The sequence below is a fragment of the Panthera pardus genome, unplaced genomic scaffold (assembly GCF_024362965.1).
Source record: "Panthera pardus isolate Hobbes unplaced genomic scaffold, ASM2436296v1 HiC_scaffold_26, whole genome shotgun sequence".
In the NCBI taxonomy this organism is placed as follows: domain Eukaryota; kingdom Metazoa; phylum Chordata; class Mammalia; order Carnivora; family Felidae; genus Panthera; species Panthera pardus.
Genome location: NW_026526832.1, coordinates 10,310,725 through 10,454,903, shown reverse-complemented (window position 1 = coordinate 10,454,903; position 144,179 = coordinate 10,310,725). Strand labels below are relative to the sequence as shown.

General features: G+C 41.9%; 3 protein-coding genes, 1 long non-coding RNA gene and 1 pseudogene across 8 annotated transcripts; 4 read left to right on the top strand and 1 right to left on the bottom strand.

Moving 5' to 3' along the window:
* Positions 1-7,218: 7,218 nt before the first annotated feature.
* On the top strand, positions 7,219-12,533 carry LOC128773664 (uncharacterized). Of its 2 annotated transcripts, none has more exons than XR_008418042.1 (3): positions 7,219-7,575; positions 8,143-8,412; positions 11,181-12,533. XR_008418042.1 is itself a non-coding variant. In XM_053890998.1 (3 exons), exons 2-3 carry the CDS (start codon positions 8,254-8,256, stop codon positions 9,094-9,096), a joined length of 690 nt encoding a protein of 229 aa, XP_053746973.1. In that variant the 5' UTR covers positions 7,223-7,575; positions 8,143-8,253; the 3' UTR covers positions 9,097-9,115. The 2 variants fall into 2 exon arrangements, 1 of the variants encoding a protein (XP_053746973.1); XM_053890998.1 differs by lacking the exon at positions 11,181-12,533 and adding an exon at positions 8,566-9,115 and having other exon boundaries at positions 7,223-7,575.
* A 40,783-nt stretch (positions 12,534-53,316) lies between these two features.
* Positions 53,317-129,876, top strand: RMDN2 (regulator of microtubule dynamics 2). Of its 4 annotated transcripts, none has more exons than XM_019447282.2 (11): positions 53,317-53,409; positions 62,419-62,886; positions 86,861-87,035; positions 88,156-88,258; positions 91,916-91,976; positions 97,758-97,833; positions 99,240-99,317; positions 110,159-110,257; positions 118,621-118,674; positions 118,763-118,843; positions 129,504-129,876. In XM_019447282.2, exons 2-11 carry the CDS (start codon positions 62,435-62,437, stop codon positions 129,555-129,557), a joined length of 1,233 nt encoding a protein of 410 aa, XP_019302827.1. In that variant the 5' UTR covers positions 53,317-53,409; positions 62,419-62,434; the 3' UTR covers positions 129,558-129,876. The 4 variants fall into 4 exon arrangements, with proteins under 4 accessions (XP_019302827.1, XP_019302816.1, XP_053746970.1 ...); XM_019447271.2 differs by lacking the exon at positions 53,317-53,409 and adding an exon at positions 55,417-55,538; XM_053890995.1 differs by lacking the exons at positions 53,317-53,409; positions 99,240-99,317 and adding an exon at positions 55,417-55,538.
* LOC109265773 (uncharacterized) lies at positions 68,419-70,136 on the bottom strand. The gene is made up of 2 exons (XR_002079360.2): positions 69,988-70,136; positions 68,419-69,074 (listed from the first exon to the last, which is right to left on the bottom strand). It is a non-coding gene; the product is annotated as an uncharacterized LOC109265773 (long non-coding RNA).
* Positions 99,327-102,383, top strand: LOC109265770 (uncharacterized). The gene has a single exon (XM_053890997.1). It carries the CDS (start codon positions 100,371-100,373, stop codon positions 100,980-100,982), a length of 612 nt encoding a protein of 203 aa, XP_053746972.1. The 5' UTR covers positions 99,327-100,370; the 3' UTR covers positions 100,983-102,383.
* An 11,914-nt stretch (positions 129,877-141,790) lies between the features above and the next one.
* LOC128773703 (transcription initiation factor TFIID subunit 9-like) lies at positions 141,791-142,719 on the top strand (annotated as a pseudogene).
* The last annotated feature ends 1,460 nt before the right edge of the window (positions 142,720-144,179 follow it).

Genomic DNA, 144,179 nt, shown 5'->3' with positions numbered 1-144,179 from the left:
TCTCTTTGCCTTTGGGCCACTTGCTCCTCTGTTCATTCTATTCACTGTAGCCAGACTTGTGTTAACAGCGTGTTGACTCCCTCAACCAACATATAAGAGCCTATTCTGCACCAGGCGCTGCTCTCAAGGAAGCTTTTAACCGAGCAAAGGGGCCTAGGACACATACACAAGTTACAGGTGCTTCTAGGCACGAGGGAAGGAAATGCAAATTCTACCAGCTGGCAGGGCAGCAATCATAGAAATCACTCAGAATCCATGGTTACCCATCACCTACAGAAGGAAGATCTTGAACAGTGTGCCCCAGCTACCTTTTCTGCCTTGTTGCCCCTACTCCCCTTCACATATGTTACATTCTAGCAACACTGCTCCGTTTGTGCGTGTGTTCTGAGCCTTCTCCTCTCCATGTCTTTGTTCATGCTGGTTCTTCTGCCTGGAATGCTGTTGCCCCACCTTACACGTTTGAATCCTACTCAGCATGTAAAACACTGAGCACAGTGCCCTGCACATAACGGACACTATATAGTGTCAGCAGTCTTTGTCATTATCATCATCGTCATTATCCTGGAAAGATTAGGTAAATTCTCACATCCCTTAATTTTTACTTAAGTTACTGTCGTCTACGTATATACAATCTTCTCTGCCTCATTGTCCTTCCCCTTGACAATAGAAAATTACCTAGCTACACGCTACCATCACTGAATAGTGACTAGTCATAAGGAATAAGCAGAAAATGAATTGGAGAAAAGAAAACCTTTCAAATAAAATATTTGGAAGTTTTTAACTAATTGAGTGTCGTGGCCATAGATTTAAAGACCTAATCTGATTAAAATAGGGTGGAGCGGGCCTCTGCACTTCCTGGTAATGTACAGCCAGATTGCCTTAAACTGTGACCTGAGTGAGTCCAGCCTAGATCACATCCTGACTCAAAATACCTTCATTCAGATAACATAACTTACTCTCGTCAGATGGCTGGCTTAGTCGGAGGAAACCACTCAACCTCTTAAAAGAATTTATGAAGAATCTGAGCCCATCATTCAGATGTGGATAACAGGGAACTGGGTGTCCCGGTTGGGTAATATTTAATGACAAGGATGAGAAGAACAATGTAAAGGGTCCCCGAATGGAAAGGGGATGGTGCTCTCACTTCGGTTGGTCGCAGCTCCTCTGCCTTGTCACTGTCTCCATCCCCCCAACTAACACCACTCTGCCCCTTCCCTGCTTTCGGAATCAAAACCTCATCACCAGCGTGGTGATTTGAGATTTGTGCCTCGAACACTCTCAGTTCAACATAGCTTCAGGTTCTAGGAGGATCCTTCCTTCTGTAGTCTTACACAGATGCCTGCTCTCTCCCAGCAAGCCCACACATTATAGGCATGCTTGTTCAAGAAGAAAACACACATTGGAGCCATCTATCATAAGTGGAGGTAGGACGGGGCTAGAGCCTTTATTCCACTTTCCTGTGGTCAGCACAAGGCGCCCAGGCAAAGCGCTTAGTGTTAGGATCAGCAGTTCAAATATTTTAACGTCAGCTCCCTCAAATTCACCCCCATTTGGTTTCTTCTACCTAGACTTTGTGCAAGCACTTAAAAAATATGAACCCACCTCCACTCCTTATCCCACAGCACATGTACTTGTATTCTTTTTCTTGATTTGGGATTTTTGGGGAAGCATATTCCAACTCTAAAATATGGTACATCTCATGTATAGAAAAGAGCATAGGTTTTGGAGCCACAAAACCCTGGGTTTGAATTCTGGATCTACCAGAATTATACACACACACACACACACACACACACACATGGTTAATTATATATATGGTTAATTTTATATATATGGTTAATTATATATATGCTAATAATATATATAATGTATTATATAGATTGGGCACACTGCCCTCAACCCAACCCAGTGCAAGCCTGGACAGGTAGCTCACAGTTAAGAACAGAAGGGTCTACACCCTGCCATAGGCTTTCTAAGAGGAAGAAAACCAACCAAGCCTTTATAATAACTTTCCATTCATCTTCATTAAGAAGGCAAGATAGAAGAATATACAGCTCACTTTGGGTGGCTTCCTCTTCCCTTTCCATGCAATCAAGGGCTGCTACCGTGTTCCCCCTCATCTTCCCTCATCTTCCTATCTCAGTCTCACACTAGTCAGACTTAGCCCTGAGCCACTGGGCTGGCAGACGTGCCTGGTGATGCCAGGCTGTGGAAGAAGGTGGAATGAGAGATCAACATTGAAAGAGGGTGGGTTGGGGAGTCAGAAAAGGGATGGAGAGAGATAGCCTGATTTTTTTACTGCCCAATTCAGAAACAAAGACAGTAACTTCCGTAGTATGGGTCAGTCAGATGGTATACAAAGTAGCTGGGACTTAGGCCATCCTGATATGGCCTCTCCCAAGTCCACGCATCAAGGATAAGACACCATAGTGGCCGAAGGCTCAGGAGTGGGCCCCACACTGTGCAGTGAAGGTGGAAAAGGTGGTTCAACATCATCCTCCCTCTACCACCACCAGCCAAAGAGCCAATCAAATAACCCAGAGGAGCGCCCAATTCTGGAACCAGTAAGCAGCACATCTTTCATGGGTCAATCAACAGAAGACTGAGCCAAGTCCAACAGGCCACTGCTGACAAACCCACAGGTAACTCATCCCCCCCTGGCTCTGCCCCCGGGCATCAATATCCGTGCTGGTAAGGAAAGGGCTAGGAATAGAAAGGTGGAGAGAGCCAAGACAACAACTTAAATACCCAGGTCAGACTACAAATGAGTTAAGCTAAATGCATTTGGATGCACTGAGATACCTTTAAAAGTGTTTTACATTCCCCTCCCCTCCCCACCAGCCAGCCTGTGCAAGGTGGGCGCTGGTCAAAAGAAAAAGTTGCTATCAGTTATTTGGAAAACTCAGAGTGATCAATGTTTATATTTTCCTGACACAGGACTCTTCGGCCAAGGCTGTTAGACTCTGTGAAGCCCCGGCTGAGTTTCTTAACCTCTGAAATGGTTTGCTGCTTCTGAAGGTGGGGACCCACCCCAACTCATAGGGCTTGGGGTTTGGAAAGTTCCTGCCAAGAGCCTTTCAGTGGAGTTCCTGAGCCCTGAGAAGTAGGGAAATTGGCATGGCCTGGGAAGTGGTGAGTTATGTATTCCATTCTTTTCATTAACATTAACTTAATTGCCTGAGAAAGAGAACACGCCCTTGCTACTTCTCCTTACACAGGTCTTAGCTTAAATGTACATTCTCAGGAAGGTCTCTCTTAGCCCCCCCCAACCCATCCAAAGTAGGGGGAGCCTTCAGCACATTTCCTGTTATTCCTTTACAGTCCTAATCAGGATGTGAAGTTGTTTAACTTATTTGTCGAATTGTTCCTTATCTATGTCCCGTCCCCCACAACACTCCCTAAGGAGTCCCCTCTGCTTTTTCTCTCTTGTGTGTCTAGTGTCCTTAAATGTGTGCTCCTTAAATTTGTTGACTCTTGTTTCTGGAGGTTCTGGGCCATGAATCTGAAAGTTCTTTTCTCTTACTTAAAATTTCTGAAATAAATCATCTTCTTAGTTTGGTCATCCCACTGCTGTTTGCTTGCTTTGGCAGGGAAAAAGTGAAATGCCCTTTAATTTTGGGGGGAGGGGGGTGGTTTACAGAAGCCAGTAATATAAAGCACAGAAATGGTGAATTTCAGTACCTAAAACTCTCTGAATGATTACTGGGTGGAGCTATCTTTACAAGGCAATTTTCTACCTTCCCCGTGAAATAAAACCCCCAAAATGTGTTACTATGGCAGCGTATTTCCTTACCGAGACAAAAGCGGAAGCAACCTATGCACTAACATCAACCACACCCCTGCATTGTGAGTCCTCTCTGAAATCAGGTTCAGTGTGTTTGGAGATGCACCAACTGTTAGACTAGTAACATGCTTGATACCTACACATGCGGGGAAAATGTGCACACGCACAAACTGTAATTTAGCAGCATCAGCAGCAACTGTGTATTGAAAAAAACAAAAAAAAAAGAAACTGCATTTAAACATAGTGGAGAGTAGTCACATCAACAGCATTGGGAAGGAGCTGTGCACTGATTTGGGAAGGTTTCCTCGTTTTCTTATAGATGTTGGCCCAGCAAAATGAATGGATACCTTTGTGATGTTCTCTGGTCCCAATCCTGCCATCTCGAGGCACATTCAGTGGCCAGCTCATGGTCCAGTCCCTGCCATTGGTCAGGATCCACACGGACAAGTATGGTTTTCCAGAACTAAATCCTTTCCACAAACAGAAAGCCATTGCCACCTCTCCTGACAATCAGAATGGAGGCAGTGGCACCTCCCATCCTTCTAGGAACTATAGAGAGGGCTCAGGAAGCCCCCAACTTGCTCCATGGTGGATGCCCAAGGAGCCCTATCTGGTGCCAGAAAGTTATTCAGAAGTATTGACAACAGAAGGTCATTCATGAAACAGTGTTATTTCTTATGGCATCGGTCCCTCTCTCAGAAGCATTCACCAGACACCAGACCAGGGAACTGGGCAGCTCTTTTTGCCCTCTGCAAGAGCCAGGAGCAAGATTATCAAAGACCCTTTTTCTACTATAATGCCCTGTGCCCGGTGACTCCTCCAATGAATGCAAATCATTCTTTAGCTGTGGATAGACCCACTGGCTTAGGATCCACATGTTGTAGGCAGCCAAAAAAGATTGGTATTTTGTCATTTGTAAGAATTTATAGGGTGCTTACTATGTGTCAGGAACTGTGGTAAACCCTGTACATGCATTTACACATTTTATTTCTGTAACAATCCATAAGGCAAATACCAAACCCATAAGGTAGATAACTAATGTTATCACTCCCATCTCAGATGAAAAACCTAAAGCTTAGCAAGCTTATGGGAATTGCCCAGATTCTATGTATGAGGTAATGCCAGGATTCAAGGCTACGTCAGCCTGACACCCAAACCAATACCCTCAGCCGTGACGCTATGCTGTCGGTGGATGGAACCTTTCTGATGTGCCGCAACCCAACTAACGTTTCAGCCAAGAAGAGATTGTGTGGTGAGGTTGACTTCGGGAGACCAAAGCAGAAACTGATTCGAAAGAGTAGACTTTGGCTCTTCAGAGGGGTCCGGGACCAACAGCATCACATCCTGGTGCAGAACTTGGGCCCATCCCAGACCGCTCAATCAGAGTCAGTGTGTTGACAAGATCGTAGGAGGGTCACAAGCGTGTTAAAGGAGAAAGAGGCACTTATTGATATTGAAGAAACGCTAATAAACTTTGCAGGAAAGTAAGTCTGTAACTGAAACAGACAGGGGAAAATGTGAGATCGTGGAGGCTAGAATAGTGCCTCTTTTATTTTTTAACCCCCAGTGCCTATAGAAAAGTAAGCATATGGCATATTTATTGAATAAATGAATGGATAAAACAAGGGATTGAGGCACTTTGCAGTAGGGACATTACATGAGACCAGACATTAAGTCTAGGTTTGAGTCCTGGCCCTACTTCTTCCACCCTTGAGCAGGTCACCATTGCTCTAGGCCTCAGTTTCTCCATCTAGAGGCAAAATATAACAAAATAGGACAATGAAACAAAACAACGATCAGTGTAGGCCTAGGAAGACCTGGCCAAGTTAGCATAACAGGGGATAATCTGAAGGCCATTCTCACTCCAGAGTCCCATGCAGCCTGCTGAGGCCCTCACGGGCCCACGTTGCAGCATGACTCTCCCCCCTCTGGCCACTCCTGCTTCCTTCCCCTCCCTTCAACAGGTGTTTGTTCCAAAAACAAACTCCCAAATAAACATCCGGCATCATCTCAGAGTCTGCCTCACTGGGAAACCAAGCCACAAGAGCCATTAAAGGAAAGCCAATCATCCTCCAAGCATCTAAGGTGGTTTTGCAGGAATTTATGGAGCCCCTGCTGGGTTGTGGAAGATCAGAATCTAACATTCTCCAGCATCGACTGTATAGCTCGGAACTGTGTACCACAACTTGATTAGGCTGTAGCACTGGAATAGGCTTTTACGGAATCTCCCATACGAGGATACTATTAGTACTTAATAGCTTGCTGTTGTGGTATGTATTTTCTATTTTTGCTCTTTGAGGTTTTTCTGGTTGTTGTTATGTTTTGTCTCCCGTTGGTGAAACCGAGGAACAAAACGGTGGCAACTTGCCCGAGATTGGAAGAGGTGGTGCCAGAACTCAAGTGCAGGCCTCCTAATCATCCAGTGTTGAGTGGACATGGTATAGTGGGTAGGAGGTGGTAACTGGGATGGATGGGGCTTCCTTAGCTTTCCACGAGGAAAAGATGTCAAAAAGCTTGCGGTCAGCAGTTCATAAAAGGACTCGCCCTTGTGTCATCCAGTTATATCATCACTTCTTGTTTTCCTTGCAAATTTCGTTGGAACAATTTGGTGGGGTTAACCTTGGTCATGAGATTGGTGGCCTGGGGACAATGCACCGAGTGCAAAGGGGAGCACGCGTCAGTAAGCCTGAGCCTCAAGCCTCAAGCCTCAAGCCTCAAGGTGAGCTCCTTGAGGGAAGGCCCCATGTCCTTCAGCCTTGTGTTTCCCCACCATCTAGCCAGGGCAGAGCGTGGAGTTAGTGTCGGATAAATAAATGTCTGCTTGGATAGGCAGTGGATAGCAGCGACTACTACCTGCCTTCGAACCTACTGAATGTTGACTCAAAAGAGGCAAAACAATGGCATTTTACTATCGACTTAAAACTTTCCAAGCACAGACCCTGAGAGGCTCAGCCCTCCTGACCCGAGAGACCCATGACACCCCTGCCTATGTCGCCCAGCCCTTCCCGCTGCTCTTCTGACCGTGACAACCTGTGCCGCTCAGTTCAGCACTGGATTACAGAGCGCCTTACCCTGCTTAAGTCAGCACGCAAGTCTCATGCCCGGGGTAGGGCGGCCCCCAGGAACTCAGTTGGCTTGCTGTGGGTTACAGAGCTCTTGCCCACCCTGTGCTTCCTGCCCAGGAGGTGGGAGCAGCCGGGTGCTGCCCTCCAGGATCTCAGCCAGCTTTCCTTGGCAGGAGCCATGCCTATTGTTGGAGCCGCTGAGCTGCTCATGGGCAGGAGCCAGGGACGGAGCTCCTGAGGCTCACGTTGGACGCCACACGCACAAGGTCACAGGGTCAACCCTAGAGTCAACCCACGGCTCAGACCCCCAGGTTGCCTTTTCACTTTTATCATTTTCACCTGAACCCTCATTATGCAAATGCAGTAGCATCTAGTCAATTCGTGGGCCAACAGACTGTAAAAGGAAGGGAAAGAAATACTGGCTAGCGCAGTGGAGCAGAAGGCCAGGAACGGTGTTTCGGCTCCTGGGTTGTCCAACGCACGCAGCTCCCGTGACACCTCCAGGACACGTGGCAGGGTAGGATGGCGGGCAGCCTATCTGAGGGCGGAGGCACAGAGAAAAACAGTCGCCTTGGGTCTAGGGAGGGCAGATGGCAGAGGCAGGAGAGCAGAAGCATTTCCTCCTTCAGCGTCCGAGACAGAAAAGCAAATCTGCTGGACAAAAGAACCTCCACATTTTATGTGTTCTGTTGTCAGGCGCTTCACGGTGACAGAACGATGTCGAAGGTGAGTCAGGTGCTGTAGCTGGAAGGTCAGGACGGCCGGTCAGCAAAGCCTCCTTCCACTGCCCGCGTGGCCCCGCTGACCCCTCTTCCTCTTCCTCCTCCCCTCCCTGTCGGCCAATATTCTCATCCCTGGTCCTCAGCCCGCTGCTGGGCGTGGACGCTGTGGGGATACTTTATGGACAAGTTTTTACTCTCCCTGGAGCAGGGAGAGGTCCAGGTAAGTTCAGTGACTTGGCCAAGGGGCTGTGGTCAGGGAGTAAGAAGTCTGCCCCCGACAGCCACCTGAGCCATCAGGAGGCTTTTAGACACAGCGAGCGCTGCTGTGCCCTCTTGGGCCCGATGGTCTAGGAAAGTTCAAACTCATTTCCTGAAATAAGAATGACATTTAGTAAGGCAGTCTGGAAGCTGAAAACAAGTGGTCAGAGCCTCCCCTCCTCCCGACCGGTCCACAGGGCATCTGCCAAAGCCTGGTGCCCTACAGAGAATGGGACAAGAACACAGCCCACAGGAAAACTGCTCTGCTCATCTCCCCACTTTGCCCTGTTCTCTTCCCTTCCTCTGTCCCAAGCCCCCGGACCTGCCAGGCCCACAGGAGGCCACAGAATATTTTTGATCATGGTCCTGGCAGTGGGAGTGATGGGCTGCCGAGGAGCACCCGGGAGACCAGCTGGATGCAAGCATGAGCACCATGGAGCTGCCTGGAGGCCAGCTTCTCACACCCATGCTGTTTTCTGGATCGTGGCACGTCCCTCCTATCGGGTCTGCTGGCCACCGCTCCCACCTCCTCCGACCCAATCTCCACTCCAGCCAGAAAGGAGCATTGCCAGGCACACACCCAGTAAGCTTGCTACTCACTTGAAATCTGTGGTGGGTTTCCCAAAGCCCTCTGACTTAGGCTGAACCCCAACCTGACTTTGAGATCCTCGCGCTCAATCCCCTGGCTCTCTCGGATGTTCCTTCCCGCTGCTGCACCTCACGCTCCGCGCTCCAGACTCCCCCACTTCAGAGAATCCGTCATTCTTCCTCCTGCCTTCCAGAAATTGCTTTGGACCCAATGTCACTCTGCTCAGAACACCCTCACCAGCAACTCCCCCTTGCCCCCACCGGCCTGCAGGTCCGTGCCTGTCCTCTCCCGTCCCACCCCCTAAGCCAAGTGAGGCTAAGTGTCCTTCCCACGGCAGGCTGGCCCCCCCCACCCCCACCCCGGAGCCCTCCCCACAACGTAGGCCAAGCTCCTAATGTTCGTCTCTGTTCCCAGCTAGACAGAACCTCCACAAAGCACAGTGGTGGTTTTCGTATCACTAGCCTGGTGCTGACGCCCCAGACCAGGCCTGCCCGTCTTTTGCTCACTCCAAGTCTCCCTCCAGCCATTAGCGGGGGCAGGGGAGATGCTCTGGGACTTGGTGCCAGGCTCCTAGCGCTGCTCGGTACTCCCCTCACTCCGTACCTTCAGGCAGGTCACTGTCCCTCTGGCCCTCAGTTTCTCTACCCTGCTCTTCTCTTCCCACAAGCTCAGAAGTAAAGTGACCAAAGCAGCTTGACTGACTCCCTTTTTTTTTCTTTAAGTTGACTTATTTATTTTCAGAGAGAGAGAGAGAGAGAGAGAGAGAAAGAGAGAGGAGAGCAGAGAGAGAATCTCAAGCAGGCTCCCCCCCCCCCCCCCCCCACTGCCAGCGCAGAGCCCAACACAGGGCTCGAACTCACAACCTGTGAGACCGTGATCGGGGCAGAAGTCAAGTGACAGACTGACTCCCTTCAAAAATGTTATTTTAGTGTAGTAACATGATATCTACTATCTTAACAGATGTCCAAGTGCACAATGCAGTATTGTTGACTCTAGGTGCAGTATTCTGTGGCTGACTCCGTTTTGGCGTGGGCTGGGGAGAGCTGGACTGCTGACAGTCCCCTGCCCACTGCCTGCCTTCCAGTGTCCCGGCCTGGGCAGCTGCGTCACAGGAGGCAGGGGTCCGGTGGGTAGGTTTGCAGTGGTTCAATCAAGGGAGAAAGTGTGTGCCGAAACACAGACAGGGTCACCCAGAGAGGTGGGCTGGGGCCAGGGAAGTTTCCCCAGATTCTTCAGAGACGTTGTGCTCCTTACCTCAGAGAAACACTTAGCCATTTCTCAGGGACCCAAGGAGGCAGAGTCAGAAACTGTGCCCCCCCCCCCCCCATACACAAACAGCCTCACAGAGCCTGAGGGCCAAGGCAGGGAGCTTAGCCCGGACACAAAGCAAGACACTAAGGTGGCGGAAGAGATGAGACATTTTGCCTGGGGGCCTGTGATCCAACAAATTGCATCTTTCCCGTCTGGCTTCAGGACAGATAGAGCGTTGGCCTGCTTCCTGCTCGCTACCCCTCCAAAGGCCAGCACCTGTTTGGCTTTGAGCCGCTACGTAAAAAACACGTATTTGCCTGATTTAACAGCCAATGATAGATTCGTGAATCAAAACTCCACTTTATTTTTCTTTAAGTTTATTCATTTATTTTGAGACACACTGAGACAGAGTGAGCGGGGGAGGGGTAAAGAGAGTGGGGGAGAGAGCGCGAGAGAGAATCCCAAGCAGGCCCCGCACCATCAGCACAGAGCCCAGTGTGAGGCTCGAACCCACAAAACCATGAGATCATGACCTGAGCCGAAACCGAGAGTCGGACGCTGGACCGACTGAGTCACACTGGTGCCCCTCAAAACTTCACTTTAAATTCTACCACAAATGATAATCGTTGGCCAGTATTGCCTGAGCCTGAATCCCCGACACCAGACGAAAGTCAAACCCGTTTTAATTTGCTCATTGGCACTGATAAGTTAAAAGAAACTCATCTTCTAGCACAGACTATGAGATGGAATTAGAATTCATGAAGCCACACATGTTCTTGCCTGATGCTTTTGATAAAGACAAATACACTCCTTGTCAGAAGTTAAACAAAACTAGCTTTATGGGCTACAGGTTCCCTCTGCCTTTGAGGAGGGGGTGATCAGAGTACTGCCAGAGAGAGAGAGCCTGTGGCCCTTCCTTTGCAGGCTATGGGGCAAGATTAGCTCAGCCCCTCTTTGGGACATGTCTCTTTCTCCTCCTGCATTCCCGGATTTCCAGGCTAGTTGGGCTTCCTAATTTGGAAGTCACCACAGAGCAAATGCTGACAGCACTTGAGTGTCCTGCTGTGAACTCCCTGAGAGGCAGTGGCCCTGGTTACATAACACGTACCTCGGTTAACCCCTCAAAATGCCTCTCAAGGTTCCCAGGCGGAGTGGAGATGAGGCTCCAGACCCCCATGCACTGAAGCTGTGACATCCGCACGCAGCCTTTCTGTTGCATAGACATTCCTCCCAGTCCTGCTCTCCTCCTGCTCTTTCCACTTTCCCCACCTCCTCACCCAGAGGTGGGCCTAGAATCTCACTCCGGGCCAGCCCTCGAAGGCAAGGACCTCGTGGTCTTTGCATCCACGCTAATACTCAACACACTGTTCGGCTCATCAAGGTCGACGCGCAGGCACTGAGTGAAGACAGAGGGTGAGCAAAAGAGAGACAGGGAGGTGGAGGAGAGCTGAAGAAAGGAACTGTGTGATTCATCCCGTGTTCATTTTGAACCTTTCTGGGGGTTCTTGCAGGTGAGCCCAGGTGGATAAGTGTCCACGGAGGGGTGACGAGTAATGTCCCCAGCGCCTGCGTGGGGGTCTGACCCCATCAATCAAACGCCTCCCCAGACACGGCCAGTGAGTGGTGGGGTTGCTGGTCAAAGCAGACATTATCCAAAATTTACTTTTCTATTTACTTATAAATACTGTCTTGACATTAATGTGAATTTTAAATAAGAATATAAATCATTCCTGATCCCCCAAACACAACAGATTTTACTCTAGCCTATTCCTTCTGGTTGGCTTTAAGTGTTTTATTTTGGGATTGGACCGAGGGCAGCAAATTCCTATGTGGCCAGTATATGCTTGTGCGTTATAATTTTCTACCCCTTCCAGCTGGAGAGCTCCTTGGGGGCGGGGACGTGACTTTCATTTTGGTGTCTTAGCATTTAGCCCAGTGCTCCATACTTAGTAGCTGCTCACTAAACACTTGTTAGATGAATGAATGCATTGCCTCGACACCAGGACCTTGCCAGAAGTGTACATTTAAACTGGGAGGGGGGCAACTTATCATTATTTTCATCGTGAATAAATTCAATATTCTCTGAAAACAGGAAGCACGGCCAGCGTAGAGAGTCAGAATGTCACCCAGAGGCACCAAGGTCAAAGTTACAAGGGAACACAGTGTCTCGAATCTTCTGGGAGGAAGGACAGGAATGGGAAAATGAAGCTGATGACCTGAACACTCAAAAGCAGGACAGAGACAGGGGGAAACAATGGGCTGGGGCAGGGGGTTGAGAACTGGGTCTGTGAGCTGACCGGGTCTGCCAGGGACTTTGTAGCATTGGTACCCCGCATCCATTGTGGGGGCTAAGTGTGCAGGTTTCTAGGAAGCACACCAGGCTGAAGAGTACCTGATGCTCACACATCTTAAGCTGCTTAGGTAGAAATCCTGCTTTTGAGGGTCTAGTCAGAGTGACTGGTAGGGAAATTATTCTCGAGGTAAGAGTGGCAGTGACCGTGTGATCATCGCATTATTACTTCCGTATTACGCAGAAGAAAATCTTTCAACCAAGGTAATGGAATTTCTGTCCCTTTCCATAGATTGGATCAACTATAGTTCTCTCCTATTATCACTTATATTGTCTGTTTTCAAGTACATCCTTACGTTTATACACACACACCGTATGGTGTGTTTCATTCACACTTGAAGTCTAAATGTCTTGGCTGAACTTTTGGAAAATGCTAAGAACGGCTCTATTTAACACCCAGTATTATGCACAGAATAACCGTTTCTTTAGTGATAGGATGGTCTTCTTTTCTGGTAGATGTGACCCTCCTCCACAAGGCCAGGGCCACTTGCATGGCACGGGAGTGGTTCCTGGATAAGGCACCTGGGCTTTGAGCTGTCACGTGGCCTGAGCTGGCCTGCAGAGCGGTGCTATCTGTCCCTCAGTTGGGCAAACAGAGTTAATGCTTAGCTTCCAGTTCTGAGTTTCTCTAGTAATCCTTGACCAAGTCTGGATTTGGGAGTTCTGGGATTCTGTTAAGTCTTGTTTTTTGTTTTTTTTTAAAAATAACTACCTGTTATCATGCTATAAAAACTTCTTTACAGGGTCAGGTAATCTATCTGCGAAGACATACAGAGTAGGAGTCAGTCCCACATGATGGATAAAGTGGATGTGAATTTCCAGACTGTAAATGAGTTAGGTAATGACACTCAAGAAGTCATAAATATCTGTGGGTTCATAACAAAGTGCACATTTTGGAAGTGCTTCCAACAAATCAACCTTGCTTGAATCTCATCCATCTCCTAGAACCCTCCTATCCCATCAGCCTAATCCTATGGAATACTTGTTCCTAATATCTCTCATGTCCTTCACTTGCTTGGCCCCCTGCCGTTATTCCAGCTCAAGTCCTTACCACAACACCCCTGGATTATTGCAATGGCCTCCTCATCACTCTACCTGTCCCCAGTTTCTGATCCATTCTCCACACGGCCACCGGGCTCAGGGCTTGACTCTCCTCCACGTAACCACTTTCGACACACTCCAGCTCGACTCAGAAATTTCCGACTATTTCCTATTGCCTCCTGAGTGAAGGCGAGATCCATAGTCTGGTAGTCAACGTCCTATAGGTTCCAGCTGACCTATCTAAACTTCTCTCTTTCTTGAGGTGCCTGGGTGGCTCAGTCGGTTAGGCGACTGACTTCAGCCCAGGTCATGATCTCCCAGATCGGGAGTTCGAGCCCCGCGTCGGGCTCTGTGCTGACAGCTCGGAGCCTGGAGCCTGCTTCGGATTCTGTGCCTCCCCCTCTCTCTGCCCCTCCCCTGCTCATGCTCTGTGTCTCTCTGTCTCTCAATAATAAATAAATGTTTAAAAAAAATTTTTTAACTTCTCTCTTTCTCTATGGCTGAAAGCACCAGCCAGGTGGAGGTGCTCACTGTCTCCCCCCTAGCAAACCTGTGCCTTTCTGCACTTTGTTCCCTGGGCCACCCTCCACCCAGATTGTCCCTAGAAGGCCTTCTCCCTTCCCCTCTGCCTGTACAAACCCAAACTTCCTACAAGGGCTCCATCTCCTAAAGTTTTCTGCCATCTCTGTAGTCCATCTTGGTCTAACTGAGTGGCTTTCTTGTATTATCCTATTTAAATATAAGCTTCCTGGAGACGCAGAGTAACTTGAGTCAAAGGGGGAAAAAAGAGGAATTTCAGCTACCAAGACCTATGGTGGCAGAACTACTTTGGGTCAGAGGGCCTTATAGATGACCACACGCACTCACCCCTGGCTCTGTGCCTCCACGGCCCCATCTCAGAAAGGTGGCAAGGAAGCTCGTGTTGGCTCTTGCAATCAACCCAGGCCCGGGATGGCCACCCAGGCCCTACACGGTGAAGACTGTGTGCACACTTGCACTCTCCTTGGCCACACTCCACTCGACAATTTAAAAACTACATGTTGTTCCTCGCTTGTTTTGAGGCAAAAGAGAAAGAAGGGGATGGGAGCAGATCAAAAAGGAGGTGTCGGTTTCGACTCCTTTCTATTCCAGCGTATCTGTGAAAGTCACTTAGGAAGACAGAACCCACTCTAGATATTTCAACCAGGGAATTGGTTCACGGGTCACAGAGATATTCACGGTTGCAATAACCCATGACCGGCGCTGGGACTGGAGAATCAGCAGGAGAGGGGGCATAACCAGGCCAGAAACCAGCTCAGGGCAGGGGCTGCTCGCTGGGAGCTGGGACCACAGAGGGAGGGACTTCCCTGTAGGGCCTGGAGCCCAAGAGGAAACACAGCCCACACCAGTGATGCCACAGGGAGGGGAAGAAGGTGATAAATAGCCTCGAGTCACCCTTTCTTCCACCCCCAGTACTCTGGCAGTGCCTCCACTGGTGGATGCTACCTACCAGCTGGCGGGCTGGGAAGCCTGGGAAGAGTCGGGATGGATCTGACAGGACACTGGCCCCTCCCAGATCTCACCCCTCCTTGCACCTGTCAGACCTGCCTCCCTTCCCCACGTTGGGGCCAGATGATCACCAGATATCTCTTTGATGCCCTCATGCCCTGTCCTCTGCCGCCCCAGCCCTGACCATGCCACCCTGGTCCGGTCTGCACTCCCTCCAGAGCTGCTGAGCCCTGATGGAAGACAGCCACAGAGCAGAGCTCCCCGAAGCCACCAGACACGGATCGGATCGTTGAAACTCTATGTGAACCTCAAGGCTGTGGGAGGATCCTTTGCACCCCTTTGGCTGATTTCCGGCTTCTCTGGTCTTGGCTCTAAAGCCCCTGAGTGAACCTGACTCCTACAGGCTTTCTTCACACTTTCCTGAGACACCCGATGCCTTTAGGCACGACCTTTCTCAATGTCTGTCCCATGGACTTAACCTTCATCCCGCTTTCCCTTGTACCCATGCCGGTCTCTGAGAAAGGAGCACTGGTCTTTCTTGGCCCGTGCTCTTGACCCTGTTTCCTCCTGTCTCCTCTGTCACTTGACCGAAGTCCTTGTCCCTTCTATTTTTCTGCTTTACAGCTTCCCTCTCCCTTGGCTTCCTTCTCTCTGCCTGTAAGTGAGCATAGGTAACAGCCATGAAAAGTCCTTTTACCCCTTTTATCCCTTTAGGCCAGTTTTCCAACTTTCTCTTTACCTTCAAATTTATTGAAAGAGCAAGGTTAACCCATGATCTGTTTTTCATGACTTGCTGACTGTCCGTTCCCGTGGCTTGTAACCGTCTTTCTCCTCTGACTGTCCCAGCAGCACTGGACTCCACTGACAATCCCCCGTAGCCCCACCCCTTTCCAGAATCCCTTCCCCCTGATTTCTCTGAAGCTGCTCCCCCTTTGCGGTCCTCTCACAAGTTTCTCTCACTCCTCCTGTACAAATGTGTGGGTGCTTCCCTGGTCTCTGCCCTCAGTTCCCATCACACTCCTCCAGCGGCCAGGGTTAGGGTTAGGGTTAGTCTGTAGGTGGTCTCCAAATCGGTCTCTTGGGTCCAGATCTCTGGAATGTAAGCTTGTACCAATTATTCAACTGTCTCTGGCAATCTGAATATCTTCTGCTGCCATAAACTCACTACGTCCCAAACTACATTTGTTTCTTCCTATAATCCCTCAATCAGCTCCTACCACCGACGTTATGCTTTTCTCAACATCCTGCCTCGACACTCTAATGAGGCCTTGACTTTCCCCTCCCCACATCCAATCCATCACCAAGCCAAGGGAATCCCATGCTCCTTTCATGTCTCCATCCACCTCAGCTTTGAACAAGCCCTTATATATTAAATATTAATATTTTATATCAATCTATATAATTAATCTATATCTATATCTAGAGACATTTCATACCCATGAGCATATCTGAAGATAGATTGTGTGCTGAGCCATCCAGAAGACCACAGTGAAATCACAGGAGCACCACTGGGTATTTTAAACGTCCAAGAGACACCACATAATCCACTACTTTGAAGTTATGTGGACCTAACCACTGAAAAACAAAACTATTAGGTATTTGGTTTTGTCTCAGGACACTGAAAACTTCACTGAGACACTGAAAGCACTCTGAGCTGGGAGAACTTCTAAAACGCTAGCACACAGGGTTTCAAAGGAGAACGTACTGACCACCCATGTGCCTGCAAAACAGCACAAGGCAGGGAGAATGTAACCATTATTTGAATGAGGCAAGGAGAGGAATCAAGATGGCGACACAGGAGACTTTACAACCTCTATCTGAGGTTCCGGTTTCTAATCTGCAGGCATCTAGGGGCTAGCTACGATCCTCAGTGGAACCCAGGATGCCAGTGGGCATTTCCACCACCTTCTCCCTCTGTTCATCCCAGCTATAACAACCAGATCATCACCATCTCTCTGGGAAGAGCTTGTACACATGCCTGGTGCCCCAGCTTCTGTGGCTGCTATTCGGGGATACTATACTGTATAAGTATAATTTGCTGAGAGTGTTGAACTTAAGCATTTTCACCAAAAAAGAAAAAAAAAAAAAAAAGGAGAGGCGCCTGGGTGGCTCATTCGGTTAAGCGTCCGACTTTGGCTCAGCTCATGATCTCGCAGTTTGTGAGCTCAAGCCCCGCGTCGGGCTCTATGCTGACAGCTTAGAGCCTGGAGCCTGCTTCAGATTCTGTGTCTCACTCTCTCTCTCTGCCACTCCCCTGCTCGTGCTCTGTCTCTGTCTCAAAAATAAATAAAACATTTTAAAAAATTAAAAACAAAGAAAAAGGAAATACATGAGGTGACTGGTCTGTTAATTAACCTGATGGTGGGAAACCTTTTGCGATGTGTATGTATATCAAATATCAGATTGTGTATTTTTTTAAGTTTATTTATTTTTGAGAGAGAGAGAGAGTGAGTGCAGGTGCATGCGTGATGGGGGGAGGGGGGGGCGGGTAGAGAGAGAGGGAGACAGAGAAGCCCAAGCAGGCTCCATGCTGTCAATGCTGAGTTCTACCCGAGGCTCAAACTCACACACCGCAAGATCATGACCAGAGCAGAAATCAAGAGTCGGATGCTTAACCGACTGAGCCACCCAGGTGCCCTGCAGATTGTATATTTTAAAAGATTACAGCTTTACTTATTAATTATACCTCAATAAAGTTGAAAAATAAAATAAAATAAATAAAACAAAAATAAATGCAGTTTAAGCCCACTGAAACTTCAACCCTTATTATATCCTCCCTCCTTTTTCTGTTCCCCCTTCCCAGAAGTAACTATTAGCCTGAATTTTTGCATTTGCAATTTCCTGGCTTTTCTTTGTAGTTTTTATTGCAGATGATCGTGTTTTTAAAGCATATGTGTGTGTTGTTCAGATTTGTATGTCAATCTTTAGCACATTTTCCACCAAATGCTAACTGACCCCTGGCTAATTTCCCACCTCTTGATTTATCCTATTGCCATTCTACACACTTCTTTTCTTTAGTCTCTGATCAGGTCATGTCCCTGCCCAACCACCTTCAAGGACTCCCCCATTCGCCACTGAATCAATTCCCTTCCCAACCTTGATATTTTGAGCTTTGCCAAGTCATGTAATTTCTCTGAGCCTCAGTTTCTTAATCTGTGAAACGGGAATGAAGATCCTCAGCTTGCAGGGCTGTTCCAAAGATTGCACGAGACAATTAAGGGCAAACATGGGGACTGACACACAGTAGGTGTGTGATACCCTGGAGCTAATCTTTTTACTATTTATTTATTTTTATTTCTTAACGTTTATTTATTTATTTATTTATTTTGAGAAAGACAGAGCCAGCATGAGTGGGGGAGGGGCAGAGAGAGAGAGGGAAAGAGAGAATCCCAAGCAGGCTCCGCACTGCCAGCGCAGAGTCTGATGCGAGATTCAAACGCATGAAGCCGCAAGATCATGACCTGAATCAAAACCAAGAGCCAGAAGCTTCACCAACTGAGCCATCCAGACGACCCTCTGATCTTTTTATTTCTATTACACCGCCCTGAGCAGTTCTTTTTTTTAATGAATATTATTACTCCTCTCTGAACTTTCCCCCAAGCCATGGCACAGAGCCCTACACGTAGTGAGAGCTCAGGAAACGCTTGCTGAACGTGAAATAAACCAGTCTCCCGGCAACTCACACACAAGCTGATAACGCCCAGGGTGGGGACTCCTATTACTTGGTCGAACTCCAAAGGGAGGTTGATACTGCCCTACTCTGCAAGGAGGGAGGAGAACACAGACAGCTGCTCTTGCTAAGTGGAGTACGTAAGACGTTAAGAATCTTTAAAACATTTTCAGTAGCAGCGTGCGGGTATGGGCTTGGGCTGGGCTACTCCCTGAGCTGGCTCTTGTCAAGCATCCGATGGCCACCCTTAGAGCACAGCTGCCGTCCTGGGGAGACTGCAGGATTAGCACCTACCCCAGCCGAAGGGAGGGAACCCATTCCTCTGATGTGCACAGTTGCCCCTCTGCCTGGAACCCATCCTTTGCTCAGTTGCCAAAGGACTATTTTAGATCCTGTCAAGTTGACAGGAGTCCTTCATGCACCCATGTCTCTGTGTGAGAGCTGCTGTCACTTGCCTCTTCCCCTCGGGATTTTCAAAGAGGATAGAAGAGATTAATGGCTGTAAAGGACCAAGGCTCTCTAGTTACAATTTTACTTCTGCGTAATTTTGACAGGTTGTCTACTTATTGAGAAATGGCATGTTTCCTATCTTTTAGAAAAAGTGTGCTCATGGATCTGAGAAGGGGTACATCCTATGTTGCCGGAGTAGAGCAACATGTGATCAGTCTTAGCAAAAATACGCCCCAAGAGGCCCGTGATTGGGCCTCTTCCTCTTTGATTGGGTTTGTTTCCCCAGTAGGTCCTCAGCCGGGCCTCTCCGTTACTTCTGCCCGATCTCCAGGCTTGCAGAGGAAATTCACTGCTTGTTCTCAAAGGAGTGCCGTGTCTTCAGAATTAGGCACACACTGGAAAACAGAAAAATTTGCACCCAGGTGCAACTATTTGAACTTAACTGTATAGAAATATATTTCTACACGGCATAGCGACAAAACAGAATAAGGTTCTGTGATAGGAAATGTATATTAACTACTCAAAAAAAAATGATAAAAGTTTATCTGTCTCCTATCCTGAGTAGCACAGAATAACTTACCAAATGTCAATGGTTATGCTAACATTTACTTTAGCAAAGAGATAATTACAAAGGTTGAAAAAAGCCTATTGAACCCATCAGATTGTCCACACATCAGCTGGTTTTCATCCAAACCAGTTTATAATCTAAAACAGAGAAGTCTTTACTTTAGAGGCAACCAAGGTCATGACCTTTTGGTTTTTTTTGTTCTTACAAAGGTTCCATGGCCTGAGTGACCCCAACCATGTTTCTCTTGTCTCTGAATTTCTGAATGCAACTCTGTTGCTAATGTCAGCAGGCCGAGGGTAAGAGTCGACCATTGGTTCTAAGTGTAATTCCCACTTGACAGAAAAGGTTTCTGTGGAGGCAGACGGGGCCTCTTGTGGGCCCCAGCCCAATTGAGTTGTAAACTACATTTGTTTCACCAATTCATAGGGCCCTGAAGGAGTAATCTCCATTTTTTTTTTTTTTTTTTTTTTGTGATCTCCATTTTTGTGTATTTTGTTTGGAAGTCCGAGTAACTTACAAAATAACCCTTTGCCCTTACAAAATAACCCTTTGCCCAGTGATCTTAGTTGCAATTTGTGATTTGACATTGAAAATAAAGATACATTGGAGGGTTTGAAACTTCTTGCTGACTTCTGGGAAAAAAAACAGTCAAATATCACTCAGATGCACTTGACTTTGCACAAACGTGTAAATAGTTGCACGCCCAGCAATGTCTTTTTCTCACTGGCACTCAGCTCTGAGGTGCTTTGTCTTAATTTCAGATAGAACCTCACTTGGCAGTGGCCTCTACCACTGGGGCTTTTTGCCCTGCCTGCATTTGGAATTGTTAAGCAGATAATTGCTTATAGCAATGGGACGACTTCCTCTCTAGAGAAAACAATTCTTTTGTGCACCGAAAAATCCTCTGTAAAATAATTGCTCATACGCACCCATTATGTAATTTATACTTTCTTTTGTTAAAAAATGTTTATTTATTTTGAGAAAGAATGCAAGCATAAGCAGGGGAGGGGCAGGGAGAGAGGGAGAGAGAGAATCCTAAGCAGTCTCCATGCTGTCAGCACAGAGCCCGATGTGGGGCTCAAACTCACGACCGTGAGATCCTGACCTGAGCTGAAGTCAAGCTGGACACTTAACCAACCGAGCCACCTATAATCCTCAACTTTCTCAGAGTCATTTTCCTTTAAACCCACCTAGAACACCTCCATAGGTTTGCTATGCAATCATATGAAGTTTCAGGTTTGAACTTTTCACGCTCCCAGCCAAACCTTACTTTCCGGAAAGGGCAGGTGGCAGTTCCAACCTTCCCCTCTCCATCATTGCATCATTCTGGGAATGTTCACCTGACATTTTTCGAGAGGCTCCTGTTTGCTGGAGAGATCACGCTGGGCTTTATCTACCTCAAAATGAAAAAGACTCTCAATGGCAGAAGTGCCTTTGTAAGCAAGCCATGGCAACAGAATCAGATGAGGCATGCAGGGTGGGGACTTGCTTGAAGGAGTCAAAGAGAAGGTTCCACAAGGAGATAATATTTGAGCTCGATCTTGGAATAGTTTTGCCAGGCAAAAGAAAAGGCCGGAAGGACTCTGAAGTCACAAGAAACGTCAGCATGAAAATGCAGGGGTGATAGGGGAGTATTGGCAGAACAGGTGGGGAGTGACACATGTATAATCACATGCCTACTACGCCAAGCACTGAGCCAAGTGCATCTTTATACATTGTCTCATTTCATTCATTACATGGCAATGCTATGAGCTAGGAGTTCTTAAAGCACCATTTTACCCAGGAAGAAGGTGTTGTGGTTGTTACTTTACAGAGGCGGCCCCACATAGTGAAGGACTTACCCAAGTCAGGTGTCACTAACACCAGAGCTTTTGCTCTTAGTGACCGTGCACATGGGTTCAGGCAAGGGGATGAGTCCCCTTCGCTCCCTCAGCTTTCCTCATTACATCACCTTCTCGGACTCTGACCCTCCTGCCTCCCTCTTATGAGGACTCTACAGAGTACATCAGGTCCACCCAGATAATCCAGGATAGCTCCCCATCTTGAGATCCTGAGCTTGGCCACATTAGCCACGTGAGTCCCAGATGCACGTTCAGGTTCTAAAGATTTGGCCACGGGCATCCTTGGAAGGCCATTATTCTGCCTGCCACAGTAGCTCATCTTCTAAATTCGGGGCTAAAGCCTCTACTGAAGGATCTCACAAGCCCTGTCTGTGAAATTTTGGATGTCACCATGTCTACCCTTACCAGAATGGCTTCAGTGCAATCCTTCTTCATATCCATAGCTCCCAAATCACCATCTCTGTGGTCGTATGTGATCAGAGGTGCCTTAGCTGCAGGGGAGGCTTGGAAAGCAAGTTCTGGGGCACCCGAGTGGCCCAGTTGGTTAAGTGACTTCGGCTCAGGTTATGATCTTAAGGTTTGTGAGTTCGAGCCCTGCATTGGGCCGTGTGTTGACAGCTCAGAGCCTGGAGCCTGCATTGGATTCTGTGTTTCCCTCTCTCTCTGCCCCTGCCCTGCTGGTGCTCTCTCTCTCTCTCTCTCTCTCTCTCTCTCAAAATAATAAATAAACATTAAAAAAATTTTAAAAACTAAAAAAAAAAAAAGCAAGTTCTGACTTCTTTCTTAGGGATAACCAGGCTCCTAAGAGGGGGTATTTAAAAGTTGCTGGGTGGTCAAAAATATGGCAGGTATCTACCGAACCTGGTCAGACCTCAGGCTGTGGGATGGATTTGGTGGTCAGCGTCACACTAAAGAGGAGCGTTTGCAAACTGGAACCAAGAGAGTCAGCATTGGAGCCTGGCACCATGGCTCAGGAGTATTTGTAGACTTGGGGCCATAAGGATCATCTTGAGCGGTGCCTGGGTGGTTCGGTCAGTTGAGCGTCTGACTTCAGCTCAGGTCATGATCTCACAGTTCAGTTTGTGGTTTCGAGCCCTGCATCAGGCTCTGTGCTGACAGCTCAGAGCCTGGAGCCTGCTTCAGATTCTGTGTCCCTCCCTCTCTCTCTCTCTCTCTCTCTGCCCCTCCCCCACTCACACTCGGTTTCTCTCTGCCTCTCAAAAATAAATAAATGTTATATATTTATTATATAAAAAAATATAAATAAATATATATTATATAAATAAATATTTTATTATATATAATATTAAATAATAATATAATATATAATAAATATTTATAATAAATTATAAATAAAATATTATATATAGATAGATAGTCTTGAAAGGCATATAACTGAAGTTTCCTAATGGCAAAGGAAGGGCTTGCGCAAGGAAGAGAGATTGGACTTGCGCGTCTCCAAAAGGCATCTCCAGCACTATGGGGAGATAGGGTAGCAGAGAGTTCTGCCTCTCAACCAGCAAGTTCCAGAGACAGATAGTTGCCCCAGGAGGCAACAGGCTTGCTGCCACTGAAAGTTTTGAGCCAGAAGCAAGATGGCAAGATGTTGGGGGCACAAAGAGGGATCCAAATATCAGGTGAGAATTGCTCTCGGTGACTTTTAACTTTTCGTCATTTGGTTCGTCCCCAATAACCCAGTTATTGGGGGGTAGCTAAGGGTCAAGTAGCAATTTTACATAGAAGTAGTATTTGTAAGAAGGAAATGCTTAAGTTTTTAAATCTTGCCCTTATATTTAATTTTCTGACTCCTGATTACTTTTTTTTTTTTTTTTTTTTTTTTTTTTTTTTTTTAGCAGCAAGTAACATTTTAAAACAGTATAGCTTGTTCCCACTCTGACTCCAAAGTCTGGTTTTTATCTCAGGCCCACTGCCATGTTGGAGGACTTGACGTGCCTTTTGCGTTCTGTAATGTCTTCATCTGAACAACAGGCCTGGAAAGGTCGATCCCCAGGCTCTGATGCCAAATGTTGACTGGATAGAAGTTGATGAATGTACAGAGGAACTGAGTGATTCCAATCTGTTTTCTTTTTCTATGTATGCAATTCCCCGTCTGCATTCCAACCTTGGTAGAGAAGTCCTGGTCGGCTGCCCCAGTTTATCTGCTGGGTGCAGAGATCAGGTGGCAGGCATTGAGCTCAGAGTGGGGGCCGTGTTGACTTGCTTCTTTCCAAACTGCTCTAAGGGCTACACAGGTACACACGCCCACAAAATGTGTTTTGGAAAGTTACTTTGCAAAACTGAATCTAACGGAAGGAACTGCACACGTTTCTAAGCTAAAAGTCAAGATGCTTTTGCTTGCATTCAACTTGACCTTCTTTTGTCCGAATCCAAACCCTACATTGCTCCATATGTCACAGGTTTCCTGAGTGACCCAGGCACCATTAGTAGCCGGCACTTTTTTTTTAAATGGGAAAAGCAACTTCTGTCCGTCTGCAAAACACCATAATGGATAGGTCTGCAGATTACATGCTTCAGTTTCTGAATCTGTCGTCGACTTAGTGTGCAAAGAGTGGTGTGTGTGTGTGTGTGTGTGTGTGTGTGTGTGCGTGTGCGTGATATGGTGAGAATAGAGAATGGGGGACATAAGAAGCTGCAAAAATAAAAAAAATCTTAGTGCTTTGTTGACCTTCTAGCAACCGCCACCCCAAATAACAAAAATTACGTGGCATATTTATAGGCATTTTTTTTCTTCCTTTATTCTTGGAAAGCATTCCTTCTGGGTTGCTTTGTTTCAGCCCTGAACAGCCATGCTGCCCCAGAACAGAGGGAATCTTCATGAGCAGGTGTTGCAATCAAATAAAATTTACAACAAAAGACACTCTGGCAGATATTCACCATATAGATAATGCTTGCCTGCACAGTGATTAGCTAGAAATGCTAAGCAGCGATTCTCATAAATGACTGTAATTAGTAATCTTTTAACACAGCTAAACCGACTCACGCTGTCTCTTCTTACAAGGTCTCTAGAATCTATAAATAGAATATACGAAGCGTTCTTTCGATATTATGGGCAGCCTGATTCTCCCTCATAGAGCCCCCTTCCTTTTTTCTTTTTCTCCCTCTCCCCATTCCCTTTCTCTCTCCTTCCTCCACCCATCCTTGTCCTGCAGGCAATCCATCCCCGACACTTTCACTATCATTTTCTCTCTTTCTCATTAAAAAAGGAAAATTCCACATCTCACTCTCCCCGCCCCCCGCCCCCCCCCCCCCATCACGGACATTCCGTATGTCTGTGTCCTTGTAAGGGAAAAAAAAAAACCCGTTTTCTCCTTCCGTGTAGGGAAAAACCCAGTTCTTCCCTTCTAGTGTTTCCTCCCTTTGTGTCTCCTTGACTTAAACACATGAGAGCACTTCATTTCTGGTCACCAAGCGTGTGAAGGTTTCTCCCCACACCAAGCAATTTGTGACATCAGCTGGATGTCCTACAATGCAACTCGATCCTGACAGTCTCTACCTAGAAATGTATTTCTAACCACGTCAGGCTAGATTGGCACGCTTTTGCTTTAGGAGTGAGGGGAGGGGGAGCGGGCCAGAAGAGGGGCCAGGAGCATCCATCACCAAAAGAAAGAGTGGTAACAACCGGACTATTTAATCTTTACGATTGCCAACACTTTCAATATAGTACGTGATACTCAACCAACACATATTAATGGAAGGCCACCTCTGCAGAGTCACTGTGCTGGACTCCTGGGGTACGGGGGGAATGGGCAAAGTCCCCGACCTAGTGAAGCTTCTATTCTAGTAGAGGAGATAGGCAATAGACACATAAACATACGGTAGCAAGCCAGCTAATGCAGATAAAGGATGCATTTATCATCCTTTTGTTGGTGCCTAGAATCTGAAACTCCATCTCATACCTGGGGAGTCTGTACCTATGGGGATGCAGAGCCCATGGCCCACTACATAGAAATAGAAATCACCAGACAGTTTGATCAATCTCCCTTGCAGAACGGGCCAAGACCTATGGTCAAGTCTTGGCCGATCAGACATACGAGCACATACTTTGGGACAGGAACCGGTGATTCAAGGACACAGGACCTGCAGAAGATCCTCCCTGCTGGTGGTGGCATGTGCAGGGGGGATGAAGATTGCAGTGGGTACAGCAGAGCCAGCATCCGGGACAGTAGCACCGGTGACGCACCCTCTGGCAGAAGGGCAGCAGAATTCTTACCCACTGGCATGATTTATGCATTGCTCTTGGCTAGGAACCGCTGAGCCTCCCCAACCATTCCTCCAGCTTCTGTCTCTTCTCAAATCCCTCTTCTACTTAAACTAGCCAGGGTTTCTCACGCTTTCGCCTAAGGATAGGTTACTCCTAGCACAGGTAGTCAGAAGTACAATGACAAAAAGACAGATGAGGGAATGGAAAGTGATGGGAAGCTATTTTACTTAAGTGGCCCAATGAGGCCGTCTCTGCACTTCTGAGAACACAGCCATGCAAAGAACTGGGGACAGAGAACTCCAGAGAGAGAACACCGGTGCAAATGTGAGGCAGGAACAAGCTTGTGAGTCTGGGGAATGCCAAGAAGTTCCGCGTGGCTGGAGCAGAGATACAGGCTGAAGTCAGAGGATACGCGGGGACCAGAGCCAGCGAAGCGGGCTAGACATTTGCACGGAGTTTGAATTTTATTCCGTGTGTGAGAGAAGCCCTGATAGTTTTGAGCAGGTACTTAAAAAAAAAATCAATCTGGGGGCACCTGGGTGGCTCAGTCGGTTAAGCGGCCGACTTCGGCTCAGGTCATGATCTCGCGGTCCGTGAGTTCGAGCCCCGCGTCGGGCTCTGTGCTGACAGCTCAGAGCCTGGAGCCTGTTTCAGATTCTGTGTCTCCCTCTCTCTCCGACCCTCCCCCATTCATGCTTTGTCTCTCTCTGTCTCAAAAATAAATAAACATTAAAAAAAAATTTAAAAAAAAATCAGTCTGCCTGCTGTATAGAGAATTGCCTATAGCAGGGCAAGAGTGGGGAGCAGAGAGACAGAGACTGCAGAGGTGGTCCAGGGGGGAGGTACTGTGGCTTCTTCTCCATCAAGCCTAGCGTGTCTCAGGGTGGTGGGAAGAGGTCAAACAAGGGATGCATTTTGAAGGTAGAGCCTCCAGGCCCATGGATTAGATGCAAACTGGGAAGGAAAGAGAGAAGTCAAGGATGACTGCAAGGTTTTGGGACTGAGCCACTTACTGAGGTGGGGAAGGTTAAGACCAAGGCCAGCGGGAGCACCGGAAGGGTGGGAACAAGAGTTCAGCTTTATGGTCTCTTTAATTTTGAGGGACCCAGTTTATTTCACCAGTCCCCTATTGTTCATCATTTGGGTTGTTGCCAGAATTTTCCCCTTATCAAAATTCTGTTGTAGCAAAGGTTTTTATGATGAGTATGATTATATTCCTAGAAGTGAAATTTCTGGTCAAAGCATGCCTTAAGGCTTTTGATACATATTATCGTGTTGCCCTCAGGAAAATCACAGCCAGTTATATGCCACCAGCAACATAGAAGTATGCCAGTTTCTTCACATCTTATCAAAGCTAACAATATTGTAGAAAAAGGTTATAATCTGACAAGGCATGAATACCATTTTACGGTTTTAATTTGTACTTCTTTGGCTGCTAATGAGGCCAAACACTTTTAAAAGACTTACTGACTATTTCTTCTTTTTGTGAATCACTTTCCCTTTGCAATTTTTAATTGGGATTCTATCTTTTTGTTCTTTATTTATAAGAACTATTTATATATTAGAGATAGGAAAATTTTGATTTGTCATTTACTGGGAAGTTGTTTTCCTGATTTGTCACTTGCTTTTAAATGTAGTTTATGTTTGGGGCACCTGGGTGGCTTAGTCAGTTAGGCGTCTGACTTTGACTCAGGTCATGATCTTGCCGTTTGCGGGTTCAAGCCCCACTTCGGGCTCTGTGCTGATGGTTCAGAGCCTGGAGCCTGCTTCAGATTCTGTGTCTTTCTCTCTTCCCGCCCCCCCCCCCCCCAAGCTTTCTCTCTCTCTCTCTCTCTTTCTCAAAACTAAATAAACATTAGGGGCGCCTGGGTGGCTCAGTCGGTTAAGCATCCAATTTCGGCTCACGTCATGATCTCGTGGTTCATGAGTTCGAGCCCCACTTTGGGCTCTGTGCTGACAGCTCAGAGCCTGGAGCCTGCTTTGGATTCTGTGTCTCCCTCTTTCTCTGACCCTCCCAGTTCACACTCTGTCTCTGTCTCTCTCAAAAATAAATAAACATTAAAAAATTAAAAAGAAAAACATGAAAAAAATTACATGTAGTTTACATTAAATTTTCCAAAATGGACATGTTACGCCTCTTTGAGAAGTTGGTTCTGAGATATTTTATATATATTTTTAAAAACTTCTGCCATATACAGCACCTTTTTCATTACATTTTGAATTTGTTAGAGCTAGTATAAAAGGTATTAATATATGCACATTTATTTTCTAACTGACTGTTACCTGATTGATCTCTCCTTTATATTATTTTCTTTTAGATTCTCTTTGGTTTGCAGTGTTGACAATCATGTCATCTGCAAATAATAATTTTCATCCTCCTTTCTTCTATCCTCTCCCCTCATTTTATTTAATTGACTAGAAGCTCCTGATCATTGTTTATTTTTGTTTTTAACGTTTATTTATTTTTGAGACAGAGAGAGACAGAGCATGAACGAGGGAGGGTCAGAGAGAGGGAGACACAGAATCCGGAACAGGCTCCAGGCTCTGAGCTGTCAGCACAGAGCCTGATGCGGGGCTCGAACTCACGGACCTGAGACCATGACCTGAGCCGAAGTCGGCCGCTTAACCGACTGAACCACCCAGGCGTCCCTCCTGATCACTGTTTAAATAGCATCAAGATGGCTACCTCTTTCCATTCTTCCTGACCTTTAACATGAAGGCCCCTATTTTTTCATTATTGCACATGGTATCAACTATTGGGTCTACATGGATGTTCTGTCGCTCGTTAAAAATAGTCTTCTGAAAAAGAGAGAGAGAGCGTTCAGCTTTAGATCTGGTTAGTGTGAAACACCCATTAGACCCCCCCAGTGGGGGGGTAGAGTCCGCAGCTAGCTATAAAAATCTGGAGTCAGGGACAAAGCAAGAGCTAGAACTAAGCATGACAGATTCCTCAGGGCACAGAGGGAATTTATGGCCATGAAACTCAGTGTGTTCATCCCAAAGAGAACGTGGCTAGGGGAGAGAGGCCTCAGGACAGAGGTCTGGGGCACCCACAGTGCAGAGATTACAAAGCAGAAGCGGATCCGGCAAGGAGACTTCGAGAAAACAGGAGGAAAACCCAGATTGCTGTTATCCTGGAAGTCAAGAAAAGAAAAAGATTCACAAGGACCCTAGGGGATTCCGGGGGATGCTTGTAACCAACAGGTAAAGGGAGCTCAGAGAGCCTGGGCCACTGAGTGTTGGGGTTCGTTTCAGAGGCCCTGACTCCAGAAAGTGCTTCAATCTGCACAGGGCAGACAGCAGTGTGGCCCACACACCATGCCCGCCCCCTTTCTCTCTGAAAAGAGCCCTTTGTAACTTCTTTAAGAAGGAAACACCTCCATCAGGGGAGGAACATTATTTGCTTCCTGTTAGAACAGACTCTTACTTAGGATCAGGTTCCATGCCAGCCCCATGCCCGCAGGGAGCAATGATGGAAAGAGGAGGAAGGGGCCCTCTGGGGGGTGAGTGGTTTAGCAGGAAAGGTTCTGGAGAGCTTAGAGCATGGGGGCTGGATGTCTACAAATCCGGCCTTTTTCAACCAAAAACTCTCCCCTGTCTTCCACCAGTCTGTCCTCTTGAAATGCCTGAGAAGTGGCATAAAGGTGGTCAGTCTGGGCGCTTAGTGGTTGGGTCAGTTTGACCCTTAGATGCCTGCCAGCCTTTCCCAGGGTAGGTTAAAGTCAATCACTCTTTCACTCATTCAGCGGTCCTTCACCAAGCACCTACTTTCTGCTGGGCCCTGTGCCAGGTACGAGGACACAGCAGGACAAGAGACAGACTTGTGTCACATCCCCCAGAACGTAGAGTCTAGGGGGAGGAGATAAACTACCATGGAAACAGCTCTCTAATCACAAATGTGGGAAGGCTATAAGGGAATATTTCCTCCAGGGTGGGGAATACGATGGAGGCCAGGCAAGGAGTCCTGCCTGAGGAAGTGACCGAATCTGTTAAAGCAAGAAAAAGGGCAGAGTACAGGAATCTGACCCCCCTCCGCACCCCCCGGATTTTAGAATCCAGCCAGACACTGTTTGGCCTTGGCCTGGATGCTTTATGTCCCCAAAGCCCAGATTAAATAGTGGAGCACGGAGACGGGTCGCTTATTTCTGGCAGGAATTGAGAAGCTGGAACTAGCAGCCTAAGGTCCCTGGTGTAGAAGGTACTCCCCTCTAGGGGACAGCAGCTTGAGGCCCAGGAACCAGTGCCATGAGACTCCCAGGATTCCTGAAGCAGAAATGACAATATATCTACCCTCACCCACAAATATTTGTGAATCTTTTGTTAAAAGAAGAACAGAGGGTACTATGGTAATTTTATTTTTAATGTTTTGAGGAACCTCCATGCTGTTTTCCATAACGGTTGCACTAATTTACGTTCCTGCCAGCTGTGCACAAGGGTTCCCTTTTCTCCACATCCTTGACAACCCTTGTTATCTTTTCTCTTTTTGATAATAGCTACCTTGACAGGTGTGAGAGGATATCTCCTTGTGGTTTTTATTTGCATGTCTCTGATGATTAAAGATGCTGAGAAGCTGTTAGTTATTTGAATTTATTCTTTTGAGACATGTCTATTTTTTTTTACATGTCAAAAATATTTCAATAAGCTATTAAAAAAGAAAAAAAAAGACATCTATGCCTCTTGTAAAAATCAAGGGAGAAATTCCACATAGGCTCCTGCAGACCTATGACTGTCGCTGCAGTGCAAATACGCTTAGGTAGCCCGCTTCACCTGCACCCCACAAACGCGTGCCCCACAGACACACACCCAGCACCTCCACACGCAGGTACACACGCTCCTACAGAGGAAAAGACAGTTGAAAGTGAGAAGGAGAGCGCAGGCTACCTCAATAAACTGATATCCTTTGGAGTCAAGGGTTCTTTTATTTAATTCTCTGGATAGCTGAATATTAACCTAAACGTTCCTTTTATGGTTGAAAACACCTTGGTCCCGGGTCTTCCATGAATCTAGTACACCAAAGGCCATTACATTGTTCAGGGACAGATGAGCAAATTGAACCCTCGAGTCTTTTATTCTGAATTTCAGGGTGCCTTAGAGGAGGTTGGGTTGAATGTGTGGAAAGGATAAAAGAAGGCTCCTCTGGATATGGGACATGATCGCTCTCAAGGCATTTATACTACGTTACTGCCTTTGATCTATGCAACCATCCTGTGAATTAGGCAACAAACATTTCAGCTTTAAAGAGGAGGTAACTTATGTTCCAAGATGTTAACTTACCCAAAAGTCATATAATTAAGTTGTTTTGTTTTGTTTTTCATCTTGACCACTGTATTCTTCTGTACTGTCTTCAACACTCTGGAAGATATATATATGTAACTTAGAATATATATTTATAAATAAAACATATAATATTATATTCTGTATATTTTATATATTAGTATATATGTATATTATATATATTTTTAATTGCATTCTTAGTTGTCTTAATATTCATCTCTTCCTAAAATTATGGTGCAGAAAATAAAATCTGACAAGTAACTCCAAATTTATTGTTTGTCGGGATAATTATGTTTTACTATATTTTGTTTTAATCCTGTTAATGAAATTTTGCAAGGAGCCCAGAAGATCTTCCCTAGAGTCCTAAATTAAACACACATGGATCACATATGCATCCAGCTCAATTACACGGCAGTTCCAAATTCTTAATTTCAAATTTTCATTTGAATGAAAATCTTTACTTTCTTTTCACTGTTTTTTTGTTTGTTTGTTTGTTTTTTATTTTGTTGTAATGGCCAAGGAAAGGAGTAGGGGGTGGGGTGTTTGGCCGCATCTTGTCTCTTTCAACAATCGTCAGCGCCATCTACTGTCAAGAAATAAAATCGCGAAGCATTGTAATAACTTGTCAATGAAATTAGGGGTTATGTAGTGCAGGAAAGAAATTTTGCATCCCTGGGGACTTAACTAATAAATTCGTGCACACATATTTTTTACTTTAGATCATGAATTCCTTAAGCAACTTGCAGAAAGAACCAGATGAAATAAAAATAGAATTATCTTTGTTGAGGACTAACTTTGGAAGAGGAAAATACGGGCTCCCAGCTAAACCACTTAGTAGATACCTTTACCCTCAGATTTTCACCTGTAAAATATGAATAATTATAAGATACTTCTGCTGATTAAGTGATAGATGTAAATTTTACCCCAAAGCTAGCAGAACAAGGTAGCTTTGTTCTATGACATTTACTGAGCACCTGTTAAGTATCAGATTGTGCTAGGAATTTTCTTCACAGCAATTCTGTGAGATGGCCAGCTTCTGAGATAGGAGAGACCACACCCAAGATTATACACAGCTAAGTGAGAACCAGGTTTAAACCCAATTTTTCAACTGATTCCAAAGTTGTTCTCATTCCTAACAACTCACAAAACATGGCTTTGCATTCCCTTCTGATATCTTTCTGTGGACGTTCATTTTGGGGGCAGTCAGGTATTGATACGGACCCCATCCTTTGTGGTCTGATGCATATATCTCTTTGCATAGAAGAGCCAAGTTTGCCTAACCATGCTATGCATATGTATATTTAAGAAAGTAATTTCAGGAAGAAGTTTAGAGAGTTTGGCATGTAACCTTGACCGTAACCAAGAATGAAAAGGACGATAAGCGTTTAGGCCCACGTGTCCTCATAGCATTTTACACAGACCTCTCTTTTACTATTATCTCACTGTGTTCTCAAAGTTTTTTACAAATGGATGAGTGAAAAATGGCTACATACTATTTCTCCCAGGACAAAGACATGGTATCTCTATAAGGTCTTTGAGGACGAAGACCTTAAATTCTACCCTGCCAGCAATGGTGGTCATCATTCATTTAAGATTTATTGGCTTGATTGCCAAGTAGTATTCCATTGTATATATAAACCACATATTCTTTGTCCATTCATCACTCGATGGACATTTGGGCTCCAAATTGTCCTTAGACACAAACCACTGTAAAATGCCATCCTTCCCCCTTTTTGATAACTAAATTTAGAGAGAATTTCTTTTAATTCGGATGTCTTCTATAGGGAATATGAAAGGATTTTACTAAGATCCAAAACCCCCCCCCCAACAATTGGAAACTGATAAAATGCTTATATGAATCACAAAATCGTATTGCTAAAGTTGCTATAACCTAAGGGTGTTCGGCCACCCAGCTGTCAAAGAAGAAACCTGTCATCTGGAAGGGCTCTGAGTACTGAGTGAAATAACGTATACAGAGCATCTGGTCCAGTGCTTACCAGCTTCATTGTTTCACCTACAAGCACATTTCCCAACACTTGAGCAAAGAGCTGATGAAGTGAGAGACTGCGCCATGACGATATCTGGGGTAAAGCATTTCAGACGGAGAGGACAAGAAAGATAAAAGGACAGGAGAGATAAGGGCTCCCTAAGATGCAAATATGCCTGGCTCAGCAAATGCCAGAAGGTGTTCCTTTACGCCTTTGCTCCCACAGCTCAGCAGAGGTTTTCCTGATGCGGCTCCCACGATCACATTGATTTAAGGTGGGTGTGTAAGTATTGGCCGTGACTGTGTAGAGACACCATTGACAAAGTCCTGGCCCTTGCAGTGTGCCTCAAAGGTTATAAAGAAAAGGAGCCAAGGTGAAGTTCTCTGTGGCAAGACCATTCCTGCTTTATGACTATTTCATTTACCGTGTTGTAAAGGATGACTGGGTTTCCAGGCTAGACCACAGGACCCTACTTAACATCTAAAGTAGGTGGAATGTGGGGCATTTGTAATAGAACACACTGTAAAACAACTCTGTCCGCAATGTATAACACAATGGTCTAAGTTCCATTTCAGCCCTGACATTCTGTAATTCTATGATCTATATAAAAGGAACAAAGGGAAAACTCATTACCTGTACTAGGGGTGGAATGAGTCTTTGTGGGTTGACCTGGAGACCCAACAAACACTTAAAACATCCTCTCTACAGAAAAATGAATTCTGGGTTTCAAATGCTAGGCTTATAGACATGCCAAACAGACCATTCGTGAACCAGAGACTTCCCAGGGTGGGTGAGAGCGTCCCCAGTGGCAATGGGCAAGAAAAGATGAAAGAACAAAGCCCAGAGCTCCTGAAGCTGGAATCTTACGGGGGAAACACTTATGACAGAGAACCCAAATATAGAGCCCTCGGAGAGCCTCAAGCTTCAGCATTACACGGCTGGTAGTGTCACAACACAAGGCCAGCAAACCACGATCTGTAGAGAAGACTGCAAAATGTCTGTGGCCAACTGATGGGGCTCTGTAAAGAATGTCTTTTTCCCTTGGCAGCCTGAAATATCACCTGTCTCTAGGATTAAGATTGTTACAGCAGGAGCACAAACTGGATAAAAAAAAAAAAAAAAAAAAGTTTGATATTTTGGATCATAGCTTTAGTTATTCAAAACAGGATTTTGTAGTAAAACACCACGAGTAAAACTCAAGCTTAATTCAGAGAGAGAGAAAGTTCTTCCAACATTCTGTTATTTCCTTCTTTGACATATGAAAACCCCTATTGACCATAAAAGTCCATATAGGAAATAAAAAAGGGGAGAGGATGGGGCGCCTGGGTGACTCAGTCGGTTGAGCGTCCGACTTCGGCTCAGGTCATGATCTCACAGCAGGTGAGTTCGAGCCCCGTAGCTGGCTCTGTGCTGACAGCTCAGAGCCTGGAGCCTGCTTCCGATTCTGTGTCTCCCTCTCTCTCTCTCTGCCCCTAATCCACTCCCATTCTGTCTCTCTCAAAAATAAATAAACGTTCAAAAATTTTTTTTAAAAAGAGGGGAGAGGAAAGTGTTGGTCTCTAGACCCAGGCACCGGTTAGGAAGGAGAAAGAAGCTGACTGCTTAGGTTAGACAAGCTTCTGCATACTGATTTGGTACCAAGAAGCTTACACCAGTGAATGTGAATCAACTCACTGCTTTATTCAGCAAGAAAATCTTATTAACCATCCTTTAAAAGTTGGCTGAACTATGCAATGTACTTACTGATACAGTAAAAAAAGTGGAATGACATCCTGGCTGATAAGTCCAACTCAAATCATTCTCTTTATTATGTGTTAATATGGATGCTGATCCATAAAAAAACAATAGTTTATTGATGAGGCATGATGGCTATGGAGGGGCAAAGCTCTAGCGACTCAGGGATGTTTGAACTGTGAGATGAGCTCAAAGTGTTTCTGCAAGGTAAGAAACCACTTTAGTCCCAGCTTCTGTAGATGTGAACGAGACAGCCAGACTTGCGTATGCGTTTGACGTCTTTGGTGTTTTTAACAATCATGATGCTGCCATGCAAGGAAGGAAGGCACCATGGTCTTCAATGTGAGATAAGATCAATAGGCAAACACACAAGTTAGGAGCTTGGAGTCACGGTTTCTACATACGGTGGCAACAATAATTATATGTGAGGCAGATGATGATCTTATTATGGAACACAGGAGAAAAGTTAACACACTTTATGTGTTTGGTAGAACATCTTGAGTCTTTCCACCAAAGAAGATCCACACATAGGAAAACCATGGATATAGAATCCATTTCCGTCATCAAAGATCATGTAAATATCTCACTGTTATGAAGAAAGAACGTTTGTAATTAAATTTTGCTAATGTTTAATATTTAAAACATTTGCTAATGTTTAATATTTAATGTTTAACATTTGCTTAATGTTTAATATTTAAAATGTTGGTACAAGGTATATGTAATTCGTAAATAAATATACATACACCAGAGGCTCTTTGGTCCTCTGAAGGCCCTGTAAAATCTAGTCCATTCTACACAGTAGCTGCTTAATAAAGTTATGGTGATGTAAATTACTGATGAAGGAACCAGAGGAAGTGTTAGGAAATCAAATCAAAGGTGCCAGTAACAAGAGTTTAATAGATTAAATAAAGGGTTGTGCCAGCATTGTGGCTGGTTTCTGGTTGCCATGGAAACCAGGCACCCTTCAGTCCTCCTATTTTGAAGCCCAGATTACTGAGGACAATTGGCGGGAGAGAATGGGGCAAAGAGGCCATTGCTGGAAAAGTGACCTGGCCCAATTACTCAACTTCCTCATCGGTGAAGCCAGAGGGACAGACCGGATGACGTCTCAATCCTTGGGCTGGTATTTGGCCTGTGTGTTCCTACAAGAACATTCAAGGTCTTAATGTGTTGAAACACTTTCCTACTGGTGGCTACGAGGCTGCTGGCACACTTCCCTTAAGGGCTCCCCTACGACCTCCCTATCCTCACTATGCAAACCCTTCTGTCCTTTCTCGTTCCCCCTGGATCTCCACCACCACCCCCCCCCCCCCCAGATCTGGCAACAAAGGGCTAACGCCTTGGCTCAACAGCGGACTTCTAGACCCAACCCAGCGCTGTCGCCTTGGTAAGTCACTGTCACGCCCTCCCTGGTCAGGCCCCTGCCGTATCTCACAATCCAGCCTCCTCGAGTGTACAATGGAATATGGGGGTGGCCCTCCTCGGAGGGTTTGGCTGGATGGGGAGGTGAAGATGTGCCCAGGATTGAGTTACCCAGCTCGGCTGCCCAGACTGTGTCTCAGTCTCTGCACTGGTGTCCTGCTCAGACAAGGCCCGGGAAAGCAGGAAACGCACAATCCACAGGGATGGGCTTGGCGTCTCCAGCCATGGAGAGGTGAGCAAATCAGTGCCGGACCGTCCATGGCTCAGTGGGACGCTTCTTCGTGAGGGCTAAATTTAAGCTGCTTGTTTAGACGTTTTCAGTCGCCAAGCTGTGGCCGATGCATCACGCACTCAAGACTACTACTGAAGGTAAAGAAAAAGTTTGTACAAACACTTGAGCTGCGGGAAGGGATTTGAAGCTCAGGTCCTCAGAAACGTACCTGAAGACTCCGAGAATTAACTGATTCCTTCCTCCGACATCCTATTTGGTGCTTCTGTTGGTGGCTAAACTCCGGCTTGATTTCTCAATATTGTAAAACGTTTTGTGGGCTGCACAGGACTCTAACATGCACGATTGTATCTGCTTCTCACAACAACCCCATGCTGGGCAGTAATTATTATTACTCATTTTACAAACAAGCAAACCAAAGAATCTCAGAGAGGTTCGATAACCTGCCCGCGCTGTTTCTGAAGTCAGGCCCTCAGGCTTTAAATCCAATGTTTCCCATTACGTCATGTTGTTTCTTAAAGTCCTGTGAATAAAAACAGGGCCCTCTTTTGTTTGACTTAGCAGGAAGCAGCCCAGTGAAGCTTAGTGATGTATGTTCATTTCTGAAGCAAGTAGGTGGCAGCTAGATTAGGTGGAGTTTGAAAAGAAGTACAAGACAGGGTCCCAGGAACTTGCTGCCCTGTCAGTAAAACAATACACATACCCCTGGACTCATCATGAAAAATATAAGAACCCACTCTTTTTTGGTCGTAAGAACTTAACTGATTTCTCTACTGATAAGTACAGTTCATTGCCACGTTGCCTTTTCAGCAAGTGAAATAAACAGAAAACTTAGCAGTAGAAAGTTGACTTCTTGGATGAGTACCCATAACCAAGGAGGTAGAATAGGATGACAGATTCAATGAATGGGGAAGATTTCCCCAGGATTTGGAAAGAATGCAGAAGAAAGAAGAACAGCCTGCTCTGATTGTAGCATTGGGAGAGGGGGAAAACTTCAGGCAATGCATGTTTTCTGAACCTGCTAATGGAAGGAGTTCTAGAGAGAAGCCTGTAGACATTCTGTCACTTGTCCTCACCTGTCTGAGTTTTTTGTGTGGATTTTCTTCTGTGGAGGAAGAGACTGAGTAGCTCTTCATGTAGTTTCATGGTTTTATGATTGTTTTGCCTGCCATATATGTAAGGAGATGAAGACATTTTTGTTCTTCCAGCAGCTGGTAGGTGAATTCCTTTTCACAGGAGTCCCATTCTTATTGGGGAAATACTCAATAGGCCCACTCAGAGGAGATTCATCTGGGGAGTGGGGAGGAGGGTGGGGACTGGTGACAAGGCCATGTGGGAAGGGCAGACAGTGCAAGGAGATGGAATTGTCTGCTTTCTATGGAGGGAGGGAGGTGGTGTTAGGAAGAGGAAGAGGAAGAAGAGAAGAAGGGAAGACATGGGAGATGTCAGAATGTGGGGTGTGGCATCAGATGACCCCTCTGACTCCTCTCTTACACCATCAACTTCTAGAGATGATTGAGTAGAATGGCCAGGTACATAAGTTTCCAAGGCTCTGAGTTGCCAGGTTGAGGGAGAGACAAAACAGAAAAACATTTGTGAATGTAGGAGCTCAGCCCAAGTTCCATTAGAAAGTTTCCTAAATCTCCAATGGGCAAGGTGGTCTTAGATGAATTCTAGGTTCCATACTTAATCCCTTTAAGGCGTTTTGTACAATATGGAAACCAGGGCAAGTTGCGTGCTTTGCCAGTTTTCAAATTTGGGGTGAGCTTGTACCAGGTACCTTTTTGGTCCTCCTCAACTCAAGGCACCATAATTCTTTTTTTGTTCTAAATTGTAGTTTCTGGAAATCTGGTCTTTGAAGGCCCTCCAGGTGGTCTGCGGTTGCCCAAATGCAATGAGTAGGTTTTGTTCGAAGAGTGTTTTTTGCTAGAGATTTGAATTCTCCATAAAAAGGGTACAAAAATAGATATTTGACAATTGTAACCACAAAGATGGTCACATGCTAGGCAGACACTTCAAATGGTGTGGTTGTGGTGGGGTGTGTGTGTGTGTCTCTGTGTGTTCCATGGTTGCAAGCAGAAGCTTTGAGGTAGGTGGTCCAAGGGATTCTTTCAATGTGGTTCATAGTCTGAAATCTCACTTGGGATGAAGTGAAGCCAAGCACTTACAGGACACTAGGAAATCAAACCGCTTTGTTTGAGAATCTTGAAAATAGGTATTTGAAACTGATGCTTCAACTGAGAAAATATCCTGACCCCAAACCTTCGCAATTCCATTTCTGACCATAATGGGAGGATATCTTAGCCACATAACTCTCTATCTAATTTTATTTCTAGTAGTGTAAGTAGCTACCCAGCTTTGAAGTTTAGTGCTGAGTCATATTTTAGGGGATGGTTTGGGAAGAGATTGGTTAGGAAATCCATTCTCAGAAAAGGTCTTTTGAAAACCTTCATTAATCTTGATCATGATACCTATTTTCTAACTTCACTTAAAAAAATAATACCTGTCCATGACTTCAAAACCATGGCAAGAGTGCAGACCATTCAGATAGCAAGAACTTGTGGCAACAGAGTTTTATTTTAACTCCCCAAATCATAAAAAACAGACATAGCTACAAGGGTAATTAAAAGGAAAACACTAAGGACACCTTCTACATAACTAGGTGAAAAAGAATTCTCATAGCTTCAGAGTATGGGAGGGTGTGCCAAAACGTGAGACAGAAGCAAAGCCTGAGAGAGAGAAGAAAGTCTAAAAAGATCTCAACAAGCCAGAGGATCCATAGATTATCAGCCAAACTCACCCCTGAAAAAAATGAGCCATACTCTGTGTGAGAACCTAGGTGAGCAAGTTGAAAATGATCTAATAAAAAAGGCTCCAGTTGGTGCGAAGATGGCTGGGCTGTGTCACTGTGGTGGTCTGAATCACAAACCCCCAAACATGGTCACGTTCTAATCCCTGGAACCTGTGAATGTGTCTCCTTACATGGCAAGAGGGATTGGGGCACCTGGGTGGCTCGGACGGTTAAGCGTCCGATGTCAGCTCAGGTCATGATCTCAGGGCTCATGAGTTCAAGCCCCATGTTGGACTGTGCTGAGCTCAGAGCCTGGAGCCTGCTTCAGATTCTGTGTCTCCCTCTCTCTCTGCCCCTCCCCCACTTATGCTCTGTCTCTCTCTCAAAAATAAATAAACATTGACAAAAATTTTTTTGATAAAAAGAAAAGAGGGATTTAGCAGATGTAATTAAGTTAAAGATATTGAGATGGGGAGCTTATCCTAGACTATCCAAGTGGGCACAATATAATCACAAGGGTCCTTATAGGAGGAAGTCAGGGGGATCACAATCAGAAAGGAGATGTGGCAACAGAAGCAGAGGCTGGAGTGACACGTTTTGAAGATGGAGGAAGGGGCCACAAGCCAAGAGTGTAGGTAGCTTCTGGAGGCTGGAGAAGGCAAGGAAGTGGACTCCCCCACAGAGTCTCCAGAGGGAGTGGGGCACCACCAATGCCTTGATTTTAAGTAAGTGGAACATGTTTTGGACTTCTGACCTCAAGAATTGCAAGCTCAGTTTGCATCGTGTTAGCCACTGAGGTTCTGGTGATTTGTTACAGCGGTAATAGGAAACAAATACCCTGGAAACCATGTCTCCCAGAATCCCCTTTCCTGTATGTCCCGGTTAGAGTTGGCCAAAAGACAAACTTGGACAAGATTTGGGAAGTGAGGATGAGTGAAGCAGGAGCTGTTTCTCTCAGACAGTCTTCGTGATTAGGTGCCCTGCAGAGGCCATCCAGGTTGGCCTCATTCTCCTTGGCTACATGTCTAGCTCTTCCAGACTATAGGCCATGCTGAGCCATGACAGCCCTGAGCCTCCCATCAGATGCTTGGCCGTGAACCCACAGAGGCCACAGCTACACCAAGGCGAGAGCTTCCTATAGACCCTCTTATGAGTTCCCCTTCATAGCCCCACATCAGAGCTAGACACGTGGCTTTTCAGATGCCATCGCATTCTCCAACTTATCCTATAAGACCAGAGCTTTGAGAGGACTAGTTAGATAATGTTGGTGTTTCTCGAAGTAATTATACCATTTACTCTGCAGTGAGTGGATTTTTCTATTGTCCCGTAACCTCGACAACGCTTAATATTGGCTGATTCATCTTGACCAATCCACAAGCTATGTGCTGATATCTCTTTGTGGCTTCACTTCACAGTTCTCTGATAACTAATGACATTGGACATAATATTTTTTTAAATTTTTTTTTAATGTTTATTTATTTTTGAGAGAGACAGAGACAGAATGCGAGTGGGTTAGGGGCAGAGAGAGGGGGAGACACAGAATCCAAAGCAGGCTCCAGGCTCCAAGCTGTCAGCACAGAGCCCGACGCGGGGCTTGAACTCACGAGCTGTGAGATCATGACCTGAGCCGAAGTCAGACGCTCAACTGACTGAGCCACCTAGCGGCCCCTGGACATAATATTTTTAATGGCCTTCTACATTTCCTTGTTTCTGAAGCATGTGTGACTTTTGCCCATTTTTCTTCTAGGTTGTCTCCCTTTTCCTTATGGATTCATGATTGTTCGTATACTCTGAATATTAGTCCTTTACCAATATTCTATTGCAAACATCTTATCCCAGGACATGGCTTGCCTTTTCACTACCTTTAAATATTGATGTGATCAAATGTATCAGTCTCTTTTATGGATAGTGCTTATTATGCATACACTAAAACTCAGCAATTCTTCTTCTAGATGTATGCCCCAGAAAAACTCTTGAGAAATTCTCCAGGCACAGGAATATTCACAGAAATGTGGAGGGAGAAATCCAGAAGCTCTGTAAATGTCCATTGAGAAAGGAGATGAGGGGTGCCTGGCTGACTCAGTCAGTAGAGTATATGACCCTTGATCTTGGAGTGATAAGTTCAAGCCCCACATTACGGGTAAAATTTACTTTAAAAGAGAGAGAGAGAGAGGGAGAGAGAGAGGAGATAAATCCATGTAGACATGTACATGGTAGTGAACTACAAACGCATGTGTCCATATGGATTTTTCTCAAAAGCCTACTGTTCATTGAAAAAAATAATTCCTTTTGTTAAAAATTCAAAATCAGCCCAAGTTAAATAGTCTATTATTTAGGGATAAACAAAAAAACAAAACAAAACAAAACAAAACAAAACAGAACGAAAACCAGAGGTGGTAAGCTCTAAAGACAAGGAAGGAGGTGATCTGTACAAACCTCAGGATTATGGTCACCTCCTGAGTGAGGGAAAAGTTGTGAGGTGAGAGACACACGGGGGCTTCGAAGGTGCAGACGACATTCTACTTTTCAACCTACCAGGTGTCGGCAAAGCTCTTCCCTTTATTACTATACTTTGAAATGAGCATATGTTTTAGATATACATTGTTGCGTGATTTCTTTTCTCAATAAAACATTTTAGCACATCATTCTCCTAACAATTGCTTTCGTCGTCCTGGGTTAAGGGAGCTCAAGATAATAGAAGATTCAGAGTACTTTAGGATACTGTGGATCTGTTGCCCAGTTAAGACTACAGACCGCTGGCCCCCACCCAGGCTACTGAGTCAGAACGTCCAGGGTGAGGCCAAGGAATCAAGTCAGTTGATTCCCAGGTTTGGGGGCACCTAGTCTCCCACAGTACGCCACCTAAGGGTGTCAGTGGCTCCCTACCGCCCTCTCGTGGCCAAATTTTCCCATCCAAACTGAGCACAGTAGCCAGCCAAGATGAGCGAGTGCAGACGGACTGTCTTGGGATCCGTGGTCTTGTCCAGGTTTGGTGGCAGCTCTGAGAACTTCTACCATTGAAATTCTACCAGGACGCAGTAGAGAGGACCCACTAGGCTTGTCTAGCATTTCTGTTTGAAGTCTTAGGCGCTCTAGCCTGGCTTACTCACCTGAAACTTTATCTGTGCTCTTCCTGACAGAGATGATCTCATGGAGCCAAAGACCTCTCTCACCTGCTCCAGACCCTCCTGCTGCTTGGTCCTCCCTCCCACAGAGATGCCCTGACTCTGTATCCTGCCCCCACCCCCCCTCCTCCCCCCCGGACTGGCCATCTGCACACAAGTGCCCTACATTTCCTGGTCTCCTTTTCTGCCTGAACAAACAGCTGTCTGACTAGACCCCTGGTCCTGGCCTCTCTACAAGAGCCTATCCTGTCCTTTGGCTTCCAGAAGATGAGAGCTATTAAGAGGCCAAGAATCAGGGCACCCGGGTGGCTCAGTTGGTCAGGTGTCTCACTTTAGCTCAGGTCATGATCTCACAGTTTGTGAATTTGAGCCCGTGGGTTGGGCTCTGTGCTGACAGCTCGGAGCCAGGAACCTGCTTCAGATTCTGTGTCTCCCTCTCTCTGCTCCTCTCTCTCTCTCTCTCTTTCTCTCTCTCAAAAATAAGTAAAGCTTAAAAAAAAATTTTTTTAAGAGACTAAGAATCAAAAGCCACAGAGAAATGCAGGCCGGATGCACGCTCTGAGGCTCCATGAACACACTGCTTCTCCACCCCAATCCACCACCCTCCTCCTTTCTCTCTCTCTCTTTTTTAAATGTTTATTTATTTTTGAGAGAGAGAGACAGACTGTGAGTGGGGGACGGGCAGAGAGAGAAGGAGACACAGAATCCGAAGCAGGCTCCAGGCTCCGAGCTCTGAGCTCCGAGCTGTCAGCACAGAGCCCAACGTGGGGCTCGAACCCAGGAGCTATGAAATCAGGACCTGAGCCAAAGCTGGACGTTTAACCAACTGAGCCACCCAGGCGCCCCTCCTTTTTCTCTTTCTCTTCCTTAATCAGTCAGTTTCTGATTCCTGACATGGAGCTTGGAATGGGCAGGTTACGTCAGAAAAACCAGAATTGGTATATCTCAAAGAAGAGTCTGGACCAGACCCCAGGGGCAGAGCCCAAGTGTGGAGAGTCCCCACTTACTTTGCCCCATCTCTGTCCCCCTATCGGACCCTGCTAGAGTCCTAAAGTTATTGTACATGCTCATTGATCCCTCTCAAGTGAATAAGCTCTTACTTCATCCCCAGGAGCCAATAACCTGCCCAATGGAAGGTGGTGTGATGTAATGATTAAAAATGAGTTTGGAGGGGTGCCTGGGTGGCTCAGTTGGACTTTGGCTCGGACTTTGGCTCAGGTCATGAACTCGCAGTTGATGAGTTTGAGCCCCGCGTGGAGCTCTGTGCTGACAGCTTGGAGCCTGGAGCCTGCTTCCGATTCTGTCTCTCCCTCTCTCTCTGTCCCTCCAGTGCTCATGCTCTCTCTGTCTCAAAAATAAAGACAAACATAAAAAAAAAAATTTTTTTGTAAATAAAAAAAAATGAATTTGAAGTAAGAGCTGGATTGGAATCTCTGCCCGCTTATATGCCGAGTAGTCTTGGGACGTTACTTTACATCTCTAAACCTCAATTTCCTCCCCTGCAAAGTGAGGATAACAATGTTTAACTCGAAGTCTGTTGTGATTATTGAATGAGACAGAGCACGGAGAAATGCTTATCACATTTCATACACGTGGAAGTACGTAACGATGGGGTTTTTGGAGATGAGAGTGGGGTTCGCAGAGTCCAGAGCCGACAAGCAAGAAAGAATTCTTGGAGAAGCCTTTGGTGCAAAGGACCCGTGGGCAGGAAGAGCTGCCCGGGACTGTGAGGAGAGACTGGTTGTGTACTATGGGGTTGGGGGAGGTGAAGTTCAGGGGAAGTTTCCAGTGAGATTTTCATATGCTACAGTCTTCTTTAGAGAGTGGAGGGCCAGCTATTGTCAAGCTAAGGTGGTGTTTCCCTCTAGCAAAGCATTAGCATTCAGACAGTAAAGAGTTCCTGGACAAACGTTTTACTCTGCCAGCCTCAAGTATTCGTCAAAGGGCTGCATGTTGTAAGGAAATTTAGTTCTCTCTGCCATTTCCTTCTGCCTTTGTTTCCCATATCACTATGGAGGGGTGATGGAGACTTAGGTCCTGCAGGACTATGATCTCTATCACGCCATTTAAGTTAGGAAGAAGTTTTGCATGGATGTAAATCTACCAAGAATCTTTTCTGGTTACTCTGTCAGTTAACCATTTGTTTTTCCCCTATCCTTTGTTCTTGGGCAGCCAGGAGTGTCCGAGGAATATCACACATATCCCACTTGGTTTGGGGGGGGGGGGGGGGTGGCGGGGGAGGGAGTGTTTGTGGCCTGTCAGCTTGCCTTATGCTCCCTCATGATTTAATACATATCGCTTATTACTTATTATCAAGTCCAGACCTTTTAGGGTTCCAAGGGCTGTATCTTAGAGGCGGAGTCGTTTGGAGCCCGATGGAAGCATCCATTGCCCAAAGCCTCCATTTGGAACAGCCAGCTACTCAGAGACTCTCTAGAAAATGCTCCAGTGTGACTCCATCCTGCCTGTTTCCTCCAAACCCTATCAGGGCACTGGCCCAGAAGCTGGCATTGCACCCTCTAGCCCAGGGATCACCTACCCTTCCCGTCTGTCAGGTAGGCGACAGCCCTGCTCCATCAGAAGAGGGAGGACCCTTTCTGTCTGCTGTCTCCTCGGCTTGCTTTTCCCCTTCTTTCCCTCCCTTCCTTTCCCCTCCCCTCTCCTTCCCCCTGGCCAACATTCTCACCAGATACTGTTTTCCCAATACCCGTCGGCTGTCACTCAGAGTCTGGACACCCAAGCTCCCAGTTCCAGAGAACATGGCTTCCTAATCAGGTATCACATTGTTACTACACGCTTCAGATCTAACAGTTGAATCCCTCAAAGCAACTCTTCAGAGCACCCCCAGGAAAACAAAACAAACACAAACACAAACAAAAAATTAACACACATGCGATGCCTGGATAACCTCAGCTGTGAGGTGTTCTGTGCCCAGGGGCAGCCTACCTCTGCTCCTACCCTGCAGCCTGCCTTGCTTACTCAGTGCTTTCTTCCTCCTGCCTTCCCTAGTCAAATCTCTGGTGTGAGGAACACAAAGAACTCCTGAAAGGGCGGGCCTACGCCGGCCGACTCCATCTTGTTCTGTGTCCTTCACCTTGACCACACCTCCTCCCCTTGAGTAACCCCCCCCCTCACCTGCCTAACAGGACTCGGACCCTTCCCCAGGACCCTTCCCCAGCCAATCGGCTGAGGCCATAGCCATTACCTCACCAACTGCCCCTAGGCCCCAATAAAACCTTTGTCCTTTTGAAACTCGCTCTTTTTCCCTGGTATCTCACCACTGCATCGGTGCAGGTAGGGGATTGAGCTCGAGTTAGCTCGAATAAAGGCTCTTTGCTTTTGCATCGGACTCGGCTCCCTAGTGGTCTTTGGGGATCACAAATTCTGGGCATAACACTCCTTGGGCTGCTTCTCCTTGAAGGTGAAGCCTGAGAGATGGCCCATTGCTAGGGAGGCCAGCATGGACCAGAAGCACTGCCTGGCTCACAGGGGGTGTTTCCTCAAGGCATGTTTTCTAGGACACAGAGCCTGGTGTGTCCTTGAGAGCACGGTGAGCACACTCGCCCTGCTTCGAACCGTAAAATAAACTCTTTATTCCTGACTAGACATGGAAGACGCTGGAACCCCGACGGCAACCGTGAAACCCGAGTTATGGATCCAGTCCCGCGCTCGTTGGCTACGTGACCCTGCTAAGTTATTTTCCCCTCTCTGGCTTCCTCATCTGTCAGATAAGGGGGCTGGGCTGGGTGGCCTCAGAAGCCTCTTCCAGCTCTGATGGGTCCCCATCAGGTTCACCAGGGCACGAGAAAGTCACACCTCTTCATTTGGCGGCACTGCCCCTCCGAGAAGCTCCAGTCATTCAGATGGACAAGTCTGTCTGCTTTGGTCCTCAGTACAACTTCCAGGCTAGGTCCTTGACTCATCCGTGACAAAGATCCTTTCAGGTGGCTTGCCTGAAGTCACAAGGCAAATGGACTTCAGAGGTCAACACAGCATCCCAGCTCTCCCTCCCAGCTTTATTCCGCCAAAACAGCCCAAGACGAAACAACCCTGGTGACCACCGCCCCCAGAACGATTCTTGATAGATTTACATCCATGCAAAACTTCTTCCTAACTTAAATGTTAACCTTTAACATGTATGTACTTAAAACACACAGACCGTCATCATTCAAAACTCTTCCTGTAACTCGTATGAAAGAATATTTAGAAATTATGAAACTATATCCGTCAGCTTTTTCTTTCCATGTTTTGTTTTTAATTTTTTTTCCTTAAGTCTATCCATTTATTTTGAGAGAGAGAGTGCACAAGCGGGGTAGGAGCAGAGAGAGAGGGAGAGAGAGAATCGCATCCCATGAACTGTGAGATCATGACCTGAGCCGAAATCAAGAGTCAGAAGCCCAACCGACAGAGTCACACAGGAGCCCCCTCTGTTTTAGTTCCAGTACACAGGTCCCAGGGCACCCAGAGCCTGGTGGTGCTGATTCAATGTGGGGGTACTTAGTATTCGGCAGCTCTTCATTTCACAATGCTGAGTGCTTTTTTTAAATTTATTTTGGGGACACCTGGGTGGCTCAGTCGGTTGAGCGGCCGGCTTCGGCTCAGGTCATGATCTCGCGGCCCATGAGTTCGAGCCCCGCGTCGGGCTCTGTGCTGACAGCTCAGAGCTTGGAGCCTGTTTCAGATTCTGTGTCTCCCTCTCTCTGACCCTCCCCCGTTCATGCTCTGTCTCTCCCTGTCTCAAAAATAAATAAACATTTAAAAAAAATTTAAATTTATTTTGAGAGAGGGAGAGAGAGAGAGGGCAAGGGGGAGAGGGGCAGAGAGTAAGGGAAAGAGACAGAATCCCAACCAGGCTCCACAAGGTCATTGCAAAGCCCAACGTGGGGCTTGAACCCACGAACAGTGAGATCATGACCTGAGCCAAACCAAGGCTCTGACGGTTAACCAACTGAGCCACCCAGGCGCCCCGAAACTGAATGCTTTAGGTGCACAGCTCACCGGCACAGAAACCCACACTGACTCAGCTCTGAGTATTGAATCCCCACAGACTAATCAGGCTCCCAGGAGGAAAACCACTGAAAGGAAACATTTTTTTCCCAAGGCAACATTATCTTATCTCTGACTTTGTTCCCTTATCTAAGAAGAGAGGATCAAATTCTTCCTGCTTTTCCCAGACCCGTGCTTGTGGTGTCGGAAGCAAGGCTGATTTCTAATTTTCCTCTGTGATAAATCTCCACATGCACACAACTGTATAAAAGGAAAGTGAGGATTTGGAAAATCTCGAGGTCGGGAGTCTTTCGTTAGATTGCTGTCCTTAATTGTGTCACCATTTTTTTTTTTTTTTAAATTAACGGGCCAGTTTGCCTCAGAAAGTTCTGTTACCCCACCCAGGTAAGAAAGCCGGGCAAGAGTTTCTAAACCCCTAAGGATGGAGGGGGCAGGGGGCGTGCAGAGTGCTGGGAGGGCCAGAGAGCAGAAAAAGCTTGCAGTTGTGATGCAAAAGAAAACAAAACGCTAGACCTTGAAATCAAAGGCCGCCATGGACCCCAGCTCCTGAAGCCAGAGTATGAGCCCAAGGACAGAGTGGAGGGAGGGTTTGGGGGGTGGAGGCAGAAACAAGTTCCCTGGCATGAGAAGTGAATGGGAACAGAGCATGGCCACACTAGTGAGGTGCCAGGATGATACATGAGCCTCCCTAAGAGCTTAGCTCACCCTCAGGGAGAAGGAGAGAGGGTGAATTGGAGTGGAAGATTCCCAGATTTAAAATCTAGAAGCAACCGAGTTCCCCTGAATCGGTGATATTAATCTCTGCTGTTGCGTTGCTAGCCAGGATTAAAAGATCCAGCATGGAGTTCAGGTACAGATTAATAAAGAAAGTGACATTTCTGCATATTTGAATCTTCTGACTGAAAGGCTTATCTACTCTACTAGCGATATTTTGTTTTACTGAAGATACCGTGGTAGGATCTCTGTAAGGATCCACTAACTCCGTGACTCCCACACTGTGAAGGTAAAAGCCAGAATCCTTTTTTTTTTTTTTTTTTAAGTGTCATTAGACACGGGGCGCCTCCACAAATCTTTCATGGCCAATTGGAAATTTGTTTGTATGTGTACAAAAGGAAAAGCAGTGAAAGCTGTTTTTGCATGAATACAAATGTGATCTCTACAAAACAAAACTCTTTCTCGACCTCCCGTATTTTTGGACCTCTGTTCACTGTGTTTCTGGCAACCATAATATGTCGGAACACATTCTCCTTTTTCACACAGACATTGCTCCTTCAAGTGCAAAAAAACGTGTTAGTGGGAGAGCGAGCTCATAACCAACACCCTGTTCTCTCAAGTGAGTTAATGGGCTAGAATTACTCTCAGGAGATAGGAAATATCTGGGCCTGAGCTATTCTAATATGAAGCCAGGTTTAGAAATCTGACTCACTTGTATTGAAACACCTAGGCAGAAACACTATATCTGCTCATGAAACAATTTTGTTTGCTCGCCCACAAGTTGCTCTGCCCAATAGCCAGTCTCCTTCCTATTCTTCCTGTTTGACAGTCTGCCTCCTACAACAGAGGTGCAAAGGACAGTTGTTTGTTGTTCTGAAACAGCTCCCTTATGGTGATGGCGTGGGTATGATCAGTTACAACCACTGAGACATAAGGAACACCCGGGGAAATTGTCCTTAGTCATAAAAAAAAAAAAACAAAAAAAGAGATGGCCTTCTTCTTCCCTCCTGCCCTTTGAAGCAATGGTGAAAGGGCCTGATTCCTGGAGCTGGGGCAGCCATTTTCCAACCATGAGGACGCAGGCCTAAGGCAAAAGTGAACACGCAGTGGGTTGCAGCTCGGAAATATGGTAAGTGTCTGGCTCCTAATGGTACTGTTGAGATGCTGAATCAATCTGATCTCCAGACTTTTTGAGATATGAGATGATAAAAACCTTAAGTGTTTAAGACATGTCAAGTTGGTTTTCTGTTACTTGCAGGCAAGCAATACATTAAAAGTCATAGGAAAGAGAACTAATTTCCATACGCTGTGAAAATGGAATAAAAATATTTTAGGTTGTGTTCTAATTGTCCTGGATTTAAAGGGAGGGAGTCCCCTTCCCTTTCACCTCCATTTTATTCTCCAGAGCTAAATGCTTCATTCTCTCTGGAGGTCCACCCTACTCCCAGCCCCTCTGTCCTCTCAGGACCACCCCTCTCAGAGCTTTTCCTCCTAGTCTGGATCTGTTCCCCATAGGGGTTTCTCTGGCACTCCATGGTGCTTTTCTTTTTTTTTTTTTTTTTTAAATTTTTTTTTCAACGTTTTTTATTTATTTTTGGGACAGAGAGAGACAGAGCATGAACGGGGGAGGGGCAGAGAGAGAGGGAGACACAGAATCGGAAACAGGCTCCAGGCTCCGAGCCATCAGCCCAGAGCCTGACGCGGGGCTCGAACTCACGGACCGCGAGATCATGACCTGGCTGAAGTCGGACGCTTAACCGACTGCGCCACCCAGGCGCCCCTTTTTTTTTTTTTTTTAATTTTTTTTCAACGTTTTTTATTTATTTTTGGGACAGAGAGAGACAGAGCATGAATGGGGGAGGGGCAGAGAGAGAGGGAGACACAGAATCGGAAACAGTCCATGGTGCTTTTCAATGGCTCTTGCATAGTACCATGACAGACCAAATAGATGATTTCCTTATCATCCTGGGTATTCAGATATTGCAAACATACATGAGCACAGAGTGGAGAGCTTCTGTACTATTTTTCGTGACTGTGTGCATCTAGATTTTCATTCTTTACAGTTTTCTTCTTCCCACCACAACTCTTAAAGAAATCCCCTGTGTATTCCCTTCAACGATCTGATTGATGATCTCAGGAAGTGAGTCTAATAAGTGCCTAAGCCATAGTGTACAAGATAAATGAAAAGTACCAAGAGTTGGAATCTTGAGAATGGATCCTCGTGGGCCTTTCTTACCCTTCCTTATCTTTGCACTTGTTCACCTGTTCGTCCCTGTGCACAGGAAAAATTACAAGAAGGACCCCTGAAGAGGTACGCAGATTCCCAAACCTGAATTTCATTTGGTTTCTTTTTTCAACACGGTCTTTGAACCTCTGTTTTTGCACAAAACACCAAAAATGAATAAAGAACAGACTTAACAGTGGTTCCTCCAGTATAACGCTGCCTTACCTCATTTTTACTTTAGAAATACTGTTACAGTGCAAAGTTTCTTCAAAGGGTGGCCCATGCGACATCAAGTCAGAATAATATTTTGCTTAATTGTTTTTTAATGTCTTATTTATTCTTAAGAGAGACAGAGAGCAGGAGCAGATGAGCGGCAGCACAAGAGAGGGACACAGAATCCGAAGCAGGCTCCAGGCTCTGAGCTGTCAGCACAGAGCCCGACACGGGGCTTGAACTCATAGGGTGCGAGACCATGACCTGAGCCGAAGTTGGACGCTCAACCGACTGAGCCACTCAGGGGCCCCCAGAATAATATTTTGAAATGCAAGTTCCTGGGCCCCAACTCAAAGCTAAGAATCTGAAGTCTTGGTGGTCAGAGAGTCTACAAAATAAGCAAGCAGTCTAGTTGATGAATATGCACATAAATGTCCTAATCATTCACTTTGCTATTTTAGTTACAAATGCTACCTACAAGATTTAATGGGCCTTGCAAAGCAGGAACCAGTGACACTAAACCTTTCTGAAGTATACATTTTTAGAAAGAATTCCAAACACAGGATAGTATAATCCTGATGAGAAAAAGTGGTTTGATAACCAGAGCTAGCTTCAGGCAAAATTTAGGTCTTTGAGGTAAAGTCAAATATTCCATTTAATTTTGGATAGTTGAGTTGTCCTTTCTCCGTTTCCCCACAAATTCCATATTCCATGACCAATGGTCCTTTCTCCTCCATAACGTACCTTACCTGGCATTAACCATTTACAAGAAAACATTTTTTAAAGCAATCAGGTAGGCTGGCTACGTATGTGCACACTTGCCAAACTTCAGGTTGAGAATTCAGGTTAAAGAATATAGATGCTGAGGTATTTGAATTTATCCATCAGTCTTTTTATTCATTCAAGATGTATATTAGTAAATGTCAAGTACTGAGGGTAGAAAAATGAATCAGACCTGGGCCCATGCTTTAAGAAAAATAATCTAACCTTAGAAATTCAGAACTCACATCACATTCTTTCAATGTTGCAGCATTGCTTAACAAGCTTGCCCAGGGGGTATTTAATTCTTTAGAAGAATGCACGAGTGTTTGGGCTATTCACTGTTAAGTAAGGGCTGAGATTCCATGAAGTTACATGTCAATTTATAGGTCTACCGGTTAACTAGAGGGTGGAGGCCACGGATGCTGTTAAACATCCCACAACAGGGAATTCTCCCTACAACGAACAATTCTCTAGTCCCCAAAGTCGGTAGGACTGAGGTTGAAAAACCCTGTTCCAAAGAGATCAAAAGCCACTAATTTGGGAAATCAGGAGACTCTGTCGCCTTAGTGAGAGTAGTGTTAGTGGTTTCCTGTATTGGGCTGATAAATGGTTGGGGGATCAAGAAGCGAAGTCTGTGAATAGAAAGTTTTCTCTCACAGCTTTTGGTAGTTCCCCATGTGAGATAAGGTATAAACACCAAAGGCAAAGCAGGGTTAAGAAGCTTTTTGCGGAAGGATAGTTGGTGGTAGCAAAGTATTTAAAAATATTTGGATCAACTGAAATTTTCATTTTTCCTTTAGATATTTGATGCTGTTGAAGCTCTAACCTGAGCCAGAGTGGCAATTACATCATCTTTTTTTTTTTTTAATGTTTACTTATTTTTGAGAGAGACAGAGACAGAATGCGAGTGGGTTGGGGCAGAGAGAGAGGGAGGCACAGAATGCGAAGCAGGCCCCAGGCTCTGAGCTGTCAGCACAGAGCCTGACGCCAGGCTCGAACTCACGAGCTGTGAGATCATGACCTGAACTGAAGTCGGACGCTCAACCGACTGAGCCACCCAGGCACCCTGGCAATTATATCATCTTGTTGAAAGATCTTTACAGCTTTTACCCCTTAAAAGGAGGAGAAAACACAACTACTTACTTTTGGTCGTGCCTTCACAATCACAAGTATTTAGCAAACCATAATGATAGAAGTGCCTTTATGTCGAAAGTTGGGTTCTCACAATTAAATATACTTTTTTAAACTACTGTCACTCTGGAAAGTTGCATTGCATTTTTCTATGTGAATATCTCAATGATTAAAATTAGTTTAAGAGTCTTTCATTTATTAAATACAGACACCCCTTGAGTTATACTTCCTGTACCATGAGTGACTACCCTGTGGCTGAATGGATAGTTCTTTCCTTGCTAGAAAACTCAGCAGATCCTGTGGTTGGAGGTAGGAAGAATTTTTTTTTTTTTTTTTTTTTCATTAGCAGGTAAGCAGATGCAATAGTTACGATATGGGTTCTCTCTTTTCATCAGACAGTTATTAGCTGCTGCAGCTGGCCGGGACAAGTCCCCTTTTTTCTTTTTTTTTCCTAAGTGGAAACAGTGAAGGCCATAGCTACAGATTGGTGATAGCCTGACATCAGCAGTTCTGAGTGAGAATTCAACTGAAATCATATAGTATGTTATTGTGTAGATTACAAAGGATTTTATGGGGTTACTTAGAAAACAAAGCACAATTATGGCATGATTCTTGTAAGATATGTTCTAAGTTCCAAACAAACCACAATTATTTTGGATCATAATGCCTATGGGTTAGTCACCTGCTTTATGAAGCAAGTTTTCTTCTAAAATCATTACGGGAATGAATTCCAATCTTCATCTGTTTTTAGATTCACTTTTCTGAATGAGAGTCTACTCGTCTTAATTATAATGATGGGACTACAATCTTTATAAAATGGAAAAAGTTTTAACAATGGTTGGTTAATTAATGAGTCTCTCTTGTGGCATAGAATGAATTCTTCCTACAGATTTATTTGCATACCAAGAGGCTGTGTCCACTGAATAATTTTTTGAAAGAGATCTGCGTCTAAGGAGAAAATGACTTCTGTTTGTATAGTCTGAGGAGAGTAGGTCTGGGAAACTGCTAACCTAAATTTTCCCCAGCAGAACCTCCTGCAAAATTTGCCTATCACCCAGGTTCAAAATGAAATCTTTTGTTCTCCTTATGTATAATTAAAACTATCCAGTTATTTTAACTACTTTGTACATACATGTATTGCAACAGTGTTTTGCCTAACTGATGAACATTTGACTTTGTTTTGAATCTGCCACAAAGAAACTGACCTTGCCCTGTGAAGTTGACATATAAATCAGAAAATGTCCCTGAACATTTTCTCTCAAGATGAAGAAAAAAGGCAGAGGGGAGGGGCAAAATTACTCTGTACTCTGAATACGTTGAGTTCCATTTTCAAGTGGATCCAAGGCTGTGCTTTGAACTTTGAACAGGCCGACAAAAAAAAAAAAAAAAAAAAAAATTCAGTGTAAGAATGTGACTTAAAAAGCCGCCTGCAATTTCTGAAGAAATTTCATTCCTCTCTTCAAGTGTGCCGGAAAAACTGATCATCGTCGAACAAGGTTAGTATCAATCAGGCAAAGTATATGCCTTTCTGCAGATGACTTTCTTCACTGAACAAAAACTTATTTTTTTTAGCCAGACAGAAAGTTTTTAAAATGAACTCCATATTTCAATGAGGTAACCATATTTAATAAATTGTTTCAACATTGAATTGCTAACTAGTATTACATAAATATTGTTGCTAATTTTTCTTTCATACATACTTTTCTAAAATACCTGTTAAGATTTATTCAGCACAGGAATATTGGGTCAACTATTTTATTGTATTTAAGTGATGAATACGTAGTTTATTACACTAATTACTTAGGCTTGTGGAAACAGTTAATAAAATTATTCTTATGCCTTTTTCAAAAAAAAGCCTTTTTCCCTTGGAAGGTCCAATTTAGTCATAGGAATCTCATCACTTGGGGGGAATAACTTTCTTGTGTTTCTTGTGTCAGGGGTCCCCCAAAAGGAAAAATGCCCCCAAAACACCCTGCTTGCATTAGACACAGTATTATTTTTCCTCTTTTCCCCAAGTCTATTCCTAGCCTAACCTGAACACGATAGACCCACCATAATTCTGTATGCATCCTGTGGCTTAGAGATAATGGTAAACCCCTAGAGAGAAGCTCCCCATAGGATAAAGTCCTCTGATCTGGAGATTCAGTCCCTCTTGTAAGAGGCAGTGAGGGTTGAATCCCAAATAACTGGGGTGGGAGATTCTGACAGGACAGTATCACGTAAGAACTGGTGTAATGTGCTTAGGAAAGCTGTTTTGTTGAGCCTCCTTGGTCAAGTGGTCCATCAGGCATGGAGGCCTGCAGTCCAGCTGGGCTCACAGGGTGTGGTCAAGAGGAAAGGCTCTCAGACAAAGCTAGGTTTGATTATTGCTGCTAAAGTTTATTTATTTATTTAGAGACAGAGAGAGAGACAGAGAGAGAGAGAGAGAGAGAGAGAGAGAGAGAGAGTAGGCAAGGGGCAGAGAGAGGGAAAGAGACAGAATCCAAGCAGGCTCCATGCTGACAGCACAGAGCCTGATGCAGGGCTCCAACTCTGGAACCATGAGACCACGACCCGAGCTGAAGTCGGGCACTTAACGGACTGAGCCACCCAAGGGCCCCTGATTATTGCCTCTAAAAGTGACTGTGTGGCCGGGGCCAAGTGTCTTCACCTCTCCAAGCCTTGGTTACCTCGCCTGCAATGTTGTTTATCTCACTGCATTGCTGGGAAAATGGAATAAGATAATTCGTATGATGAAGGAAGCAGGAAGTAAGTGTAACACGTGATCACCAGTATTTTTGCTGTGGCTGTTGGCTCTGCCTCCAGTTTCCAGGTCTGACTTGGGAAACTTGGAGCTTCAGTTATCCTCCACCGCGGCTCTTTGAACGTGTAGTTTTTATTTGGCAGTTTGTTTTCATTATACAAACCACAGAACGTGAAACTGGGTAAAATCTCGAATGTTAGGCATCTGAGAAGACAGTGGTTTTCACATAAAGGCAACTCAGGATGGTGGGGGTACGAAGAGGATGGGGATTTTCTCCATTAAAATGGAACGTGAGCTAAAGTCAGGAAAACGTGGTTGCGGACACGATTACTAAGTAGTGTAAGACGTCTGAGCTACCCTGTATTGCAGATCAAAGTTCAAGGTTGTGTCCCGTAGGGGGAACTAAGAAGGGTATGGGGAAGGGGGCGGCGCCGGAAGGGGGCCAGCGGGGGCCAGCGGGTTCGGGGAGCTGCAGAGATGGGATGGAACGCGCTGAGCCAGGCGCGGGTGGCCCGGAGCCAGGGCAGGTGGCCCCGGGGGAGACGGGCCTGGAGGGGAGGCGACATCCCGGCAACAATGTGCGGTGCGAGCCAAGGCGCCCGGGGAGCGCACTCTCCTTCTGGGAAAGGTGCTCTCGGCGCCCGCCCGGCTAAGTCAAACCCCCCGCGGGAAGAGGCGGGAGCCGTAGGGCTAGCGGCCGCGGGCTCCTCCCCCGGCGCCTCCGCTATCTGGGTCAGGACGCGGCGGCCGCGGGGCCGGACTAGGGGACCCGCGGGCTCTGGACTGCTGTTCGCCCGCCGCTCCTCTCCGCTCTCGTCCGCTCGGCCGCAGGTCCCCGACCCCGGTTCTCCGACGGCGGAGAGGCCCGTGCGGCGAACTAAGGTGCGTGCCGAGGTGGGCAGCGGGCGGCTCGGCGGGCGGGGGCCGGACGCGGCCGGGGTGCGGAGGGCTGAGGCGGCACTTCCGGCGTCGGCCGCGGCACTTCCGGGTACTGCGCGAGTCCTCCGCGCCACCGGTTCCCTGCGAGGCGTCCTCCCGCTGGCCGGCGCCGCGGTGCGTCAGACTAGGCTTGGGGCGGCTTCCTCCCCGGCGCGGCCCCGCCGAGCCGGCGTTTGGAAGCTTCAGCCCTGGAGCTCGCCGGTGTTTCCACGCAGGCCGCCCGTCGTGGGTGCGCGGAAAGCTGGCGGTGTGCTGCCGCGGCCCCGGCGGGTCCCTGCAGACCCGGGGAGTTTCAGCCGGAGACTCTGGGTCGCCTTTAGCCTTCGCCCCTGGGTCTGACCTTTCAGCCTCTGGCAAACATTTGTGTTGTGTTGTGTTTTGCTGAGACTCCCAATTCTTTGTTTTACACGAAAAGAAGGCCAGATTTTCAGTGCCACAAACATTTGCAAATAAGCCAAACGTCAGCGACCCCTAAATTTAAAAGAAATTACAGGAAAAACAGTGAAAACCTAGATAAAATAGGAGTATTAGAATTCATTTAGAAAGTATCAGGTTATCCAGGTCGCTGTGGGGAATCTGATTGCCAAGTCAAGGTCTCGGAGACAATCCCTTGGGAAATAAACCTCAGGCCTGCGTGTAACCCATGATGTTCCTGTATCCTTGCAAAATTTTTCATACATCTCATGTACCAGAATTAACATATTTTATGTACTTCCCCCTGAGATTCCGCTGATGAGTTAAACGAAGATTATGTGCTGGATATTGCTGAAAACATTCTAAGTAACTGGGTAAAGCATAATTTACATATCTAAAAATTTTACATGTCTAAAATTTCTTTAGTGTTAACATTTTGATGATTTATTACTTCAGTAAGATTCTTGGTTCTCATCTGCAGATAATTATGTATTGCCCATTAATTTTAGATGCCCATAATTTTTATTAAAATAATGCCTATCATTTTCCACCATTATTACTAGCACCTTACAAATCGAAATTCGTAACAGGAATAATGATAAGCATTTGATTATCTAGTCAATAGATTTTTTTCAATGTGTTTTTATACTAAAGTGTGAGTGTGTGCTAATTTGATAATTAAACATAAAAGTTGCGTAAATAACATAACCTTTGAAATTATACTGCAGGCAAGCAAGTATTCTGATTTATTACTTTGCTAGTTACTGTTTTTAACGTGTGGCATTTTTCAAATTCGTGGCTTGGAAGCACATTTATTTTATGCTGTTAAAAAACTCCAACATATCGTGCGCTGTTAGGCTCTAATTGTGGTTATTTAAAAGCGATACCTGCTCCATTGATTCTAGTTTCCCCTCCCCCCAGTTGATTTTAATAGTTCTGAAGTCATATTTCCACTCTGAACATCTCTGCCCAGCCAGCATTCTCCTTCATGTCCTTACTGATGCTTTCGGAATCTTCCTCATGCCCCAGTACATCCAGGAATTCCCCGGGTGACAGTTTTCCTGTCCTAGTTGGATGGGCCCCGGGTAAATGACTTGACAGCTGTATGCCTCAGTTTGCTCATCTGCAAAATAGAGGTAATAGTAGGACCTGCCTCAAAGAGGTAATTTGGAATTGGTGTAATCCCTAAAGAAAAGCTCAAACAAAATTGATACTCTTTGCCATCTCCTTAAACTGGTACAATCTCAGGGAAAAGATCGCCTTCCTGGGTAGATTTTGACTTCCGTTTATTTACTTATTAAATGAAAAAAATTTTCAAAGTAGGCTACGTTTTTTCACGTAAAAGTCAAGGAAGGCCGGGCAGGAATGAGCCAAGAAACAATCGGAATAGGAAGATTTCTTTTAATAGACTTCAAGATCAGCATATGAACATTCTGCATTAATCTTTTTATTGACAAAAAGCCAAGATGTCCAAGCTCTACGCATGGTCATTAGAGAACGATGCAAATGGAAGCCATGAGCATGTAGGACCTTTTCTTGTATCTGTTGCCTTTTTGCAATAGTCTTTCAAAATAATTTAGTTTGGTGATACATTATTTTGTGGAAATAAAAGAGTACGGCTAAGAATAATTACCTACAACTTCAGCTGAAGTTACAATTGATCCCAATCTATTGCTGGCATGTCTCCTGGATGGGGTAGGTGTGGGCAAATGGTTAGACTTACCGTTCAGTTTCTAGCAACTAGGTAAAAATGCTTTTTGCTTAAAAAAATCAATTCTAGGCAAACTACGCTGAGGTCAGGCAGGCCAGATTAAGCATACGGGCTTTCTACTGGAATCCTTGGCTTTAAGAGAAGGGATTCTTAATTCCCTTGGGTATAATATTCACCAACATCTGAGGTAATTTCTGGAAAGTTATTATTTAAAATTTTTTTAACGTTTTATTTTTTTAAGAGACACAGAGGGACAGAGTGTGAGCAGGGGAGGGGCAGAGAGAGAGGGAGACACAGAATCCAAAGCAGGCTCCAGGCTCTGAGCCGTGAGCACAGAACCCAATGCGGGGCTTGAACCTACAAAAGCAAGATCGTGACCTGAGCCGAAGTCGGATGCTCAACCAACTGAGCCTTCTAGGTGCCCCATAGAAAATTATTTTAAAATCATTACTCCTTCTCTTTTACACTTAGACCTGTAATGAAATAGAACATCCAGATAGGATACTCCATGTGTTCATGTGTATCATCTAATGTATTATTTAGAAATCTAAAGAGACATTCTTTTAGGCAGACTTCTTGGAAATATTCTTATTCGCTCTCCCATAGAGCATCATTTGAAACACCACATTTAGTTGGTCATTTAGAGTGTAAGAAACAATGCCTTGGGCCACCCCGGTGGCTCAGTCCGTTGAGCATCCGACTTCGGCTCAGGTCACCATCTCACAGCTTGTGAGTTTGAGCCTCAGGTCGGGCTCTGTGCTGACAGCTCGGAGCCTGGAGCCTGCTTCAGATTGTGTCTCCCTCTCTCTCTGCCCCTACCCCTCTCATGCTCTGTCTCTCTCTCTCTCAAAGATAAATAAACGTTAAAAAAAATAAAGAAATTAAAAAAACCCCAAAACAATACATTGCTTAAGTATGTGAGATCATGGGATATAGACCATAGGAATTCATATGTTTCCAGTGTGCCTTCCCCTGTTTTCACTCTCGGCTGTTTATTTTGTTTCCTATTTCACTTAGAACAATGAAGCCACCACAAAGGACTTTCATAAGCTCCCACTGTCACATCCACCCACCTTCAATCTGTTCACATAATCTGCCTTTTCTTTCATTACTATGAATGAATGGTTTGTGTTTCCATCAAAGGTCAATGTTTGTACTTGGGCACTGCAGTCCCTCCAACCCTCTGCCTTCTCAAGTTCACTGCTGCTGTGATTCTCTGATCTTTCTTCTACTTCATCATTTTATCTTCCTTTTAGAAAAAAATTGGATTTCGTCCATTCCCAAACAGAAATACTGTTATTTCTCCATCTTTTTTTGGCACCATTTTTCCTGTAGAGTCATTACATGATTTCTTCTCTCTTTCCTGGCTTTCTGTTTGCCCATTTGTTTTTTTCCCCCTTCCCTGGCTTCTTTTGGACTAATAGAATATCTTTAGTATTGCATGTTTATCTCCACTCTTGACTTACTATTTATACCTTTGTAGAGGTTTTTTGTTTTTTTTTTTTTACTGTTATTATTGTTTGTTTGTTTAGTGTTTGCCCTTGGATTTACAAATGTACATCTTTTAACTTATTATTATGACACTGCATTATAATCCAAGACCCTTGCAACAGTATATCCTACTTGTCCCTTCCCATACTTTGGGCTACAGTTGTCCTAATTTTTTACTTCTATGTAATAGTTTACTATTATTTTTGCTGTAATAAGCCAATATTTTATAAAGAAATCTTTTTTTTTTTACCTTCTAGTGTTTTTATTTATTTTTGAGAGAGAAAGAGAGAAAGAGAGAGCATGCACACACACGGGGGAGGGGCAGAGAGAGGGGGAAGCAGAGGATTCAGGCGGGCTGTGCACTGACAACAGAGAACCTGATGTGTCACTTGAACCCACGAATGCTTAACTGACTGAGCCACCCAGGCACCCTTATAAAGAAATCTTAAAGTGAGAAAAATGACTTTTTTTTTTTTTTTAACGTTTATTTATTTTTGAGACAGAGAGAGACAGAGCATGAATGGGGGAGGGGCAGAGAGAGAGGGAGACGCAGAATCTGAAACAGGCTCCAGGCTCTGAGCCATCAGCCCAGAGTCCGACGCGGGGCTCGAACTCACGGACCGTGAGATCGTGACCTGAGCCGAAGTCGGACGCCTAACCGACTGAGCCACCCAGGCGCCCCAAGAAAAATGACTTTTGTATTTACCCAGGTATTTGCCACTGCTGGTGTAATTCACTGCTGGTGAATTACATCTCTTGTATAGATCAAGTTTCTGTCTGTTATCATTTTCCTCCTGCCTGAAGAAACTTTGTTAGGATTTCTTGCAGTGCTTGTCTCATGGCATGGATTCTCTCAACTTTTGCCCAAAACAGTCTTTGTTTTACCCTCATTTTTGGAAAATATTTCACTGGATATGAAAATGTAAGTTGACCATTTCTTTCAGTACTTTCAAGATGTCACTTCATTGGTTTTTTTGCTTGAATAGTTTCTAAGGCCATGTCTCTGAGACAATGTCTGCTGTAATCTTATCCCTTTTTCCCCTGTACACAATATGTCATTTTTTTTCCCCACTGAGTACTTTTGTAAAAAATTTTTTAAATGTTTATTTATTTTTGAGAGAGAGAGAGAAGCAGAGTGCAAGTGAGGGAGGGACAGAACATGCGGGGCTTGAACTCTTGAGTTGTGAGATCATGACCTAAGCAGAAGTCAGACGCTTAACCGACTGAGCCACCCAGGCACCCCTCCCACTGACTACTTCTAAGATTTCTTCTTTATCACTGGTCTCAGTGTTTTAATAACATTGTGCCTGGGTTTACTTTTGCTTACTTAATTCTGCTTGGATTATGTTGACCTTTGTGGATCTCTGGGTTTATAGATTTTGTTTAATTTAGAAAATTTTTGGCTATTTTTCCTTCAAATATTTTTTATGCCCCTTTTTCCTCCCTGTAACTTTATATATGTGTTAGACTACTTGATATTGCCCATAGGCTGTGCTTGTTTTTGTTTTTGTTTCTTTCTTATCTTAGGCATATATATATATATATATATATATACACATATATATATATACACACATATATATATATACACATATATATATATACACACATATATATATACACACATATATATATATACACATATATATATATGTATATATATTATATGCTTTCTGGAAATTGTTCTTTTGACTAGTCTGATGGGGTTTCACTCCGTGCATATGCAGACTGGCATTCATTTAAAGACTTAAGAGACCCCTATGCATATTTCTAGAGCTCTTTGTCTACATACTCCCCTTCATCTTCAGGACTGTGTGACACAAATTCTAGGTGCTTCGGTTTCTCTGAACTCTGATCTCTGTTCAACTCAGTAAACTACCAGGCTTTGTTTGGATTTCCCCTTCTGTGCCATAGTCCAGAAGTTGCCTCCAATTAATAATAACCTGGGAGATCATAGGACTTAACTTCATTTGTTTCCTCTTTCTTGGGAATCAAAGTGATTAATCTCCTGGAGAAAGTGTCAAGAAAAACAAACCAAAAATTTCGTGAATTTAAATACCTGTAATGGACAGTTTACCATTATTTGTAACATTTTCCCCAAGTTGCTACCAACATTTAATATAGATGTTTACCTGTTTACACAATAGTGGAAATTGATGGGAAAATAATTTTGAGAACTTCAAAGTCCATAAAAAGCCTCAGTGTATTTTGCTCTAATCACAGAAGTTTATCACAGTACTAATATATTTACTGCCATTTTAAAGTCTGGGAAGAAAAGGGAGCTTTATATTTTTTTGCCTTTAATGGTCTTCTGATTTTAAAACCAGAGATGAGCAATAAAACTAGGGAAGATGGGGTACACCAAAGAAAGATTATGATGCATTTAGTCAAAGTAGCTGAGTTTATGTGGAATTAGGCAAGCTAAGGCTTGAGCCTTACATGCAAACAGTGAAAGTTCAGATGGAGAAAAGACTCTAAGAAATGACATTCTTGTTACTTTAAAAAATAGGAAAATTTAAAGAAAATAACAACATTAAGACTTCAGACAGAAATAGACATGTAAGGAGCAGAGGAATTCCGGGTAAAAAGAAGACCAGAGATAACGCCTGTACATGTTAGCATTTTTGCTCTCCATGTTGAATAAAACAGAGATGAGGTGCGTTACAAACTTGCCAAAGCTTTCTATGTTTTATATTCTAAATCCTTGGGCTTTTAAAATGTTGTTTATTATTCTAAGTATACATGTGAACTGGGTGCTAAGAAAAAGCTCCTTGGACTTCCTTAAAGATAAGACCCAGAAATCAGCACACTCGTTTTATAAGGGGTTCAAACACAGTTAAGCACAGTTTGAATTCTTAAGTCATTTTTTTTTTCAGAAATGTATAATGATGCTTTTCTTTTACCATTATCATAGTCTTTAAAAATACATGATACAGTACGTTTCAAATCAGTCATGTAGAATACAGATTCTGAATTAGAATTGCTACTTTAGACTGCACTTCAGTGACATCCTCAAAGCAAATATTTCTATTGGGCCACTACATTTTAGAGGTAAACATATTCCCATTTACTATTTATTGTGTGTGTGTATGTGTGTGTGTTGTTTATCATGTAGACTTGGCTTTTGTTGATTGAGAAAGCCTTCATATTTTTGTCTTGGGCAAAGACAGAAACAACATTCATTTACCTTTATGCTTTCGATTTTAGAAACAAAACCCAAGAAATGCCTCATTCCACAAATAAGGAACTGATATTTGGCATCATGGTGGGAACTACTGGAATCAGCTTGCTTCTCTTATGGTACCACAAGGCTCGTAAATCAAGGACAGCACTGAATTTACCCAAATTTCTTTCTCTGGGTAGTAAGTTTGATGCGATGACTTTTCAAGATGAAACGTATAATGGCCGTGGAACAGTCGCAATCTTTCAAGGAAGGCAGCTTCAGATACTGGAGAAGTTAAATGAATTACTGACAAATATGGAAGAACTCAAAGAGGAAATCAGAGTCCTTAAAGAAATTGTTCCAAAGCTGGAGGAATGTATACAAGGTGAACTTGGAGGGAAAATAACTGTTCATAGGATAAGTCCTCAACACAGAGCTAGAAAAAGAAGGCTTGCCACCGTTCAAAGTCCCACAACAGGTAATAGTTCAGAGGAAGCAGAAAGTGAAGGAGGGTAAGTTTCTTGACGATGTTTCCCATGTTGAATTGATGATTTCGTTATTGCTATTATTTAGGTACTTTCATTATGCACGTCCAGTTATATATCCTGCTATCAATAAGATATAAAAAGGAATGATTATTTTGGCTTACATCATACTTAAAACTACACTCAATCGTGGTCTGTATTTAAGATAGTTGAGACTCCTTTGACGAGAGGAATGTAAGTAACTTACTAGGACGAGGTGACATCATGTGAGTAATGAAAAAGCCAGTAATTATTTGTAAAATGTGTAACCTGTTTTTGTATGTGGCCATGGTATGACCCCTTATATAAGAACTTTCTGTGATGATGGAAATGGTCTAAATCGATGTTGCCGTTATGGTAGCCACTAGCCACATATATCTGTTAAGCACCTGATATGTAGCTAGTGCAACTGAGAAACTGAATTTTTAATCCTGTTTCATTGTAATTAATTTAAATGTAAATAGCCACAGGACTAGTGGCTTACCGAATTGGGCAGTGCAGACCTAGAAAGATTTGAAAGTGTTAGCGTGATTCATTGTCATTTTCGCTGTCCTCAGTGGTCATCCTTTGAGTTCTAAAGCCAAGAACATAAATAATATTCTTTTAGAAGAAAAACAAATGATTTATGGGTAAAGAAATCGTGCCTAACTAGTGTTTGTGAGGGAGTAAAATAGGCAGATAAATAAGTAATCGCTGGAAATTCTTTAGGGCAGGGACACTCTGTTTCCTTTGCCATGTTCTTAACACCTTATTCTTGTACATAGCAGAGTAGATGCCAATAAATATTTCTTGAACGAGTGAGTATTCTGCTAAATCACCATGGAATTGAGAGAAGGGATCTGGCGAGAAGGGACAACCAGGAGCGATAAAAGTGTGATTTCATAGATAAAGAAATGTAAATGGTTGATCAGGTCTTTGACATCATGCTAGGACTGGAATTACTTAGCATTTTTATACATAAACCGGACACATAACTACATGAAAATATCTTTCAGATACTGGAAGATACATGATAGATCCAGATAACAAGAAGGCCTTAGACACTTGTGTTCCTGAGCAGCAACAAATCGTGGACTGATTTTGAAAATTGGCAATGGATTGTTTAAAAGGAACCGAAAATAGTTCTAAATCATCCAGAACTGTAACTTCCAAAAGACATCAGTTAATCGTTAAGGGTATAGAGAATACCAGCTCAGTAGTCTCATGAAGACAGAAATCCCAATACAACATTAGACATCGATGAGAGTTTTTGAAGAGCAGCAGCGGTTATCCAACCTTTATCTACATACTCTGTAGCATTTCCTCCTGAGGAGTCCCTTTGGCAATCACATCTCAGGAAGGATATAATGGAACTAAGGACCAGCCAGAGAAGATCCGCTAGACTGGGAGGGGGGATGGCAGTCCTGGTGAAGGAGTGGAGATCAAGAGGCCGAGTGGCCCTTAATCTAAAAAGACCATGGTAGAGCGCAGTCTTGTTCAAGAAATTCTAAAATTCTAGAAAGAGAGGCAACCTTTGATAAAGTTTGAGATAAGTTTGGAACAAATGAAAAGAAGGTCATTGTGGGACTTGAGTAACTTCAAGTAGCAGCGTAGGCGTAAATTGTTTATGTGAGTTCAAAAGGATTTGTGAAATTTCTGAATAACAGTCACAGACAGCTGATAAGAAAAACTTTAAGACTGATGTCAAGATTGAGCTTGGGTGCCTTTGTTAGCAACAGAGCACTAGAATAGAGATAAGGACCAGGACTAGATTACAGTGAATGGCTCTTGATAAAGTAGAGGAAAACTTACTCCTATTTAGCAGTGCTTCAATAAAATAAAGAAAACAACCGAACACTTAATTTGGATTTTTTTTTGAGAGAGAGGAATAAGATAAAGATTTTTAACACACCTTTCTAAATGAAAACCTAGAGTCAAACGTTTTAAGTGAATAAAGTACTTTTTAAAAACGCCTGGGTGACTCAGTCGGTTGAGCGTCCGACTTCGGCTCAGGTCATGATCTCACAGTTTGTGAGTTCGAGCCCCGCGTCGGGCTCTGTGCTGACAGCTCAGAGCCTGGAGCTTGCTTCATGTTCTGTGTCTACCTCTCTCTGTGCCCCTTCCCCACTCATGTTGTCTGTCTGTCTCTCAAAAATAAATAAACATTAAACATTTTTTAAAATAAGATAAAATAAAAACAAAGTCCTTATAAAGTATACTTGTGTAAAGTTTAGATTGCCTGTCCTTATAAACCTTGCATGGGACAGAAATGACTGGTCATGGTCAGATTCTGCCCTAGTCCCATCACCACATTTAAGTTGGGGTGTGTCCTTGACAGCAAAATTAAAACATCAAATGACAGTTGCATGTTCCATATGTAAAGTTTATCTTTTGCTAAAGGTTCCCAGAGATTTTGACTTCTTTTAGTGAAAGAGATGCCGGTCACAATTTGCTGACACTGTTTTACACGAGGAAAGGAAAAAAACCTAATTGTATCCTTCGGGGGCGTCAACAACTTGAGTGGGTAGGTCAGTAGAACATGTTTTCTGCAAATATTATTAGCGTTTTCTGCATGATGTCTTAGTTCACAGCATCATCACAGACTTAGGGATTTATGCCTTTTTTGGATTTAGCTGATTTCATCTACTTTGTTGTAGATCCGATCATGCCTGAGGCTCAAATTCTCATAACGGGGCCGTCGGAGGGCCCGTCAGGGTTCTTCTTTTTCCTTCTTAGCACCAGCACGAACATCTTGGAAAGCATCTGTGCTTCTCGGTAATATTATGTCTCGCTGATTTTGTTTCTGTTCCTGCTCCAAGGCTTGGAGTCAGTTACTGCCTTGGCAGCATCGGTTCCTTTCAGTGACAAGTAGCACTAGAAAGCAGCATCTGGGTGTAAAGACACGCACTGTTTGTAGGCAGGATGATACTGGAGCTTGTTTGGGCCCATTTCGGGTCAGGGTGAAGAAAAGTCATTGTCAACATTTTTCAGGTCGCAAGTTCATGTTGGTGTTTTTCAGCATAAACTGGAGTCCTGCCTTATTTCTGAAACCTTTTTAGCTCATCTTTTTTTTCAGGCTGCTCAGTGTTCTTTTCTCGGTCAACCATTATCTATATTGCTCTGTTGAACCATGAGTTTAAAAAGCTCTTGATTTGTTTGTAATGGTTATTTATTTTTGAGAGGCAGAGCACGAGCAGGGGGGGGGCAGAGAGAGAGGCAGACACAGAATCCGAAGCAGGCTCCAGGCTCCGAGCTGTCAGCACAGAGCCCGACGTGGAGCTTGAACTCACGAACCGCGAGATCATGACCTGAGCCGAAACAGGACACCCGCGCGCTCCTAAAAGGTTATTTAAATCACAGTGTTATGTAAAGCTTTAGAAACCTCTCTCACAACAGTTCCATCTTTTAACAGTTTGGATTAAAGTAATACCCCATATTAAACTCATAATTCTTCATTTCATCTGGGCTTTACAAAGAATACATGTGTTTCAAAATGAGACAATTCTGTTAGGTAAATCAGGGTTGTATAGTGACCCTATGGGCCTTCTTTCTTTTTTTCTTGTCTTAGGCATTTTCCATCATGTGATAGCTTCAACAGACACAATTCTGATTATTTGAAAAGAAAAACCCCACAAATCTACCCCCAAAAGAAAACTGGGCCATGATACAAGCCGTAATACCTAGTACTTCTGCAAATACAGGGGATGGTGAGGTGCCCCAGAAACAGACTTTTGAGATTTTATTGAAAACTCGTTACATTTTCATTTCATGAGTCAAAATACAATGTTTGCTTTTAGTTCATTTACATTTTTTATTCTTACTACTTTTTACTTTTGCTAAGTCCGTTTTAAGGTTGGACTTCCATTTCTCTAGGCCTTGAGAGAAAGACAAATTCAGATACTCATGATGGGGTGCTTCTGTATTCTTTTTTTTTTTTTAATTTTTTGTTAACATTTATTCATTTTTGAGAGAGAGAGAGACAGAGCATGAGCAGGGGAGGGGCAGAGAGAGAGGGAGACACAGAATCTGAAGCAGGATCCAGGCTCTGAGCTGTCAGCACAGAGCCCAACGCGGGGCTCGAACTCATGGACTGTGAGATTATGACCTGAGCTGAAGTCGGAAGCTCAACCGACTGAGCCACCCAGGCGCCCTGGGTGCTTCTGTATTCTTTCATGTTGTAGAAGTACACATTTGCACACAAAAATTGGTTTTTGTATCGGATTTTTGAAAATAAAAAACTACACGTAATTGAAATCCTTTTTGCAGTCCTTTCTCTCAGAGGTAACTATTGTCTTATAGTTAGTGCAGATTCTTCCTTTGAAAGTCTGAATGTTTCCCCTAGGTGTGCATGTTTGCGTTAACAATGAATAAATGGTGTTTGGGTCTTAAGATTTACATAAATGGCATTATATGGTATAGAGCATTTTGTTACTCACTTTTGCATCAAATGTTTTTATTTGAGATTTTTTCCATGCTGATGTATGTAAATTTATCTCATTCTTTTCGGTTGCTATGTTGCATTTCATCATAGGTATATGCCTTAATTTCTCTCTCCCTGGATAGATGTTTATTTAGGTCACCATTTTTTTGTTCCCTTAACCAATGCTTTATTGAACACCTTCATATTCCCTTAGGTACATGTAGAATGATTTGAAAGTATATACTTAGAATTGGATGCTGAATTGTAAACCAAATATATTGTTATTCTGTATAACTAAACTATTCTTTAGAGTGTGCCAGTTTGTGAGAACTCTTATTTTCCCATACAAATTCTTATAGTTAGACTTTTTAATTTTAGGCAACCTGATGGTTGTAGTAACTAATCATTATTTCAGTTTGCATTTCCCTGAACACTAATAAGATTGAGCATCTTTTCATAGTTTATTTCTATTTTGGTCTTCTCATCTGTGAATCTCTTTCATTCTTTTTTTTATTAAAAAATTTTTTTTATGTTTATTTATTTTTGAGAGAGAGAGAGAGAGAGCGAGCATGAGCGGGGGAGGGGCAGAGAGAGAGGGAGACACAGAATCCGAAGCAGGCTCCAGGCTCTGAGCTGTTAGCACAGAGCCCAACGTGGGGCTCGAACCCACAAGCCGTGAGATCATGACCTGAGCTGAAGTCGGACGCTTAACCGACTCAGCCACCCAGGCGCCCCTGTGAATTTCTTTTAAAAATGAGGGGCGCCTAGGCGGCTCAGTCCATTAAGTGTCTGACTCTTGATTTTGGCTCAGGTAGTGATCTCACAGTTTGTGAGTTCGAGCCCTGCCTTCAGCTCTGTGCTGACAGTGCAGAGCCTGCTTGGGATTCTCTTTCTCTCCGTCTCTCTCTCTCTGCCCCTCCCCCACTTGTATTTCCTCTCTCTCTCTCTCTTCCCTTCTCTCAAAATAAATAAACTTTATAAAAAATAAAAATGAAACAACAAAGGAAGGTAAAACTTGGCATTCCTTTTATTCATTCAATGAGAGCGTCTACTCTGTGCTAGGCACTGGGTTCACACTCAAGATCCATTAGGAAATAAAACAAAGCCTCACAAGTCAAACAGAATGAACAAAAAAAAATGTAAGAGAATGTTAAAGAGAGACACTGTATTCCAGTTTTAGCCGGAGCCCCAAAGGCCAACAACAGCAACAAGGGCCAAGTCTTCCCTTGCATTGTAGAGCCAGTTGTTAGACCCTCTGGGCAGGACTTGGCAATAGATGGAAGTCACTGCCAGCTTGGGCATTCACCCGCCTGAGGCCTGTGAAAGGAAGCAGCCGAGGGGCTGCGAGAAGCGTGTCTTCGGGGAAAGTTGCTCCTGTTCCAGGCATCCATCCAGAATGTGTACGATGCTGATGCTCTAGGAACGGCTGACATTGCTCGGGCAGAATGTGTCACATGCGAAGAGCGAAGAGGTGGAGTACAGAGCCTTTTGGAACCAGTACCGACCGGAACGGGCAGAAGTGGGTGAGCCTGCCAAAGAAGGACTGAAGACTGATCCAGGAAGTGGGAGCAGACCTTTGGTGTTCCATCTAAAAAGTCATTGCCACACCCAAATTTATCTAGGTTTTTTTTTCTCCCGTGGTATCTTCTGGGAGTTTCACAGTTTTGCATTTTATACTGAGGTCTGTGTTCCGTCTTGAGCTAATTTTTGGGAAGGGTGTAAGGTCTGCCTGACCACTGTATATCGAGGCCAAATCTCAGGATTGTGGTGAGAAACCCTGAGGAATGAGGTCACGTTTCCCTCCAGGGCCAACTGCGTGTTTCTTAGCAGATTTGCTCCCTGTCTGTGGTGAAAGTGGTGGATTCCCTAAACTGAGCGATCCTTTCTTTGTCACGCAAATCAGTGACGCAAATGCCCCTGTGGGACCTGGGGTCTGGGAGAACCAGCACGTGGATGCCAGTGATCATACTGCTTGATTTGCTGTGCGCCAAAGAAAGTCCTGTCTCTCTGACCCAAGAACCACATATGAAACATTAATGGTAATGAACGTATTAGCTCGTATGGAGGGTAAAATCAGATTACCAAACTGACAGTTGTATGATGAAAATTAGAGAGGCCTAGGCCTTTTGAAAAATATTTTGTCCAAAGGTTTCCCAAAGAAGACTGTGAGGAAGGGAACAGAAACAAGAGGTAGTAACAGGGTATTTAAGATATTGAGGAGTAGAAATGTTTTTGAGGCAGTTTTTTATGTCATCTGTGACTTCACACACACACCTGTTATACAGCTAATGCTCCAGGTTGGTTTGGAAAAGGAGAGGACAGTATTTCTTTTCTGAAAACTGTGTTAACCTTGTCTTGAAATGAGTATAAGCTGTTTCCCGGGGTCAGAAACAGTCGCACACAGATCTCCGTAATCTGCGCATGTGGCCCACACTTTTCAGATGGCAGCCTTTGCTGCCAATGTAGATAAGGTTTGTTGCATTTTGGGGGGAATGATGTTTGCTATTTATGTTTCTGTTTTCCTTCTCAATATATCTCTTGACCAAAGTCTGTAATGGTCACTTTTCCATATCACCGGAGGGTGTAAAAGCCTTTAGGAGTGTTCGTGTGAAAGTAGAATGAATTAGTAGGCCAAGGGCAGCTAGTGAGAGAGACAGTCCTGGGCAAAGGATTGTGCAGATATTATATACATTGCTGCCTTTATCCTACTGTTTTCTCGTCCTTGATTTGTTGGCTGACTCCTTGAACACGATGGAATTAGAGAATACATTCCCCAGTCACGTGAATTGCAGCTTTTCAGAAAGGCGAGCCACAGAACAATTTTATCCTGACCTGATGTCATTAGATTCTAGAGTCTGCTGTCATCACATTCCGTGTTATTGCCATGTTAATTCCACGTGGAGCTTAAACATTCAGTCTTCTGACCTGTTCCACCTACACAGGGCATTTTATGGCTTAAGGATGATGGCTTAGAAAGGAAGGGAGAGATTTACTTTGGATTAAATTCAACATGGGAAAATGCTTAAGGTAAGCCTTTAGAAGGAAAAAGAAAACCCACTGTTACATATGTCTCACGTGCTAAAGAACACTGAAGCATTCATAAACCAAGCTTTATCGCTTCCTTTGGTTTCCCATAGTAACTGAATCTCTGGAATATGTGGATATTTATCTACAGTTTTCTCTCTAGAGAGGTCCCACTTCATCCATCGTGGTTAATATTTTAAAATGTAGTAGTCAACAGGGCATAAATTTATTCTACTTAACTCCTTTAAATATAGTAGTTCAAGAGTCTCAAACAGATATTATGATTTGAAACAGGAAGACCTACCCTTTCCTTCAGGGGAGACTTTTGTGCTCCAGCCCTCTCGTATATTTCCCCTGATCTTTCTTTTTGCCTGTTTCCCTGAGTCTTTCAACTTATCTTCCCCCAATTTAGTAGATTGGGCAGGTATTGTGTTGGTAGAGATAATCTTTTAGACTAGGGCATTCCGTGGGGGTACATCTGGGTGACCATGAATTCAGATGCCATTATTTTCTCATTCCCCATTGTTTCCATATTGATAAAGTGGATATTATTCTTCAGGAGCCTTGGCAGGTTTCCACCTCTGCTCCCTACTTTTTTGCCTCATTTGACACTTTTCTCACTCTAGCCACTGCAAAGACGACCAGAGCTTGCTACCAAATTATCCTGCAGATCAAGTTACTTCAGACCACCGGCACCTTGGATTCTCTTCCATTACTCATCGAACTATATCTCTTGATCCTAAAAGAACCCGTCTATCTGCAGTATGTAAAGTCAGTTCACGCAGAGGAAGTAAAAATTTATCTTCTTCATCAAGTGCATCTACTCACTCATCTTTCTCTGGAAGAAAATATTCTTTATTTGTGAAATTTCAGAAAAGCGGTATTTTCCCCGACTGTCAACAAAGTAGAGCCAATTTTGATTCTCAAGAAAAAAGCAGCTTCAGTGATGTAAAATTCTCCTCAAACCATTTTGGCCTTAGATCCCAAAGACTTTTCTCTGCCCCTAGACTTAGTATAATTTCCTGTTACGAGAGCACTAGTTTTTTTGATCTTCAATCAAGATGTCATAAAATCTTTAATCCAGATGAAGTTGAAACCGTTTCTAAAAGCTCAAGTATGACTAGTGCTGAAAAATACATAAGCTCTTGTTCTCCCAAATATAACATTAGGTGTTCTATGAATTTTGAAGCAAAAGCTAACTCTTCAACCCATCAGAACACTGTTGATGGAAGCATCTACCAACACAGCACGGCCACCTTACTTTCTCTTCCCACTATTTACTATTCCTGTCAACAAGGCAAGATTGCTACTGATACCGAAGGAAGAGGCCAATCAAGGAAAGTTTCCTTTCATCCTGGTTCTCAAAGTCACTGTGTCTTTCATTTTCCACCTAGGATTCGATAGCATCCCTCTCAAAGAGTAACTTCCCCTGTTTCTCTGTCATGTTGGATTTTCTTCACTTTGTAAAAATGCCACCAGCTTTATCCCACCTCAGAATGACATTGCTTCAGATTCTGTGGAAGATGAAAACATTGCTATTTCATCTCAAGATGAAGACACATCTTCATCTATTACAGTTCCTAAAATAAGGTCGCCTCAGACTTTGCCTTTTCTTCGAAGGGTAGCTCAAAGCAGAAATTTTACCACCAGGCACGCTCCATAGTCCATGGTATTCGTTGCTCAAGTTCTCACAGAAATCTGTCTTCCTAAATTTCACTGCATTTTGGGGGAAAAAAAGACCTTCATGTTGCATTCTAAATTTAACTGTAACTGCTGTCATTTTTTTGAAAGATAGTTTATTGACATTATTGGAGTTTGGAAGTCAAAGGTTATCAATCTGTTTCTGGCTTTTAACAAATTGCTTACAAATTGACTAGTCTCAAATTTCTGGGTGATGATCGTAATTATTTCTGTGATCTGAAAATAATATCAAACATTGATATATAGATCTTCTAAATGTATGACATTCTTTGAGAGTTTTAACATTTTCTTTTATCCTACTCTAATCATGAGGGACAGTATTCCTACCATGTCATCTCTAGAGCTATATTCTGTAATTCGCAAATTTTCATTTATATTAGCCTTGTTAGCTGCATTTCTCATGCCAGACATCCCCCTGACAGATGATATTTTTACTAATATAAGGATCAAATTATAAATACAAACATATTATAATGGAAACATGTAGAATATTTCAATATTGAAACCAGTTATTTTGACTAAATAATTTTCATATACATTTGTGTGTGCATGTCTGGGACTTCAGAGAACTCGATATCAGAGGTAATAGATTCATAGATTAGTCGTTATTTTTTTTTTTTAATTTTTTTTTAATGTTTATTTATTTTTGACCGAGAGAGAGAGACAGAGCATGAGCGGGAGAGGGGCAGAGAGAGAGGGAGACACAGAATCTGAAGCAGGCTCCAGGCTCTGAGCTGTCAGCACAGAGCCCGACGCGGGGCTCGAACTCACAGACCGTGAGATCATGACCTGAGCCGAAGTCGGCCGCCCAACAGACTGAGCCACCCAGGCGCCCCAGTCGTTATTTTTAAAAGTGAATATTTTTCAGACTTTTTCCAAAATTTTTATTAAAAAATTTTATTTAATAAAATTTTTATTTTAAAAACTGTCTCCCGAAATTTTATTTTTGAGTAAATATTTTTCAATTTTTTCACACTGTATTAAAGTTTATAAATGTTTATCAGAATAAGTAATGAATGGAAAATGCATATAGGTCATTAAAAATACTTAAGTTAGAATATAGCTGGTCTTTGTAGAGGAAAGGAATTGGTATTATTTTCAATTGTATGTCATGATAAAATGCCCCCTAAACCTATATCATTGGGCTAAGATGTTACTTTTACTTTTGCGTTTTTCTCCTCCTTTTAGCGTGTATCTTAAAAAAGTTTTTTTTTCTACTTCAGTTTTTTGTTTGTGGTAAAATACACATCACATAAAATTTACTGTCTTAACCATTTTTAAGTTTCGTGGCATTAAATACATTCATATGGTTATGCAACCATTATCACCATTTATCTCCAGAATTTTTTTCATCTTCCTAACGGAAATTCTGGACCCAATAAACAATCATCTCCCACTCTCCCATCCCGCGACCACCCTTCTACTTTCTGTCTCTGTGAATTTGTTTCCTCTAGAAGTGGAATTATATGGTATTTGTCTCTTTGTAACTGGCTATTTCACTTAGCATAATGTCCTCAGCGTTCCTCCATGTTGCAACATGTGACAGTTTCCTTATTTTTTAAGGTTGAGTAGTATTACTTTGAATGTATATACCACATTTTACTTATCTCTTGATCTGTTGATGGACACTTTTGTTGTTGCTTCTACCTTTTGGCTGTGATGAATAATGCTGCTATGAGCGTGGGTGTACAAAGATCTCTTCAAGGCTCTGCTTTCAGTTCTTTTGATTATATATCCAGAAATGGAATTACTGGGATTGTATGGTAATTCTGTTTTTAATTTTTTGACGTACTACCGTATTTTTTCCATAGCACAGAGGCACCATTTTATGGTCCTCCAAGAGCTCACAAGGATTTCAGTTTCTCACATCCACACCAACACTTGTTCTTTTCTAGTTTTTGACAGTAACCATCCTAGCAAGGTGGCATCCTATTGTGGTTTGCATTTCCCTAATGCGTAGTGACATTGAGCATTCTTTCATGTGCCTTTCATGGCCTTTTGTATATCTTCTTTGGAAAAATATTCCTTCGAACCCTTTGCCCATTTTTTAATTGGGTTCTTTGCTTTTTGTTGTTGAGTTGTAGGAGTTCTTTATATATCCTGGATATTAATCCTTTATCAGATATATGATTTACAAATACTTTCTCCCATTACGTGGGTTGCCTTTCACTCTGTTGATTATGTCCTTTGATGGACAGAATTTAATTTTAATTTTGATGTCTAATTTATTTTAATTTTGATGTCCAGTTTATCTATTTTGCTTCTGTTGTCTGTGCTTTTGTTGCCATATGCAAGAAATCATTACCAAATACAATGTCATGAAGTTTTCCCCTATGTTTTCTTCTAAGAGTTTCATAGTTTGGATTTTACATTTACTAAATGATCCATTTTGAGTTAATTTTTAATTTTTGCATATAGAGGGTCTAATGTCATTCTTTTGCATGTGAATATCCAGCTTTCCCAGCACCATTTGCTGAAGAGACTTCCCTTTCTCCATTGAATAGTCTTGCCACCCCTGTCAAAAATCATTTGACCATATATGTAAGAGTTTATTTCTGGGCTTTCTGTTCTATTGATGTATATGTCTAACTTTATGTCAGCCCACATTATTTTGATTACTGTAGCTTTGTAATAAGTTTTAAAATCAGGAAGTATGATATCTCCACCTTTATTCTTTTTCAAGGTTGTTTTGGCTATTCGCAGTCCCTTGAGATTCCATATGATTTGTAGGATGGATTTTTCAACCTTTACAGAAAACATTGTTGGAATTTTGGGAGGGATTGCACTGAATCTATAAATTGTTTGGGTAGTATTGACATCTTAACAATATTAAGTCTCCAAATCCATGGCATGAGATTTCCAATTGAGTCGTCTTTAACTTTTTTCAGCAATGTTTTATAGTTTTAAGTGTACAAATCTCTCATTCCTTTGTTAAGTTCACTCCTAGGTATTTTATTCTTTTTGATGTTATTACAGAGTCATTTTCTTTATTTCCTTTTCAGATTGCTTCTTGTTAATGTATAGAAACAACTGGTGTTTGCAAATTGATTTACATTCTGAAACTTGGCTGAGTTTGCTTATTAATTGTGTGTGTGTGTGTGTGTGTGTGTGTGTGTGTGTGTGCATGTGTGAAATCTTTAGGATTTTCTACATATAAGATCATGTCATCTGCTAAGAGATAATTTTGTTTCTTCCTTTCTGATGTAGGTATCTTATTTCTTTTTCTTGCCTAATTGATCTGGCTAGGACTCCTAGTACTGTACTGAATAGAAGTGGCAAAAGCAGTCACTCTTGTCTTGTTTCTGTGGTTAGAGGAAAAGCTTTCAGTCTTTCACCATTGAGTATAATATTAGCTATGGGCGTTTCATAAATGGCCTATAATATGTTGAGGTAGTTTCCTTCTGTTGCTGGTTTGCTACACATTTTTATCATGACTGGGTGTTGAATATTGTCTGGTGCTTTTTTCTGCACCAATTGAAATGCTCACATGTTCCCCCCCTCCCTTAATTCTGTTAATGTGGTATATCACATTGGTTTTCATATGGTGAACTGCCCTTGCATTCCTACTTGGTCATGGTGTATAACCATTTTAATGTGCTTTCAAATTCTGTTTGCTGTTATTTCTTTGAGGATTTTTGCATCAGTATTCATCAGAGCTGTTGGTCTGGTTTTCTTATAGCATATTTGTATGGCTTTGGGATCGTGGTAATGATGACCTCCTCATAGAATGAGCTAGGAAATATTCCTTTCTCTTCAACTTTTTGGGGAGTTTGAGGAACTAGTTAATTCTTTAGGAACTAGTTAATGTTTTGGGGAGTTTTAGGAACTAGTTCATGTTTGGTGGAATTCACCAGTGAAGCCATGTGATCCTGGGCTTTCATTTGTTAGGAAGTTTTTGATTACTAATTCAATCTCCTTATTAGTTATAGATCTGTTCGGATTTTCTGTTTCTTCCTGATTCAGTCTTAGTAGGTGGTATGTTTCTAGGGATTTGTCAGTTTCATCTAGGTTATCCAGTTTGTTGGCACGCTATCCTTGATGGTACTCTCTTATAACCCTTTTTATTTCTGTAAAATTGATAGTGATATTCCTCTTTCATTTCTGATTTCAGTGATGTGATTTTCTATCCTTTTTTTCTTAGTTCAGCTAAAGGTTTGTCAATTTTGTTGATCTTTCTGAAGAACCAATTCTTGGTTCCGTTGATTTTTCTCTTTAAAAGAAATTCTCTATTATGTTAATTTCTGCTCTCATCTTTTTATTTCCTTTCTTTTGCTAACTTGGGGTTTAGTTTACTCTTCTTTTTCTAGTCTCTTGAGCTGTAAATTTAGATTGTTGATTTTATATCTTTCTTTTTAATGAAAGCATTTATAACTATAGATTCCCCCCTTACCACTGCTTTCACTGCATCCTGCACACTTTGGTATGTTGTGTTTTTTGCTTTCTTTTGACTCCAGATATTCTCTAATTTCCCTTGTGATTTCTTCTTTGACTCATTTGTTGTTTAAGAGTGTGTTGTTTAATTTCCACTTATTTGTGGATTTTCTAGTTTTCCTTCTGCTGTTGACTTACACTTTCATTTTATTGCAATCAATAAATATGCTTTGTATGATTTTAAATCTTTTAAAATTCATTAAGACTTGTTTTGTGTAATATATGATGTACGCTGGGGAATGTTCCATGTTCACTTGAGAACAATGTATTCTTCTGTTGTTGAGTGGACTATTCTGTATTTGTCTGTTAGGTCAAATTGTTCTATAATGATATTCAAATCCTCTGTTTCCTTATTGATCTTCTATCTGGTTGTTCTATCCATTATTGAAAGTGACATATCAAAGTCTTCTACTGTTATTATGTTGCTGTATATTTCTCCTTTTAATTCTGTCAATGTTTGCTTCATATATTTAGGACCTCTAATGTAAATATATGAAGAATATTACATATTCCTCGTCAATTGAGTCTTTTATTGAGATATAATGTCCTTCTTTGTCTCTTGTAAAGTTTTGACATAAAGTCATTTTTGTTTGATATAGCCAACCCTGTTCTCTTTTGGTTATTATTTACATGAAGCATCTATTTCATCTTTTTACTTTCAACCCATATGTGTCTTTAGTTCTAAAGTGAGTCTTTTATAGACAGCATATACTTGATCCTGGTTTTTAAAATCTTTTCTACCAGGGCACCTGGGTGGCTCAGTCGATTGAGCATCTGACTTCAGCTCAGGTCGTGATTTCACAGTTCATGAGTTCAAGCCCCACATCAGGCTCTGTCCTGACAGCTCAGAGCCTGGAGTCTGCTTTGGATTCTGTGTCTCCCTCTCTCTCTCTCTCTCTGCCCCTCCCCAGCTGGTACTCTTTCTCTCTCAAAAAACAAAAAAAACAAAAAAAACAAAAAAAACAAACAAACTTAAAAAAAAAGAAAAAATCTTTTCTACCAACCTGTGTTTTTTGATTGGAGAATTTAATCCATTTACATTTAAGTTAATTACTAATTAATTGGTAATTTAAATTAATGACCAAATAATTACTAATTTAAATTGATTAATAGAGATTAACTTACTATTGCCATTTTATTATTTGTTTTCTATATGTCTTATAGCTTTTTTAATCCTTCATTTCTTCTGTTACTACTGCCTTACTTTGCATTTACTTGAGTTTTTGCAATGACACATTTTGATTCGCTTCCCATTTCCTTTCATGTGTATTCTGTAGATATTTTCTTTGTGTTTACCATGGGCACTGCATATAATATCCTAAAGTTATAACAATCTATTTTAAACTGATACCAATGGAACTTCAATTGCATTCAAAAGCTCTTCTGCTTGGGGTGCCTGGATGGCTCAGTCGGTTAAGCCTCTAACTTCGGCTCAGGTCATCTCATGGCTCCTGAGTTTGAGCCCTGCATTGGGCTCTGTGCTGACAGCCCGGACCCTGGAGCCTGTTTCAGATTCTGTGTCTCCCTCTCTCTCTCTCTCCCCCCACTCCCACTCACGCTCTGTCTCTCTCTCAAAAATAAATAAAAACATTAAAAAAAAAACCTCTTCTCCTTTGATAGCTCCACCCCTCATTTAGTTATTGATATCACAGATTATATCTTTATATATAATGTAGCCATACAGATTTATCATTATTTTATGCTTTTTTTCTTTTAAATACTGTAAAAGAATAAAAAAGGAGTTATGAGCCAAAATTATAATAAAACCAAAATTATAATAAAAAGCCAAAATTATAATAAATTTATCCATGTATTTACCTTCATCAAAAACTTCATGTTTTCATATGGCTTCAAGTTGCTGCTAATGTCCTTTCATTTCAACTCGAAGGACTCACTTTAGCATTTCTTGTAGTACAGTTCTAGAGGTAAAGAACTCAGCTTTTGTTTATCTGGGAATGTCTTAATTTCTCTCTTATTTTTTGAAGGTCAGTTTTGCTGGATATAGAAGTTTTGGGTGACAGTTTGTTTTTTCTTTCAGCACTTTAAATATATTATCCCACTGCCTTCAGGCCAGAAGGTTTCTGCTGAGAAATCCATTCATAATCTTATTGGAGATCCTTTATATGTGATAAGTATTTTCTTTTGCTGCTTTCAAGACTTTTAAAATTTGTCTTTAATTTTCCACAGTTTGAGGGTTTGTCTTGGTGTGGATTGCTTTGGATTTATCCTACTTGGAATTCACTGAGCTTCTTATATTTGTATATCTATATCTTTCTTTAAATTTGGGGAGTTTTTGGCCATTATTCCACAAAATAAGCTCTGTGTCCCTTTCTCTCTTCTTCTGGTATTCTAATAATATGTATATTGGTCTGGTTTATGTTATTCTGCAGAGTTTCTTAGGCTCTGTTCACTTTTCTTTATTTCATTTTTTTTTTTTTTTACTTTTCAGATTCATCAATTTAAAATAATCTGTCTTCAAGTTTGCTGATACTTTATTCTGCTTGTTTGAGTATGTTGTTGATCCTCTCTAGTGAATTTTTTAAGTTACTTATTTTATTTTTTCAGCTCCAAAATTTGTTTGATTTAAAAAAAATAATTTCTAGCTCTCTGTTGATATTCTCATTATGTTCATATATTGTTTTCCTGATTTTCTTGTGTTCTCTCTCCATGTTTTCCTTTGGCTCTTAGAGCATACTTACCACCATTGTTTTTAAAATTGTTGTCTTGTAAGTCTAAAGCCTGTATTTCTTTAGAGTCAGGTTCTGGAAATTTATTTTGTTCATTGTTTTGTTCATTTATTTTGTCCATCTTTCCCTATTTCTTTCTATGGTTCCTAATCTTTTGTTGAAAATTACAAATCTGAAAAACAGCCACCTAGCCTGGCCTTTGTAGATTGACTCCATGCAGTGGAAGACCCTCGCTAATTAGCCCAGTGCAAAGGCTTAAGGACTGTCAGGTCTTTTCTAGTCATTAGTTTTCCCTGGGCCTGTTTGTGTGTATTTTCCTCCTAATTATCCTATATACATGACTTTTTACATATGTATTTAATTTAATTAATTTTAATTTTATTCAATTTTGTTTAATTTTATTTTTTTGAGTGGGGGCAGAAGGAGAGAGAGAGAGAATCCCAAGCAGACTCCATGCCCAGTGTGGAGCCCAACATGTGGCTTAATCTCACAACCATGAGATCATGACCTGAGCTGAAATCAAGAGTTGGACACTTAACCGACTGAGTCACCCAGGCATCCCTAAATATCTTAATTTCAGTGAGCCTTACCCCTGTTTTTAGATCTCATTGTGTTCCTCTCCCCATAATCTCACAAATGCACCCACGAGTTTGCAGACTCCTATAGTTCTCACATGCCACGGTGCCTGCCACTGATTTTAGCAATCTCCAGTCTGATATCCAATGATGCCTTCATTTCTGTCTAAGCTCTAAGGCAAGCAAAACAGAAACCAGTCTCTCAGGAAGCCATCAGACATGCCAGGACATTGCAAACAAGATCCACTCTTTTCCTCCTGTCCCAAGGGAGGAGCTGGGAATTGGACAACTTCTTCCCGTCTATGCTGTATGATGCCAGGGAGGGGTGAGGCAAGGGTGAACAAAAATGCCAGGAAGTTTCCTACCACTGCGAGTATGGCTTGTTCTTGATTTGACATTCACTTTGTTGTTGCAAATCTTTGACTAGCTTCTAAATCTCCCACAAAGCCGTTTCATTCTGCCTGTTGTTCATCTAGTGTTTCCGTGTCAGAATGAGAGCCTAGAGCTTCCTATCCACCATCTTGCTGACATCAGTCTCTCTTGGTGTGTATCTTTTGGAAAAAAAATGTTGGAGGGAATGAGGTGTTAGGTAAGGCTGAACAAAAGGAACTGATCAGGGTGCCTGATGTGGGGGATGACACGGTGCTATAGCCAGGCATGTTTTTGCCTGTTCTGATGCCGCTCACTACTGATATACTTTTGTAAACACACTACTTTCTTTTCCTAGAAAATAATGTCATTTTCTCTTTAAATAGTGCAGTGATACCTTTAGAGATGCTATTGTTGCTATCGAAGCAAGTAATTGATTGTGCAGAAGAAATGAAGGCGTAGGGGAAAAGGCCTAGTTCTTATTCAAATTGGGAGCAATAAATAGGGCCAGAAAAGTACATGAAATGACAAACGTTTGTAAGTAAATTTGACATTTTAAGGTGGGACTCTCCAGACCTGCTAAAAGAAAATTCTGACATCCGATAATCTATGAACTGCCTTTCCCCGGCCTAGTCCAGATCTGAGCTCTAACCCCAAATTAACACATGTTCGAATTTTCCCAGACCTGTTTAGATATGCCCTGTTTTTAAAATTTGCTTTTAAAACTTTTTGATAATTTTTGATAAATGCCCAGTTAGAAGTAGAAGATTACTGTCCAAAGTAGGAAAACAGTTTCCCCACACTTGAGTGTTTCTAAATATGGGGAAGAGACTAGCCTAGATGTTCTCTTTTGTTTTATTGACCAGTTTGTCTATTGCTATGCCATTACCACGTTGACTTCTTGTAGTTTTATCCTTTATACTACAGCACTGATGGCTGTTATTTAAAAGTGTCTTTGCTCTTCTTGTACTTGCCCTTCCATATTGATTTTAGAGTCAGGTAAGTTCCATAGGAAAAAAAAAAAACATTGTGGTTTTGACTGGAATTGCATTAAAGTGTAGTTAAATTTGGGGCTATATGAAATTGGTTCAATGTTAAGTTTTCCTATCCATGGTATCTTTTTCTAATTATTTAGATATTCTTAATGTCACCAAATAGTATTTTTATAATTTTCTATCGAAAAGTAAAAACAAAAACCAATGTGGAATTTTACCCTAGGTACCATGTATTTTCCCTGCTATTGTAAACATTATAATTTATGAAGCTACATTCTCTAACTTGTTTTATAGATATAAGAACATGATTGGTTTTCAAAAATTGATCATAAATGTTGATTAGCTTTGTGTAATTTTTCTTCTAGAGTTTTTTCTATTGAATAAACTCCAAACTTCTGTTTCTTCTTTCCCAATGCTTATAATTTTTATTTGTTTCCTTTTAATGTGCTAACGGGACCTGCAGTACATTGGTGATTAGAAGCAACAATATTGAACGTCCTTTTCTATTTCTTATTTTAAGGAGAATGCTTCTAATGTTTCATCATTAAGTGTGAAATGTATTATAGTTATTGGCATATAACTCTTACTGTGTTCAGAAGACCCCTTCTATTCCTTATTTATGGGTTTGGTATTCCTTTGTCCTAACATGGTATTATTGCATTTATTGAAAAAAAAGTTTCGGTAACCGCTGAAATGATCATGCAGTTTTTCTAATTCTACTTGTTGTGCTAGAGAAATGTTCTAATATTAAGCCACGCTTGTAATTCCTGGGAGAAATCCAGTTTGGTTATGATGCATTCTTTCACGTTTGTTGCAGTTTTTGGTTGATATTTTTACATCTGTATTTATGTGTGGAATTGGTCCATAATTTTCATTTCTTACACTATCTTTGTTTGATTTTGGTGTCAGTTTTATCAGCTTCAAAAAAGGAGCTAAGAGGTTTTCCCTCTTTTTGAATTCCTTGCAAGAATTTGAATAAATCTAATTCTTTGGATATTTGATAGAATTTCCCTTAAGGGAAATTGATTCTCTCTCTCCCTGTCTCTCTTTCTCTCTCAATCTGTGGTGTGTGTGTGTTGAAATAGATTTTGGTTTAATTTATTTAATTGCTATAGGACTATTCACGTTTTTGTTTTTTCTTATAAAAATAAAGTCCTTATTGAGTATATTACTCATATACTATAAAATTCACTCTTTTAAAGTGTATAATTTGGTGGGAGTTAGTTTATTCACAGAGTTATATAGCCATCACCACTCTCTAATTTCCAAACAGTTTCATTATTCAAAAGAAAACCCTGTACTGTGTATCCATTCATTCTCTCCTCATCCTCAGGCCTTGTCAACCATTATTCTACCTTCTGTTTCCGTGGTTTTGCTTATCTTGTACATTTCATAAAATGGAATCATAATAATACGTGGCCTTTCACTAAGTAATGTGTTCAAGGGCTGTTATGTCATATCATACAATAGTACTTCATTCCTTTGTATTACCAAATAATATTTCATCGTTTATTCATTTTGTTTACCCTTTCATCTGATGATGGGTAGTTGGGTTGTTTTCATTTTTTGGCCATTACGAATTAAGTTTCTATGCACATTCCTATACAGGTTTTTGTGTGGACATATGTTTTCAGCTCTCTTGGATGTGTACTTAGGAGTGTAATTGCTGAGTCGTATGATAACTCCATGTTAAACATTTTGAGGAACTACTGAATTGTTTTTCCAAACTTGATGCGTGTGCATTTTACAGCCCCATTGTCAGTGTAGGAGAGTTCCAGTTTTTCCATATTCTTATCAACAGTTGTGATTGTCTTTTTTATTTTAGGCATCCTAGAAGCTATGAAGTGATATTTCACTGTGGTTTCGATTTTCGTTTCCCTAGTGACTAAAGATATTGAGCATCTCTGTGTGTTCATTGGCCATTTGTTATCATCTTTTGATGAAATATCTGTTAAATCCTTTTTCCATTTTTAAGTTCAGTTATTTTTTTTATACAACTCTTTTTATCATTGAGTTGTAAGGTTTCTTTATATATTCTCTATGTAGGTCCCTTATCAGATATATGATTTGTAAGTATTTTCTTCCATTTTGTGAATTATCTTTTCATTTTCTTGGTGAAAAAAATTGCTTTGAAGCACAAATTTTAATTTTTTTTTAATTTTTTTTTTAACATTTATTTATTTTTGATACAGAGAACATGAACAGGGGAGGGTCAGAGAAAGAGGGAGACACAGAATCTGAAACAGGCTCCAGGCTCTGAGCTGTCAGCACAGAGCCCGATGCGGGGCTCGAACCCACGGACCGCGAGATCATGACCTGAGCGAAGTCGGACGCCCAACCGACTGAGCCACCCAGGCGCCCCACAAATTTTAAGTTTTGATAAAATCTATCTTGTTTATTTTTTCTTTTGTCACCTGTGCTTATAATGTCATATCTATGAAATCATTGCCTAGTCTATGGTCACAACTATTTACTCCTGTGTTTTCTTCTAAGTGTTTTACAGTTTTAGCTCTTACATTTAGACTTTTGATCCATTTTCAGTTAATGTTTATATATGGTGCGAGGTATAGGTTCAACTTCATTCTTCTGCATATGGATATCTATTTGTCCCAGTACTATTTGTTGAAAATAAAATTATTTCCTCCACTGAGTTGTCTTGGTACTCTTGTCAAAACAAATTGCTCATAATAACCATAAGGGTTTATTTCTGGACCCTTAATTCTTAATAGGCCCTTAATCTCTATTCCATGTCTATCAGCCTTCTGACAGTACTATCTTGATTACTATGACTTGATAGTAAATTTTGAAAATTGCAAGTGTGAATTCTCTGACTTTGCTCTTATTTTACAAAATTCTTTTGGCTATATTAGGTCCCTTGCATTTCCATATGAAATTTAGGATCAGCTTACTCATTTCTGGGGGAAAATGTTACCAGCTGAGATTTAGTAGAAACTGCTTTGAATCTGTAGGTAAATTTGGGGAGTGCTGCCATCATCATAATACTAAATCTTCTGATTCATGAGCATGAGATTTCTTTTCATACATTTAGATCGTATTCTTTAATTTCAACAATTTTTTATAGTTTACAGTGTACAAGTCTTGCACATTTTATGTTAAATGCAATCCTAAGAATTTTATTCTTTTTAATAATATTGTAAGTGAAATTGTGTTCATTTTTGGATTGTTCATTGCTAGATTTACAGAAATACAATTGACTTTTATAAGTTGATCTTCTATCTTGTAACCTTACTGAACTCGTTTATTAGTTCTAATAACTTTTTGTGGCTTCATTAGGATTTTATATGAATGAGATGATGATTGGAGCTGTGAACTGTTTTAATTTAAAAAAATTTTTTTAATGTTTACTTTTGAGAGAGAGAGAGAGAGACAGAGCACGAGTGGGGGAGGGGCAGAGAGGGGGAGACACAGAATCTGAAGCAGGCTCCAAGCTCTGAGTTGTCAGCACAGAGCCTGACGCGGGGCTCGAACCCACAAGCTCATGTGAGCCAAAGTCTGACGCTTAACTGACTGAGCCACATCAATTATTTTTAAATATTGGGGTTTTCTCTCCTACCTTTTAGTGGTGATGTCTAACTTAGTTGCATTGTGAACAGGGAATGTGGTCTACACAATAGATTATTATCATTTGTCGCTTGCTTCATGGCCCTCTGTACGTGGCTGTTTTCATAAATATTCCATATATACTGGAAGAGACATTGTTTTCCAGGGGTTCTGTGTCTAGTTCCAGTATCTTGATTGTATTTAAGCTAGTTCATACGGTGTTTAAATCGTATCCTTACTTTCTCTCACACTTTATCAATTACTTAGAATCTTACGTTACAAATCTCCCATTCTGATAGTGGATTCAGTTTCTCCTTGTATGTGTTAATTTGTGTTTTCTATATATCTGAGACTCGTGTTTGTAGATGCATAGAAGTCTAAAACTGCTCTTTCTTTATCATAAATTGAACCATTTTTAGTGTGTTGTGTCCCTCTTTAGATTTAAAGCTTTTTGCTCTAAAGAGTATTATGCCCCATGTTCAGCTAATTACACCTTTTGGTTATTATTTTCTTATTATACCTCAGGTGCATAGAATTGGACTAAAACTACTTTTAGCTCTTACAAACTCTCATGACTGGTCCATGCATGTGCCACTTTTATTCATTTAGTTAGTTATTATAAATAATGTGAAAGCATCCATGAAACCACGTCCTAAAACAAAAGATAGGATGTAGACAGTAGTCCTCATCAAACATTTGGCTCCCCTGCCTCCCCTCACCTGAAGATAACTATAATCGTGAATCTATAATGTATATTGTTCATTCCTTCTTTTTAATACATCATTTTATTGCATCCATGTGTATATTAAAACACATTTAATTTTGATTGTTTTTATGGAAAGGGGATTGTGTTGTATATAATTTTAAGAGCTTTTTTTCCCACTTAATATAAGTTTGTTAAGATTCCTTCATATTGGGGCACCTGATGGCTCAGTTAGTTAAGTGTTTAACTCTTGATTTTGGCTCAGGTCATGATCTCACGGTTTGCGAGATCGAGCCCTGCATTGGGTTCTGGGTTGATAGCACAGAGCCTGCTTGGGATTCTCTGTCTCCTTCTCTCTCTGCTCCTCACTGCGTGTGCATGCACACACTCTTTCTCTCTCTCTCTTTCCAAATAAATAAATAAACATTAAAAAAAAGATTTCTTCATAATTTTGCACATCACTGTGTTTCTTTCATTTTGACTGTTGTGTAATATTCATCCACTCTTTGATGGGCATTTAGTTTGTTTCCTGGTGTTTGCTATTTGAAAGTACTGCTCTTTTTATTATACATCTCTTTCTGCACATAGGCAAGAGACCTGGGTTACTGGGTCCTAGCGTATGTGAAAGTTCAGTATTAAAAGATAATTCCAAAGTGTTTTCCTGAGGGTTTCACCAATTTACACTTCATCAGATCCTGTGGATTGACTTCCTCCCCAGCATTTGGTATTGTCAGATTTTTTACCTTTTATCAACAAAATGAGCTTAAAGCAATATCTCTTTGTGGTCTTTGCTAGTATTTCTCTAATTGGCTGAACACTGAACATCTTTTCTTATGTTTATTGACTATATGTATTTTCTCATTTGGGAAAGCCTATTTATATCTCTCAAGCATATTTCTGTTGAGTTCACTGAGTTTTTATTATTGAATTTTAGGAAAGTATTTATGTGTTCTTGATATCTGTGTTCTCCAGTTGTGTTGCAAAACTATCCATTCCTGGTTTTTATTTTGCATTTTTATATTTTTTAAAGTGTCTTTTGATTAGCAACAGTTTTTCATTTTAATATAGTCAAGCTGATTAATCATGTGTAATTAATAATCATTTATAATTAATGCTTTCATATTTTGGTGAAGAAAATTTTTTGCTCCGAAGACTAAAGGGTATTCACCTATACTCTCTACTTAGAGTTTAAAAAATTATTTTTAACATTTAATTCCTTATATCATCCAGACTTGTTTTTATATTATATGATAGAAATTCAATTTCATTGGTTTTTTATAGGAGTAGCCATTTTTCCCCCCCAGTCAATCCCTTAATTTCCCACTGATCTCACCTGCCAACTCTATCATGTACCACATCCATATATGTATGGATCCACTTCTGGCCTTTGTTTTATTCCATCAGTCACTCATCTGTTCCTGTACTAATAGCATATTGTCTTGCATTTTAAAAGGATCACTCTGGCTATTATAACTTTCAAGAGAGTTGATCATTATTTATTATTTCTGCAATTTTAGGTATATTACAGCTAATACTGACACAGAAGAACAGAGTTTTCCTGTCCCTAAGGCATTTAACACACACATAGAGGAATTACATTTAGATGTCCTTCTTCAGAAGGTTGATAATTTACGTATGAATGAATCTAGCAAGATGGAGAGTTTTGAACTACTTTGTGACCACAAAGAAAAGGTAAGAGATGTGAGATAATAGCATCTGTATGGTTTTAATTTTTATTTAATCTGCTATCCCATTTATGTTATGACCATAACAATTGGGTTAGTTTACCCAAGCCAAATTGGTTGATGCAAAATTTTTCTATAATCTAAACTAAACTTTAAAAAAGTAAATCTAAGAGTTTATTATGCTCTAAGATCATGAATATGAGAACCAGAGATATGATTATACAGTTTTATTTTTATTTGATATTTATTAATTTGTTGTATTTAATACATACTCTGTAAGATAAAGAATAAGACATACTCCTCTTGGGGCAGGAAAAACTACATTTTAACTTTTCTGTCTTGTAGTTATTAGTGTGACAGCTATCAGTACAGTATTTCAGTCCATTTCTACTAATGGTCGTTTTTCAATGTTTAACATTGGGCTGAATTGGGAAAGCCCATCCTTCCCACTACAACCACCAAAAAAAAGAAAAAGAAAGAAGGAGAAAGACAGAGAAAGAGAGGAAGGAAGGAAGGAAGGAAGGAAGGAAGGAAGGAAGGAAGGAAGGAAAAAAGAAAGGACAGATGTAAGAAGAGGTTCTCAATAGCCCAGTGAGCAATGAATCTTTCTTTCCCATGAGCAATTTAAATCCTTTGTCTGAGGCTTCAGCAACTCTAAACAGATTGTTTAAAAGTTTTTAAATCTCCAGCATTATGATTATATTTTTAGGTAATATAGGTTAAAAATGTGACTGCTCTTTCGAGTATATGTGATCTCTAATGCTCACTGAGACATCATATTGAAGGTAGGTAACTTAGAAATAAGAAGATACTACCACCAGGGAAAACTTACAAATTCTGGTACCTATCAATTCTCTCTTCCATGTTGGTGTAGAGGTAGAGTCTGGATAACATTCATTATTTTTGAGATCCAAATGTAACCCTATTAAATCACTTTTTGTAGCCTGAATATTTGAATTTAAAATTCAAATTTTATGCACAAATTCATTGTATGCACGTGACTAGATTCAGTCATCTATAAATACCAGTTCATCTGCCTAATTTTTTAAAAGTTACAGTGGAAAACATTTATAGTTTCATCAAGTGACTGAGTCAATCTAATGTATAGTGCTATTTTTTCTTTTCAGTTTAGAGATGAAATAGAGTTTATTTGGAGGTTTGCTCGCGCTTATGGAGACATGTATGAGCTATCTACTAATGCACAAGAAAAGAAACATTATGCTAATATTGGTAAGTATTTTATAAAGATTGATTATTCTCAAGTGGCAATTGTTATCTATAATAACCCATCAATGAATTTTAATTAAAGCCAAATTATCTTAGCTAAAACCAATATATTTAATCTATTTTATATATCCTAGTACTGGAAAATACATGTAGTCTAAGGCCAGAAATTTTTTTCAGGACTAAGGTATATATTCTTTAAAAATATTTGAGTATAATAGAATAGACAGCTGAAAAACTCAAATTTCAGATACTAAGTTTATGATAGAAAGACAATTAGGTAATATTTGAGGAACAAGTAAGAGGCAGAGGATAGGTATCTCCAGCACAATTAAAATAACCTTCCTTGACTCCTATAAGGGAGAACTTCAGGTGCCACAAAGAAATAACTACTTAAACTTCAATGTCTTTTTTTTCTCTCTCTTTTTTTAATGTTTTATTTATTTTTGAGACCGAGAGAGACAGAGCATGAGCAGGGGAGGGGCAGAGAGAGAGTGAGACACAGAATCTAAAGCAGGCTCCAGGCTCTGAGCTGTCAGCACAGAGCCCTGCGCGGGGCTCAAACTCACAACCGCGAGATCATGACCTGATCTGAGGTTGGTTGCTCAACCAACTGAGCCACCCAGGAGCCCCGTGTTTTTTTGTTTTTTTTTTTTCAAAATTTATCTCAATAAAACAAGATTAGTCTTGAGTTGATCATTGTTTAAGCTGACTGATCCAGTACATGATGGTTCATGATACTGTCCTCTACCATTTTATGCATATTTTTTGAAATTTTCCCTAGTAACAACAGCATATAACAACATAGTAATAGCCAGAATGTCAAAGCTTTTATACATATCTATTTCTGTCACTTAATATCAAAACTCTTTCTTGCAAAAAGCCTGTTAGCTGCCAATTCTCTGAGCTTTGGGGCAATAATCTGACATCAGACTTCTTTAATTTCTTCTTTTATTCTAAACATTCTCTTCTCCAAGCTTTCTTTCTCTAAGTTAGCATGAGGAAGAAACAGCACGAAAATAATGATACTACACATCTCATTCCACGGTAGTTCCCTGTCTTTTTTATTTCCAAGAAGGAAATATTTCCAAACTCCTTGTAATTATATTCCTTCCACTTGTAGATTTCCTTGCCACATTATTCATCATCAGCTTTGTGGGGCAGTTTTTCTGTAGTGATCCATCTTGCAGGCCATACACAAAATCTAATTCTAGAGAAGAGGTTTGTTAACTCTAGGGTAAATAAAAATTTAACCAAAGAGAAAAAACTGATTTATTTTCGTATCTCCTGAGAAAATCACAGTCTAGCTATGTAAACTGCTAACATAGGAAAGACTTTTTATTGCCTGTAAGCTCCTGCCCTACCCTGGGCATCAGGGGTCGTCCTGTGTGTGATAGGAGGTAGAAATGAGAGCAAAATCACATCTTCTCAGACTGTAGACAAGCTTATGGCTTTGGGGGGGGGGGGGGAGCAGTATCATTGAAATAACCATATATTATAAAGAAACAAATAGAAATACGTTGTGAGTAGAGGAGAATGCAAGGTGTTAAAAGAGTACTCACAGAAAGGATATGATGGCAGCGGCTGGGGGTTGATGCAGGGAAGTCTTTACTGTGAAAGTAAGAGTTTCACTTAGGTGAAATCACTTGGAATCTCTATTTTTAAACGGAGTAGAAGTTTAATTGAGTTCATGGAAGAGGTGGTAAAAATGGAAAAAGAAATAGGCGGGAAGAAATCTGGGGACAAAAATGGAGATTGGAATAGGATGTATCTTAAAAAATGAGAAACCTTTATAGTGTCAAGACAAATGAGTAAAAGCCTATGATGTATTCTACTCATTCACATATTGAAATATATTAAAAATAATTCTTTTTTTTTCTATCCATTTAGGAAATATTTATTTGAAATTACTGTGTCCGGGAGTGATGTTAAAATGAGGGGTTGAGGGAGGGAGAGAAGGAAGAGAGGAGGGAGGTAAATGTGATTAAGTTGGTGCCATGCTAAGGAACTTGCTAGATACATCAACATGGAGACAGCCCAATATACTTCAGTGTTTGGGTAGTGAGTGCTTAGGAAAGGTGATGACAGAGTGTGCTAGAGCTGAGACCAGCGTTGAGGGACACTGGAACTCAGTGTGCGGGAGGAGGACGTGCTGACTCGTTTTCCCCATAATAACATATTTAAAATTGTTACCCCAAGGCATGATTTGATCACTGGAGAGCACAGAATTCCTTCATAAAACTCAGGATGGGGTATAGCATTACACAGTGTGTCTTATAAGCACTCTGATCATAATTTGTATTCCAAGTAAACTATGAATCTTATATCTAAAGGAACATTATTATAATTTCCAGAATTAAGTGATCGATACATGTGCCTCAAGTAGATCACAAAGTACCCATTTTGTAAGTGAAACAGCTGTCCTTTCAGACTTCAGCTACATAAACGAGGCTGCAAAACCAGCCTGCATATGACCGACCCAGCTTCCTTTTGTATTCTCAGGGTTATGGACTCTCCTCTATTTTAGGCTGGTGGTTGTACATTAAAAGCTATTTTTGTTCATTTGGCAAAGTAGCTACATGCTGATTTCATTTTTAACGTTTGTACATTTAAAGCTATGTTTTTTCAATTGTTTATTTAAAAATCACTTTTTGAATATAGGTCTACAATGTAATGTCAGTATTAAAACACTTCACTTTTTAATTTTTTCCACTTTAGGTAGATTTATACATGAGATATTTCCCTTAATGAATAGAGCTATAAAATATAGAAGTGTCCCACCTTAACAAATTAACAGAATGGTTTTAGAATTAAGGATCCTTATTTATAAAGATTACATCATCCACTTAACTTAGAAGAGCATTTTGCAGATCCCTGGATATTCTCTTCAAGACAACAAAATGGAGCAGGGTAAAGGGAGATGGTATAAAACAAAGCAGCCCCTTTTGGAGAAGGATTTTCAGAATGTTGTCCAGTTTCATTGCAAGCATTTTGGTTTTTCAGGCCGCTAGACAAACCTCTATCCAAAGTAATTATGACATTACGAAAAGTTACTTCTAAAACTAAGTGGAATGATTTGGCAGGGTGATTTATGTGTCGAGCCTGTTCGTTTTTGTGCACGATTAGGTAAGCACTTCTCTGGGAAGCCTTCCCTTTGGATGGAGTTCTCTAACATGCTCTCTGTTTTTCATCTCACTTTTGGTTTTTACACGCAATTTGTTTGCTTATATACCTGCTTTCTACTGAAATGTGAACCCTTGGAAGTCAAAAACTGTGTCTTAATTTGACTTTTTATTCCCAGAGATTATGATACGACACTCAGAAGGCATACAGTAAATGTCGGTCAATTATAGAACGATTTTTATTAATGCTTTTAAATAATGATTGGATGACTTTTCTTGCACTTGGTTACATCGCTTAGTCCAGTGAGCTTAAAACCTGAGCATTCATCAGAATCTCTACAGGCTAGTTAAAACAGATTGCTGAGCCCCAGACTTTGTTATAGGGTAAGTCTCTCTTTTAGCCAAAAATCTGCTTTTCTGTAAGTGATGCTTCTGGTCTTAGGAGCATATTTTAGGAACCACTGACTTAATTCAGTAATCTACCCTTCCCCCCCCACCGACTCATGTGAAGGTACTAAATGCAAGTACATTTTTCTTTCAGGGAAGACATTGGGGGAAAAAGCTATTACTAGAGCACCCATGAATGGGCATTGTCATCTGTGGTAAGTACATAGAACTTACGCAGTCTTTTAGAATTCTCATATGCCTCTATATAAGTTACGATCGATTTTTAAGATATTATTGACCCTTTAACCTGTCAGTCACTTCACTGAAAAATATATTTAATAGATAGCAGAGTAACTATTCTTAGTCTCATGTATTTTACAATATGTATATTTTAAATATACATATTCAAGGTAAACTTTTATCGAAGATTTCATAAGTGAATCTACCAAGTGCAGCCCCTTCGAACATGATAAATTCTAATTAAGTGTGATTTAACATTTTATTTGAAAACAAATATCAAAGTGATATCATGCTTCTAAATGAAATGTGAAAAGAATGCTTCACAGGATAAAAGCATATCGCTCATTTTTTATACCTTAATGAGCTTGTGTATACTAATACTACAGGTCAAAGAGAAGTCGTGTATAATATAAGAAAGCTCAAACAAAGGGAATTTAATTCGTTGCATGGGTGTAGCTGACTACCCTTGGGGAAACAAATATATTCTTGAATATGTTTTATTTTGGATCCTTTGTTTGTTTAGAATTATAAAACACAAATAAGAAGACATATATTGTTTTTAACTAACACTTTGTAGTTGCATTTTTACAACATTTTTTAGTTCCTTGCGGCAATACAGGTAGTTCAGGTGCTAGAAAGATGACAGTAATAAATTAATTTATGACCCTTCTCTCAGACCTCGGTTTCCAGAAATCCACCCCTCTTTGGAATTATTTTATTCTCCTGGAGCACTTTGAGGCAGAAATGGCTCCCTTTCTGCAGGTCTGCATTTGCCCCACAGGGAATTGGTTTCACTCCACCAACTCTCAAGTGCAAACCTGTTTATTTACTCTGCCACCAGCAGGGGGAGCTCCACTCACACCGTCCTCTTCAAGCCTCTCTGGTTAGGAGTCAAGGACATTTTCTATGTCCCTGGAGGGACACAGGCCAAAATAAAAATAGATCTTTTGACCTGCTCTCACTTTGCCTAAGACGAGGTGCAAGCTTGCCCCGGCCCCCTCCACGAGGGGAAAGCCACAGGACTGTGGAAGCCACAGTCCCCAGAACAGTTCTATCCACAGGAGCCCTCACTCCTCCACCTCCCGCCAGGAGAAAGGTACTTTTGCAGTTAGCGTCTTGGTACATATCTTTAGGGTCATTTTCCCAATGTATGAGGGTATTATTTCTATAACCAAATTTACCTTCTCATCTAATTTGCACATTAATATCAATAAATTAACATATGTATGCCTTAAAGTACTTCCTTTCTTCCACTTTTAGTGGTAACTATAATGAATTTGTACTGATCAAGCCACACTCTCTTCATGTCCTCTGATATTGGGAGTGTTTGGAAGCTAATTGGCCAGATTTAGAGGCAGAAAAAGGACCCAAGCCCTCCTCTTAACTCTGATCTGCTCCTCCCCCCATAAGTTTGTCATAAATGACAAACTTTGGCCAGGCCAACCGCCTATTTTTATAAATAGTTTTACTGGCTCACAGCCCCGTCCGTGCATTTGTGCACAGCTGTGAGGTTCAGTAGTTGCAACCTTGACTCTCTGACCCGAAGCCCAAAATGTTTGCTACCTGGCCCTGCAGCACAACTTTGCACATCCATGACTGAAAGGACTATGTGATGGCTTATAAGCTTCAGTTTGAAATACAAGATGCAATCTTCAGGAATAATTATCAGAAAGGATTCACACTGAGGGGATCATTGAAAAACAAATAGCATCTTAAGACTTGTTTTCCATCTTCATTTCTTCCTGAAAGCTTCAAAACTTTAAGTCTTCATAAAGCTGTCCACAAAAATGTTGTTATTTTTGTTGAACCAGCCCAAAATACTTCTAGGATCAAGAGAGTAAAGTCGCTGTGGCTTTGTAGTTTGTCAGCCCCATGGGCTTGGCCGTAATTACAAATAATATCTTACATATTTGTTGTGCTCTACTGTTCACAAATTGTATCCACATGACTTACAGCACGTGATTTACAGAACAACCTGTTTCCGTTTTAGGGGTTAGGGTGAGCAAGGTAGTGTATGGGGGAGGTGTGGGGGGGGATAGGTTGTTAGTGAGCAAGGGTCACACAGTAAGTAGAAAAGCAAACACCAGATCTTTTATTCGTATATACTTGGTATTCTATTACATTATTCTTCCTCTGCTTTCTCACGGCATAAATAGCATTTGTGCTGAATCAGAAGTACCACAGGGAAAGTAATGGAGTTATTTTAGTAGCTGTTGACACAGGAATGTTTGTCACTTATTAAAGGTATATTCCATATCAATGCCAAGAAAATACAGAATTTTTGTCAAAGCATGTATGGTGAGAATGACCTCTAGATGGAGGTAAAAGACCATTTTGCGAATTAACATTCTTCAGCCTTCCCATCAACATGAGATGGTTTGTGAAATAAGATTTTAAATTGCATTTTTAAAGATGAACAATATACAAGAACAACAACAACAACAACACACACGCGTGCGCGCACACACACACACACACACACACACACACACACAGACATAGGTGGAACTGATCGCCAGAAAAGAAATGATGATCCTTTGGGAAAAAAGTGGTCAGGTGAACTTTGAATTTATGATATCTAGAAAGATAAATAATATTTTAGACTGTAAAGAAAAAAACTTCAAAACAGATTGGGAAATGCGTAAGACTGTAGGACAGATTATTATAAGGGAAATGTGCCTGTTTCATGCAATGGTATTCATAAGTCATAGTTTTTGTTTTTCCTTTTTCTCCTCGCTCAGAGTCAGTTGGAGAGAATGTGCTGAGACAGCACTATTAATGCCTCGAGGTGTGCATTACATCAACCTGATGCTGATGTTCAGAAAATAGATGATTGATCCTAGATCAGTGAACACAGATTCTTTTCTTTTGCTTCCAGTACAAATGTTTCGTTCTATAAATCTCTGGTTGAGAAAGTTCATATAGATCCAACAGATTTTTCTAAAAATGTGACATGATTTGTTTTTTTAATTTTTCTGCCAGTGTAGAGAGTAGGGAAATTGAACTAGTATATGTGAATTTAAGCAAGGCAGTGAGGTCAGTTTACTTACCACATTCTTGTGGACAAGATATAGAAATGTGGGCAGGCCTCTGGGTTACCCATATTGAGAGAAGGGTTTAAGCCAGTTGTTCAACAGAGTAACTGTTGGCAACATCACTATCAACCTGGAGACGATTCCAGGATTCCACGTCTGTATCTTAGACACTAGTGTGTTCCATAATTTGTCAGTGGATGAAGATATAATAAGTATGTAATAAAAGTTGCAAGTAACACAAAATTATGAGGAACAGAGTGTATGATGGGTGACAAGAGTAATTCAAAAGACTTTCACATTAGAAACAAAAGATTTTCATATATGTGAATGAATAGAGATACACGTGGAAGGAGGGATGGAAAGAAAAGTGTCAAAATTTAATTTAGGGGAAAACATGAAAATTTGGATAACGTGGGGAGTTTAGTTAATAATAACATATTAATTGGGGTACATTGCAAAAATTACATATCAATCTTGTCTGACAGTGTTAGTACAGTTGTGATAAATGTACTGTAGTAACGTAAGATGTATACAGTGGAGAAAACTGAGTAATGGGTATATGGGAACTCTCTCTACCATCTTTGCAACTTTTCTATAAATTTCAAGCTATTTTAAGATAAAAGCTTATTGGGGCACCTGGGTGGCTCAGTCGATTAAGTGCCAGACTTTTGGTTTAGGTTGTGATCTCACAGTTCGTGAGTTCGAGTCCCACATCAGGCTCTGTGCTGACAGCTCAGAAACTGGAGCCTGCTTTGGATTCCGTGTCTCCCTCTCTCTCTACCCCTTGCCCACTCACACACACACTCTCTCTCTCTCTCTCTCAAAATTAAAGAAACATTAAAAAAAATTTTTTTAATAAATAAAAGCTTATTTTTTTAAATAAAGTGACCTAAGGTTTTAAATACAAATAATGCCCACAATAGAAATGGGGGAATTTGGGGATGTAGCTGTGTGGAATTTTGCTCCACTTTCTGGAACTCCCTGGGAGGAATGATAAAGCAGAACGACAGAGAGAATTTCAGAAGAACATGGTCAGACCGGAGGTGACAGTAACGGTTTTCCAGGGGAGCTCACGAGTCCAGTAATCTATTCCTACAAACTCAATCTCTGGTGGGTGGTGAGAGGTATGTGTCAGGCAATGTGATGGTAGAATTTGTGAATAGTAACATCTCCTAATCTGGTTAAGTTCTCAGGTCACTTTTGATAGGTTGATTTAGTCATCATTCTTGTTTCTACTGTTGCAGATTTGGTTGATTGTATAGAAACTGAAAATTAAGAGGTCAAAAAAGTCATAACTGAAAAGTGACCATTTTATTGTTTGTCATAAGTTGTGCAAATTGTGGGATCTTTTGTGCTCGGGAATGGTCTCACTGTTCCAAATTAAGAAAATTGTTCACTTCATTTTTGTACTTGAAAGTTCTGCTTATCCACACAAATGATCAAGATAAATACCCAAAGTTACATCTTTCATTTCAGTTATGATAATGCAAGTAGCAATTAATACCTACTCTTCAAAGATTTAGGTAAATGAATATTTTGCACAGACAGAAACCCTCTGAATATGAAAAGTAATATATCCCCAGGTTTTGGAGTGAGCAAATTGCTAAACAAATATTGCACCCAACTTATTTCAAATAATTATTGATGTAACTTTTGTATTCCCAGTGGGAAAAAAAAGCAAACAATTCATGGGATGCCATATTCTCGTATGCAGTGTTTCCAAGGAAGGATTGAAGGTCATGGGGAATTTTTTGGAAAAGCGTATTCATGGGGCATCTAGGTGGCTCAGATGGCTGAGCGTCCAACTCTTGATTTTGGCTCAGGTCACGATCTCACGGTTTTTGTCATTGAGCCCCACGTCAGCCTCTGTGCTGATAGTGCAGAGCCTGCTTGGGATTCTGTCTCTCCTCCCTCTCTGCCCCTCCCCCTACTTTCACTCTCTTTCTCTCTCTCTTTCTCAAAATAAATAAACAATTTTTTTTAAAACTTTCAAGAAAAAGAAAAGTGGAGGTGCCTGGGTGGCTCAGTGGGTTGAGCATCTGACCCTTGATGTCAACTCAGGTCATGATCTCATGGTCTGTGAGTTCGAGCCCTGTGTTGGGGTCTGTGCTGACAGTGCAGAGCCCGCTTGGGATTCTCTTTCTCCCTGTCTCTCTGCCCCTACACGCCCCCCCTCAAAAATACATAAATAAACTTTTTAAAAAAAGTGTATTTTGAAATTACCTTTGACTTTGTTTGTTTTAGTCATGATACTTATTTTTGTTTTCAAATGATATCAAGGGAGGCCGTGACATTTTTATTTTTAATTCTATTAAGGAGGAACAGGGATATGATGACACAATATATTTTTTCAATTTATCACTGTTATGACTAGACTTTTTCTGAGAGCCTCTTTGTGACTTTGATGCTGATGATGGTGATAGAAGCAGCTAATATTTCTTGAAACTCACTGTGTGCCACGTAGTATTCTAAGCAATTACACGTTTTAGGTATCTTGCCCTTGTGGCACACATACGAGGTAGACGGTGTGAGTATCCTCAGTAATAGCTGAGGAAACCAGCCTCATGTTAATGTCAAGTATTTATTATTTTTAGGGCCCTTGTATCTATCTGAATCCTTTCATCAAATATTAATGAATGCTTTAGAGATATTCTTAAAATGTTTACTTGGTATATTTGATTAAAAAGTTCACGCACTATCCACTGTTTTTATCCTTTTCAGGTATGCAGTCTTGTGTGGCTATGTGTCTGAGTTTGAGGGCTTACAAAATAAAATCAACTATGGACATCGCTTCAAGGTATTTCTTGATATTAAAGATATTTTAATGTAGCTATGTGTACCATTAAAAGGCATAAATCAAATTATTTAATAAATGGATCTCTCACGGTGTGTGGGTGGCTCAGTCACTTAAACGTCCAACTCTTGATTTTGGCTCAGGTCATGATCTATTGGTCATGGAATTGAGCCCATGACAGGCTCCATGCTGGGTATGGGGCCTGCTTCAGATTCTTTCTCTCCCTCTCCCTCTGCCCCTCCCCTGCTCATGCGCTCTCTCTCTCTCTCTCTCACTCTCAAAAAAAAAGTTATAAAACCCAAATTAATCTCAATCTCAAGAAGTTTATCTTTTTAATTTTTATTTTATTTTTTCAGTGTTTATATATTTATTTTGAGAGAGAGAGCATGTGCGAGAAGGGGAGAGGGGCAGAGCGAGAGGGAGAGAGAGAATCCCAAGCAGGCTCCACGCTGTCAGCAAAGAGTCCAAGGTGGGGCTCCAGCACACGAACTGTGAGATCATGACCTGAGTCAAAATCAAGAGTCAGAAGCTTAACTGCGTGAGCCACTCAGGTGTCCCTATCTTTTTTATCTAAATGAAGTGACAGTCTTTAAATAGTACTGTGCCAAAAAAATGAAACGTATTTGAGTGATTGAAGATTATTATTCTAGATCCTGAAAGAACTTACATAGTGGATGAGTATTATTTTTTCAAAGACAGGATTAGTCTTTTGGTGATGAGTTCACCAACATCAGAAACATGATTGGGACTAATTAGTTAACATTACTTGCATATTGACTTGGTGGAAGGAATAGAATCCAATCTGGGACTTAAACTTACCATGATAAATGAATAAAATACTTGCGTATTGATTTGGTGGGGGGAATAGAATCCAATCTAGGACTTCAACATACAGTGATAAATGAATAAAATAAGTAGTATACGTGTAAATCATTTGTAATGTGCCTGTAGCTTTGATAGCTCAATAAATGAGCTAAGAAGTTTCTTTGTTTTCCAGCTCCCTATACCCATTTTGATAATGTCAGGGGAACAGCTTCCTCCACAACCCAGTTCTGCTATTCTGTCTTCCATTATATCCTAATCACTTGAAACTTGCAAGCGTGCTGCTGAATGAGTATTAGCTAGGCAAGTCATGGGCAGACAAAAGCGTCACTTGGAGGTTTTCTACTTTTTATAGTGACGTTGGCTTTAAATTACCCATAGCTTAATGAAATCATCATCACAGTCAGGTTCTAGTTGTGAGCACTCATTTCTGATAATTGAATTATTGGTATGACGTCTTATGTTAACGGTAGGGATTAAGGAGGGGGACTAAACAACACCATAAAGCCCCTTTGAATTTCGACACAGCTGCATTCAACACCACCTGAACCCTGAGAGATGGTATTTGTTTTGGACTTTTCTTTTAGGAGCATCTGGATAAAGCAATCCAGTTTTTACCCGAAGAACCTTTTTTGTATTACCTCAAAGGAAGATACTGTTATACTGTAAGCCGAATGTTTTTATCCATAATTCTTATCTCAATATACTTTGATTACGTGATATATTTTTAGTGACTTATTCTTTCTTTAGTTGTCTCACCAGGTGGCTGCTGTAGGGAAAATGATAAAATCAGTACGTGTTTTATGAGTTTATGATTGATTGGTTTATATACCATGTTACATATGGCATGTGGTTTTATATGTATACATAGATATCTGTGCTTTTCCACCTACCACCTCTCCATTTCCCCTCACAACAATCACACCGTCTCCTTTGTGCTCTCTCAATTGGCGATCAGCCACCTACCTGCGTGTGCCCTGTGTTGGTGTCCTACTCTTTGTTTCGTGAGAGGACTTTGTCACTTAACAGAGTGTCTTGAGCATTTATGTGCCTACTGTTCTTGCCTTGAAAGACCTGAATTTAGAAAAGGACATGAAATATATAGGAATAAATAAAGGCAGCTGGCGAGTCTAAGCCCCGGTGTGTTAAGTGACATTAGTTTATAGAAAATTAACATAATGTGAAAATACGTCTTCAGGGATGCATGAAAAAATTATGCTTAAGAGAAATGCTATTTCTGAATGAGAAGATTAGCATAAGCAAAAGAGGAAGCTTGTTAGTTGAGGTTTGAAGATTAGGAATGGAAAAGGAAGCTTTTTTGTTGAACACCTGCTATGTATCAAATGTGCAGTTTATACTTTATATTTTTTATCTCCTTTAATCCTTAAAACAGCCCTGTAAGCAGTTTTTATTATGCCAGTTTTTGATATTAAGAATCTGAGTCTTCATGAAGGTACAAGACTCCAAAGGCTTAAAACCCACCAACCCGACCTCACACGAGTCTGGGGCTTGAATGTACATTATATGTTTAGGCTTAAAAAACCCAAGAAGGAGGGGCGGCCAGGTGGTTCAGGTCACGATCTCACGGTCTGTGGGTTCGAGCCCCGCGTCGAACGGCTGATGGCTCAGAGCCTGGAGCCTGCTTTGGATTCTGTGTCTCCTTCTTTCTCTGCCCCTCCTCTGCCCATGCTCTGTCTCTCCCTGTCTCTCAAAAATAAATGACTGTTAAAAACAAACACCAGCCTGCAGCCTACCAGTGCGGAGCCCCTGCCACCCTCAGGGCCCTGGAGGTGCTGGTTGCGTGGTGGGCCTCTGGAAGACCCGACCCACGCTGTGCCCCGGGATGGCTCTGCGGCCGCCAGGTGAGGCCAGATCCAAGGGCAACATGTGCTACCTGCCTAGGGCGGCCCAGGGCGCCCCCAACACCTGGACGCCTCCTGCACACCTTTCCCGGCCTGTGGCCGCTATGGGAACATGCTAACCGCTGCGGGGGAAGATGTTCAACTTTTCCCACAGCTGGAGGCCGCCATGCCTGCATCCCACGCTATGTCCCCCTTTGCCTTCCGGTGCGGTCCGCGCCTCCCTTGCTGAGCTCCAACCTGGCCCTGTGGAGGGAGCGGCTCTACGATCCGCCCTGGTACAGCAAGCCACCAGCGCGGTACCCAGTTCCCCAGCTCCCCAGAGAGGTGCCCCACTTCCTCAACAGCAGGCATGAGTATACAGGCGCCACCAGTGAAGGCTTGGGCCATACTGGTGGCCGACGCGACAGTGGCCAATGCCGTGGACCTGAAATTTTCATGCCGCCGCCGGCTGCGAACACTTCCCGGTGACCTGAGGGGGTGGAGGCCTCCCAGTTATTATCTTTCTCCCCCAGCAAGTGGTCTGAGGAGGGCTCCAAACTCCTGAACCAGCAAGGGAAGTCATTTTCCCGGGTTCCTGGTCCCCACAGACAGCTCTGGATCTGCTTCTCTTTGTCGAACTCTGGGTAAAGACTCCTTCAACTACCAGAAGGTCTCTGCCTCAAGCAGACGATGTTTGGTGAAGTGTGGAATTTTTGGTGCATTCTGCAGTAGCCTTGTTGCCAAAGGAGTCAGGTTTGGACCTTTTCAAGGTAAAGTGGTCAATGCCAGTGAAGTCAAGACCTATGCAGACAGTTCTCTGATGTGCGAGGCCGTCAAAGGTGGTCATTTGAGCCACTTTATAGATGGAAAAGGAGGTGCAGGGAACTGGATGTCCTCTGTCAACTGTGCCTGTTTCCCCAAGGAGCAGAGCCTGGTTGCAATGTCAAAGGCAGATATCTTACGAGAGCTGCAAGGATATCTGCCAGAACCAAGAGCTCCTTGTGTGGTATGGAGACTGCTATGGAAAGTTTTTGGACATTCCCGTGAGCCTTTAGCTCACAGAACAGAGGAAGCAGGTGCCTGGGCCCTCTGAAGAGTCTGCAGAAGGCTACAGGTGTGAAAGATGTGGAAAAGTATTTACCTACAAATATTACAGAGACAAGCACCTCAAGTACACCCCTTGTGTGGACCAGGGTGATAGGAAATTTCCCTGCTCTGTCTGCAAACGATCCTTTGAGAAGTGGGACCAGCTCCGGATCCCTGTCCTGCACGTTCACGAGAAGCACCAGCCTCACAAGTGTTCTACGTGTGGGAAATGCTTCTCTCAGTCTTCCAGCCTAAACAAACACACGAGAATCCACTCTGGAGACAGACCATCCCAGTGTGTGTATTGCACAAAGAGGTTCACTGCCTCTAGCATCCTCTGCACATATATCAGGCAACACTCGGGAAAAGCCCTTCAAATGCAAGTACTCTGGTAAATCTTTTGCATCCCATGCTGCCCATGACAGCCGCATCTGTCACTCACGCAAGGAGGATGATGGCTGCTTGGGCAGCATCTGTGGAAAATCCTTCCCGGATCAAGAAGCCTTCTACTCCCACACGAAGCTTCACGAAGGCTACTGGCCCTCAGAGAGTATGGGGACAATGTAAAAACTAAAAGCTAGGATTCTGTCTTTGTTTTCCTTGCTTATGGGTGTGTCGTACGGACAGATGATAGTTATGCTAAGATGAGAAACAGAAAAATGGAACCGGCCAAAATGCTGAGTTTAACTGATTTCACCAGCTTTCACAGAAATATTATTCACAATTTAAAAAAAAATTAATGTTTGTTTATTTTTGACAGAGAGAGAGAGAGAGCATGAGCAGGAGAGGGGCAGAGAGAGAGGGAGACACAGAATCCAAAGCAGGCTCTAGGCTCCGAGCTGTCAGCACAGAGCCTGATGCGGGGCTCAAAACTCACAGATCGCGAGATCATGACCTGAGCCGAAGTCAGACACTTAACCGACTGAACCACCCAGGCGCCCCATTGTTATTCACAATTTTTAACAAGAACGGAATTTTGGTGAATTTACCTAAAAGTAGTGAAAGCTGGCTCTTAATAGAGCTTAAGGGTCTGGAAACTCAACACAAACCCTGAGAGAAGGACACTAGGGGTAAAGTTTGATTTTTGTGATGAAAAAGACCTTTTCTCTGTTTTGGACCCCAATTGTCATGCCTGTGGCCATCACCTGGTCTCTTCTTCATAGAATAAATTCTTTAAAAGTTAAAAAAATAAAAATAAAAATAAAAACAAACAAGCAAACAAAAACCCAAGAAGGAAATTCTGATTTAAAGTGGATCCTGATCTTCATGGCATAAACAAATGGCAGAAGCTAATGTTGATCTTCCCTGGAAGAATATACATGCACACAGGCCTTATAAAACTGCAGAGTAGCCCAAGGATGATGAGGTCACAGTCAAAAATAATAGAATATACAAAGAAATAAGCCATCAAGTATGACAGTCAACAGAAACCAAAATCAGGAATAGATCTAAAAGGACTTCAGATCTTGGAACCGTGGAATATACAACGTTAAATAGCTACTTGTACAGTGTGGTTTTTTCTTTTTTTCAAATAAAAGGAATCGGGGAGAGGGGAATGGATGAGGAGCATGAGACTACAAAACTGACCAGGTAGATTAGAAAAAAGATAAGATAAATTTTGGTATAAAAGTCTATTATTTCACATTAAAAGAAAACTCAGTGGAAAGATTTAGCAGTTGATAGGCACCACTAAAGAGAAAATTAGTGAACTTTAAGGTAAATCTGAAAAGGTTGCCTGGAGTGCAGCACAGAGGAACAAAGAGATAGAAAATATGAAGGAAAGATAAAAAGACATAGAAGGGAAGAAAGGATATTGCACAGTGCTAAATTTTCATGTGCTCTTGGTAATTAATAAAACAAGAAGGCAAAAAAAAAACATATTAAGCATGTAAAACATTGGAGCTTCCCATTTAATAACCTTGATCTAATACACACATAAAAATAATGTACCACTGGAGGATACACATTTTTCCAGTATATGTAGAGTGTTCACAACATTGACCAATATGAGGTCATGAAGCAAGTCTTAATAAATTTCAAAGAATCGATATCAAACAGGTTTCCTGATCATAATGCAATTAAATTCAAATTATGAAATAAAACAACTTAAGAAACATAAGTCTTGAAATAAGAAATTATAATTAAAAAAACAACAAGGAGATGCCATTTATTCTTACTCATTTGATAAAATTTATAAATATCCGTGTAAGATGTTGCAAAGATATGGAGCAACAGGAACTTTTGCATTGTTGTAGGAGCATGCTGCTTTGGGAATAATTGGATACTAGCTTTTAAATCTGATTACTTGCCTACCATATGACCCACAGTGGTGCCTACCCTAGAGAGAGTCTTGCAAATGTACTCTGGAAGGCATGTACAAGAATGCCTGCAGCAGCCTTGTTCCTAAGAGCAAGAAAATGAAAAAGATCCAAATGTCCATTTACAAAAGAGTGGATGAAAACTCACTGACATATGTTTAAATGATGGAATGTTTCACAGCTATTTAAACGACAGAACTTCAGTCACACTCAGCAACCTGGATAAACTCTTAAAACTGTAATAAGTGAAAAAAATGAGTCATAGAAAGAAATAAACAACATGGTATCATTTTTTTTAAAGTAAAAAAAAAAAGCAAAAATAAACAGAGCAATAAGTAACACTATGTAGGAAGGCAAGAGAATAATTTTGTTTAATAGAGGTTAATGGCTACTAGAAACCTAGAAGATGATACTGGGAAGGAAGGCACTTGATGGGGTTGAGAGAGTATCAGTACCCTCTTAAGTATTCATTTCTGAATCCTTTTAATCTTTTATGATAAACCTCTAATATTCATATTTGGGAAAAAAGAAAAGTTTTTAAAAGGAAGCAAAAAATACTGTGCATCCCCTGTAGAAGAGGACTGACGCACACAGCTTGCAAGCACCGTGCCCCTGCCCACATGTGCTTTGCAGAGTGGCCCAGCTGGCCCCTGTCTTGGCAGCAGCTGCACATCTCCTGTGGAAAAGGACCAGCACCACCTTGTTAAGGGTACACACCCTGCCCACTATGTTCAAGGGCAGGAGATATATCTGACTTTCCTAACACAGAGAAACAGGCACAGAGAGTTAGGCAAAATGAGGAGACAGAGGAATGAAACAACAGGACAAAATCACAGCAAGAGACCTAAGGGAAACATAGATAAGTAATATGCCTGATAGAGAATTTAGAGTAATGATCACAAAGCTACTCACTGGACTTGAGAAGAGAGTGGAGGACATCAGCAAGACCCTTAACGCAGAAATAGCAAAGAACCAATCAGAGTTGAAAAACTCAATAATTGAAATTAAAAGTGCACTGGATGGAATAAATAGCAAGCTAGAAGAAACAGAAGGACGAATCAGTGATCTGGAGGACAGAGTAATAGAAAGGAATCAAGCTGAGCAAGTGAGAGAAAAGAAATTATGCAAGATGAGAATAGACTTAGGGAACTCAGTGACTCCATCAAATGTAATAACAATTGCGTTATAGGGATCCCAGAAGAAGAATAAGAGGAAAAAGAGGGCAGAATATTTGAAGAAACAATGACTGAAAACTTATTGATTTTGGAGAAGGAAACAGAAATTTAGATCCAGGAGGTACAGAGATCCCCCAACAAAATCAACCCAAGGAGGTCCACACCAAGACATATAGTAATTAAAATGGCAAAAAGCAGTGGTAAAGAATTTTAAAAGCAGCAAGAGAAAATAAAACAGTTACATATGAGGGAAACCCCGTAAGGCTAGAGACAGGTTCTTCAACAGAAACTTTGCAGGCCAGAAGGGAGTGGCATGATATATTCAAAGTGCTGAAAAGAAAAAAATCTATAGCCAAGAATACCCTATCCAGCAAGGCTATCATTCGGAATAGAAGGAAAGATAAAGAGTTTCCCAGACAAACAAAAATTAAAGGAATTCAGGACTATTAAACCAGCCCTATAAGAAATGTTAAAGGGGACTCTGTGAGTGGAAAGGAAAAACCATCAATAAGAGTAAGAAAGGTAGAAAGTACAAAAGCAATAAAAATAAGTATATCTTTTCAAATGCCCATGGAACATTCTCCAGAATAGATCACATGTTAGGCCATGAAACAAGTCTCAACAAATTCAAAAAGTCATACCATGCATCTTTTCTGACCACAACGCTGTAAAACTAGAAATCAACTGCAAGAAAAAATCTGGAAAGAACACAAATACATGGAGGTTAAATAATATGCTACTAATCAATGGATGAGTCAACCAGAAAATTAAAGAGGAAATAAAAAAAATACATGGAGGCAAATGAAAATGAAAACACAATAATCCAAAATCTTTGGGGTCCAGCAAAAGTGGTTCTAAGAGAGAAGTTTATAGCAATACAGGTCTACCTCAAGAAGCAAGAAAAATCTCAAATAACCTAACATGACACCTAAAACAGCTAGAAAAAGAAGAACCAACAAAACCCAAATCCAGCAGAAGGAAGGAAATAATAAAGATTAGAGCAGAAATAAATGATACAGAAAAAGAAGGGAAGGAAGGAAGGGAAGGCAGGAAGGCAGGAAGGAAGGAAGGACGGAAGGACAGATCAGTGAAACTAGGAGTTGGTTCCTTAAAAAGAGCAACAAAATTGATAAACCTCTAGCCAGACTCATCAAAAAAACAAAAACAAAAACAAAAACAAAAAGAGGACTCAAATAGAAACAAAAGAGGAGAAATAACTGACCCCACAGAAATACAAAGGATTATAAGAGAATATTATGCAAATTTATCCCAACAAACTGGACAACCTAGAAGAGATAGATAAATTCCTAGAAACTATATAACCTACCAAAACTGAAACAGGAAGAAATGCAAGATTTGAGCAGATTGATTACCAGCAGTGAAATTAAATAGTAATTTAAAAACTCCCAACAAATAAAAGTCCAGATGGTTTCACAGGTGAATTCTACCATATATTTAAAGAAGAGTTAATACTTATTCTTGTCAAACTTTTCTTAAAAATAGAAGAGGAAGGAAAACTTCCAAATGCATTCTAATAGGCCAGCATTACCCTGATTCCAAAACCAGATAAAGACACACTACAAAAAATAACTACAAGCCAATATCTCTGATGAACATACATGCAAAAATCCTCAACAAAATAATAGCAAACCAAATCTAACAATAGATTCAAAAAATCATTTACCATGATCAAGTGGGATTTATTTCTGGCATGCAAGAGTGGTTCATTGTTTGCAAATCAGTCAGTGTGATACATCACATTATTAAGAGAAAGGATAAAAACCATATGAACATTTCAATAGATGCAGAAAAAGCATTTGACAGAGTAAATATCCATTCATGATAAACATGCTCAACAAAGTTGGTTTAGAGGAAACCTACCTCAACATCATAAAGGCCTTATGTGGAAAAACAGCTAACTGAGAGCTTTTCCCCTAAGGTCAGGAACAATGCAATGATGTCCACTCTCACCACTTTTATTTAACATAGTACTGGAAGTCCTAGCCACAGCAATCAGACAAAAAGAAGGAGAAGGGAAAGGGGAAGAAGAAGGGGAAGAAGAAGAAATACAAGGCATTCAAATTGGTAGGGAAGAAGTAAAACTTTCACTATTTGCAGTTGGGAGAATCTATATATAGAAAAAATAAAGACTTCCTCGAAAAACTACTAGAACTAATAAATGAATTCATTCGGGTCACAGGATAAGAAATCCCCATGTACAGAAATCTGTTGAATTTCTAAAAGCAGCAGAAAGAAAAATTAAGAAAATGATCCCAGGGCACCTGGGTGACTCAATTGGCTGAACGTCTGACTTTGGTTTAGGGCATGATCTCACAGTCCGTGAGTTCGTGCCCCATGTTGGGCTCTGTGCTGTCAGCTCAGAGGCTGGAGCCTGCTTCAGATTCTGTGTCTCCCTCTCTCTCTGCCCCTCCCCCACTCACACTCTGTCTCTCTCTGTCCCTCAAAAATGAATAAAATGTTCAAAAATTAAAAAAAGAATCCCATTTACTATTGTAGCAAAAATAATAAAATACCTAGGAATAAACTTAAAGAGGTGAAAGACCAGTACTCAGAAAACTATAAAACATTAATGAAAGGAACTGAAGATAACACAAAGAAATGGGAAGACATCCATACTCATGTATTGGAACAACAAATATTGTCAAAATGTCTATACTCTCCAAAGCAATCTATAGATTTGATGCAATCCCTATCAAAATACCAACAGCATTTTTCACAGAACTAGAACAAGCAATCCTAAACTTTGTATGGAACCACAGAAGACCCTGAATAGCCAAAACATTCTTGAAAAGCGAAAGTGGCAGTATCAGAATTCCAGACTTCAAGTTATATTACAAAGCTGTAGCAATCAAAACAGTTTGTACCAGCACAGAAATAAACATGCAATCAATAGAACAGAATAGGAAGCCCAGAAGTAAATCCACAATTACATGGTCAATTGATCTTTGACAAAGGAGGCAAGAATATGCTATGGGAAAAAGACAGTCTCTTCAACAAATGGTGTTGGGAAAACTGGACAGCAACTTGTAACCGGATCACTTTCTTTCACCATACACGAAGTCAAAATGGAATAAAGATCTAAATGTGAGCCCTGAAACCATAAAAATCCTAGAAGAGAGCACAGGCAGTAATTTCTCTGATATTGGCCATAACAACATCTTTCTCGATGATTCTCCTGAGGCAAGGGAAACAGAAGCAAAAATAAACTATTGGGACTGCCTCAAAATAAAAATTTTCTACACAGCAAAGGAAACAACCAAAAAAACTAAAAGACAACCTACTGAATGGGAGAATATATTTGCCAATAACATATCTGATAAAGGGTTAGTATCCAAAATATATAAAGAACATATACAACTCAATACCCAAAAAACAAATAATCCAACTAAAACATGAGAAGACATGAACAGACATTTCTCCAAAGAAGATACACAGATGGACAACAGACACATGAATAAGTGTTCAACATCACTCATCATCAGGGAAATGGAAATCTAAACCACAATGAGATATCACCTCACATCTATTGGAATGACTAAAATCAAAAACACAAGAAATAACAAGTGTTGGTGAGGATGTAGAGAAATAGGAACCCTTATGCACTGTTGGTGGGAATGCAAACTGGTGCAGACACTGTGGAAGGTAGTATGGAGGTTCCTTGAAAAATTATAAATAGAACTACTCTATGATCCAGTAATCACACTACTGGATATTTACCAAAGGATACAAAAACATTAATTCCAAGGAATACATGCGCCCCTATGTTTATTGCAACATTATTTATAATAGTCAAATTATAGAAGTAACCTAAGTATCCATTGATACATGAATAGATAAAGAAGTGGTATTTATACACAGAAGAATATTATTCAGCCATAAAAAGAATGGAATCTTGCCATTTGCAACAACATGACAGATCTAGTGGGTTTAACACTAAGTGAAATAAGTTAGAGAAAGACAAATATTTTATGATTTCACTCATGTGGAATTCAAGAAACAAACAAGGGAAATAAGAAAAGAGACAAACCAAAAAACAAACACTTGACTAAGAGAACGAACAGATGGTTACCAGAGGGGCAGTGGCAGGTGGATGGGGGAAATAGGTAAAGGGGATTAAGAGTACACTTATCTCGTAGAGTACTGAGTGATATATGAAAGTGTTGAATCACTATATTGTACACCTGAAGCTAACATAACACTGTATGTTAACTCAACTGGAATTAAAATAAAATGATGGGAGAAGGAAGCAAAAAATAAACGATAACAGGAAATTTAATTTTGGTGGTTATTGGTTAAAAAATTTTTCTCCTGGATTGTAAATATGTATACTGAGACCTCGCTCTACACTCCCCCTGGGTTGAGGATCCTTGTTCTATTTACATTTCTGTGATGCTGTATTCTGGATCAGGTTGGCAGCGGGAAGTAGGCAGTAAGAAAGAAAAGGTGGGGTCTGGTAGCTCCTATACTCCATGCAAAGAAATACTGTATGGCCATCTCAGACTCTTGAATCACATGAACAAACAGGATCAGCATTATTCCCCATCCCCACCCCTGACTCTGATTTTTATTATTTTTTTATTTATTTTTGAGACAGAGAGAGACAGAGCATGAACGGGGGAGGGGCGAGAGAGAGGGAGACACAGAATCCGAAGTAGGCTCCAGGCTCTGAGCCATCAGCCCAGAGCCCGATGCGGGGCTCGAACTCACGGAGTGCGAGATCGTGACCTGAGCTGAAGTCGGATGCTTAACCGACTGAGCCACCCAGGCGCCCCTCATCATGAGTATTTTAAATTGGTTTGGTAACCAGTGCTTTTAGAGCTCATAGTTTGTTAGAATTATAAAAAAGGGAAGGTACAATATTAATATCATTAAGTTGATCTCTGTTGTATATGTTATTTAGGAATATGTCCATATTTATGTATTATATGCATACACACACATATACACCTACACAGGCGCGCACACACACACACACACACACACACACACACACATCTAACTGAGGAGAGATTCTTCATTCAAAAAGTGAAAACTCTCTAAGAATGATGTTGCTTCATATTTGCAGGTCTCGAAACTGAGCTGGATTGAGAAAAAAATGGCTGCTACTCTGTTTGGAAAAATACCATCCTCAACTGTAGAAGAAGCTTTGCAAAATTTCCTTAAGGTATATTTTGTGTATCCATTATTTTAGTATCGAACTGGCTATGAGCTGCGTTAGTTCCCCCTACCCTTCTTCATGTAGATCTCCAATGGAAGCCTGGGGTGGAGTCCTAGTTTTAGCATGTCCAAACTGCTTCCCAGAGCAGCTAGTTATTCCCTAGGTCCTAGGTACAGCCCTTACTACCAAATCCAAGAGCAGCTCTCCAGGTTGTGTGGGCATGTGCAAAAGCATTCATGCCCTGATTATTAGACTTGGTTCCAAATTCTCGTAATGAGCCTAATATAGAACCAGTTTAATCTTAAAGAACTAAAAGATGCCGAAAGGGAGAGCTATTTCAAAAGCCATTCTACAGGTTGCAGACAGTTCTCTAGAACATTCTTAGGGTATCAGACCAAACCAGTATTTTCATTCCTGTTTAAAATGTATAATAAAACTCTAAACAGTAATATATGTGTGTGCATATAATCAACTTTCTGGTAGGCTAATCCCTTTATCTTTCTCTGGAACCAGTTATAGAATCTTATAGAGACTAAGATGTTTCATCTTTTTTGGCTACCTATTTCAGATTTGTAACAATATAGACAAAATCAGACTCTAAATTGTATTGTCCAACATTTTGTACCTTCTCATATTTTTTTGTTGTATCTTAGGGATCAATTTTGTAGAACTGAAAGGGATTTAGAGAACACATATTCTAAGATCACAAGTACATTTCATTGTACTTTCCATTTATGAATGAATGCTTAGTGCCTACCTACTGTGCTCTGTGGAAAAAAATAAATGTTCTGAGCTTAAGCATGAGTCCAGTGGGAAAAAGTACAGGGAATAAAAGTACAAGGGCCAGATGTTTCTTATTTTTTATTTAATGTCATCTTTTTTGTTTTATAAAAAGGAAATCAAGGGGCACCTGGGTGGCTCAGTCAGTTGAGCATCCAACTCTTGATTTTGGCTCAGGTCATGATCCCAGGGTCATGGGATCGAGCCCCACATCGGGCTCTGCACTGAGCATGGAACCTGCTTAAGATTCTGTCTCTCTCTGCCCCTCTCCCTTACCTGTGGTCTCTCTCTCTAAATTAAATTAAAATTAAATTAAATTAAAACTTAAAAAAAGGAAATCAAGACCTCAGGAGCTTAATTTTTTCTAGTGTCACACAATGGCAGACCAAAGACATGAATGTAGTTTAAAACTGTATCATCCTTATTTCTTCACCTTTTATCCACCACTGGTAATTTGTTATTTCATTTTAAATTTATAAGAATACAGATCATAGTAGGGGCACCTGGGTGGCTTAGTCGGTCACGTGACCAACTCTTGATTTCTGCTCAGGTCATGATCTCACAGTCGTAGGATCAAGCCCCGAGTTGGACTTCACGCTGTGTGTGGAGTCTGTTGGGGATTCTCTCTCTCTTTCTTGCTCTCTGCCCCTCCCCCATTCTCTCTCTCTCACACACACACACACACACTCTCTCTCTCTCTCTCTCTCTCTCTCTCTCTGTCTTTCAAAATAAATAAATAAACATTTAAAAAATATATAGATCATGGGTATATTTAAGCTAAATGGTTCATAGAAGGTGCTAAGCTAATTAGGAAAAATGTTGTTGGGGCTTGAAACTCATTTCTCCATAGTAGCAGTTATAAATGGGGGATCAGATCTTTAGGACACTGCCCCCAAATTCTTAAGGTGCTAATGTACCTGAAATATTACACAGATAAAATCAAAAGTGATCAGAGGCCCAGCGATATAGAGGTAAGGATTGCAACCTCTAGAACTAGACCACCTGGTTAAATCTCAGTTCTGCCACTTACCGGCTGATTAACATTAGACGAGTTTCTTAACCTTTCTCTCAAGTTCATCAATAACATGGAGAGAATAGTACCTGACTCAGAGTGTTGTTGTGAACATTAAATAAGTTAATACAAGTAAATTACTTAGCGATTTCCTAGCTCCTAGGAAGTGCTCCATATCAGCTCAGAAAATGTTAATGTTATTAAAATGTAAACACCTTGGCAAATCATCTTGGGGACCTCCCCATTCAGTCTTGACTTAGATTCTGTCTGAAAATGCATTTGGTGGTGTTTGTTCAGAGTCAGAAGGCATCAGGAAAGCTCCCTTCTACATTGACTGCAACATCTGGGGGTACCGAGGAGCCCAGAGTGCTAAGGGCAAAGGCTGGGGAGGAAGTGAGAAATCTGGGAGGTGTGGGGAGGAGAAGGAACTTGGATCCCATGCCCTAGGAGAGTCTGCAACCCCTAGTCCCAGTAGGAAGTCATGTTTTTGGACCCTAGACTGTAGGACTCCTGTCCCCAGCTCTGTGTCTCCAAAGAGGATTCATAGGGGCCGGGAATGTGTCCCTAGACCATCCATCTCAGTTCTGGAGAGATGTAGAGCATTAGCTTTAGAATCAGTTTGAGATCTGGGCCTCTCCCTGTCCCTGTGACCTGGCTGTGTTTCTTTATTTCTCCTAATCTTAAATTCTTCATCTGTGAAGCAGATGAATACCTACTTTATATGATTTGTGATACAATTCATCAAATAATGCTTGTAATTTTCTTGGCCCAGAACCTCGCACATTAACTACTCTAACTACAAATAAACATTCACTGCTATTATTTTGCTCTTATAACTGGTGAAATCTTATCCCCCACAGCATCACAGCAATCCAGGGAGGTGATTTTAGATCAGGAGTCATCTGTGAATCCTCTGTGGGAATTCTTTCAAACTATAGCATGCTTCCCACCTCATCCAAAATTCTGGCATAATTCCCTCGGGCAGTGGTTCTCACCCTTGGCTGTACATTAGAATCATCTGGAGAGCTGAGACTGAGCCTTGCATGGAGTCCACACTGTCAGCACAGAGCCTGTTTGGGATTCTCTCTCTCCCTCTCTCTCTGCCCCTCCCCAACTTGCTCACTCTCTCTCTTTCTCTCTCTCAAATAATAAGTGGGTGAACTTTGAAAAAAAAATGCCAGCCCAGACCATGACCCAGACTAATTATTTCAGAATCTTTGAATATATTAAGATATAGTTTATATTCAATAAAATGCACCCATTTTAAGTATGCAGTTCATTGAAGCTTGGCAAATTAATACACTCAAGTAACCACCACCATTTTAAGATTTAGAACATTTCCACCACTTTCAAGAGTTCTCTTTGCCCCTCTGCTGTCAATTTCCCTCAGCCCCTGCCCCAGGCAACCACTGATCTGCTTTTCTGTTTTTTTGACCTATTCTAAAAGTTTATATAAATGGAATCATTGAGCTTTTACTTTGTGTATCTGGCTTCCTTTGCTCAGCATAATGTTTTGAGATTCATTCATTTCATCGGTGTATCCATAGTTCCTTTTTACTGCCTTGTAATATTCCATTTTGTGGATATACCACAGTCTGCTTATGCATTTGTCCATTGGTGGACATTTGCGTTGTGTCCAATTTGGGGCTATTAATAAAGCTTCAATGAACATTCATATGCAAGCTTTTGTGTAGACATGTTTTTAATTTTCTTTGGTAAGTACCTAGGAATGGAATTATTGGGTCACAACAAAGTGTTTTTAAAACCTGATCAGTGTTTTTAAAGCTCTCAGAGCTATTCCTGTGCAGCCCATGGCGAGGTTGAGAGCCTGAAATCAGTGCCTGGGTGTGTGTAGTAGATAACAGGTGTGGCAGTGTTGGGGGATAGACGGACGGCCCTGATCTCACTCACTGTTTGCAACATAAGACCTCTGGATCTCCCTGAGTGGTTTTACCACCTGCAGAGCCTTCTTCTATGCCCTGATATGGTGGAGGGCTATGGCTTGAGTTTCTGAGATGTTTTTAAAACAATGCTAGCTTATTCAGTAATGTTTATTAAGCACATACCTAGTACCAGCATGGCAAATGTAGGGAATGCAGAAATGACCAATGCAGCTCCTGTCTCCAGGGAACTTGTACAGTCAAGACCAAGTAAACAGCTACAATATTCTCTGCCAGGTATTATTATAGGGTGTTCTAAGAGCCTAGCTAGGAACTGCTTCTTAACTAGAACATTCTACTGAACATTAGGTACTTACCTAAATAACTACCTTCCTTGTTATTTAGGCAAGCCCTTTGGTAAAAAGTTAGAATCTGCTCCATTTTAGGAAGTTGGTGTTGTTAGTAACCTATGTACCTTTGGTGGCTTCTTTTTTTTTTTTTTTTTAACCATGAGCACAAAAAGAAAGAGATGTTCTGATTTATAATCAGGATGGCTAATTAAACATAAGTGCTAAGGTATATATGCAGGATTAAAATGCCAATATTAAAGAAATAAGCAATCCCTATCAAAATAACACCAGCATTCTTCACAGAGCTAGATCAAACAATCCTAAAATTTGTATGGAACCACAAAAGACCCCAAATAGCCAAAGCAATCTTGAAAAAGAAAACCGAAGCTGGAGGCATCACACCCCCGGACTTCAAGCTTTATTACGAAGCTGTAATCATCAAGACAATATGGTACTGGCACAAAAACAGACACTGAGATCAATGGGACAGAATAGAAAACCCAGAAATGGACCCACAAACATATGGCCAACTACTCTTTGACAAAGTAGGAAAGACTATCCAATGGAATAAGGACAGTCTCTTCAACAAATCATGTTGGGAAAACTGGACAGCGACATGCAGAAGATTGAACCTGGACCACTTTCTTACACCATATACAAAAATAAACTCAAAATAGATGAAAGACCTAAATGTAAGAGAGGAAGCCATCAAAATCCTAGAGGAGAGAGCAGGCAAAAACCTCTTTGACCTCGGCAGCAGTAATTTCTTACTCAGCACGTCTCCGGAGGCAAGGGAAACAAAAGCAAAATTGAACTATTGGGACCTCATCAAAATAAAAAGCTTCTGCATGGCAAAGGAAACAATCAGCAAAACTAAAAGGCAACCAATGGAATGGAAGAAGGTATTTGCAAATGACATAGTAGATAAAGGGTTAGTATACAAAATCTATAAAGAAATTATCAAACTCAACACCGCCCCCCCCCAAAAAAAAATCCAGTGAAGAAATGGGCAAAAGACATGAATAGACACTTCTCCAAAGAAGACATCCAGATGGCAGACAGACACATAAAAAAAAATGTTCAACATCACTCATCATCCTGGAAATACAAATCAAAACCATAATGAGATACCACCTCACACCTGTCAGAATGGCTAACATTAACAACTCGGGCAACAACAGATGCGGAGAAAGAGGATCTCTTTTGCACTGCTGGTAGGAATGCAAACTGGTACACCCACTCGGGAAAACAGTATGGAGGTTCCTCAAAAAATTAAAAATAGAATTACTCTATGATCCACCAATTGCACTACTAGGTATCTATCCAAGGGATACAGGTGTGCTGTTTCGAAGGGGCACATGCACCCCTATATATGTAGCAGCACTATCAACAATAGCCAAAGTATGGAAAGAGCCCAAATGTCCATTGACGGATGAATGGATAAAGATGTGGTGTGTGTGTACATATATATATATATATATATATATATATATATATATATATATATATACACATACAATGGAGTATTACTCGGCAATCAAAAAGAATGATCTTTCCATTTGCAACTGTGTGGATGGAACTAGAGAGTATTATGCTAAGCAAAATTAGTCAGAGAAAGACAAATATCATATGACTTCACTCATATGAGGACTTTAAGACACAGAACAGATGAACATAGGGAAGGGAAGCAAAAATAATATAAAAACAGGGAGGGGACAAAACATAAGAGACTCTTAAATATAGATAACAAGCAGAGGGTTGTGGGAGGGGGAAATGAGCTAAATGGGTAAGGGGCATTAAGGAATCTACTCCTGAAATCCTTGTTGCGCTATATCCTAACTTTTATGTAAATTTAAAAAATAATTAATTAACTAACTAAAAAAAGAAATAAGCTGCTTATTCTCATATGTTGAAGCAAGTTTTATGAACAGGTTTTGGACAGATCTGGGCAACTACTGGACGTAGAAGAAGGTGCAACTCAACAAAGTTTAATCAAAGTCTTCCTTTTAGAGAGACTTAAAAAATGCACTTAGTAGACTTGAAGAGTAGAGATGGAAATGATTGGACAAGAGAGAACCAGCAGAACCAGAACTCATCAATACCATGGGTGGCTCTCTAGGCTTTTCCAGGCTCTGGCTAGGATTGAACTTGACAGTGTCCTCCCATCTGTTGGCAGCCTTGCTGTTTCACTAGCAAGTTCTTGGCCAGATCCACACACTGTTCATCTACTCGGTCCTAAAGAATAAACACCCAGTTTGACTCTCCAGCCCAAGACACTTTATCCTAGGAGCCTTCCCTTTTGGGTTTTGTAGAGTATATGCCCTTTACCAAAGATGTGAACTCCTCAGCCCCCTAAGTCTTAGATCCACCCAATAGTATCCATCTTTAAAATGCATGTATCCTTTGACTCAGCAGTTCAACTTCCAGGAATCTCTTCTACAGACATAATCACACTTGTACACAAGTATACAGGAGAAAGTATTTCACTGATCATTATTGGTAACAGTAAAAAAATGTCTAAATGTGTCATAAAGAATGCTTAATTTAATTACGGCATATGCGTAATATGAAATACACCTCTTAGGAACGAGGTAGATCTGTGTATGCAAACACAGAAATGTGTCTGTGATATGTTGTGGGAAAAAAAGTTTTGGACCAATATACAGAAATGGTCCCATATTCATTTTTTTCCAAAGTGAATTTTTTTTTTTTTACTTGTGTATGCTTGATAAAGGGTCTGGTAAGATTCATGTCAAACTGTTTATAGTGGTTACCCCTGGGAGATGAGATTGAAATTGAAAATAAAGTCAGAACAAAGAAGCACTCACTTTTTAGTTTTGGAAATGTTCGTATCACTTGTATCTTGTAAAACATGCATATCTTTGTACATTTTTTAAAGTAACCTTCTTGGGGCTCCTGGAGGAAGTTAAGCATCCAACTCTTGGTTTCGGCTCAGGTTGTGATCTCACAGTTCGTGGGTTCAAGCCTTACGTTGGGCTTTGCACTGACAGCACGGAGTCTGCTTGCGATTCTCTCTCTCCCTCTCTCTCTCTGCCCCTCCCCCTGCTCTCTCTCTCTCTCAAAATTATAAACATTAAAAAAAAAAAAAAGTAACCTTCGCTTGGGTTCTACGTCTCTCTGGGTTGGGTTCCAAGGTCAGATTGGGAGCTTATTTGCATTGGCCCTTAATACAGCAGCAGCTGACCGAAGATTGACTTAGGTTCTAAGAAGTGTTCTCTAGTAACAATGCCAGGCACCTGCAAGAATTCTTATTCACCAGAGATAGAGAAAGGGAACTGATGCATAAAAGTTTAGTAATGTATGGGGTGCCTGGGTGACTCAGTCAGTGAAGCATCCGACTTCAGCTCAGGTCATGATCTTGTGGTTTGTGAGTTCGAACCCCCGCACTGGGCTCTGTGCTGACAGCTCAGAGCCTGGAGCCTGCTTTGGATTCTGCGTCTCCCTCTCTCTCTTGCTCCTCCCCTGCTCACACTCTCTCTCTCTGTCTCTCTCTCTCTCCCTCTCAAAAACAAATAAACATTAAAAAAAAGTTTAGTAGATGTGCATAAGAGTTTAGTAAAGTGCCTTCATAATACCCACTTAGTAAAATTTGTAAGTAGGTCTGCTACTTGGACTAGTTGTTTCCCAGGTCTGTCTTTTCTTCAAAAATACTTGATGCGATGGACTTTAGATATTATTCAGCCCGTGAGATGTGTTGAAATCATAAGAAATCAAATACTAACGTGGTGGAGGATGTTTGTCATGGGATACCTATCATCCTCTAATCGTCTTCTAAATAGACTAAATTGTATAGGACTTGTCTTGGGAGCATGTATCACCAATTGTTTCTGTCCTCGAAAAGAAAAAAAGAGAAAGGATAGGTTATACAAAGGAATCCTGAAATCTTAAAGGATCTCATTGTTTCATAAGCTCTATGAGCATAATAATAATAATCTCATTTTTTTTAATGTTTATTTATTTCTGAGACAGAGAACATGAGTGTGGGAGGGGCAGAGAAAGAGGGAGACACAGAATCCGAAGCAGGCTCCAGGCTCCGAGCTGTCAGCACAGAGCCCGACGTGGGGCTCGAACCCATGAACTGTGAGATCATGCCCCGAGCCAAAGTCGGATGCTTAACCGACTGAGCCACCCAGGTGCCCCAATAATAATCTCATTTTAATGGATAATCTCAAAAGCTGTATTTCCACCATACTTGAATTGATCAAACAAGTCAGATGTAATACAACCAATCTAAATTTTTCAGACAACTTGGTTAATATCTGATTCTTTACTGGTTGTTATAATATTGCCCCATTTATTCTTTTTTCTGTTCTCTCTTAAAATCAGGTTGAAGAACTGCACCCTGGTTTTTCTAAGTCCAATTACTTGTTCTTGGCCAAGGTAAGGAAGACCACTTGTTTTAAGATCACTTTGAATGCATTACATGAAAATGGGATTCCCTTTCACATTGTCGACTTTTCATTTCTAGTGTTACATCGATCTTGAACAAACAGATGATGCTGTGAAGTTTTGTAATTTGGCAGTATTGCTCCCTTGTGTTACCAAAGAGGTAAGTCCCAACAGGGACGGCGAAGGCTGTTATTTTCACCAGTACTTTTCTAGCTCCAGATAGGAACAGCTGGCTTAGATGCGTCTGGATTTTTCTTCCATACTAAAACATTTGGGATTTTACTGGGATTGAACATGTGCTGTGAAGTTTTTAGAATTGCTGTGGGTAACCCTTCACCAGCAGACTCCCTGTCTCTTTAAGGAACACACAAATCATGGGCTAGCAGTTAAAATATACTGATGCTTGTTAAGCATTAGACCGCAAGAAGACCATCCAGGGGTCTGCCGTCTTCAGTCTTCTGCTCACAGTAGGGTGTGGTTATCCTCTACCGTGAAGAAGCTTAAAAATGATGCATTGACATTTTCTTGGTCTTTGAATGCCTACCGCTAACGAAGAAGAAACTATCCCGTTGCTTCTTGCCCTTTTATTCACTAATTCAGGATTCTGGATGTGCTCTGTTTTAGGAATTTCAGAGTTAATGGCCCAGTCTGTGTTGCTGTGAGCCGTATATTGGTATTGTAGGAATACAAGGAAGTAGATCAGTGTTTTCCTGCTCCCTTCTCGTACCGCCGCACATTACCGTCCTCTGAATCACAGCGGAAAGAAATGCCTCAGAAAGGAGCATCCCTTGTCTTCTCTGCGGAAGCAAAACCGGCTCCGATGGTTGTTGTGAGCCTCAAATGTAGACACACCCACAGCTCTCTAGCAGCTCACAGCCTGGGAGAGAATATAAGCCATATACCCAAGTAACTGTAGCCCAGGGTGGAAAGCCTGAAGTGCTCGGAGAGGGGCAAATAACTGGTGATGGAAATAGTGGAAAGGGAGAAATTATTTTCACCTGGAAGAGATCCGGTAGCATCAGACGTGGACTTTGAGAGTGTACGTGAGGTGTACATGAGGTGGAGGTGAGAGTGAAGTGCCTCGCAGGCGGTGAACAAAGGCACAGAGGTGGAAAAGCGGAGATTTGTTTGCCTGGAGGGGGAGGGGCAGGGGTGTTCAGCGCAGTCCTGGGAAACAAGGAAGAAAGGGGGGAGCGTAATAAGACCTGCCAGGAACTTCAGGGTTCAGGGATGCCTCCGTCTTTAAACAGGGCTGCTCAGGCCTCACTGCGCCTTGCTGGCAACCACCCGCGCAAGGTCTCGGACGGCTTACGTTTGGGCTTTCCTGCGGGGTTGATTGTCTTTCTCACTCCGATCCCTCACTTGGTCGAGGCGCACAACAGCCTAGGCTCAGGAGCGGCACTTCTCCGGAAGACACTTTGTGCAATTGTTTGGGCAGAAAACAGATTTTGTCCCTCTGGTTGCTTGCTCCATAGAGGTGGTGGGGACCCTACCAACTTTTCCATCTGTCCTGAATGATGTTTCAGGTTATATGCAGTCATTTAAAACTGAGGGTCTGTGCATTCTTTTTAGAATTTGAGATTAGCATACAGTATGATAGTGAGGCATAATACCTGGTTTGACGTGCAAATAGTTGTGCACGATATCCAGAACTGTCACACAAGGGCTAAATATCAATGACCCCCCCCCCCCCCCCGCCAGGGTTTGGTCCTTGGTCCCTAAGTCTCCCCTCTCCTCGCCTCCCCTCCGCTCTCCTCCCCTCCTCTTCTTTCCTCTCCTCTCTCCTCCTTCCTGCCCCACAAACCTATGGTCCATGGCTTCGGATGCTGTCTACCTGCCAGGAGTCCTCAAATTCGTATCTCTAGACCTCCCTTCTGAGCCCTAAGACCTGAGTATCCAACTTCCTGCTTGACATCCATACCAAGATGTTTCGCAGACATCTCAAACTCAACTCGTCATTGGGCCTTTGGATCTCGTCTTTTCCAGCTTCCTCTCTAGTAAATGGCACATCCGTCCATCAGTTGGGAATCATCTCCCTCAGCCCCCGACACAGACATCCACCCACTCACCAAGTCTCAGTCTTCCTCTTCTAAAGCATGCCTTGAGTTAGCCAACTGCCCTCTCACTCGACTGCTACCACTCCAAGCAGGAAACCACCCGAGTTCACTGGAACTACGACGTGCGAGCCTCCCATTGGTCTTTGGCTTTCTTCCTTCCACCAGGCCATTCTTGGCTCTCAGTAGCAGCAAAGGAACAGATTGAGTAAACCTCAATATGTCACTTCTTACTTGAAACCCTTTGCTTTGGGGATAAAGTCCTAAATGTTTAGCATGTCCTTCAAGGCTCTGATCTCTGTTGCCCACTCCCCCCACCTCTGCACTATGCCTTTCTCTGCTTCACACCCTCGGGACCTGTTCTTGCCTCTTCTTGAAACACTCCCACCCAAGCCCTCCACTCCCTTCCCCTGCTTTATTCCTACTCACCCTTCAGGCCTCACCATAAATGTCATTTCTTTAGGAAAGACTTCCTTGCCACTCCCAGGCAAGAAAGTACCTCGTACTTTTCCTTCACATCATCTAGCATGGTTTGTGGTTGTATAATTGTTTGTGTGATTCTTCCAGGAAAGTCACAGCTAAGTGTGTTTCATTCACCCCTCTATTCCCAGTGCCAACTATCATGCCTGGCATGTAATAAGCACCCATAAGTACTGATAGGAAAAATCAGAAGACTCATAGCATAAAAATAAAAAGCTGGGCACTGTGGAAATATTTAGGTAATAAGCAAAATAGCATTAATAAGTATTTCCTACGTTACTTATTTTTCCAATGACGTTTCCATTTATATTTTCTAGGAGGTTTTGTTTTGTTTTGTTGTTTTGTTTTGTTTCGAGTAGTAAATGTAATGTCAGGAATATCAATTTTTTTCAATTAGAAAATAGACTGAGGAGAGTTATCTGTAGTCCCCCTATCTCTGTAAGTTTTTCCAGATTGAAATATACCCACCCCATTAGTGATTTTGCTGACAAGTCTGTTCATTTCCAAAATGTCCAGCAGAGCCACGAATAACAGTGAAGGCAACCCAGCCATCAGTTTTCCCTCTGTCATGTGAACCTGCCTGACATACCTGCTTTCTCGTGGCACTTGTAACCTCTTCCTGACATTGGAGTCGTTTGTGATGTCTTCTGCCCCTTCCAGGGAGCTCTGAGCTCACCACACTGCACTTGACATTGGGAATGTCAGCCCTTGGGCTCTAGGGCCCAGATTCCTGCATGTGAGCAACTTTACATCCCCAGAACTTGAAACTACAGTATTTTATTATTCACGTGGCCTTTTCTTGACTCTAGGAAGGTCATCTCGGGTCCTGAGAAACGTTCCACTTTAAATTTTTTTTTTAAGTTTATTTACTTATTTTGAGAGAGACAGAGACAGCACAAATGGGGGAGGGGCAGACAGAGAGAGGGAGAGAGAGAAACCCAAGCAGGCTCTATGCTGTCAGCTTAGAGCCCGACGTGGGGCTCGAACCCACAAAACATGAGATCATGACCTGAGCCGAAAATGGGAGTCAGACGCTCAACCGACTGAGCCACTCAGGAGCCCCAGAAACGTTCCACTTTTAAACTGAAAAAGGATTCCTGTGTCAAAGGCAGTGTGAGAATGCTTGATGAAGGAAATCATGACCACTCTGGCAGCCTGGGAGTTGTTTGCCTGGACAAAGTATCCAAGTTACTGACCTGGGGCAGGCTGCCAAAGTTCGGTGCAGGAAGCATTATGTAATCTTTTGTTTTACGGCGAGGGATGTGCGAGGGATGTGCTAATTTGGTAAAGAAAAAAACTGTTTTGAAATTGTTGTCACATTTTGAAGTGACATTAATTGCCCTTCTAAGACAAACTCTTGTAGGATAGGAAATAAACTATACCGGGAACAGTGTCAGGAAGAGAAGGACTCCGAGAGTGTTCAATGTAAAGAACACGTCTTCCTGGCTAACAAGTTGTGTAGTTGGCTTTAAAGTTAACCTGTTGTTTAAAATCCTGGGCTGTTATTTCCATCCTGTTATATAAATGGAGAATCATCCCTCTCATTAGTAACCACTCTTAGTAATAAAATCCTAATCGTGCTTTTAATTTTCTGTCTTAATTAAGACCTCATATTTGATTTTTTTTTAACATTTATTGTTGAGAGACAAAGACAGACAGAGCATGAGCGGGGGAGGGGCAGAGAGAGGGAGACACAGAATCCAAAGCAGGCTCCAGGGTCTGAGCTGTCAGCACAGAGCCTGACACGGGGATCAAACCCACAGACCACAGATCATGACCTGAGCCAAAGTCAGAGGCTCAACCGACTGAGCCACCCAGGCGTCCCTCATATTTGATTTTTTTTTTAATTAAGACAATGGTTTCTCAGATAAGTTTATAAGCTATAATTAGTCCACAGATGTGCAGCCTGCCTTCCAGCTGAGGGAATGCTACAGCTCAGAGTATGAGTAGGGTCAGTTACTGAAACCCAGCAATATTGCCCACGGTCTCATTTGTTAGAAATTCTTATTTGCCTGTTTATTTCTGGTTTGAACTTATTTTCTGGGCCTGGAGAATTCATTCTTCCTGGTGCATTTTAAAAGAAATTAGGGGTGCCTGGATGGCTCAGCTGGTTAAGCGTCCAACTTTGGCTTAGGTAATGAACTCACAGTTCATGGGTTCAAGCCCCACATCGGGCTCTCTGCTATCAGTGTGGAGCCCGCTTTGGATCCTGTCTCCCTCTCTCTCTGTCCCTCCCCTGCTTGAGCTCTCTCTCTCTCTCAAAAATAAATATTTTGGGGAGCTCTTGGGTGATTCAGTCGGTTAAGCGTCCAACTTCGGCTCAGGTCATGATCTCACGGTTCATGAGTTTGAGCCCTGCGTCAGGGTCTGTGCTGACGGCTCAGAGCCTGGAGCCTGCTTTAGATTCTGCCTCTGTCTCTCTGCCCCTCCCCTACTTGCTCTCTGTCTCTCTGTCTCTCTCTCAAATATAAAAAATAAAACATAAAAAAATAAATATTTTTTAAAAAGGAAATGAATAAGGCCACTAAAGAAGGGACACACTTTTCCTACTCTCTGAAGAGACATTTTCATGAGTTGCAGGCAGGGACTGTTACTCTGTTTACAACCCCCTATTTCCACTCTTTGGGTTCTAACCTTTTATTGGCAGTCCAAAATATATTACTTGTTAAGCTTTCTTGATATATAATGGCCTTGCTTATATTTCTTAGGTTGATCTTAAAAGCACCTTAAAGAAGTTTCTTAGACCTCTTTTTTTTTTATGTTTATTTTATTTATTTTGAGAGAGAGAGAAAGAGAGAATCCCAAGCAAGCTCCATGTTCTTGCAGAGCCCTACATGGGGCTCAATCTCACAACTGTGAGATCATGACCTGAGCCCAAATCAGGAGTTGGATGCTTAACCAACTGAGCTACCCAGGCGTCGCTCTTAGACCTCCTTTAATAATATTCTTAAAATATCTGGTGACACGGCATCAGTCTGGGATCAGTCATTCTTACCCAGCACTCAGTCTAGTCAGGTTGATGTTTGATAATCATCACGCACATGCCAGGAGTGTAACCATTTAATATAAGTAAGTCTCTCTCTTACTTATCCAAAGCCTTTGGCGGAGAGTATTGATATATTTTCCCTCATGTGCCTCTTTCTTGTGGCACTTGTAACCTCTTCCTGGCATGATAGTTACTTGTGACACGTCTTATGTCCCTTCCAGGGAGCCCTAAGCTCGTCACACTGCACTTGGTATTGAGAGTGTCAGCCCTTGGGCTCCAGGGCCTAGATTCATGCATGTGAGCAGCTTTGTATCCCCGGAATTTGAAACTGCAGTGTTCTCAATGGAGAGAAAGTGTGCTGCTTCAGCAGAAAGGTTTGGATAGTGTGAATCTGGAGAAGGAAGGAATACCCTGAATTCAAAACCATAACCTGAGTCCTTAGAAGATGACATTTGAGCAAATGTGGACAATATATCGAGTGCTTGAAACATAGTGAAGCCCTCAGAGTTGATCAGATGCCTGTGCAGTTGACGTGCTATGAAGAAAAATGCTTACACGGAGGAGAGTATCACACCATGTGAGTGTAACCAATGCGGCAGAGACTTTATTTGGAGACCATCGTTGAAGGATCAGCATAGAATTCGTATGTAGAAAAATGAAGAGACGAGTGGATGCAGGCACGCCTTTCACATCCTCTCCTGTCCCCGTTAGTAGCAGAGATTTCACACTGGAGAGGAGCTCTTTGAGAATGGGGAAATACCCACAGGTCAACTGATTCAGCATGTGTTAACTGGAAAGAAACCCTACCAATGTAACGAACGTGGCACACACTTCAGCCCGAGAGCTAACTTCTGTTCACAGCAGAGAATTCACACAGGAGGAAAACCCTTTGCCTATAATCAGAGCAGAAATGCCTCCAGTAACGACTCATCCTTGAAACAGCCTGAGTGAATTCACACGGCAGAGAAACTACACGAATGTCATCTATGTGGTAAAGCACTTAGCTGATGTTCTAACCTTAGCCATCATGAGGATACACGCCGGAGCGAAACCCTATAAATGTAATGAATGGAGAAGAACCTTCAGCCTCAGCTTTAACCTTTATAGACACAAGAGTTCCCACAGGGGAGAAACTCTGTCACCTTCAGCCAAAGCTCAAGGCTTCAAATGCACAGAACACTGAGCAAACCAAGCAGGAAGGGAGCAAGTCTTTACCAGGAGGAGGAAGCCATTTGGGAAATACTAGATGATTCATGTTAGAGAAGCAATTCAATGAAATGAACATGAGAACCCCTTTCCTCGTAGAGCAACATTACAGGGCATGTGAGGATTGTCACTGTATAGGACACTCTCAGTATCATGATGGAAGGAAAGACTTCTGTGATCACATATACCTTAGTCAGCCTTAAAATGCTCACACCGGGAAGTCTCCCAGGCTTCAAGTCAAAGTAGAAATGCCTTTATATACAGTTTATATAAGAAAACTCATATTGGAAAACGAAACTATCAAGAACCCTTTAGAACACAATTCAGTCTATAATTTAGACTTTTGGCAAATGACATATCACTGAAAATAAACGTAGTAGAAAGATGTACCGTGATGCATTCTTGGAAATGTTGAATGCAGAATTTGTAAGCTGTAATAGGCAATAAGATAACTTCTCCTCAGTAGATTAATAAAAGCTGTTGGTAAAAAATCTAACGCATTGGTATTTGTCTTTAAAAAAATAATGAAACGTTATGCTGAGTAATGGGGCCATTTTTCCTTTATTACATCACTGTCGAAAGCTGATCAGCTTCTATTCTTTTTGCAGCTCTCAACATATTTCCAAAAACTTTGTTCAATCAGAAAACAACTTTTAATGTAACTGAAAAAAAATGTAGAACACAAAATAGTGTGTTCTAATGATGATATTAGTGTTGAAATATGTTATCTACATGGCAAGGGCGAATGGAGACCTGGACAATTAAACACACACTTTGCAAGTAATTCACATGATCTCAGGTGATACTGATGCAGGTGGCAGACATGCCCTATTTTATGAAACGCTAAAAACAGACAAAGGCTTGGAATGGAAAAATAGGCCTAAAAGCGTCGAATCAAATAACAATATGGCTGAAATGTTGGGCACGAGAGGGAAAGAAGAGATGAGAGCCTTGTGTCTTTTTCTTAAAGGCAGGGAAAAACCATTACAGGGTCTTAAGCAACAAGTGACAAATGAGATTTTGGGGCGGGCACAACTGGCTACCCTGTGGGGACTGACTTGGCTTGGAGGGAAGCAAAACTAGAAGAAGGAGTAGCATTTGATTAACTACAGCAAGTAGCACAGACCTGAGCCGCTGATGCCGACTAAGATGATGGCAGTGAGCAGTGAACAGAGATACACAGACTTAACGGATTCGTGGCTGGTGTTCTCTACAAGACTTACAAATTGAATATCTAGAAGTTGGAGGACTCAAGAATGAGATCGGGGTTCCTGGCTTTAGAAACGGACCAGGGTAGATGGAGGTACCCTTTAAGGACCCGGGGAGCATTGGAGAGCCAGATTTGGTAGAGAAGGTGAGCTCAGGTATAGACATTCTGAGTTTGTGAGATTTTCAAATCCATAAACTGATTTTATATTTGCCACATAAATGATGTCTGAAGCCACAAGGTGGCAGAGGTCACCCAGTGAAGTTATGTAGTGTTTGAAAGGCAGCAGGCAGAGGATCAGCTTTGAGAAACAGCAGCATAATGGAAGGGGAGGAGGAAAAGGAAGCTACAAGGGAAACCAGCAGAAGTGAGCCCACGAGACAGGGCCTCAGAAGCCAAAGGATGGTGGAAGTGGTCACCTCTGTCAGAAACCCTGGAGAAGTCAGGACTGGAATGAGCTGAGTTCAATGATGTCTGTGTCACTGGTGATCTTAACCCAGACTGTTGTCAGTGGAACGATAGCCGCAGAGACCATGCAGAGCACTGAGACAACGCGGTCGGTGCTGGTAGATGCACTTCCAACAATTTGATGGGGAAGAGAGGAGAAGTGGTGCCAGAGGTGAGAAATCGTTGTGTTTTTTTAGATGGGAAATAGGGGAGCATATTTAAATGACGAGAAGGTCCGCAAAGAAGGAAGGATTCAAGAACGACCAAGGAGCGAGGAGATAATTGGTAGAATAAGGGAGGCCCTGAGGAGGTCAGAAAGGCATCCAGAGCGCATCAGGGTTCTCTTTTTTTGTTGCCAACACAATAGAAAAGTTGATGGATTTGTGGACTTGGGGGTTTGTAGAGACCCAGGGCAGGTGCCACAGAGGGAGAAAGGGCTTTTGTCTTTTAGTTCAAAGGTCGCTGGATATAGAGTCTAAAGTGGGTAAGAAAACAAGTCAAGGCAAAACAAACAAACAAAAAAACAAGTCAAAGAAGGAGAAAGCTGGCAGAGAACAAGAGGGAAAGAAAATCTCTTAATAAATCTGTGGAAGTTGGAAAATGATTGTTATTGAGAGTAATTGGATAAATGACACGAAAAGACGGGCAGTTGTGTTCAGAGGGCAGGACGCCTATTTCAGAGGTAGGGCAGTTGTAGGTCATGACAGAGCCCAGGGTCCGCTCACCGGGGTGATGGGGGAGGGCATCGGAGGTGAGGAGGCTAACTCCAGGAAGGTGGGATCCACGGTCCATGGGGACTAGGATGTCTCCAACAGCGATGGCAGGCCTTGGCGTGGAGAGTGACCCAGGTACCAAAGTCATAAAAAACAAATGTAAAAGGAGAGTGACCAGGAGATTAACAGCTATAAGAAATGGCAGAGGACAATTATCCTCTTCCCCCAAAATATATTCTCAGCAAATGCATTGCTGGTTATACAAAAATGACTTCAAAACAAGTCCCCTAACAGGAGTGCCAGGGAGCTCTGTAGACATGTGTGAGAAAAAGAGGAAAAGTGGGAGGTTGACTCAAGGAGGGTGGTATTGGGGGGGAGTACCCAATGAGGGTTGATGGTGGGAAGGGCAGACATTTGGGGCAATAACAGAGGAAAGCGTGTTTGGGGGTAGCGGCGTTAGCTGGCGTTTTGGGCTAAAAAACCTGCACATAACAAATAAATAAATAAAATGCTTGGATGGAAGCCCCGGGAACAAGGTACAACGGGAGGGGTGTTGTGTGTGCGGGTGTGGCTGTGGGTGTGCGGTGAGCGAATTCGCTGCCAGTTGAATCGGGGTGGGGGAGTGGGGGTGCGCGAGGACACATATTGCCAAGCTGTGATCTTAATTTTAAATCTTTCCTTCTGGTTTCTGCACGTTCTTTCCTTTAGGCATCTAGTTGAAATGATTCTCTCGCTTATGTCATTATTCTGCAAGAAATTGATCCCTAAACATCGATTAATGGGAAATGTTACTGCTAATAGATATCCCATTGAGGGACTTATCGGTGCCAGGCACTGAACTATCCCCAGGGTTACCAAGATAAACATGAATTACCAAGATAAACGTATTTTTTATACGTTATTTTAAATAATGCATTAATCCCCTAAATTCATTAATCATAGTTTCTCACAACCTTGAAAAAATACTGATTTGCTAGTAGGTAGACATCTGATCGACCAGACACTACGTTATGATTAAAACTATTGAAGAACTTCCAGGTTTGTTTGTTTGTTTGTTTAATCTAACAGCCACTTCCAAATATTATGTTGTTCATTTGTTCTCATCTATTTGTTTTAATTTGTTACATCCCTTAAATTCTTTCTAATTAGGTACTCAATAAATGTTAAATGCAAAAGTGCATAGGAGTACCCTGCCATCTAAATTTATTGCCACTGTTTCTAACCTCCACTCTTGTTTTAAAGAAATCAGTGGAATATATTAGACCATGTAGAAAACATATTATATGGTTTTTCACCTTTAATATAAACTACTTGATGACATCAGTGATGAAATGTATAGCTAGCCTGGATCTTGCAGTGGAATCTCCAATTTCTTCCAATCCTGCTGCTGAGGCTAGGACTTCTTCCACATCATACAGCTGAAGAAAAAAAAAACCAATGTTACCATTAACACCGTGGCGAGGGCCAATATGTCAGCTTACACCGAAGGATCTCTTCTTCCGGTATCCCACCCCTCCAGACCTGGCGGGGGAACAGCCTGGGAGTAGCTCTCTGCATTACACGTGGTCTCGGAGATCTGAATCATGCCTGGATCTCAGAAATCTGTAGTTTCCTTGTAATGGTCCTGCACAAAGTATCCCCTCGCTCAACCGAAGATTGTTTCAAAGTAGCTAGAGGAGCAGGATAAATGTGTGAAATTTCATTGTGTATTTGTATTTTCTTTATAGGATAAAGATGCACAGAAAGAAGTGAAAAAAATAAGCACTTCCTTGAAGAGGTAAATAAAAGAACTCACTCTTCAACAAATCAGATGTGGTCTACTAAACTTTGAACTAATCCTAGTGGCGTTTTTTATTATCCCTTTTTCTTTTCTGATGTAAGGGTAATGTGCTCAGATTTGAAGGTAAAACCATGTTTCTGCAGCATGCGTTCCACTAGTATCACTGCGAAACTAATAATGTTACTTGGAGAAGTCGATTTCGCATAATGTCAGTACAAAATGATCTTTAAACACATATGATTTCTATTTTTCCTACCAATAAACTATAGTCTTCAGAATATTTCTTTAAATAAAATATTTAAGTCAATTCAATAAAATGACCTCTAGTGAGTGTCTGATTAATGCTTCAGTGGAGACTTGGCAAAACAAAATTTCATTAATGCGAATGAAAAACGGAAAAAAATAGGCAGAGGTCATGAACACATTGTTGACAGAAGAGGAAAAACAAAAGAGTAAATATATTGTAACCAGTAATCAGAAATGTGAATGAAATTACAGTAAGGTAATGTTTTAATATTAAATTAGCAAGGATTTTTTTTCTTTCAAGAAATATGCGGGGTGCCTGGGTGGCTCAGTCGGTTAAGCATCTGACTCTTGATTTTGCCTCAGGTCATGATCTCAACGGTTTGTGGGTTCAAGCCCTGCATTGGGCTCTGTGCTGACAGTGCAGAGCCTGCTTGGGATTCTCTCTCTCCCTCTGTCTGCCCCTTCCCTGCTTGTGCTCTGGCTCTCTCTCTCTCTCTCTCTCTCTCTCTCTCTCTCTCTCTCTCTCTCAAAATAAATAAATAAAACATGAAAAATACTTTAAAAATATTCAATGCTGATAATGATGGCACGAGTTGGAACATTCCCATACACAGCCGGTAGAAGGGTATTTTGACACAAACACTTTACCAAATGTTTGTGTCAAAATACCCTTAAAAATGTCCTGAGCCTTCAAGATGTATTGATTCTTTAATCTTGTAATGTCATTTCCGGGAAATAGTCCTAAGGAGAAAAGGTATAATGATTTATGCACAAATGTTTATGACAGCATTATTTATTACAGTAGAACACTATGGCCAACAATAAGGAAGTGGTTAACCATATTGGAATATAACTACAGTAGGATATTATTTTGACGTTGAAAAAATTACAAAAATAGTGAATGCATAGAGCATCTTAAGTGCAAGTAAGAGGCAAAATAGTGTATACATCTGATCTCAACTATATGAAAATGTGCACAGAAAAGCATCTATTGGAAATACACTCAACTGGTAGTTCATATTTCTGTGGAGTTGTGTTTTATTTCTTATATTTCCCAAGTTTTAATAAACTAAAAGGATATTTTTTCCCATGGTACTTAGCAGTGATCTATAAAGATTCCTTACTACGCTTTAACCAGCCTCATCTTGGACATCAGGTCAAAATTTGAGTTTCCCGTTTGCTATCCCAAATATATGGGCACACACATACATTTATACACTCAAAATTTCAAGCCCTGACCTAGATGCTGTTTAATCAAACTAAGCCAGTTCCTGCTTCTGGTCTTTTACAATGACCCATCGAGATACCTGAATCAGTTCAACTGCTCTTGCCCAATCTCTGAAACTACTAGCTAGAAGGGACAGGAGTCTGGCAGGTACCCCAACAGATTACACAGTGTCCATAAGGCTACCGATACCTCCGGCTTTCTCAAAACAGCTACAACAATGTGCCAGTTGAGGCGGGTGAATGTCACTAGCAGCAAATGACAGAATGAACCACGTTGTGGGAGCAGAGATCAGTGCAAAGACTTCTGCTAGGAATTATAAGGAACATCAAAAATCCTCTCCGTGGGACTGGGGACTCATAATTAAACGACATAAGGGCTAATCAATCTCCATTTGTTTTAATAAAATCCCTGTTTGGTCCCTGTAGTCAGTATGTCTTGAGTGGACAGGTTGAGTGATTCCGTTTCTGGATAAGGACCTGACCCGATGGGAGTATAACACTCCTAAAAGTTACTTGAATCTTTAAAGTGTGAGGAATTGCTCACACACTTGACCGCTACTGCAGGAGGATGTTAACAGAGGAAATTTCCCTCCTCATCATGGCTATACTGTATCCCCTTCAAAGTAACATTACAACCCTGCTGTCTGGCTCACATGAAATCTCCCCCCTTTTAAAAGCCGAGAGCTTGTCTTGGATGGCAGCATCATAGGTAGGTTGTTTCACTTATTGTTACACTTAGTCCAGTGAATTTCCCATGAAGGAAGCCATGTGAACTGACTAGCTTTCCTTTCTATGGTTACTTCACTCACCGCTCCTGCTGCCACCCTGGGAGAAGACAGAATAGCTCCAGGGCACTTCTGAAATGATTTCTCCTGGGGGCGTGGGGGTCACTAAGGCCAAGCCAGTGGTGGACCGTCCACCACAGGCAAAGTACACAAACTCTTAAACTTTCAAGAGATTCATGCATAGCTTTGAGAAGGGGGAGTTCCCATCCAGAACTTTGCATGGGTCCCATTTCAGAAGACGATAAACTAACTGCGTGTTAAAATTTCTCATGAAACATTGAAGAAGTCACTTGGTGTTCTGCTAGAGTTTTATCAGTTGTTCTGTCCATATAATTGGCAAGGTTACTTGTCTTTCTTACTAAATAATGAATGACCTACGTTGTAACATGAAAATCTCCATTGTACCTAACAGTTGTCAAAAAGCTTTTCATTTGATAATATTTATGTAACTTTGAATGATAAAAAGCAGTGCTAACACCTGGACGGGACCATGGAGACCATCCTGTAGACCAGCCTTCTCATTTCCCCAGTAAACAGTTTAAGCTCTGATGCATCAGTAGCACAGATGGGGGCAGGGAGCTGAGGACTGGCCAAGCCAGCACTGGGTTCCAGCTCCTGGAATCTCATGCCCTCTGCCGTCTTCTCCGAGCCCAGGGCTTTTTACATTTAACTGATTGGAGTCCAACATGTCTGTCGTAGATTAGGGGCCATGAGAACGGTAACACTTGCATGCTGTTAACCCGTGGTTCTGCCTGTTTTAAGCGCTTTACCTATTATCAAATCATTTAATCCTCGGCAGTCCAGAGAGAAGGAACTTTTGGTATTACCCTATTTACAGACGGGGGGGGGCTAAAGCATGAGATATTAAATACCATACTGAGTACAGGAGTACAGCATGAGGTTTGAACTTGGACAGTCTGTTCCAGTTCGTGCTATAGTCTGAACTTCTGGGCAACCTTGCCAGCAAAGGTGGGGTGGGATGTGGGGGTAAGAGGCAGGAGGTGAAAGGAAAGAAAGGGAAAAAGGACAGGAAAGGAAGAAAGGGTATATAAAAAAAATGGTAAAGGTGAAGAAAAATCTTTCCTTGTATTTATTTTTTGGATACTGATACCCATTTTCTGGTTTCAAATAACTTTCCAACAACCTGTTGTATATCTTGCCTTATATTAAATCTGTTTTCATATCCCCACCTTCTCCTTTCCCAAGATAAGGAAAGAGAAAAAAAGGAGGTGGTGAAACCCATTTGAAATGACTTGTTACCGATCAAGTGATCGGTGTGTGTCTTGAGAGCCTCAGTATAGACTTTATGACCTATTTTGGGGTGTTTAACAAGAATGTGTTATTTCACAGTTAAAGACAATGTCACATTTTAGAACCAAGCATAGTTTAATATCTTGATTGTTCCATGACTTTTGCAGCTCTCAAACCAGTATCTTGCTCTAGGTGCCTGAAGCCAAATCATAAGTTTTAAAAATAGCTTTATTGAGGTACAACTGACATACCAGAATATGCATATTTGAAGTGTATAGTTTGATGTCTTTTGACATATGTATCCCTGAAACCATCGCAAGATAGCAGACATTTCCATCACCCCAAAAGTTTCTTCCCACCTTTCTGCAGCCCCTCTCTCCTGACTCTCCCTGCACCTCCCGTCCCCAAACAACCACTGTCCTGCTTTCTGTCACGATAGATTGTATTTTCTGGACTTTTATAAAACTGGACTTGTACATTATGTTCTCTCTTTTGCTGCCTGATTTCTTTCACTCAACTAAATTATTTTGAGATCCGTCCATGTTGTAGTGTGTTCTGATAGTTCATTCCTTTTTTGCTGAGTGGCATTTTACTGCATGGACAGACCACAGTTCTTTCTCTCCACTCAACTGTTGATGAGCCTTTGGGGAGTGCCCAGTATTTGATTATCACAAACAAGTCTCTGAATATTCATATGAATTCTTTAAATGGACCTCTGCTTTCATTTCTCTTGGATAAATAGGACTAGAATGGCTGAATTATGTGGTGGATCTGTGTTTAGCATTAAAAAAAAAAGCCGTCAAGCTGTTTTCCAAACTGGTTAGCCCATTTTACATTCCCACCAGCAATGAATGAGCTTTCTACCTCCTCCACCTTCTCAGCAGCACTTGGGATGGTCACTCTTCATAATCTGAGCTACTGCTCTAGATGTGTAGTGCTATCTAATTGGGGTTTTTATTACCCTAGTGACAAATTACACTGAGCATGTTTTCACGTGCGTATTTGCCATTCGTGTATCTTTTTTGGTGAAATGGCCCTTCCAATTGTTGGCCCATTGTTTTACTTGAGATCCTTGTTTTCTTCTTTATTGACTTTTAAGAGTTCTTCATATATTCTGTAAGATACAAGTCCTTTATTAGATACGTAATTTGCCAATGTTTTCTCTCTCTCTGTGGCAGAGAGAATTCCCTTCATGTTAATTCCCTTAACGTGTCTTTGACAGGACAAAAGTTGTTCCTCTTGGTGAATCAATTTCTACTTTCACGTATGTTGTTTTTGGTCTTGTATCTAAATATCTGTGTTAGTCCAAGGTTATAAAATTTTCCCCCTATATTTTCTTCTAAAAATTGTATATTTGGGGTTTTGCACTGAAATGTGTGATCCATTCTGGGTTAATTTTTGTATATGGCGTGAGGTATGGATTGAGGTTCACTTGTTGTGTATATGGACAGACAATTGTTCTAGCACCATCTGCTGAAAAGACTATTGTTTCCCTACTGAATTGCCTTTGCACCTTTGTCAAAAATCAGTCTTCCATATATGTGTAGGTCTACATATGTACTTTCTAGTTTGTTCCATTGAACTATTTATCAGTATTAATGATTAGAATCAGCTTTTTAATTTCTAAAAAAAAAAATCTAGCTAGGATTTTGGGATTTTGTGCACCAATTTGTCTCCTCAACTCAAGGAGACTATGGGACTCCTTCAGGGCTCCCTCTCTGTGTGTTGTCTGGAAACTCTCGCAAGGCAGTAATCTGGGGCAATTGTAGGGCTTTCCTCGTTTGTTACAATCTCTCAGGGATTATTGTCCTTTCTTTCCTGCCGTCCAATAGCTTGAAAGACACTGATTTCTATATTTTGTCCACGTTTTGGATTTTGAAAAACAGACATTGTAACTTCAGGGACTTGCCATTCTAGAGCACTTTCCAGGCCTCTAAACCATTATTTCTTATATGGCAAGCTCAAACATATTAAATTGCTTTTTAAAACAAGTTCCTATCATGTTCAAATGTATGCATTCTATAATATAAAACAAGTTGAGCAATTGTACTATGAAAATCATTATTTCCTGAGACTTGGGTTAGAAGCCAGATAATTTTTTTTGTTTGTTTTTAAATAGCATTCTTAAACTTTGGCAAATTAAGTTAACAGATGAAGAATTAAATTATACCTTTCCTCCTTCTTGAATACTTCATATTTATACAGCCCGACTAATTTTAAATTGGGAAACCTGACTGGAAAAAGAAGCTGATGAAAGTTACAAGTAGAAAGAACATTCGAAATTATTGTGACATAACTATGTTGCTGGCCGAGTCCTAAGTGGTCAGCCACTTCGAGTCAGGTAGGCATGGTGTGTGTGGAGTTCATCTGGAGCCCAACATTGGCTGTCCCAATAGTTTCCCTTTTTGAGAGAGAGAGCACACGCAAGCAAGCAGGGGAGGGGCAGAGGGAGAAGAAGAAAGAGAATCTTAAGCTGCCTCCACGCTTAGCGTGAAGTCCAACACAGGGCTCTATCCCACAACCATAGATCAGGACCTGAGCTGAAATTAAGAGACAGACGCCACCCAGGCACCCTGGCTGTCATAAGTTTTAAAAGGTTTCAGTCATGAAGACAGTGACTTTCCAGCCAAGCTACCATTTCAGTTATTTATTTAGTCTTTTCATTTGAAATGTACTTTACTTCCCTAGGGTTCTTCAGTCCTAGGAGCTCCATGTACATAACAGTAGTAATTACTCAAATATTTATTGAGCTAATATTATGGAATCATCCAAGGGCTGACCCAAGCTTGTGAGGCCTCAAGGTTATTCAATTTGGAGAATCGTTAAGAAAAAGAATACAAAAATTCCAATACAAAATTAGGTATGAAAGCAACTTTATTTAGAATAAAAAAGACAGGGGTGCCTGGGTGGCTCAGTCGGTTAAGCATCTGACTTCAGCTCAGGTCATGATTTCACAGTTCGTGAGTTCGAGCCCCGCATCAGGCTCTGAGCTGTCAGCTGGAGCCTGCTTTGGATTCTGTGTCTCCCTCTCTCTCTGCCCCTCCCCTGCTCTCTCTCTCTCTCTCTCTCAAAAATAAACATTAAAAAAAAAACTAAAAAAGACATCACAATAAGTTACAAAATTTTAAAAGCTGACAAATGTCACAAATACTACAAAATCCAGAAAAATAATGTATCATTATGTGCTAAGGGTGCGGCACACCTCTAAGCCACTTTTTTTCCCCCTTCATTTTGCCATGTACTGTTTGTTCATCACATGTTAATTTAACATCATTTTCTATAGAGAGGATAGAGTATAGAAAAACTGGTCTTTCCTCTAGCATGATTGATGTTTATTCTTTATTGCTGATGGTTTAGAAAAGCTCCTCTCAGCCTCACTTCTTGTTGGTAGTGCCCGTAGTGACTTCCTCCGCAGCACTGCTTGCCCAGGGTGAGCGGCCCTGGAGGACTCCAGCCCTTCCAGCACACTGGGCTGGGCCCGGATGGTCTGTTCAATGGGTCCAGTTCTGCTCCGCCTTGGCACCTCTGATGCCCAGCCCCGTCTCACCCCCAGCCATGAGGAGGTCCCGGTGAGCCTCGAAGCCTGGGTCATAGGGGGCCCTGAGTAGGGAGCCAAGCAGTACCTTGTTCATATCCCTCTCCTTGGAGTCAAAGTCAAGGTCAGAAGCTTGATACAGGCCCCAGAAACGAGCTGTCCCTAGGGCCGGCTGATGTGGAGGTTGGAAGCCACCCACTGACCATCCCTGCTACCAAATCCTCCATAGGGTATGTAGTGGACCCTCTCACCAACGCTCCCCAACCCTTCTTCCTGGGGCTGGGGATGCTCCTGTGTGGGGAGGGGACAAGGATCAGGAGGGGGTGGGCACAACCCATGCAGGTGAGGTCCCCCGGTTAGAAGCAGACTTGAACCAATATTTCTCCATCTTCTTCCGACTGCCGTCAGCATAAAGGCCAACGTCTTCAGCAGGGCTTTGAAGACAGCCTCCATTCCCGTCCTCCTACCCAGTCTGTTTTCCAAGGGGGCGCCCTATACGCCCCCGCACTGCGCATGCGCCTGCGCCCACACACGCCCTGTCTGCATTTCCAGACCGAACTGGTTGTCGTGATTCTCTTCTGCCCCCTGGCTTGGGTGTTGCCATCCTACGGGGCCACCTTCCCTCCCCCGTGCCCACTGTCTCCCCACTCCAGGCCTGGCTCGAGTGACAGAAGCGCTACCACAAAGCCCTCCTGATGCGCATGAGCAGAGGTGCTCTCTCCTTAGAATAGCAAGACACGCTGTATGTCCTTTTTCAGCCTGACTGGCCCTCAGCTCTTCAGCAGGGTGAGGGCAGGGACCATGTATTATTCACCTTCGTATTATTCACCTGTGTAGCACGACGTACTCAATGAACATGTGTTCAGCTAGATAACTCAAAAAACACGAAAGCACTTCAAAAGTTTCCTGGGGTTCCTAAAAGAGAAAATTAAGGGTCATTCCACCCTCGGGTGCGACGCGACAGGGAGAGAGCAGGCGGAAGGAGGGGAGAGCAGGGCTGGAAATGGAGAAGCCCTACAGCTCATATTCTATTTCCAGGCCTCGGTTTGCAGTCTGTTGGCTTAGTAATAAAGTAACGGCAATGTGGAACGTAAAACGATTTAGAGCGGTCCGTTCCTGGCAACCTCGTGAGACTGAGCGTTGGTTTTGGAGGACACTTAGCCCTTCTGCTTGTTGCTAACAGATTGGGAAATTTTTTAACGAGATGATTTTTATTGCTTTAGGGACGGATCCCACAGCACGTACATATAGTGATAGCACATGTATTATGTTTAGAACATTTTAAAAGTTTTCTTTTAAATGCAAAAGAAACGCTGCTTTATCGTCATGTCCAACTTTTTAACTTTTCGAAGTGTTAGCACTAGATGTAAAACTTCAGTGAAAGCTCTTTGCTGGCTGACGTGGCTGACATCGGTAAGGACGGCGCCCATCCTAATTTGACCGTGAGGAAACCGAAACAAGATCAGGCTGGCTGGAGGTCACGGACAGACTTGCTGGAGACTGGACCCAGATGCCCTGACCCCCAGCCCCGGCCTGTGCCGTGAGGGCAGAAAGCAAATTCAGAGCCATATAATCAGCTTTAAACCATTTCAGATTTAGCGCACTTAGGAACTCTTAGTTTCTTTTTCCTTTGTTTTTATTTACCTAAAAAGCGCTTATGGCAGCTACAAAAGAGTCTTCTAAAAACAAAGATAGACTTCTTGAAATTCGTGTAACTGTTAACTTAGCCAACAGCACACAAGTATCTCCCACGGTGGGGGAAATGGTTCATTGGAAGGGAAAACAGTAATTAAGATGGGCTTTAGATAGGGATGTCAGTGTCCATATAATATAAATTCATGGGAATGTCCTGGAAGGTTGCCTTATTCTACTTAGGGAACAATTTGCATACATCTGGTTGTGGTAATTTCTCTACAAGATGTTGTTCACACTCATACTTTCCCTTTTAAATTTGATATAATTATGTGATTCTTCACAGTTTCATAGCTATAATTTACATTTCCGGCCATACATGGTTGAGATTATGATCTCTCTCATGGTCGCAAATCTTCCCTGCCCAAATCTAGACTGTTTCAATTTGGCCCACTGAGTTGGCCGAGAAATTTGGGGGGAAAGGGGAAGTTTCTTCGGATTTTCCCCAACTCAGCCATGCATTATTAACATCCAGTTTCTCTACAAAGAGGGTAGCTTGCGGGGGGTGCAGAGGCTATAGCTGCATTCTGATTCCCCACCTTATCCCGCACTGGAAATGCTCTCAGGGCAGGGACCCTCTTCAGCATGCACAGAGCCCATGAGAAATGCCCTTCCGAACCACAGTTAGCTAGACCCCAACTCAAGTCTCTCGCTCAACGGAGGAGCTAGTGAACTGAGTTGGGTCTCAAAAGAAGCATCCACACAAGCAGACTGTGCAGATCGCAGATGACAGCCTATGGCTCAGCCTCCACCCTTGTGCAGCGCGGTAGCCGACTTGGAGCTCACTGTTCCATCACCCCCCCCCCCCCCCGCCCCAGGCATTTCTCAGAAGTGATGCTGTCTCTCCCTGGCTCAGCGTCCTGAGACCCATTCATGAGAAGAGGGGCCTCCTCCTTCTCTTCCTACATCAGCTTTAGTGAAGCATACATTATATACAACCAAATGCGTTCATGTTAAGTGACCAGTTTGATGAGTTTGGACGAATTTATACACCAGTTTAACCTCCACCGCAATATCAAGGCATAAAATTTGTGCATCACCCCAGAAAGTTCCCTTGTGTCCCCTCCCACTCAATCTCCAACCTGCACTTCAGCCTCAGGCAACCAGAAATCTGCTTTTTGGCACTATAGGTTGTCTTTTAGAATATCACATAAATGGGATCATTCTTTCTCTGAGCACATTTTTTGAGATGTGCCCATGATATCGGGTATATCGATAGTTCATTCCATTTTGTTGCTGTATAATATTGTATCACGTTGGTATGTCATAAATAGTTCATCAACTCACCTATTTGGGGTTGTTTCCAGTTTGGGGTTATTATGAATGAAGCTGATAGGAACATTCATATGCTAGTCTTTCAAAGACATGTTTTTATTTGGAAGGTGGAGGCAAAAACGTAGGCGTGGAGCTGTCACATGGTAAGTGTTAGCTTTACAAGAAACTTTTTACAAGAAACAAGAAGCTTTACAAGAAAACATACTGCTTTTCAGATGACTGTACCATTCTGCATTCCCATCAGAATGGATGGAATGAGAGTTCCAGTTGTTATACATCCTCACCAACACTTGGCATGGTCAGCCTGTCTTTAATTTCAGCCACTCTAACCTAGGTGTGGTGGCATCGCATTGTGGTTTTAATTTGCTCTTCCCTAATGACTTGAGCATCTTTTCATGTGCCCATTGGGTATCTTCTTCCTTGACTCAATCGCTCTGACTACCCTGATGGCACGAAATTCGATAATCCTACAGCCAAAAACATCCTTGCCGGTTTCTAGTAGGTTGTTACCCTTTCTTCCTTGCCTTAACCCTGCCAGGACATAAGAAAACTGACAGAAGCTCTGATTTGCCTCCTGTCCCAGGGTGAGGTCATCAAAACAGACCTTCAGAAACTCCATATATAGAAAGTTGAGCAGGTAGTTTGAACCTGTGGCATTGGAACACTGCCGGGAGAAAGAAGATATAAAATCATATGTCTCTCTTTCTCCCTTGCTCTGCTATACTTACAGGAACCACCCCCCCCCCCCGACAGAGAGAGAGAGAGAGAGAGAGAGAGACAGAGAAAGAGAAGAAAGGGAGAGAGGAGGGGAGGGAGGGGAAGGACACAGAGGGAAGTAAAGAGGCTGAGATTGAATTTACTCTAGATTGTAAAGTAGTCATTCCATGTGGACCCAAACTTTTCATTTCCAGGATTTTACAAGATTCCTCCTCTGACTCCCTACTCTTGTTGACAATGTAAAACAAACCCACAGTTAGCCTGGGAATTATCTTTATGGAATAAATCAGCATATTGTTTTGAGTTTTTGCACTGCATGTATTAATTTAAAAAGAACACATGTCTTGGTTCAGTAAAAATTTGCAAAAAGCCAGACATCCCATAAAAAGAATTTGTTGGTTGAGATGTTTATCCCTCTAGCCATCTTTTCCCTTTTATGACTACAAAGAATACTTGTGTTTCTTTACTTGTCAGAATCATCTACTCGGGAAGACTTCTGGCAGTGGGCCCAACAGGAAGTCCCACTGCGCTGAAGCAGGGTCTTTATGAGGTCTGCTTCCTTCCCATCCTTTGACTGGTCTGCACATAGGTGTGTTACCACCTTGCCTTTGCCAGAGAGAGCATCTTTCAGCCAGGACGCTCTCCTTGTCCAAGGCACGACTCAGAGAGGCCGGGCCCAGGCTACGCAGGCTCACAGTCTACGCCTCCTCTGTCTTGTTGTGGTGCCTCCGCAGTTGTGGGTGTGCCTGGGGAAACCTGGCATGTTACTGCTTCACCAGAACACTGTCTGATGTGGAGGAAGACACTTAGAGGGCCACGGAAATCAGAAGTTTCCAGAGGTAAACTAAGACCTTCCAGTGATCAATGCTTCGTTAACCAATCTCCCATCAACTGTGAAGATAATCAATATCCATAATGATGAGCCTAAAGCATTCAAGATCCCCAAGTGCTTTCTGCATTAAAAAAAAAAAAAAAAAAAGCTAAATTGCATGTGGTTAACATTAAAACTTTAAGTAATTTTGCTATAATCTTGTAAACCCATTGGTCTCCAAGCTTTTGTGATTTCATTGATTTTATCAGCTTTTAAAACACCTTCTGAACGTCCTGCTCACTGGTACACCAGGGCTTGGAAAAACCATGCTAGGCAAAGAACTTGCATCAAGCTTGGGACTGAAATACATTAATGTGGGTGATTGAGCTCAAGAAGTCTGATCAACGGACATCGTGGAGTCTGGTGAGAGGGCTTGTCCCAAGAGCATGCCTGAAGATCCACGGATGATGGCACAAATCCTGAAGGATAAGAGCATTACAGAATATGAGCCAAGAGTTGTAAGTCAGATGTTGGAGTTTGCCTTCTGATATGTGACCACAATTCTAGATGATGCAAACATTTACTCAAGCCATACTAAGAAAGCTACTGTTGATGCAGATGGTGTGCGATTGGCGATCCAGTGCCGTGCTGATCAGTCTTTTGCCTCTCCTCCCCCAAGAGATTTTTTATTAGACATGGCAAGGCAAAGAAATCAAAGTCCTTTGTCTTTTGCCTCTCCTCCCCCAAGAGATTTTTTATTAGACATGGCAAGGCAAAGAAATCAAAGTCCTTTGCCATTAATCAAGCCATAGTCAGGCCCCAGGTTGCCACCTGATATTGCTTGTTCCAAACTATAGACTTAAGTCTTAATTTTTTTTCAAATTTTTTTTTTAACGTTTATTTATTTTTGAGACAGAGAGAGACAGAGCATGAATGGGGGAGGGTCAGAGAGAGGGAGACACAGAATTGAAACAGGCTCCGGGCTCTGAGCTGTCAGCACAGGGGCCCGATGCGGGGCTCGAACTCACGGACCGCGAGATCGTGACCTGAGCCGAAGTCGGCCGCTTAACCGACTGAGCCATCCAGGCGCCCCTAGACTTAAGTCTTTACAAAGAAAGGCATCTACTTCTGCGGGAAGAATAACAGTTCTGTGGTTATTACTAGCGGATCAAGTACACCCACTCTTGGCACACCAACCCCACACACCATGTCTGTGTCAACGAAAGTAGGGACTCCAATGTCCCTCACAGGGCAAAGGTTTACAGTACAAAGACCCACTTCACAGCCCCCAACTGCAAAAGCATAAATTCCTGCAACATCCGCGGTTCGATTAATCCATCATTAATCGGGTCCAAGAACATTCTTATTACCACTAACATGGTGTCATCGCAAAATACCGCCAATGAATCAGCACATGCACTGAAAAGAAAACAAGAAGATGATGACGATGATGATTGTGATAAACTGTGATAATTTGTAATCTGGCCTTGATGCTTGTAACATGTATACTTGGTCTTGAATCCATTGCACTGAGATTAAACATGCATGCTGGGTGTTCTCAATTTGTGTTGTAGGAAATGTAAGTGGCATTTAATGAGTAAATACAGTTATCCTTTCTGATTGAGATGTGGGATTTTCTTTAGCAGGATTAGTAATGGTTTTTCATCAGCCTTTCAGTATAAAAAATAAAGCCGTTCACCAAATAAATAAATAAATAAATAAAAGTTGGTATCCCCTCCACATATTGATGTTCATGTATTTATAAGCAACAAATGCTAATTACTAAAATATTCATGATAAAACATACACACAGATAGAACATTTCACAGTATAGAATTCCCTCCTTTCTTGATTAAATAAGAAACTCTTGGGGCGCTTGGGTGGCTCAGTGGGTTAAGCGTCCGACTTCAGCTCAGGTCATGATCTCACCCTCCATGAGTTCGAGCCCCGCATCGGGCTCTGTGCTGACGGCTCAGAGCCTGGAGCCTGCTTCGGATTCTGTGTCTCCCTCTCTCTCTTCCCCTCCCCTGCTCATGCTCTGTCTTTCTTTGTCTCAAAAATAAATAAAAACATTTTAAAAATACAATACAATACAATACAATAAAAAAGAAACTCTTAACAAAATAGAAATAAAAAGATACTTTCTTAAAATGATAAAAGATATTTATCTGAGTCCATCATGCTATTAACACAGAATTTAGAAGTATTTGTACTGAAGTCAGGAGCAAGACAAGGATGACATTAATCACTACTATTATTTAATATTGTTCTGGAAGTAGCAGCTCTAATTTAAAAAGACAAATAAATGACAGTATCTATTTAGAAGTAATATATTAACAGAGTATAATAAATATCGTTATTTATGTAGGTAAATTAATCTGTACACACGAAAAAAACTGAGAGAAGTAACTGAAGAACTATTTTCAAAAATAAGAGAGTTTGCTAAGACAGTGTAATAATAAATCAGTGTGTAGCAAGCAATAGCTGAATAGATGTAATGGAAGGTAATGCCTTATTTACCATAACCACAATATAGAATCAAATTTCTAGGAATAAATCTAAGAACTGCTTGATAGACAAGCAGAAATCTCAGGGCCCCAACAAGTAGAAACACATACTGTATTTTGACTAAGAAGACAGCATCCTAAAGTTATCAAAGTTTCCTCAATCTACAAATGTAGTGTAATTCTCATTAAAACACCAACAAGATTCTTTTTGTGTCCTAAAATTCAAATGGAAAAACAACAGCAAGAGTAGTTATGGAGATTCCGAAGAAGTCAAGTAATGAAGGGCAACCATACCTACCAGACAGGAAAAAAAAAAAAAAGTATTATGAAACTCTAAGAAGTCAACCAGTACTGTGAATGAACAGATGAACTTATCAGTGAAACAGAATGGAATGGCCCTAAGTGCACCCAAATACACATGTAAATTTGGTATACGATAAAGAGGGCACGTAAAATGGATTATACAGTACGTGGGCCCTTAGAAGAAAAGGAGAGTGGGAAAAAAATGGACCAGCCTGTAAAATTATTAGCCAGCAGGAGGCAGCAGCCTCCTGAGATCGATCCTCCCGAGGCACCA

Coding starts and splice junctions, on each gene's coding strand:
- LOC128773664 (XM_053890998.1), top strand. CDS start 8,254: ATGAGCACCATGGAGCTGCCTGGAGGCCAGCTTCTCACACCCATGCTG. Junction 8,413..8,565: donor CATTGCCAGGCACACACCCA/GTAAGCTTGCTA, acceptor TCCGCGCTCCAG/ACTCCCCCACTTCAGAGAAT.
- RMDN2 (XM_019447282.2), top strand. CDS start 62,435: ATGCCTCATTCCACAAATAAGGAACTGATATTTGGCATCATGGTGGGA. Junction 91,977..97,757: donor AATGGGCATTGTCATCTGTG/GTAAGTACATAG, acceptor TATCCTTTTCAG/GTATGCAGTCTTGTGTGGCT. Junction 118,675..118,762: donor ATTACTTGTTCTTGGCCAAG/GTAAGGAAGACC, acceptor TTTCATTTCTAG/TGTTACATCGATCTTGAACA.
- LOC109265770 (XM_053890997.1), top strand. CDS start 100,371: ATGACTGTTAAAAACAAACACCAGCCTGCAGCCTACCAGTGCGGAGCC.